Below are 144,179 nucleotides of genomic sequence, written 5' to 3'. Positions count from 1 at the left end.
AACCAATGACAATCTAACATTAGCTCACAATGGGATTTAAAGACATTACAGTTCATTAATTTATGGTTTATTGCTGCCTTCTTCCAATCTGTTGCCCTTTCTCATTACAAATGGCAAAATAGCAAGCTAAAAAGTCCACAGTATCCTGCATAAAATGCTGCATAAGGGCTTCATTTATTTGTTTACTGGTATGATTGAAACACACAAATCCCGTTCCTGTTTTGCAAGTCAATTGCAAAAGAATAACTGCTGGCTGTCTGGCAGATACTATTTTAGCTTCACTTTTCCTCTTCTGACCATTTTTCTTCCTGCACAGCCAATTTACATATTATATTTTTCTCTCCTATAAAATATCAGTAAAATATGAGAATCATAAGACATTCCAATCAAGCTGAATTCAATAAATAGAATAATATTGTTTAAAACTTTAGCTAGGATCTTCCTGAGGAAAAGGATAGATTAACAGTTACAACTGATTTAAGAAATGCAGACAGGATGATGTACAGTTCTGTCATAACCCTAGTTCCTTGCAAAATTAGATCAACATAATTGAGCTTTAATTGTTCAAAGAAAACATAAAGAACAAAAATATGTCAAAATAACTTTCCTGGGAATCAGAATAAAATATTCCATGTCTTCATTCCATGATCTGTACTTTGAAGTGTGCTTCCTGGCAAGCAGGGAAGCGGCTGTGCTGCCAAGGACCTGGGAGCCTTGGTGGACACTCTGTTCGACAGCATGTGCTGCCAGCAAGGAAAGCCAACAGTTTCCTGGGCTGTGTCAGCAGCAGCAGCAGCACAGACCAAGGGAAGTGATGAACTGCCTGTGCTATGCACATGCTGGACCACAGCTACAGTGCTGTGTCCAGGTTTGGTGTGCCAGGAAAGATGAGGAGTGAGTTCAGCAGAGGGTCATCAGGATGGTTGGTGGCTGCTTGTCCCGGGAGGAGAGGCTGAGGGAGCTGTGCTTGTGCAGCTGGACAAGCAGGGCACCTAGAGCAGCAGCAACACCCGTAGGAGGTTGTGGGAAAGAGCCAGGCTCCTCACAGTGCTGCGTGCTGGGATGGCTGTGGGCATGAGCTGGAATAAGAGAAGTTCAGACTGGATATAAGGAAAACCTTTCTCCATGAGGGCAGCCAAACAGCAGAAGAGGCTGCCCAGAGAGGCTGTGCTGCCTCCACCCTGTGGGGTTTGCAAGGCTCAGTTGTGTCCCAGTCCAATCCCGCAGATGACCCTGACTGGAGAAGGAAGTTGGACTGGAAGTTGGCTTCTTTCCAGGCCAAATTGTCCTATCATACTATGAACTTAACTGACTTTTGTTCCCAAATCCTTTTATATACATGCCACTGATAAGACTCCAGGGAAGCAAGGCTTGGCACTAAGACTAAATTTATCCAATAAAATAGTAAGATACTACAATGTTTCAAGATCAAAAAAAGGACGGATCTATCCTTGACTACAAAGTGTCCTTTTTCTCCTAATATCTTCATTAAGTCTTGTGTATACTTGTTCTACTGTAGGTTCAAATATCAAAACTCTCTCCTTTTTTCCAATTCTGCAGTACTTGAGTTCTGGAGTTAATAGCCTTACATTATGAAAGTTAACAGGGAAAGCCAGAGATTATTGTATGATCTGACTGTAAACTCATAATATATGAGTATGTTAATATAAGCGTTAGCAATGACAGTCATGGGATCAGAGACAGAACATGATCCCTGAATTAAGATGCTTACTTGAACATAACCAAAATTTTTTAGCCTGGTATTAAAGCATAAAAAACCCTAATAAATCAATGTTACTTATATATATTTTTAAAAACATATTTTGCATTTAAGTAAGCCCCTAATTGATATAAATCACTCCTGCCAAAACTAAATAAAGATAATGTTTTGGCTGGAGGAATGAGTTTATTCAACAAGATTTAGATGTGAAAAAAATATGAATGGTGACAAGGAACATTTGTGTAATTCTGTCCCATTCATAAAGTGTCAACTCTGCTCAATCCTCAAGTTGCTTCACAAGGGATCAATGGCATGCACTGCTTAATGGGAAGGGGTTTTTTTTTAATAAAAAGAAGCAGAATATGAGTGTGGGCAGCTTGGAGCAATCTCTTTTGAGTCTTCCACTACCTTAACAAGAATGGACCCTTTCATTGCCCTTATTACTGTTTTTCTTGGTGTTTATTGTCTCCTCTTCTGATTGAAACACCCAGGTGTAATGAATAATTTATAGAATTACACATTTACTCTTACAGAAAATGCAGACCATCAACATGTCTATATCAGTGATAAAAATGGGTAAGCAGATACACTAAAAGATAAATAGCAAATGCTTACAGAGCTTCACCGAAATCATCAGCCATCCATCCTTCATGTCTTGTGCTGCTCATCACAGACCACTAATGCTTTAGGAGCCACAGAGCAACTCAGATCCATCACTGTGGATGCTGTGACCAGGCCAATCTCCTCTGCAATCTGTGAATATGGCAAAGGTGAGACAGTAAAAGGGGAACTTCTTTTTTTTTTTTTTTTTTTTTTTTTTTTTTTTTTTTTTTTTTTTTAAGTGAAGGCTTGTCTGTCCAGAGAAGCCTGGGAAGACACAACAATTAGGGTCCCAAGTACATCAGGCTGTCTTTGCTTTGCCCCAACAGCTTTACAACATATGGATTTGTTTCTTTGTGAATAACTCTGAAGGATGTTTTCTATAAGAGATGACTGCAGAAGAACAGGAATTAGAGAATTAGGTTTCTATGCATATGCAACCTCAGTATTCATCTCCTATCAGACACTAGAAGACTTAAGTGGTTTTTTAGCCAGAAGTATTTTTTTTTACCTTGAAACCAATTACTGATTAAACAGTAGATAGGAAAATGGCCCAGTAAATTGATCATTCTTAATCAGATGCAGGCCAGAGAAGAATGGATTATTCAAGCTTAGTTGATGCTTACATTGAAAATAAAATGCAAAGTTAGTCACATATCAAGAGTAGAAAATGTTCATTGCTCAAAAAAGAAAAGGTTTTTCCTTGCAGTGTTGTTCAATAAATACTCTGATAATTTTTTCCCATAAAAGTGAATCTAGAGTACTGGAAATAGGAAATTAAATCTTAGTTTAAGTTGCTGACTCAGATCTGATGGATTTGGTAATGATTCAGCCATTGCTACCAATCTAATTTTGCACACATAATGCTACCACAAAAAAGAAATCTTACCTTTGTCATTAGTTTTTAAAAATGTCAAAGAAGTAATACTTCACATTGTTATAATATCTCCTTTTCAAAAGGAACTTAGTGTTGGCAAAGACAAATATTATAAAGCTCGTATTTTCTTTCTGGATTAGCTATCATGCAAGGAGGAATACTAAAGAATACTCATGGGCTTGTTGAAGGTTATTTAAGGTGTCTGTAGCAGAGTAAGGAACAGCACTCACACGTTCTGATTTCCCCACCCTGTGCTTCTCCTACCAGGTCATCCTGACTGAAATTTTGTTATCTCTGCTTCTGTGCAATCTGGAAAACATTCAATGCAGAAATTCTCTGCTTCACAGAGAAACAGACACTGGGATGTTCCAGTGAAAAAGTCAACACAGTGTAGCCATCTGCCTCCATCCTCCCACTCCTACTGAAGCAGCAAGGTCTACAACCTTTCTGCTGCTTTCCCACTTCAGTTCAGATTTACCTGCTCTTGTTGCAATGAATTTCTGACCATGTGTTCCCTAATATGCTATACATTACATGAATGAATATTTAAATGGGAAAAAAAAATGTGGTCACTCATTTATTTAAGTGACCTGATAATCAAAAGTAAAAAAAAAAAGATATTAAGAGGAAAAAGTCAACAGCGAATAAAGGGAGTATGAAGACGATTTAGGACTTCAAGTTCCTTTTCATCTAGGATTCCTGTACAAGCAACATTGACTTAAATGCTCTTAAATGCATTTTTGTTAACAAATCTACATGCAAGATGCAACAGAGCTAAAGGTGAGAATTATTTTCCAGCCTTGGCATCATGCTAATATCTTGCTATCAATATGGCATTGCATGATTTCTTCATCTCCCTGAGATGGAACATTAAGCTTGAAATACCCAGTACCACTTCCAGGGCTACTATTCTTCTGAAGCATTTTTACAAAAGGAAAAGTGAAAAATCTGCCACCAAGGAAAACCACATACCACAGCAAAACCAGAACTTCATGGTCAAGAGCAGATGAAAATATTGAAGCAGATGCCTTAAGGAATACACACAAGAAAATTCATTTTAAATACAATGCTTACTGATTTTTATGCTGCATTTATGCATCTGGAGAAATGCATAATGTGATAGCAGAGGATATTTCCTGTTATTAAAATTCTTCCTTAAAGTAAACTGCAAGATTTTAACAACCTTTTGAGTCCCAAATAGAACATCTCAAAACTTTCTGCTAGAATGAAGTACTAATCTGTAGAGCTCCCTAGACTTTTTGATTTAAAATTGAGGTACAGCAATTACCATTCCATTTTCCTCTCATGAGTTAGAATAACCATTATAAATCATCAGGTTGAATATGGTTTATTCAACTGCTATTATCAATGAGGATATCATTTTCACAACCACATAGGAAACATAACACTCCTTTCAAGAACAAATTACCAATTTATAAGTATAAAATTAATTAAAATATGAAAACATAAACTTTTTTTTTCAATTATTTAGTATTTCTATAACTTTGGCTGATTGTTTTCCTTTTTGTTGTGATGTGGAAAGATTCTGTCAGACTGTCTCTTCTGACCTGTTCTTCTCTCTATCTACATATACTATCATGCCACTGCAACACTGTTCCTTTGAATCTCATTTTATTCTGAAACAGCTTTTTTATTAAATGTTCTGTTTCACTAGAATGTTTCTAGAAATACTTTTTTTACAATGTATGAAGAAGAAACCTCACTGGAAAAGCTGAACTGTGAACACAGAACTTTATGACATAATGACTCGATGCAAAGGTAAATTAAAACAAAGGCTTGATGACAACATTTTGGCATAAGTGTAATTCTTATCTACAAAACTCATCAAAGGGAATAACACTTCAAAATTATGTCATTCATTAGTGTGCATTTGGCTTGAAATAATTCTTACTTTGCCTTCAGTGAATAAAACTGCAGTAACTTCAGTTGGCTACTGGTGGTTTTATGATTTGACTGAGGAACCCAAATTTAGCATTACCGCTAAGAGGAACTGAGTCTGCTCCACCCTCACTCATGTTCTCTCCCACTTGCCAGCACTGATCACTCAATCCTCTGTTTGTAAAATAGCGATATTCTGAAGAGGAAATCTGAACTCTTTGATTTTTTCCTAATGAGTTTAACTCCCCGAAGCAGCTCATTGTAGAATACTGAGAGACTCAGTAACGAGCTGAATGAGGCTTGTAGGAACTAATGAAGCTTGCAGGAACTAATCTAGTTCTACCTCCGATTCTCAATTCTCTCTATTTCTTAAAGTTTGGGAAACTTGCTCAGTCTATTCCTACCTCAAACATAGCAGCTGAACTAGTATTTTCATCATTTCTACAGATATGAGCAGACTACAGAAACTCGCTAAGTGATGATTTTGCTGAGGTTCAGATTAAACTTAATTTCAACTGTACCTATAAGAACTTTAATGAATTGTCACAATTTTGATTAAAATGTGTTAATATAATTTAAACAGTAAATTCCAAATTACAACAATTGGATTGAAATATGGGAACATTTGAGAGAAAACATATGAATTGTTTCAATTAATGCTGCTTTCAATGACAATTTCTAAATTTAAACCTTTGCCCCTGAGTTCTCATTTTGCTGCCCTTTCTTTCCATTTCAGATGACAATGTTAACCCACCAACGCATCTGATACACTGTCTTTCCTAGTTCTACACTGGGCCATTTTCCAAGTCTCTGTTCCTACCTGTGAGGTGCTCGGGGACCATGCCAAATATATGAGAGAAAATACAGGGCCAACAGTCTCCACATACACAAGAAGATCTCACTTCATTTCACCAGTGCAGAAGCCACAGCGAGTTTAACAATCAGCATAGGACTGTGCAACCACTGCCCAAAGAATAGGAAACTTACTTACAACAGAACTACCATTTTCTGCTCAGACTGCCAGGCACAGATCTGCAGCCTTCTTTCCCTCAGGAAATCATGATGGAGGATGAACATTTAAAGAAACAGGCCAGCTTTCCCTGTACATGCCCTATGAGAACAGAAACAACTCACAGGCATGATTTCTACCTCCCCCAGAAAGGATTAGAGAGAAGCACTTGTTTCCCAGATTACTGTGAAGGAATATCAGCTCTGACTGGAGTGCTAACACCATGCCTGGAGCAGAACAGGTTACCAACCCCGCGACTCTTAGCTCTGGTCAAGAAAACATGCAGGGAAGGATTCAGCATCATTTCAGGAAGTCACCATGCTGTAAAAATTTAAATCTCAGCAGAATTATCTCGGTGTGTAAGTCTCACACTACCTGGACATATGGGGCTCAGTTTCACCCTCATTAACAGTTTTCACTCATTCTATTAAAGGAGTATCTGGAGTTGCTGCACTTAAGCAGCAATTAAAAAGCATTTTAGGTTTAGTCAGTTATTTGATAACACAGAGAATTTTTCTCTGTTAAGGGACCTATTCATAAAAATCTGATACATAACAAAGCCTGAGTTAATTTGTCTTTATGGAAGGATACACCTTTAAATTCAACCTTTAATAAGAGGATATAAAAAGGTCTTACAAAAGCAGATGAGAATTTTTGTCCACTACCAGCATTTGGAGGAGCTCAGGTGTGGGGCCTCTAATGATTTTTTCAGTGTCGTGTTTCAAGTCAGTGGAAAAGCAGAAACTAAATGATGGTCTCCTGACACTCAGGATCTTTACGTCAGCTATTGTATTATACCACTTCTCTGTTCCCTGTGTGAACTGCAACTTGGAACAGAAAAAGGAATAAGGCACAGTCACCTTGCTGGGGTCTGATGAGTTACCACAGCTCATCTGAACCACACTGTGTGTGTTTACCCTTATTCTGCTCTCAATATGAGGAAATCCGATTCAGTTTGAGATTCCTTCACTGCTGACTAAACTAAATCAAATTTACTTTATGATTGCCATGGGCTAAGACCAAACTCATAAAGAGTACTGAAATCCACAGTAAACCACAGGTTTACCTTTAACTTGCTTACCTGATAAACCCTTTCTTTTGATGAGGTAAATGTCACGCTGCTCAAGACCTAAAAACCTTACCAAACTATTGCCATTATTTATATTTACTTATAACTGGATTATCTATCTGTGGTCACTATTTTAATCACTGATCTGATGTCTTTCCAATATATAATATGCATATATAATGTACATATTATGTGTATACAGTGTACATACAAATATAATCCTGTACTCATCCTCACATCACTGAAATGAGCAGCCCCAGATTTTTCATGCCCCTTCATCTTGCAGCCTTGCAGAGGGTTAAAAATCAAGGAGGATATACAAAAATATTTGAATCTTCAAAATATTTATGTAGTAGACAAGGCATGAAAGCAGATTTCCCCTCCTGCCTCCCTAATTCGTTCAATTTTGCCTTCTGGAACCTGTTTTACTTTCTGTACTAAAGAATATCAAGAGCTGTTTTCTATCTGGTCTGTTTCAATCTGTAATAAAAAATGCCTATTACCCACACTGTCAGACTGTAGAGGACTCTCCAGGGAAAATCCTGTTTCTTGAGCTACAGGATGGACAAGGAACTAAAGCACACATTACAGTGGCTAAAGCAGACAGACTGAAGAGTATAAAGGTTTCTCTGTCCTTGTATTTATGACAGGATGAGGTGGACTATTTCAGCTACATGATACTCTCTATGAGCAAACACAAACACAAGCAGATGCCAAAAGAAAACACATTTCTGTTTGTGCAATAACAGCAGATGGAGGATTGTCATGGAGCCTGCAAGGTAGGGCATTCATTTAATATAGATTCATACTTGCTGATCATGCTCATGCTTACTTCATATCACCTCATCTGGTGTTTCTCTTACCCTAGTTTTTTGCTTGGAATCATCAGAGTGAATATTTTAATGTGCTAATCTTCTAGAGACAAGCACAGAGAGAATAGTTTCCCATCACTTTAATTATTGGATAGCACACTGTCTGGAGTTCCCAACAGCCACAGTTTCTACTTATTGGAAAACCTTTAACTCTCTGTGAGGAGTATCATTATCTGATACTTTACAAGTGAAGTGTTTGATGAGAACATGATTAATCAGAAAGTATTCTGAACAGCTCAGCTCTTGCTGACAGGCCCATAATCAAAGAGGCAATAAGAATGTGCACTAAAGCAATTTTGTGATTAACATATACATGATTCTGGCCACTGCTGTATGCAAAGCAAAGCATTGAGGACAAGGGGACAGAAAATGAACAAAATTTCTAATTTACATAATTTTTCAAATGGAACCTGAATGAGCAGGAATAAAGCTGCAATAATCTTCTGCCTTCAGCCTATGAGAACAGTAAATGCAAAATCTAGTAAGTAATATATTTTCTTTACTTGATTCCAAAACTACTGGCACTCCTTATTCATTTTCTCATAGCCTAGGACATGTCATGTAGTCAGATTTCAAAAGAAGTTTTATATTTATCTGGAAGAAAAGCTGGGCCAGGCATGGCAAACAGGCATTGATTAGTATCAGCCTGACAAAAAGATTCTGCAAAGATCTTGCCAAATGACAACACCACCCCCATCTTCTCACTGTGCTATCTCGATAGTTTTTCTTTTACCTGTTTTCTTTTTTCATTTTCATTGTTTAATTAAGGTGGGAGTTTGTCTTGTAGTCTTCCAGGCAGCCTAACCAAAAACAGTGACAGAGCAGTGATTCTATCCACCTGTTGGGGACAACTAAAAGATCTCCAGAAGGAAAACTTTATTGGTTTGCTCACATCCAAAGCCTTCTTCATATATAAAGAAAGCAGGAGAAGGACCAAGCCCCAGAAGTTTTAAATTCTTTTGTTTCATTGAACTCCTGTGTTCCTCATCATGCTTAAAACACTTGCTACGATATTGCACCAAAAGAAAAAATATGTGATCACTAAGCCTCTCAAAATACCTGAAGGTATGAAAGAGTTATTGCAAGGTTCAGCTAAGGTATTAATTTTAACACTGTCACAGTAAATGACATACTTTAATCCTTCTTCACTGGCAGATAAGCTACCTTAGGATCTAAGAATATGCACATAAGTAGCAAGCTGTGAAGTAGTGTCCTGCAAGATTGTACCTCAACTAACATCACAGTAACTTTGCTCTGTGCCATATTCTAAGAAGGGGAACTGTGGACATATCTGCTAGGGATGCTTCCTCTCTTGAATTAGTAGGTCTATGCCTACAGGCAAAAGTATCTTGAAAATTACTTGAGACAAATCCTCCATTGCTGCAATCCTGGTAATTACCCTTCACTTGGGCAGGGAGCGGGTGTAAAATACAGCAGCACTTTTCAGATACTTTGTCTTCATTTTGCACAGATGTAAATCATTGCAAAGGTGCAGAGTTATGGAGAATCTGGCACTTTATAAATATTAATTAGCAAAGAATTACACTGCCCCGTTGTGGTGCTAAGCATTATCATTCCCATTTTATAAATGGTGCTGCAGTCACAGAACAAGGTTAATTTACTAGTTCACAACAGCACCAGACAATGACAGAGCCAGGAATAGAATCCAGGTGCCTCACAGCTACTTGTTAATCCTGTGAGCCCCACAGCTGTACTTTTTTTTGTGTTTGCCTTTCTCAGTGTGTCCGTTCCCCAAAACAGCTAAAATAACATCATATAGCTGTCTCTTTACCTGGGGAAAATATGTGAAGATTCCCTGCAGCAAAAAGCTGTCAATGTCACAGCACAACACAATCAGCCAGGGATGGTTTCCCCTGGGACAAGAGGCATGACAACCAACAAGTTAAGTGAGCAGCTCAAAGGGATTTTTTGTTGACAAAAGGTTAGTTTAAAAATGTCATGTTAATTGTGGTATTTCCATTGACTGTCCAACATTAAAAGGCTTAAGAACACACCCTGCTCAGTCTAATGATTGAGATACATTATAGATTGTAAACAAAATTCAAAGGATTCAAAGGGTTGATGGTGCAACAAGAAACTTTGATATTTTGATGAATCTTGGATTTTTATGATTTGCAATGCTAAGCAAAATCTTCTGTGCTCTGGCCAGAAATACTGAGGGTAAGGGAAACAAACAAAAAGAAAAGCAACTTCTCAGGAAAAAAGTGTCAAATACTCTCAGTATTTGACAATATCTGTCACATCAAGACATAGATAAAAGGGACACTGAAAATGAAAGGTTTAGGAGCAGAATAAAACTACACAACTACTCTTTAATCTACTCCAAAAACCAAATCACATTCCTGTTTTAGAAATGGCTTATGTCAATTAAAAAAATTCATTTTAGCAGACTGAAAATTACCTGACCAGAATTCCATCATCAGCATCATCAGAAGTCTCTGTTAATTTGAAAAGCAAAGGTACAGAGCACTGGTGGTTTCAGAATTTGTTTGACAAAGTTCATAGTCACACTTCTGTATTACAAGATGCAAAACTCAAAAGTTCAGATGAAGGACACCACAATCCACCAACAAGCACAGGAGTTAGTCCAATACTTCTGGAATAAATAAGAGAATAAGCACTGTTCTGAGTGTTATTTACCACTGAAGAGAACTCTTTCTGATAACTGCTAAATGGTCAAAGTTCAGTGATTTGGGGACATCTCAAAGTAACCAGCTGTCCTTACCAAGCATGAACTGCTGGGGAAGCCAAGAACAGAATGAGTAGCTGAAGCTTTCTCATCTCTGCAGGCGGTAATGCAAATATCAACATGGTGGTCTACAAGTACTTCCACTATTCCTGCAGCAAACACAAAAGGTAATTAAATTTAATAATACACAGTAGTGAAACAGTCAGGTGAAGCAAGAAAATCAGACATGAAGCAACAACATTTTGTATCCTACCAGAAGTTATCTAAAAGAAAACTCTGCCAGGAGTTTGGACAAAATGATAGTGACAGATTCATTTGCATTACCAAATCACTACAATCTAAAATTAAATATATTAAGACCAAACTATTTCTCTTCATATATGATTGCTTCAGCCCCACTTAGATTTGAGTGATAAACTATCTGCAGTATGAGAAAATATGAAGCAAATGGAGGTGAAGCAGAACTGGCATGGATTGAAAGCTGGCTGGATGGTAGGGCCCAGAGGGTGGTGATGAGTAGCACAAAGCTGAGTTTGAGGCCAGTAACCAGCGGGGTACCCCAGTGGTCAATGCTGGGGCAAAACTACTTGACATCTTCAATCATCTGGGCAGCATGGGAGGCAATGGGCACAAAATGAGACACAGGAGATTCTGCCTGAACACAGGGAAACGCTTTTTCCCTGTGAGGGTGACTGCACACTGGCACAGGTTACTCAGAGAAGCTGTGGAGTTGCCACCCTTGGACACATTCAAAAGTCTCCTGGAATTGTCCCTGAAAAACTGCTGCTAGGCAAATCTGCTTGAGATCAGATGATTTCAGAGGTCCTTTCTAACATCACCATTCTGTGATTCTATGAAACATAAAAACATAAGTACCAACATAAGTCCCAATATTGCTACTACGGCTATCAGAATTAGAATAAAAATTTGATTTTTAAATTAATTTCTCCATCATCTGCATGTTAGTTTCTATGTTTGAAAGGAATATAGTACAATGTAGAGATGTTTCAAATACTGGTGACTTGTAACAGTCTCTCTAATGGTGCTCCACTTCCTGGGGATAACTGGGACTTGGCAAACAAACAAGAACCCAACTTTTATACAAGGAGAAACCCCCACTGCTCTATCTTCAGTCTGGAACAGCCCTGCTTTCCGGTCAGCCACAAAACTGGGACATACTGAGCTTTAGTATTCTGTGCTGCATTCATCTTAAACTGAATTTCTGTTGTCACAAAAGGGATACTGCAGCTTTGTCTGATACCACTGAAAAACCCTTCTCTTAACCTCAGCCTGCAATGACCAGGTACTAAGTTTCTGAAAGTGACATCTGGAAGACAGTAAAAATAGTCAGATTTGGAAGACTCTTGGCATGTTGTTTAAACTGCACAGTTTTATCTGTCTAAACAAATAAGCAAACAGACTACATAGAAGCATGTATTTTATCCCTGGCTTTATTTATCTGGGATTCAGAGACAAGTCATTAGAAGAAATGTTTGGTTGTTTCGTGACAACATTCAAAAGCTAAATGTCAGCTGAAGCATCAAAATTTCTTTGTTGATCACTTAAGCAGTTTTAGAGCATGATGCAAAAAAGCAAATAATCCCCAACATTGCTTTTACTTGAAAAATTCCTGTAATGAGTCAATAAACATTCATCTGAAAAGGAGTAGGGGACACGTAAAAACTTCAAGTAGACAGTTCTTTAAACAAGCAGAAACTGCAGAAGGAAAGATTAGTTTAACGCTGGGGGTGCAACTCGCAGCACTCAAACAAAAACAGACTTCCGCAGTTTTTGTCCCAGGCATTCAGTGTTCCTTCCATTCAAGGGACTCAGTACTGGGTCTGATATCTACCTTATTCAGCTCTCACCTCAAACAACCTCTGTGATATATCTCCTGTGTCTCCATTTGCTTCTTGTACTTGACAGTGTAGAAATACAGCAATGTTATTCTGTGAAAGATCTTTCATGCAAAATGTATCTCAAAGCAGTGCTCAAACTTAAATTAAACATTGCATTACAATACAGAAAAAAGATGTTATGCTGCCATTTTAGTCTGAAAAGGGGTAAGAAAAACTGTGTGAGGAACCTGCATGTTTACTGTGTCTCATTACCTATACTAAAAGTGCTCAGTTTACCAATAGAAGTGCCCATTATTCCCTGATGACACTAGCTCTGCTAAATGCCCTGAAAATTAGCTTGATCAATGCACTGGTTTGGGTCCTTACTCATCTTTCCAGCATTTCACTTTTCAAACTTCCTGTTAATACCCATTCTGAGAGCATTTTGTCCTGGATTCAACCAAAGGTTAATGATACTTTAATGGAGACTTCATGTCTCTCGAAGCTGATGACCATCACTGACATTTTCACTCAGACAAGCTCATTCTCTGCTGCTCTGTATCTTTTGTAATTAGTGTTACTGTACAAACCAGATGCAACATTAGAAAATAGAAATGGTTGTGTTTTAAACTCTTCAAGATGAGTGCAAATGACCATATAGAGAAAAATATGTTTTTTCAGAAAGCAGCATTATATCTTGTGTTGCAGAAGATACTACATCAGTGCCAGTGACTAAAATTTTGGGGGCAATGCTTTCGTGTGTAAAAACACATCAGTACATTCACAGAGTCGTATTGCAGAAGTCAGTGGGCTGCCAATTTTCAAATGCTGTAAACTCCCACTACTGGTTTCAGGATTGCAGTCTGACAGCTTTTCCTGTCTAACTAATGCATACAAAGCCTCCAGGATAATTATTCATTTGATGAAGCTCTTTCTCTTAGTTTACTAAAGATATTAAAACCCAAACACTGTCTGCAGATCCACTGCATGTGGGGGGGAAAAAAAAAAGATAGTCCTTGTCTGCACCCAGGAGCAGAAAGAAGCAGATGGTGACCTCAGTATTAATGGCTCGTAGCAGGCAAAATTCCCATTGGCACAGAGGGGTCTGTGACATTGTAAAGAGCACATGGCTCTTCATGTAGCCAGTGCTGAGCAGCACAGCAGTGTCCTTCCAACTGTGCTTAGGGGAAATGCACCAGCATCAGCATTCCCCCAAAGCACATTTCCCCACGGGAAATGCACCCAGACACTGGTTTAGATGTAACAGCCTTTTACAGTGTTTCCCAGTTCATGATCCCATTTCTCATTTGTTGCTTCAGTGTGTGAATGCAGGAATGTCTCCTTCTCTTCCCACAAATAACTCAAACTTAGAGCCTCAAAAATGCTGAGCAGTGCTCTATGGCTCTGGCTGAACGATGCACTTTACACCAGTATTTGACCCAAAAGCAAACTGAGAACTGTGTATTCAACAGTACAGTCTAACACTGTGATCACCTAGAGAAACACAGCAAACAGTGAGAATAAATGCTACACAAACAATGTATGTAACAATGCACTTTGCAAATATTGAGGAATACATTCGGTGCCAGTAGCAGCATTGCTTCCCCTGAAAAATGGACTTGGCAATTCTGCTTGCTGTTAATAAAAGCAGACACTTCTTCACAGAATATACATTTTTAATACTGAATTAGTCGTGACAGGTCCTCCTTGCCTACCTACACACATGTCAAGGAAAGGAACAATAAGCTGTCCTCCTGCTTCTTCCTTCTTAAGTTTTGAATTACACTTACTCAGTATCAAAATATTATGAGCCTCTTCTCCTAACTCCTCCATCACTAGTATCACTAACACAATGTGAAATCGGTTATGTGTTTCTGAATTTAACTGATGGCGCCAGGGTTACACAAGTATTGTGACTGAACTTGGTGAGAGATCATAAAGGAAAGAAAGGGAACTTTATTTCAGTCAAAATTAATTTCACTCAGTCACTGTCCTTCTCTCATGGTTTTAAGTCATTCATTCTTTCACAATCATTCTTTCATATCCATATATTCACAGGCACTAAGGAACCTGGCCATGATGGACAAGGACAGCACTTCTCAATTCCTCATAATGTCTTCCAGGACCTTCTTACACTGGAGATTATGGTCTAATGTTTGGACATGCCTTTTATACCTTTGGTTTAAGGACTTTCAGCATTAAGACAGATAATGACTGTGAAGCACTCTGTCTTCATATTGCCCTACCTCTCTGATGATTTACTTGCTATCTTTTTGTCTCCTTATCTGGGAGTTTTATAAATCTAATTCTTTATCTTCCTGCCATATTATGATGAGAAATGTCCAGCAAAAATATACTTAAAGACTAGGCAGAGATTTTTTTTGAATGGTCCTATGAAAGGACCCTTGCAGAGAGCAACAAACACACACTGGCTAATTATCACATTGCTACAGGTCAGGACTAGCACATGACTCTGAAGAAGTCAGGACTAGAGGGATGCTCCCTTTCTGATCTGGCAGTAATTAGGAATGGCAGTCTTTATGCTGATGCAGTCCCCATGCTCTAGGGCCAGATGCACTGAACACTCGTAGCTCTGAGACCACCTGCCAGGGAAAAAGTAGAACTATCATCTGCTGAACATGGCAAGGGCACCTGCTTGATAAGATGCTCTTCCTGCATAATATGTTCACTGTACCACATTCCTTAAAGCCCTAAATAACATAATGATCTAAAAATCTACTGTTAATTTTTCATGCAGATTGTCAGATTTGTGTGTGATTGTGCAAGTCTGTGAATGCTATGAGTAGGTGTGAAAAAAACTAGAGCTGAGCTGCAAGAACTGGAGTGAACTGGGAATAAATCCATCCCAGCCCTAAGTGACGATATAAATACTTCTCCAGCTCCATATATGGTGAGAAGACACTAGACTCCATTTCCTCTCACTATCCACACATCCTAGCAGATTTTATGAAGCACAGGAAGAGCCCTGCTGCCTACAATCGGTCTAAGTCAACTATTTTACTTAGGTCTCTTCCTACATGCACCACAAAGAGCTGCACATTTCAAACAAGCTTAATCATCAAATGCTTTACAGACCTAAGCACATAAGCAGAAGAGCAGCTAAGAAAAACAGAGAGGCCAGAAAAGAAAAAAATATACATTTCTGTCAGAATCATTGAACTAGACACAGTGTTGGCACAGAAGCAGCACTCAAATAGCGGAAGCTGCAAGGCAAAGTTTTCACCTGCAGGAAGTTATTGTCAGTTCTATTATCACACTAAAACCAACAGAAAGCCACACCAAATATCAGATGAGAGTGTCACTAACGGACAGGAATTATAAAAATAATAAATGTCCAGAAATTACTGATTTGTAGGAAGGCAGTAATGGTTTGATCTGGATCTGCCTAGATCTCATTCTATAGAAAGACAATGTAAGAAGACAAAAGGCTTTCAAACCTAAGAAGGGACAGGTTATATGAAAAAAAAAATTTCATCTTTTAAGTTGCAAAATATTCCAAGTGACCACATCTGACATAATGAAAATGAATGGGTTTTCCAAACAAATCTCTCCTCTGCTCATTGTGACCTTGGAGACAGATCCTTGCTTGTAGGCATCACTTTGGAGAGCTCAGTGGCTTTCTGGATTGCATCAAACTTTGCCAATCTCCTCTGAGCCCAAGGAAGTTCCTTTGGCTATCTCTGGGTCCTGCTGAGTGCTCCTCTGGTTGATCTCTGTCACAATGAGCTGCAGACTCCCAGGTTGCACTGAATGACCTCCTGCCAGACTTGGAACCTTCTCCTCAAAACAACACCCATCCCCTGCTGTCCTTTCCAAAGGCTCTCCTTTCCCAGCTACTCCATGTAGGGACACAGCATGCAACTGCGAACATGCACACCAAACAAATACCATCTGTCACTTTTGGGAATTTAATTTGTGTAGGCATTGACCTGAGACAAGCTCTGTAGGCAAGAACTGAACTACATGCAGTCTCCCTGACTAAGCTGAGAGGAGCAGACGTAAATTTCCTTCCTCTAAGCCACTTCCCCTAGATCTCCCAGTAAACACATTTTCTGCAGGCCTTCTGCTCTACAGTGGGGTGAATTATTTTTGGCACAAGCGAGTCCCATAGGCTTTGATGGAAGCATCTGGGCCTAGGTCTCCCCATCCCCTCTTACATAGGTGAAGTTATGCCCCAATTACATTAAAAATATCAGTGTGCTCCACACTGATCCCGCAATGAAGACTATGGTGCGTGGATCCTGTAAGAGGCACCCACCTCCTGGTGCCCTGAGAGGGTCCCTGTGGCATGGCTTGACAGCCAGCCTTCTCACACAGCCAAAACTGCACCCTTCACCTGCACTGCAGGCCAGAGCATGGCTGTCACATCACCCACCCCTCGTGTCATGGGGATGGGAGGGGCAGAGACAGCAAGGTTCACTCTTGTCATCTGAGGAGCCCCTGAGGAGACTGGAGAGAGCAAGGCAGATTGATTGCTCTGGAATGAGAAGTCTGCTGTGCATCAGGGAAGCTTCTCACGCTGCCCTGCAGTGAGAATGAATGTGCTCTAGAACAGTTTGAATTCTCTATGTCTTATTCAGTCACAAATGCTCCCCAACAAGTGATTAAATCAGTAGAGGTAGCAAAATGAGGGGGGGGGGAAGCCCAGCTGCCCCAAATCACAGAAAATCCTGAAAGAAAGTTAAAAAAATCCTCCAGATTCAGGAGTCCAACTCATAGCCCTGGGCAAAAAACCTGTCATGAATTTCCTTTGCCTGAGGAGTGAATTATGCTAACTTTCCTGGAGAGTTTGGATAAGGAAGCCAGTTCGTTTTTGGAAAATGGTAGCTGGGATACACCTAAATAGTTCTTAAATCAGAAGACCAAACCTTTGGTACCTCTATTCCAGCCTGTGGGCCTACTTGATTTTAATTGCTTTCAAACTCTAGTTGGCCAAATATTCTCATTCTATTCTATTCTATTCTCTGTATCTAAAGTCGCATGAGTTTAAATCTGTTTGTAGACAGAATTTCCTCCTTTTGAAGGGGCGGCATACCAAGATTTCATAGCGTAGAACTGAATTACAAAGGGATGGCAAATTTTATTATCTGCCTGATTTCTGCATGGGAGGTGTCTTTTGCAAATAATCTGGGTATTTTCACCTGAATCAAAGCTTTTTCAACAGCTATGGGCATCAGGATCTTCTTCCACTATTTAAAAAAAAAAAGTTAGCAGTAGCAAAATGAAAGGGTGGATGGATGACATGAATCATGTAGGAAAACTCCACAGAGAAGATCACACCAAAATGCAACCCAGTAGAGAGGCAAGGCCATTCAAAAATATTGGTGAAGTAATGGTTCCAGCAAATGATCTGCAAGTCCAGAGAATTAAGGAAATTGCTGACAGTGTTGATTTCATGATTAAAGATATAGATATGGAAATATGCCAATCATGTAGATGCAAAGGGGAACTGCAACTTGAATTGAGAAGGAATCTTTGTTTTCACTTCCTCCTAGAGACTCTGCAGAGACAGCTATGACACTGCTTTGTTCCAATTACAAATGTTGTTAATGACATATGTAGAACACAGATTGTAACTCTCCTCAGATCATTCTATATAGAATAGACTATAATTGACTCAAGTCATCACATCTGTAAGTCAAAGAAAATGAGGTCCAGACCTCTAACCAGTGGATTTCAATTTCTCATTTTTGTCATTCTCAGTATTTTAAACTGCCATAAAATACTCTGAGCAGTTTTGTTAACCCCGCAGAAGAGAGGTTTCATCAGTTTTGTCTACTCAAATGTTTCTATTCAAAACTCTGTTTATCACCTGAAAATCACCACACAAATTAGACTGAGACCTGGATAGCTACAGCCATTCCTGTTGCAGTGACAACCCTACCAACACTCAGAAAGAGACAGACACCACCTGCTAGTTTGCAAAACCTTTTCAAAACCAGCTGCCAGAGATAAAGCTTCTTCCTCAAGAAAACCTTCTACCATGACAGCCAGATGATGATCCAGAGACAGCCTGCACCTTGCAGCAGGACTGAAGATGGCTGATTTTGACAGTCAAAATTAGGAGAGATACCTTGCTACGGATTGCAACCAGTTAAGATTAGTCAATAACCCGGAGAGACATAAAAAGGCTCTTACATCAACAACAGAGCTCAGAAGAGCTGAGTAAATTCAAGAAAGGAACACAGTGCTTCTCTGGGAGGGAAACCAACATTTTTGTAGCATTTTACTAGAGACACCACTGAAAAGCTCAGAAACAAGCATCACTGAAACATTCAAGATTTTAAGTTTTCTCTTCTTCCTTTTAAATGGAATATACTGTGATAAAACAAATCACAGCATAGGAGGCGTTTTACTAGTGCATCTCTTCAAACCAACCTAGCTTTATGAACTATTTAATAGCTCAGAAAATTAGTGAGAGATATATTAGTTTTGATCGTGATATGCTATATGTCAGTTTTGTAAGTAATTGCAATTTTCTATAATAATCATTCTGACTGACTAAGCAGCTGTGAATACAGAGTCACACTCCACAGCAAAGCAAGTGCCTCCTCTTTGAGATACACATAATTGCCATGTCAGGTGACAAATGTGGCAGCTATATTGACATTACAGCCAGAAGTGGTACAAATGCTCCTGTAGCCAAGACTGCTTTTCTCTTGTTACCCTTCATATTGATCAGGAGCCCAAGGAAAGTCTAAGACACTGTACCTCTGGCACTGAAAAAATTACAGACTCATTTAGCAATTTCTTAAAACTCCAGTGAATTGTCAGTACAGAAATCAGGTGGTGGCATGACTATCCATTTCTCATTAATCTGCCCTCTGGCATGTGTCAGTGTTCTGAGAGAATTTTGTTTTAATATGCTTTATATGCTTTATTAAAGCCATTCAAGAAATATCAAATGTGTAAGTAATTTTTCACTGAAGGACAATCATATGGCAGTCCCTAGACATGGGCTAATTATTTTTTTCCTTGAATATTTTTTAAATAATATCTGGCTTCATCAATGAAAGAGTAATACTTTGTCATCACTCAGATTCATGTTATTGGATCTGCTGGATCTTTAGAGGACACATACCACGTAAACAACACGTACAATCTCACTTACTAACTTAAATGAACTGACTCTTCTAAGTTAATATGCCTATGTTTACTCATCTATAATTCCAAAGTGTTAATGAACCCGAAACAGGGTTGAATTATGTACAAAAAGATAGGTCCCTCAATTGAAACGCCAAAGAATATATTCAAGGTAATGTTATTTTTCTCTATTTCCACAGCTGTATTTATTAAACAGTTATATCACTATCTCAAACCACTAAAACCTCAGAGATGGAGGAGGTAGGGAGGGAACTATGTCCCCAGTACCTCCACATGGGTGTGTTTGCTATTTTTAGCCCAGCTTTGGACTTTCACAAGTCTAACATAACAATCTATTTTTGTCCTTTTTACATATTATTAAGTGGGACCTGTTAGAAGAATTCTAATGGTATTGTTTAGAAATGTTCCACTCCCATGATTTTCCTTATTAGAACCATTGCCCTCCACAGAATTATTGGTGTGATTCTAATTGGCCTCCAATGCTTTTAATCAAGAGAATTTATAGTTGTTCCAGTTAAAAAAAAAAAAAAAGAAAAAAGAATGAAAAACTGGATCTTATAACTTTAAAGATTAATAAAGCCTCAGTATAAAATGTCACTGCTCATTCTCAAAATGAATTCTATTTGATGTGGAGAAAGGGGAAATGTGAAGTTACAAAAAGTGTGCCAATGCAAGTGACTACAGCACACACAAGTGAAATGCCAGTTAAAAAGCCCTGACAAATTTCAATGTTTCATAAAGGTCATCTATTTTTTTGCTGCTAGTGCATGGGCAGTTTGCCTGACTTATGTAGCAGAGAAAAAGCAGGTTATATTTTACAGTCTGAGAACCATATGATAAAAGGAATAACCATTTAGCACATCAGCCAAGAAGAAACACCAGAAGGAAACATTTCCATGATCTATTTCATATACTTCTCTGCAATTATATTTTTTTTAACAGGTGTGCTGTAGGACAGAAGTGTTCTGTCAATTCACTGTAGATTAAAATCAATAAATCAAGCACACCAGAAATTCTCTTCTGCTTTCTTTGTAGATTGTAAAGAACTATATAGATATATCTGAGTCTCTACTGCCTCTCTCTCAAATATGTTTTGTTATTCTTCATAAACAAAACTGTGAACATATTTTGTGCTTACTCGAGAGAAGCATGTCAGGCTACACCAAGACTGTCAGAAAGTTTATTGTTCAGAACTGTGTAATTTTAACTTCACAACAGCTAAATGAAATACTACATACCCTACCCATCATGATGGCTCTTCAGGCCCTTGGGCAGAGATATTGTAGAAACTACCACAATGGAACACCTTTCTGCCTTTCTTCTCCATATACTTTATAATGAAAACATTGAAGAATTAGTTTCTACACAAATTTCTAGATCTTTCTACTTTTTCTCAGTGAAGTGTGGGGGGCAGGAAATCAATGATGTATTATTTAATACATAATCTGAAAACTGAGTCTGGTAAACATTTGTCTGCCTTCCATTCCTCTACACAGCAAAAAGGAGTTCCATTAGATATTCACTTCTCAATTTCTATTTTCTCATTACAGATACTAATCTCTCAATCCTATCCAGTCTTGTAAAATGGACACTACTGGTTGATAGATCTGAGCAAGCAGCACTTAAAAAAAAAAACCAATACTGGAAGGCTTCCAAAACCTAGATGGATTTGTTTGTCGATGAGACAATCAACCACACAGGAGAAATTTGTTTTAGAAATAAGAAGAATTTTAAAAATCCTGCAGAAACAACAGTTATTCAGACAGTGCTCACTCTTGTAGCTTCACAGAGCACTCAGGATCTGACACACATGGACCTCCTCAAAGTTCATCATGCATTGTCTTGCTTTCCAGTGTTCAAATTGCATTATCAGGTACAGGTTTCTTCCCATCCACATCCCCAGTTTATGTCCAGCAGGTCTGTCTCAGCTACATCATGTCAGCTTTTCTCCTTGATACAGGGAATACTTTCCTTATCTGAACTTCCTTGAGAACCATGGCAAAATGTTATTTTATGTACAACCTGACAAGGTGGCCTGAAAACGACATAGAAAAAGAGCTCTGAAAAATTTACACATTCCCCTGCTTTTAGATGCCTCGAAAAATTTTCATCTACAAATCCTGTAATTTGTGATTTGAGATAAAACGTAACTTAAGGTGTATATGTAACTTATTAATGCTCTCCTGCTCTCACATAGGGAGCTCTAAAAGCCCCAGAGAATAAGTCCTTTCAGTACACCTTGGGAAGGAGTAGCCAGAAGATGTACTTGATCTCTGTCTGGTCAACTGATGTCCTATTGGATATTATTTATTAGGCACCCCTGGGAACTTCACAGAGGTCTCAAAACGACAGATTGATGGGGTTGATACAGGAATTGTTTGCAAACAAGGTGCTCTGCTGGACCTTGCTTACAAATAAGGTGAAGATTGAGGCAACAAGGGCATGTGAAGGGTGCACCTGCCTCACAGACACCATGAGATAGTGGAGCTCAAGATCCTGAGAGGAGAGACTGGAAAGAAGCAAGATCACAGCCCTGGACTAAAAGGAAGTGTACAGAAGGTGAAAACAGGGTTAGGTAGGCCAAAGGAATACAGAGATGCTGGCCAAGCATGCAGAGACAGAAAAGCCAAAGTCCAGTGAAGTCTTTTACAAATGTGTAAGTGGCAATAAATGTAGCAAATAAGTTTTAGGTCCAAAACTGTTTGATGTCTTCTTTAATGATCTGGATGATGGGGCAGAGTGCACTCTCAGCAAATTTGCTGAAGACACAAACTGGGAGAAGTGGCTGATAAGGCAGAGGATTGTGCTGCTATTCCAAGGGACCTCAAAGCACAAGGAAATGACTGACAGGAATCTGATGGAGTCCAGCAGGGGAAAGTGTCCAGTCCTGCACTTGAGGAGGAACAATTCCATGCACCAGCACAGATCACACAGCTGGAAAACAGCTTTGCAGAAAAGGATCTGAGTTTCCTGGTGGACAGACAGTTAACCAAGAGACAGCAATGCCCCTTTTAAACAAAGAATGATGGTATCTAGATCTGCCTTAAATCTGTTTTCCCCCAAATTTTAAGATATATGTGTTATTTGCTTAACAAAACCTTCCCCAGGTAGAACAGTCTACTACTCACATTTTTAAGAAGAGAGGTAACAGAAAAAAGTCAGAAAACAGGTCAGTCAGAAGAAAATAAATGTAACCTGACATTACCTAATCCTTCCTTTTTTTCATATCAAGGTTCTTTTTATTTTATTATATTGTGCAATTTCTAACTTTTTGAACTACATGACTCAGAAAACATTTAAATTATGAACATTACAAGGGAAAAGCTTTAGTAATAAAAACAGAACACCTGTGACTTTCAAAACAATTAACTTGAAAAGGTCAGAAACATTTTGGCTCTACTCCACTGTTGTAGGTACTTAACAGAGCCTTTGTCTACAATCTAGGCTGTTAGATTCAACATTGCTACTTTCTGACTTTTCTTCAACTCAGCCACTAAAAATTTCTAGTCTATTTCAGAAAAAAAGTAGTTTTGTAACAAGAATGGAGAAGATGCATCAGGTATACGCAGGTAATGACATTTATAGTACTGCTGGTCTTTCTACACTTCATTACATTTTCACCTTTATGTTGTTTCAGATGGAAGAGGATCAATTCAGGCATGGACAAAACAAACTGGCCTCGGTTTGCAGCTACTACAGATGCTTTACATCCTCCAAAGTCTGAAAACAAAGCTGTTGCAGTCTAAATAGCATAGATGAAAGTGACATTTGCTCAGAGGACAGCTATTTATTATGTTATGAATGCAAAAATCAGGGGGATTAAAAGACAAAAGGTTAATATGATAATGCCCAGTCTCAAAGATGGCACATTAAAAGGTATCCAAGAAAAACTAAAATCAGAAAACTACCAAACCTTTCTTACTGTATCAGTCTGATACATGGAGAATTCCCATTCTCAAGCCTAGGGTTCAAAAAGGGTCTGTCCACACAGCTGAAAAAAAATGCTGGGACTCTCCTATACACAGACAGTGAAAGAAAAACTGTAGTTAATCGGCATTTTAGCTCCCATCCAGGCATAAGGTACCTAATCGTATGTATTGTCTTTGATTACAAGATTCCTAGCAAAGAAAAAGAAAAATACCTTTTTTTTTTTAGTTAGAGGTATTTATCTGGAAAGGTTTATCTTCATTTTGCATCAGAAGCAATCTTGCAAGCATCTTTGACACTTTAAGTGGAATATGCAGAAAAAGAATCCCTATTAGTATCCCAAACAAAGCAATAGAAAAGACATCAAGAAAACAAGAACCTAAATGAAAACCTGGCTTCACCCAGGATATTCCTGTTGAATTAATGAAGCCAGGTTTTCGCCCATTCATACATCAGAAAATATAGTATCTGCATACGACAATGCCCAGGAAAATCTTGCTTGTTATATGAGATAACATGAAATCCTGTGAGCAGAATATGGGATTTTCAGGTATAAATTAAAAGTTCTGCAGAATGTAACTAGGCTGCTTTCCTTTAACATTTATAGGTGTCTCTGATATCCTCAAGTGGAAGATACAGAGAAACACAGAGCAGAATACTGCTAACACAGTGTACATATATTTGTTATGTATGTATTTTGCACAATATTGTAACAATATATGCTAATAAAAAAATTGATTATATTTTAACCAGTGAGGATGACAAACATGTAGAATATTAAATGGATTCTATTAAAAACCTCCTTTCTTCAATTTCTATTTCTAATTTATTTCCTCCAGAGAAAGTAACCATATCACCAGTACATTGCTGTTACACTGACTCAATGCATTTGGACTGTGAGAAAAGAAACCATCTTAAACTGGGTTTAATTTGAAATATACAAATCACTGCTGGATCAGCAGCAGTTTATAAAACTGACATCAGGGATGCCACCTAACAGTTGTTCATTTTTAAACAATCTCACATATTCAGTTATTATACTTTCTAAGGCCAGAGCTCATGCCAAGCATTTTTACATAGAAATATAATCCGTACCCTTGATTTAATTTAGAAAGTAAATATAATCTGTTTAAAATTAGCAGGATTGGTTTTCAGGGCTCTTTTTGGTTGGTTGGTTGGTTTTGTTTGGGTCTGGTTTTTGACATGAACAATGCAAATAGATTACTTTTCTGAAAAGAAAAGACTTAGAAAATTTAATTATGTGACAGTGCTAGGTCGAATCAAGCACAGGCAGAACCTATGGAACCTTTATAGCACATAAATTACATTTTGAGTTACAGAGCTACTATAGTCCATGTGTTTATTCCTCTTGAGCTTCAAATCACAGATCTGTGCAGCTCTAGGAACGCATATACTTGTGTTCTGACTTAAATTTACAGATAATTTTCCCAGAGGCTCTGAAAATGGACCGAGAGTATGACATGTATATCCTACTTTCTTCATCTGAGAGCTATACACACAGTTTAACTCCATGGCACACTAATATCGAGGCACTAGGATTATTACAGAACTTGTATGTCAGTTGTAACAAATGACTTGATGATTCTCAGAGACAGACAAGTTAATCATCAACAGCTCTGTATCAACACCAGTGCATTAATAAATGAGAACAAATAAAACTCCAAACCAGTTAGCCCTTGCTATTGCAAAGGATAAAAAAAATTCCAATACAAATTGTATGACTAAAATCCCACTTAAGGATCTGTGAAAATTTTTAGGTCATTGGTGTTTCCTGCATTCTTTGCACCTGCAGCCCCCCTGTTGTCCAGTTTCTGTCCTGTATGGCTCAGAGCTGTTCAGCCACACCTGACCAAGCTGTAGAGAGCAGAGCAAACCCAGCTAAAGTAAGTGCAGCTATGTTCAGCATGTGCAAAGCCTAACTGCACATCTCCTTGGCTAACCAGACAACTCTCTTGCTTTAAATTACTAACTGCAGCAGGAAGAGGGTTTATTCCATTTACCTACTTGCAAATGTAATCATGTCAGACCTTCTGTACGTTTCAGAATAAATGCAGAAAATATACAGACCCCAGAAAAGGAGAAAAATGTGCATCACTGGCATTTCTGCAGCTCGTGATTTTGCTTCTCACCAAAGTGCATTCCAAATGATTGCCCAATCAGTGTCAGCACAGTATGCATTTTTTCATAACTTGCTGTTATTTACATTCTGCATTATGCATAATTAACAAAACTTAAAATACCCCCATATTTGTCCCCTCAAACATTGTCTATTTTTAGGGCCCTATTTCCTCCAAAGTACACAACAGAGACTAAAGACTGAATAAGACAATGTGGTAATATAGTTTCAGGTCATTGTCATAAATTCTTTATCATTCACATTCTGAGCTGTATAACAGAAAGAATTTATGCATCAATTATTCAGCCTTCACAGCATCTGTGTCAAAATTAGAGGTAAATGTAAATTTTCCTTAATTGGTGCAGACAGTGTATTACACCAAGCCTCTCCATATGTATGTTTTTTCTGCTTAGACTCCATCAGGAATTTCACCAGTGTCTTTCATTCCTAAGATGCCAAATATCATTAAGGAAGCAAATATGGGAATCTTGACTGGCTTTGTCCAGTGCTTTGTTTGCATTCTCTGTTTCATAAATGCTAATATCAGCAGTGAACTGAAGGTTAAAGTGTCAGACACCATCACACACTGGTACCTCCCAGTGACAACACCTACCTTCTGAGAATTCTCCACACCTAGCAGTCAGGATCTCAGTTTTCTCTATTTTGTAGCTGTGGGATAACAGAAGAAAAATTGTCTATTTTCATGCAAATAACTCATTGAACATACGTTAAAATAAAGAGAATAAAACTATTCCCATGTATGTAGCTGTGTTTACTTTAAAAAAAATCCAAATACTGCATGTATTATTTACACTTACTAAATTTAAGATACTGGCATTTATTTTATCTAATTACTTACAAAAGTTTGTAATAATGGTTTATTATCACATCACAGCAGCAGCATGGACTTGTAGCCTTTATATTCAGTCATTTTGGCAACCTGAAAAAAGCTCTTTCTGAAATGCAAATGAAGTAAGGGAAGTAATTTGTTACATTTTACAATTCAATGAGAATTTTGAAATATTTACAAAAGACCTGTCTCCTGCTGCAGGTCTTTGAGCCTTGCAAACTTTAAAGGCTGGTGAAAACAATAAGGTATTAAAGTTTTGAGGAAAAAAATTTAATATACTACAAAAACCTAACATAATGGAAAATGCTGGGCAATTTATAGAGAGGGTTCATTATCAGTGCTCCCAATAGTTATTCCACATTTCTTATTTTGTTTCTTTCATAACTAAATTAGTAGTTCACTGTTCATTTTTACTTTCTCCCTAATGAGGTCTATTTTTCCCTTGCAGCCAAAAAAATGGAAAGTCCTTTAGAGGTCTTATCAAGATAAGTATCTTTTCAACATCTAGCATACATACAAGCTTATAGTACAGGTAAAAAGAAATTTTTAGTAGTTTTTTTTAATTTAGGATAATAAATAAGTTTTTTGCCATTATAACTGTCCAACAAAATAATCTCTATTCTGAAACTGTTATTTTATATTTACTGATGAAGTTTGAATCAATAAATTTTATATTTATTGATTTCTTTGACTGAGATAAAATCTTTTAAAGCATTGACATATTTTTGTTGCATGTGCATACAGTTCCCAAAACCCTAAGCCAAGCTTCTAGGTGTTCTCACAACAGCAAAATAAATTTTAAGAACATAAACTCTGTGAACTCTTTGAACAAACACGGATATCACACAAAGCCTTTTCCTTTTCCCTTCAGCAATCTCACAAAATGCCATTAACACCATTGATTAATAAGCTGATTCTTTAGTTAACCATCAAAAATAGCAATTGCTCTGACTCCTATTACAGGGAAACACACCAACATTGGAAATTTTTCAAATTAAATTCCAAGAGGTAGTTTAAAGAAAATTCCTTAAACTCTGAAATGCATGCTAAAGAGCTCTCTGTTTCTTATTACATGATCAGTTTAAGTTTTAGCTGAAAGCAGACAGGAAAAAGGTAGTTAGTGCTGGAACATTGACTCAAATAGCAAGATGAGTGCGTATGCTAATACCACTGAAGATGAAAAATTTGTGAAGTGGAAGGAAAGATGCAGCTCCATGGGTCTATGTAGACAGGAGATTCAGATAATGATCCAAGAATTTAGCATCTCTGGCTCAGGGAAGCAAAAAATATGCAACAAGGAATGTCAAAACTGTTTAAATCTGTTCTCTCAGATGCATTATGTTCAGTACACAAGGAAATTTAGGGCAATACCCCTGTGGTCAGGAGTATCAGTAAGCATAAAAAACACTGCACACCCCCAGCCTGCTCCTCAGCTGCATCATTCAGCTGAACTCAGAAGCAACTTAATGTGGAAGTATCCACAGTTAATGTGTGATCAAGATACACAAATTGTAAAACCAATCCCCCTATATACAATTTTTTTGGTTGGCTGATGTCTCTCCATGACCATGGATAAAGACTGTAATTTTTACTACCTGACTACTTTCCAGGACTATATTGGGGACTATGTTATGTAAGTCTTCATCAGTGACAATTTCTTCTAGGCTGGCTGCCATCAAAAAGAGCTTTAAAAGCAAGGTAGACCTCCTAAATGACCTTTTTCTTCTGAAAGACAAGGGCTTACAAGGAGCTGCTGTGCTTACAGAGCAGGAAGAAGCCACCTCTAACATTGCTCTCAACAAATGTGCTATGATGATTCAGCAACTTTTCCAGCCTATTTTTGAAAGATCTTTCAGATTGCTAAGGTCTTGCTTTATACCTGCACAGGCAGGATTCAGTGTGTGTCCTTGGCTAAGGAGGATACTCTTTTTGCTTTAAAATATTTGATAAGTGGTGACTTTGCTAATCCTGCTTTATGCCATATCAATCTGAATGATGAGTACAATGTTCACAAGCTGCAACCCAGCCTCACTGAACCTTCTGGAATATGCTCACTGCAACCCCATTTGAGTGGATGAGATTAAGGGAGGAAAATTGATTAGCACTTCCATTTCTTCTGGACTGAGGTTATGATCAGCAATTAAACCCTCAGAGTTTAATAGTCCAGAGAGCATTATCGTGCTCAAATTATGTTGCCTCAGTGGGGTCCCCACTTATGGTATGGAGAGGAATATCACTAAAAGAAGAATCTTGTCCTTGTCAGGAATGTAACATAGTAGTGCTTTGCAGAAATGCTGTATGACTTAAATAAAAATTAAATAAGTAATTAAAAACTTGAGAAAAATAGGGAGCATGTCAGAACTCAGGACCCTTTCGTGGAAAAGTGGAAAACAGATTTTGTCTAAGGGGAAAAAACCGACCACAAAATTATTCCTTCTATAGGGTTTTCTGTTTTGCAGCAGAAATTATTTTCATGTTCTCAGAATAATCATAACATTATTCAAATAGTGAGCATCAAAAAAATTAGAAAGAGGGATAATGGAACACGCTGCAAAGTGTGTTTATGACCTGTTATGCCACCATCATGGCGTAACAGGTCATAAAAATTACAAGGAGCAAACAAAAAGAAAATATTTTATCTATCCCACCTTATCCTTGGAAGAGTCTCAGAAGAATGAAGTACAAACATAGAGAAAGCTTCTATTTAATTCAAAATACAACACTAATTAAATATCCTTGAGTCCTCCCTTAGAATTTATTTTCTAGAGAAACAGTTGTCACAAGTAAACAGACTTGAGAAATGTTCCATTTTTCAAAGAGCACATTGACTTCAGATTCCTTCACAGGACACAATGCTGCTTGTTAAGTTCATCTGCTAAGATGTCATTTCTCTTTCAAGGACAAACAAAGCAAATAGTACCTCCCCCATGGCTAGGATATGTTAATTAACCTATCAATTCTAGAATATAATAGCTTGTCAGCAGAAATTGTGAATTGATTTCAATAAAATTCCCCATTCCAGATGATAAGTATCTTTAATTAGTATTTAAGCACTACTAGGTAGCCATATTTGGATGGTTCAAACTGCTTTTACAAGGCTTGATAGTTATTAGGAGTTGAAAGAGTGCCTTACATTAAACTTTGTCTTCAAGACACATTCTATAAGAGCAACTAGCAAGTTCTTGCTGTCCAGCTTAACAGTAATTTTTTTCAAGTACATCTACAACTAGGACTTCAGTGTAATGTAGGTGTGTTTAATCTGGAGTTACACCGACTGGAGGTGTAATCAGGTTGTGATGACTTTCATTTTACTATGGTCAGCTGCTGTTCCCCTCCCTGCATTAAAACTATCTGAAGTTTGTCTGACTACAATCCACTGGAGAACTGGCAACATTCCACTGAGAAATGGATATACATGATGAACAGGATGTTTCCTACAGTTTTACCTCCTTCCAGCAGTTATGGACTAAGGCACTACTAAAGCAAAATTCAATTAATTTCTAATTACCCAGCAATAATGATTATGTTTTCTTTTTCTCTGAACATCTGTCATGAAATGTTTTCATCCTCACTGAACATTAGTCAAACACCTGCTTCTCTGAGCTGTGATGCTGTGGGGAATCATTCTCCAACAGGGGTTTAATGTGTGCTGAAATGGGAATGAGTATCTGTGCCTTTAATTAACAAGGAAGAATGTCATAATACAAAAATCTGCTAACACCTCTTGGAAGCTGAAACATAGCATAAGTTCTCTTTCAAACTAAGTGAGTTGAACCACTTGAAGCCATTTCAAAATAAGGATCAAGACCAATTATAAGGGGTTCTTTTATCTGAAAGAGAGTTCACTATCATTAATCTTCAGGGTTCAGAATTCCTCCCCCTGTCTTTGACACATTTCAATTCCTCTAAAATCAGGATCCACACATCTTGTGCTTTTGCTTTTACTTGGCACAATGTAATTCCATCTACATTTCCCATTCTCATTCCTAGCATATAAATTCTACCTTGTTTTTACAAGGAATTGTCAATTATTTGGATTGAAAATAGATGAAATGTACATGACAACACTTAAAAATAGTAATAATTTGTTTAACAAAAAACTTATTTAAAAATTACTGTCAATAACTAGTGACACAGTATGAACCCAAACAGGAGGTTCTTGTTTCACATATTTTAAGGCTTGTATTCCACACAGGCAGGCTGGAAGCTGAGTTAGTCCTGCCACTGGCTGGATTACTAAATAATGTCAGGGCAGTTGCAAACAGAGATCACCACCTGGTGACATTTTTATGAGTAATGCTTAGGACCATTAGCACTGTTCAGAATATATATGCTCAAATTAGGCACATTTCCCAGCCATTACAGCCTTATCAGTGTCAACTTCTGGAAACCAACGTGGCTCCCGAAAATAGAGAAATAAAGAGAAAACCATAGTATGCATAAATGACAATGCATTTGAACAAATGATAATGGAAAAGTGGTGAATCAACCTGAATATGACACAGATTGTTATAACTTCAGTTAAGAAATTAGCAAGCTGCAAAAGGTGATTACAACCACACCTACAAGGACACCTCAGCTCCTATTCCTTTATTCCCTTTCTGGAGTGAGACTGATGAACACTAGATTTTTATTGTAAACCTCTTAATACATGGAAAAATCCAAAGCCCTCATTAAACAATACTCCTAGATTTCAACTACCACTTCAGATACCATATTAAGTGCAGTTTCCATCAAGAGACTATAATTCTAGCATTTTGTATGCACAGACTATTGATATAACCATTTGAAAAACACATTCCTGGGATTTCTTCTCTAACCACAAGAATACATGGAACAGTGCTGGATGTGAGGGTTTTATTATACAACACAGCAAACCGCTCACTGAGTTGTGTTTAGTACCTGTCCCCTAAACTTGGGTAAAGATTAAACTAATTTTGACTTCCAAGCAATTAAATTCCCAAAGGGGGTAACTGTCTGGGTTTCAGTAATTTGCATCCTTTAATTCTGCTGAGCCAGAAAAGGACTTTTGTAACTTCTCTCAGGGATATTACCACACTGCAAAAATAGCTACAGATAGTGTGTGGCTGCTGCTAATGGAGACAAGACTTTGCAGTAGTGCTAGAATCACTGCCATTACCCCGAGATAAACTTTGTACCTAGCTCAAATCTTGAGACCTGCAGTTCAGTCTCCCTAGGACCTTATGATAGCATTATATCTAATTTAAAGAAGAGGGAAAACTAGCATTGGTTTCAAGAAAATAATTGAGCAGGCTCCAGTTCCGGTAAGATCAAAATAAAAAAAAAAAATGTAAGCATCTTGGAAGCAAAAGGACCAGGGCCAAATGGTAAAAAACATTCATTATTTACACTGCTATCAGCATATCTAGAGTGGTGACCATTGTTTGTAAATACCTGGACAGTAAGGGGAAAAAATCCTAAAATAAGTAACCTAAATTTTCTCATTAAAGGACTAAGTCTGCCCTAACAGCATTCTCTCAAAATACAAAGTCTAAAAATAACATAGAGGGAATGACATAAATGATATATACACACATTCTAGAACATGGATACATAATCTTAAATCAACTTTCTCAGTTGATTATTAATTAAATTATTAAATGCCTAATAATTAGAAGATGCATACCTGTAAATTATCTTATTTTTTCCTGATATGTTGTTAAAATGCATATTCCACTGGGGCTGGACAGGCATTCCTGCACCGAGAGCCAGAAAACTGATACCCTTCAATTCCTAAGTACACTTCAACATAGTGTAAAGGAAACACTCTGTTCTTATTTCTCTTTCATTACAGAGTTCATGAGGTATAAGTAAACATGAAGCAAAGTGGGAAGTTGAGAAAATTGGAATACATTAGGGAACAGCATGCTAAAAAGGTAAATCTGTTAGGTAGAGGCAATTAACTTTTCCCTTTCTTGACCTGTTTATTCCTATTCAGTTGTCATTTTATAAAAAACAATAAATGAATGAGGTAAGAAATCAGTCCTTTTTCAGAACTGATGGAAGGAATGGTTAAACAAAAAACATACCCAGAAGAATAATTGTTCAAAATATTTTGGAAAATGTCTTTAGAGAAGTCTATGTTATTTTCTTGTAATTGCCAATGAGTAAAGCTGGTAAAAAATGTGGGACATGTGGGGATTACAGTGAGAAGTCCTGTCCTTGACCATTCACAGCACTGCACTCCACTCATACCTGCTTTGAAATTTTTGCAATGCAAACTATAAGACTTGTCAGACTCTCAAAAGAGACAAATTCTGAACACCTTAATTCAAAACCAAGTCAAGATTACAGTCATTATGACACCTGAACTGTATATATTTATCAGTATTTTTAGGAGCTTTGGTTAGGATTCAATGAAAACTTTGTAATGATGAAACATAGAGTAATTGCATATGTCTCAGGGCCTTCTGATACCAAAACTTTGAAAGTCTGTTCTAGCTAGTGCAGTTTTAAAAAATATATACATATCACAAAGAGACTAAGAAAGGCAACATATGCATGAAGAACACTCACTGCAAAGAAAAAAATTCAGAAATTTTACCAGAGTATAAGACAAAGGGTACTGCCTCTAAAGGGACAGAAGACTCTAATTGTTGGCCCAAAGTAAATCCTTGGAGTGGTCCAAAACTTGCAAAGAAAATAATGAAGAGGACTACAGTCATTATCATCAGAAGCTGCAGTTAAACAAACAACTTTCCATATCTAATACTTTTTTGGTAGATATTTTTCCTGGTATTCAGATTAACCTTTTCTTGAATGTAGCCTGTATAGATGAGAAATGAATACAAAAGTAATGTTCCTAGATGCTGTCGAAAAAGTTGCAGCATGAAACAAATACTTTGTAATCAGTCAGAAAATTACCATTTTTCCCCACAAAGCTCTCAGATAATTTGAACTACCCTGAGAACTTAATTTTTCTTATCTATGAGGAAATTGCCAGTATAAAGTGCTTCAGCTAACTTTTCGAGAAGTCTCAGTAGCAAGAGAATTGTAAGGAATGCTTCCATCAGCACACCTGACTGGAAGCAAAAACGCATCCTCAGGAAAACATGGATTCCAACAGTCTTTGATAAAAGACTTGTTGCCTTTCATTGCAAACAGATACATTGCTAAATGGTACTATTGTTGAAAACATGGATCACTCATCTACACAGTTTCCAATTGTGATTCCTGGAAAAACATTTTCTGCAATTGCAAGCATGCTAGAGATACTTAGCTTCAGTATTGACATGATAATTTGATGATGCTCACGTGCATCCATTCTAGAGCACTAGTAATAACATATACAGAAGGAAAAAGGATTTATGGACTTTGCAATATCCTTGTCTGCTTGTGTAGCAGACTGTTACTATATCATCATACATAAACAGAATCTTGACATACATGAGGAATTCTGAGAAAGCATTACATCAGCAACATAAAATTCCTCAGAGAAATAGTAATGGTGAGAAAACATGGGTACAGTGTACTGTTCTGGTGCACACTTCAAAAACTAAATCCTCCCCAGACATAATTTGAAGAATCCAGATCAGAGAGTTGTCACTGAACTCAATATGAGCATTTTTGTCTAATAACTTGTTCTTTTTTTAAGTGATTTGTGTGAGACTCAACCTTTCTTTGAATCTGTCTCCAACAGTAAAATGTAGTTCACATTCTTGATTACTCATTGAGTGTGTGCCATGATAAAAAAGTGACAGACTTCAAATTAAAATATGGAAACATGTTGTTGGTCATAGATATTGGTCTTTAATAAAAACATTCCAGTTAGAATGGACAGTAATTTCACAAATTATTTGTTAGCCATAGTGCTGTGCAGCAAACAGTGATACACTCTGTACTTCCTGTGGCTTGAAAATGATTAATTAACATGACACATCAACATACTGCCTTATGCATAAATAGCTGTACCTACACTTTCCAGATGGATATAAAGTTCTATCATTCATGTTATATACCACTCACTAGTGGATATCTGAAAACCTCAAGGTGCAAAAATAATAAATACTTTAAGAGAACATCAAGGTAATTTTGTGTTAAGATTTAAAAAGCCTTGAGATTAAATTTCATATAGCTGTTCTTACAGGCAGCCTGCACACTAGAGTCTGTCCAGTCCCATAGGTGCAAATTAGTGCTGATTCCTCATAGATAAGCAGCAACTTAGATGAGCTGTGAAACCAACAGGGGAAAAAAAAATTACAGTCCTGTGTATTTCTACTCTGGCACTCTTAGTACTATTTCATGCAGTTCTACTCTCAGGAATTCAATGAATTCAATGAGCTTTCTATTTTTCACTGTTTGTGCTAGGCGTAAATGATCTACTGTTTTTTGGAAAAGCTTTATTCCTCCTAGAAACCCTTTAACTATTGTTTCAGGATTAACAAGTCTGAACAAAAATGAGGTGGTGTTTTTTTTTTTTTTCTTCTGAGAACCTATCATTTAAAAATGTGATATATAGAAGATAAAATTTGATAAGAAAAATGAGATGTGTTGATAATATCTTTGCATTTAGTTTTCTGTTTTCATTTTTTGTACTTATGCAGAGGTCTTTTGAGATCTAAAGGAACAGAGTAGAAGGCCACTCTATGTATAAGCAGAGGAAGGGAGGAAATCAGCTGGAAACAAAGGAAGCTGGCAAAAGCAGTAGAGAACTTACTGAAGAAGTTATTGCATAAATGAAGAGAGTAACGGACACTGTTGTGCGCTGTACTAGCAGCATACTTAGAAAACTTATTTACAACTCCATTTCAATCAGACAACACTATAGCCTTGTTTCTAAATTCTAAAATGAATACAAGCTGGATATAAGAGACTTAGGCAAAAGAGTGGTAATGTTGGGAGGAAAAATTCTATCATGTGGAATAAGCCCTAACTACTTCTTGTGGACTCCACACATCTGCTGTCAGGAGGGGTCACCACTCCTTCTCAGACAGTAATAAGAGAAATATTTGCAGAGGCTTAAAGCTTACTTTCAGCACCAAATTGCTTGCTACAGCTGACAGTAGTGAGCTAATTGCTACAGAAGAGAAGTTAAAATCTGCCTCCTGGATTTGTATGCCAGCAAGGCCAATTGCAGATATTTCAGAAATAAAATAACAGACTCTTATCAATAAAGAATGGTATTATTTTCTTTTTTCCACCACTGTGTATGGCTTTACCAAAAGGAAACCCCTCAAGAAAAACTATGAAGAGGGAGTAACATCAACACTGCACTGGAAAATCCAGACTGTTTTACCAGAGAGGCAGTACAACAGAGCACCTGTATTAACATGATGCATCTTACCAAAAAGGAACAGAAAGCTCTGAAACCAATGTCCATCCAACATGAAGTCAGGACAAAATAATGTCTGTCTGTTAAATGGATCCTGAAGGAGCAGCCCAGGAAGAGAAGAACAGCAGGACCTCCAGTTAATCACAAGACTGGCACACCTTTGTATCAAAACAAACATTACCTTGGTCGCATCCAGACCTTCTCCAGGCTTTTCAGACATTTCAACAGATTTTATCCCTTCATAAGATACACAACTGTCTATGATGTGCATCTGTATCTTCTGGGTGCAATCCTAAAATGTGCTTTCTTGAGAATGAAAAAGGGCATGATTAAGCTCTAGACAGTTCACCAAAAGGTGAGAAAAGCCTGTTATTCCAATGGCTCTTACACTTATTCTCCTACTCAATTTTAAAAGTACAGAAATGAAGGATATACATTCATGTTTACTGCCTAAATTCTCATTGACTAATATATACCAGACCAATCAGCATGGAAATCAACCTGTTTCAATTCACAGTGAATAGATTTAGCATACACACGGTCAGTTATTAACTTCCAAGAGAAGAAATGAGAGCACAAGAAGTACACAAGATATTTTCTTAAATCACTGTGCTGTTTCAGAACCAAAGACATAAATATACTATCAATTACAAAGGTCATCAGCATGCAGGAAAGAACTAAGACAACTTCCTGAATCTGTCTTCTGATACTTGGATTCTTTGAGGGTTTTTAAACTATTTCTTTTCATACAGACATGATGGCAAATAAGCAATATATATAACTAAATAAAATATTAATATTATATAAATAAAAGCAAACACTAAAAAAATCATACTGACTTTAGCATTACAGATTAAATGTTTAAGCCATTTTTTGGCTACAATTATTATTCATGTTACTATACTGTCTATGGATCCTACTGAATGAACAATCCCACTGGGACAAGAGTGGTGGAAACACAACACACAAAAAAAGGCAATTCCTGGATCATAAATATATAGTCTGAACACTGGACAAAAGGAATGAGCAATCCACTCAGAAACATACAAATGAGCTAGTACTAATCAGTGTAATAAAAAGTAGTCATAACACATTACCAGCCCTAGAGAAATACATTTCAAGCAGGGAGATACATTGCTACTGTAACTTTTTAATACTAATAAAACATTTTTTCTGTTGTTTATGATAAAAAGGAACAGTTAAGTGAATGAATCTATCAATCTTAAATCTATTACATAAAGATTCTCTAGCCCCTGTATAATCTCTACTGACATACCAGTTAAAAAATGGCCAAACCAGTATAAACAAGATTATTCTATCTTCACTCAATAACTGAGTCTTGCTCATAAGCAGCCATCATTTTAAGAAAAGCTAACACACCATCTGAGGCAAGAATGAAACACTGCCAGTTTAATTCCAGAAGACTGAACTTATTGTGTATAACAATTTTATTCTCAAGTGAAAACAAAATTTTATGGATGTTACAAACTGACCAGAGATTTAGGATTATAAACTCATCATCACAGGTCATTCTCCAGCAATAAGCTGAAGTAGTGAAGCGAACTATTCCCACCAATGTAAAACAGACCCAATTCCTTCTCATTCATGAAGAAACAAGTAGGATGTCCTGGGTTTTGGTCTCATTCCATTCTTTCAGCTTCCTCCTGTTTGGAGAGGTATCAACAAATACACTTGGCTTCTTCAAGAGATGGATCTTCTGCAGACAGCCAAATTCGACAGCCAAAGCTACATTCAGTGGCTTCTCACAGCTGAGCTGCAATATCCTCATGGCTCTACTTGCAGTGGGCTAATTAACTGAGAATTCTGCAGTTGTATTTTACAAAAAAACCCCAAACTTGCCAGAGAGGAACACTAAGTTAAAATAAAGGATTCCAAGGCTGAAGAGTAGCAAATTATCTGTATGGTCCTGTAAAAAGACTGAACCTACATTGTTTCTTGCAAATTAAGCTGCAGGCATTAGTGCATAATCAGCACTAGCCAAAAATGAATAGGGAATGCTATGAAAATACATCTTTCATCTGGTCAAGATACTTGTCATGGTATGAGCTATAAACATTATTAAAGGAATTTCTATGCCTTGTAAGCCTCCTAAACACTTACCAGGCACATCAGATTATAGTGTCTCCTCTTTGAATCCTTGACTGTACTAATGAGGGACAACACAAAAATGCATTAAAAAACCCCACAAATACAAACAAAAAAACCCCAAACAAACAAACAAAAAACCCTACCAAACAAACAAACAACAACAACAACAAAAAAAACCAACAAAACAACCACAAACCTGCCAGAAATATAATTTCATATGTTATTATAAAAAAACAAATACAGACTAATCCCTTGGAATCCTGGTCAAGTAATGACCACTAGGTAAGGAAAACAAAATATGTGAAGCAGAAAGGTGTGGAAGTTCGTACAACCCCAGCAGATCAGGATCAGATTCAAGCAGTTGGTAGGGCTAATGGAAGAGGAAAAAAAAGGCCACAATCTTCAGGAAACATCAATCTATCTGCTTCTATCAAAACTGTGCAACTGAAGGACATCTTTAAGACAATTAAGAGGAAATGGATTAGGTCTGTTACACTTCTTGAAGACAAGGTAGGATATTTGGGACTTTATCTCACCATCCTCCAGAAAACATTTTGTAAATATACTACAGTGAAAACAAAACCTTGAGTCTTGATAAAGTGGAAAAATCATGCAAAACTGAAAATAAAACCAGTACATGTCTATGCCAGCAGTTATAAAACATGTACAGTACAGTGCAGTGGAGATGGCTCCTTCCCTCAACACCACCTCCCAAGGACTCAGCCTGAGCATGATGTTAATTCTCAGCAAAGGCAAAAACATTTCCATGCAAACAACTGAAATCCCTTTGCATTAATATAAATTTGTTTGAATTGCAGTGGCAGTAGGAATCTGCTGACAAGCTGAGTCAAAGGGAACAAGCATAAAAAATAAAGGGATTCCCCTGAATAGCAAACATCACCAGCATTGTCTGTGCACAGCACTGAAAGGGCTAAAGACCAGCAAACATCAGTGGAAGGCATTCTGCAGTAATGCTGACAGACCTCTGCCTTGTGCACTTAGATTCTTAAATAATCTTGTACACAGTGAATGCAACCAGCGATGCAAGCAAACAGACAAGCAATTCTTTTTTGCAGACTTGGGAATTTTATACTATCCTCTTATTTGTGTCATGCAGTGCCATGTTTCATGCTTTTTAGAAATGAACAGGACACCATGAAGTCTAACACAACCTGTATGCAGTTCCTACATATAAATAATTTTCTTTCCTTCAGTCTTGCTCCAGGTAAGCTTGCAGGTACATGGAAAGGACCTTGACAAAATCTGAAGACTACAATTACAATTCCTGTGGCACCTTAGGGAACTAGCATTTGAGAGAGATTTAAATGCAATTTTAATTCTATACAGAAGAAAACCAAACAACCTTTTGAGCCCCTTGACAACCTGCTCCCAGGTGACCAAAACAGGAGTGAGACTGTAATATAATAACAATCCGAATATGACCATGATGTTTATACATGACTGGGACTCATCGTAGGCAAAACCAAAAGGAGGGTTGAAAATTCAACATACTTCTGGCAAATAGAAGAATGATTTCACTGGCAGAGGTCCTTAACCCAGTACTGAAATGTTTATTTGTGGCTTTTGACTTGATATAGCAACTCAAATTAAAAGCACACTATCATGTCTTATTAGACTCTCTCTCCCTTCCATCTCCCAAATTAAGCAAATTATTTTTATCTGGATTCCTCAGTCTCATCAGAGATTACATTGTGAAGAAACTAATGACCTGGAAATACCGAGTTCAATTCACTGTTTTGAAAAGGTTCCAAGTGGTAGGTACTATTCCACTAGCATGAAGAAAAATCTCCCTCCCCCCATCAAGAATTTGTCATGAAAATTTTCCACTTATTTTCTATTATGTTCCTAGCTCAGAGCACCCTTATTTTACAACTGCATACCAAAGAAATATAAAACCCATTATGAAGGGAATATTTACACTGTGAATATTTCTCTGTAAAAAAGGTATCAGTTTTCCTTTCTGAAAACTGGTAAAGGAGAAAAATCTTTCTGTTTTCCTAAAGTTTTCCTAAAATTCAGCGACGGAGTAAACAAAAGACTTATCTGAAGGTAAACATTTAAAAATATGCAAAAGCTTTGAACTAAAACATCATCCTTCATGAAGAAATCTGTAATACTCAGCAGTTCACATGGGCAGAATGTTGGTAGAGACAGCTTGTAAATCCCACGCATTTGACCGTGGGCTGGGCTGAAAATCAAGGACAGAACTGACGTTGGTTGTACATCAATGTCACAGAAGACCAGTTAGCTGAACTACTCAGAATAAATTTCTTAGCTTCCAAGCAGCAGGTAAAGCATGAAGTTCCCAGAGACTATATTTACCTGGCAAGTAAGATTTTAGAGAGAATGTGACAGTGATAATGTAAAATAGCAAAGAACAAAGGAGTGCTGTTCATATTGTGTTTTACATACGCAGCATTCATACGCACAATCGCACCAATCGTTCTTAGAGAGGAACAATTTAAATAAACAGCAGCTGTTTAAGAAGGTAGGAAGGCTCACTGTTTTACGAATACCAGAGAAGGTGGTTTGGTATGAGGCAAAACAATTCCAAGACTAGATTGTTGCAGAGCTTCAAGGTAAACAGAACAAATGTGATGTATGCTTGCTTCCTTGCAAGCGTTCTGGCTACTACCTTAATGAGTTCACAGCCTTCAAAAGATTCAGCTTTCTCACAAGTAATTAAGACAAAATTTTTATTTCCTATTATTTCACTTTTCTGTGAGCTTCAATAAAAATCTGGGAGTTTCTTTTCCATGTACCCATGGATCCTTCCATATTACCTGGACTCCACTGCACAGAGAATAAAGTTTTGAATATTCATTTTGTTTAATATAAAACAAATTTGGTTTAAATGTACCAATGTCCCAGAACTGCACGACATAATTAACTGGTAGTCTTAAAGGAAACAAATCTCTAGAAACAGATGCATCTAGCAAACAGGGTATTGCTAGATTTCTTCCTCTGAAAAGTACTGAATTTTAAGCACTAGAGGACCATATGATGCTGGGGAATAAGATCATAGCATCTACATTAGTATATTTCTGAATTATTAGCAGCAATGCTATAATTTTGTATCATATCATGATCATTTTGTCAAAGATGATGACATATTTACTCCTTAGGTACTTATAACATGTAAGGAGGCATGTGCAGCTTGCCAATATTTTGTCAGCTAGTCTGCTGAGAAATTGACACATTATATAGGTACAGCTTCTACACCATCAGTGTTTTCAGTTCTCTCATTACCACACCAGAAGATCTGCTCTTGCCTTTAGGCTCCTCTTAGATGTTCTGTTCTTGATCTTCTTCAGCTGTATTTTCAACTGAGTTACCTGACTATGGAAAAATTCTCATGTTAATTTATTTATGAATACTATTTCTGAATCACACTCTAAGAAATGAGCTAGAAATGATGGGCTCTGAAGCTGTAAGTAAATAGCTTAAAAATGAAAACATTTTCAAAATCTATAAATATCAAATAGCTAATGCAGTATTTGTGGAGAAATAATTAACTAGTTTTTCCAAAAAATAAAATGCATTGACTTAGTTGTTGAGGAAGAAATGTTCATGGGTTTCAATTTTTTTTTTAAGTTCAAAAGGAAAGTAGTAGTAGTTTTTTATGTACAATTCAAAATAAAATAAAAGTTATAATTTAGCCTACATTTTTATCTCTGAAATACCACATTTGCCTGAATTAGTGGAAAATTCATCAGCATCACTTAGACAGGAAACTAACATAAAGCTGCTTCCTCAGCAGTTTCAAAATACAGAAACACCAGTTGACTCCAGGCACCTTTTGTCACAGAAATTCATCATCTTTAACACTTCCTGGCCACTCTTACTAATTTCCCATTACCCTTCAATCAGTCTTTAAATGTCATTTGGTATCTATGCTCATTTTTACTGATATGTCTATTTAACACTATGGTCAATGTATCTTTTTTTCCTCCAGAGTTTTTCAACTTTGATTTTGTTATTCTTTTTCAAGACACAAAATGGTTTTTCAGTTGAAGAACACCTTACTGGAGGGGATCTACAGGATCAGTCCTGCAAGTAATGTCAGAGAAGACTACTTTGTAATTCCTTCACATACCAATCCAGTTCCATCTCACCACTATTTCTGTTGGAATCCTGCTGCTGAACTGCACACTGGCAGAGCTTTCTTTTGGTTTTCAGCCTAAAACTTATTCATGGTCAAGTGCATCCATTCATTATGTTAACACTGCCCTTGGTCTATTCATAAACATAATTAACTATACTTTTGCTTTGCTAAGGTCAACGAGCCATGCTTTTTAAATCTTTATTCATGTAGCATCTTCCCAGTCTCTAAACAGTAAACATTTTCTGCACTTCCAGTAATCCAGACTGGATTGCACTAGAATCTATAAAATGCTATTAATATTCTTTTTATTTGGAAACAATCTCTTGTTATCTTCAATATTATATACACATATACACACAACCATCAAATCTATGAATTATTTTGTAAAATTGTTTTGTAAATTATCTCTTTTCTTAATAGAGAGCTGACTAGCAACAGATTTCAAAACACTAAGAATTACTAACAATCTTATGACATGCATAAAAATTCATCCTTGTATATTTTCTTGGAACCTACTATTTTTGGGTAAGCTGTTAGATTTTCTTTAAAGTAGTCCAGACTGACAGGCTCTATAAATGGGATAACCTGAAGTATTTTACTTAAAAGTAATGACATTCAATGCCAAAATGCTAAGTGGCCATTTATAATACCCTAAACCCTGAATTATTTTCAGAAGAGAAACAGAATAGGCAAGAAATAGTGTTAGAGGGTAACTGTAAGTAATTTAGCCACTGAGGTAATCCTGCTGTTACCTACTGTCCACAAAGCTGAGCAGCACTGTGCCCCTACACAACCATTGTACTACAGAACTGTTTTAAAATTCAATGAAACTCCAGCTACTTTTTCCTTCTTTTGTAGATTTTGTGTTGTTTTTTTTCAATCAAAGGCAATGTCCAGAAATTATCAGTACTCAAGCATCTGTTCATGGCATTGTGTACAAAAGTTCCTAAAAGACAGTGACTACTGTATTGTTGAATGTAACCTTTATTTTATTAATGATGAGAAGTAATCAATGGAATGCTAAAAAAAAAACCCCAAAGTTGTAAAGAAATCTAGTCTGAAATCTGAATCTGTTGTTTGAAGCAAGTTCAGTGGTCACGATAACACCAGATGGAAGTTGACTCTTGCCCATTGTGAAATAGGCATGGCTCTTCTAAAAAGGTCACAAACTTTTCAAATAGAGGCACCATGTTTTAAATTTTGCACATACAAAAGATGTTCATGTCACTCAAATTACACAATGTGGCAGTGTTATAAGTCTGAACATTATTGTCAATTAATGGCGGAGAAAAGAGCCCAAAGCTCACGTAAGACTAATGACTGGGACAACTCCTGAAAAGAGACAAAAAGTATAAAACAACAGCTTTCCTGTTGTACGTGGGTTTGTGTGTGCATGTGTGAGAGTGCATGTAACAAAAATGTTTAAGTTCAAATCATAGCCCATCCACTTGTTCTCAGCTTCTTATCCAGTTTCATTGCAAAGGCTTTGATTTTAACCGCATGATAAAATGCAAATTCAAATCCCATAGAAACCAACAGTTAGAGTGTTGTTGACTGGTTTGAACCAGTCAAAATTGAGAATTACTGTTGAATGTCTTCCTTTTAATCTACTTGTCAGCCTCTGGGTATGTAGGATACTTGACTGTCTCAATTTTCTCCTTAACTTTATAGGATGGGTACAGGCCTGTTCTTCCTAATTTCCTATTGATGCCTTTTGAATAACCATCCCAGTGGTTTCCAGCTACTCCAATTATATCTCCAGGTTCCATAGGAATTTCATCAGCAGTTCGTGGATGATGAGGATAAATAGCAATCTGATTGTGAGCATTCTGTCCCCCAAAGTAGTAGATATCATCCAAAGAATGGAAATATGCTGAAGCATCTGGATGCAACGTCTGCATAATTTCATAGGCAACTCGACAGACCTTAGAAATAAAAACAGAAGTAATTAATATTGTGTGTGACTGAAATATACCACAGAAATCAACAACCAATGTATAGAAATATTTCCCAAGAAGATCAGGTGCTGGAATGTCCAGGTAAAAAAAAACAAAACAAAAAACCAACTCCTGGACCAACCAAAAATAGCCTCCAAAATAATCAAAACCCAAATCAACCAACCAACCAAAAAAAAAAAACCAAAAAAAACCCCACAAAAAAAGAAAAAAAACCAAACCACCCCCCCAAAAAAAAATCCCACAAAAAACCACACCACCATAAAAACTACAGAATCTCTGCACATTAACTAATAAAAAGCATTAAGTTTTGTAGAATCTGAGGCCTCTGGTGATCAGATTTGATAAACAACTAAATAAACAGATAAATAATTAGTACAGTCTACTCCTCGGTATAAAATGAAAACATCTACATAAACACTAGCAATTCTGCTTTTTAAAACAAATGATCTGTAGCCTATAAAATGTAAAAGCAAGTTAGTTTTTTTTTTCTACTACTACTACTACTAAAACTGTATTTTACTTCCCTCTGAACCTTCAGAATTTACATTTTCAAAATTTATCCTGTAATAATGAGGCCTTTTCTTTTTTTACTTTTCTAAAGTTTAAATTTTCACAACCAAACAAGGTTGTGAAAGAGTTTAAAATGCTGTTCATTTTAGAACAGTGACAGACTTTTGACTGTCGGAAACTTAGAAGTAAATCAAAGTGAATTCTATGAAGACATTAATTACACTGGTGAGAAGAAAGATGCATTTTTACTTGTCATTGTAACCCATTTTATGAATAGAATTTTCTTCAGACTGAACACAGGTTCCCACATCAGAATTATGTTATATTTCTCACAGTTGACAGGAATACAAAAAGCTACCACTATTTAAAAAAAAAAACTCTTTTCAACAACTGGCTAGAAAGCTCTTCTCTGCCAAGTGTCCAACTTGGCTACTGTGGCTTTTCTGATTTCTGATCTCCATTGCTGTATCTTTCTCTGATTTTTCCTAAGTTTGATAAAGGTTGATTAACAATACAGGAGAATTCTTCAATATGAAGAAGCATTTGAGCTTTTCATAATTTTCAGTCTATGTTAATATATAAAGCTTGATTTTACTTTTATTTTCTCCCTTTGAAGGTACAGTGAATAGAACTTTGATCAGTGAAACTAGATGTATTTGTACTTTCTCAGCTCCTTTGAGAGAGGCATTTGCTTTAAAAATGTAATAGGTTTCCTTTTATCCCTCTGCATCTGAACTTTAAAATAACTTTTCAGAAGTACCTTTCAGAAGATGAGGCTGAAGTTAATTATTCCTAAGTACCTGTTACACACCATAATATAAAACCAAGTTTGATTACCCATATATTTGTAAAAATCTGTTTATTTTATAGCTTCTGTAACTGTTTTTGTTTTGTTCTCTGCATGTGTGTGTACCCCAGGAAGAGGATACACACAATACACACTACTAAAGATTTTAGATCTTTTCAGTAGAAATGCTTTTAGCAAGTGTGTCCTGCATATCTGACACAAAACATTCAACATCTCCTCTCAGCAACTCTTTTATTTGGAGCACCAAACCTGAGTAACTAAACTGTAATCTGTTGAGGACAGCAGGCAAAATATCCACATGCAGAAATATAGCTAAAGCCAGCCTCCCATTTTTCATTCCCAGACCCATTTGTTCTGCAGTGTGTATACTTACATGAACAAAGAAAAATACAAAGACTAATAAATTCTGTAAATAAGTGAAGTTTTGAAGAAAAATACATCGGAGGCAGCTATGATTTCATCTAAATGAAGACTTAAGAGACAAAAAGAATCTTTGTTTTAATGTGCAATCTTAATTCCACTACTGTTTTATGATTTGTGTAACTACCACGTGGCTTTTCTAGAAAATTATCTATTCTTCAGCTTATACCAGTGATCTTTTCATTTCAGCACCATAAAACCCAATTAATACAGGGGAATTTCTGATTCTATTCAGGTATACTGTCATTTTCTCTTAATACCTCTGCAATGAAGTTTAGACTCTTTTTGACAAAATGCCAAAAAAGTCACCATCAAATGGATTAATGAGAAAGTTCAAAATCACACTGGAGATAAATCAGAATGCATTTTTAACCGTACTTTCTCTTCATATGTGTTGGACAAGAAGGTCATTAACAGCCTTATTTTGCTTACCCTCAATGCCAAAGTATCAAATGGTTTATTTAATCGATGAAAGGACAGGCATAGCAATTCAAATGTTAGAGACCAGAGAATCAAATTTTAAACCCATAAAAAAAAACTATATGAATAGTGGGAAAACTTGCCACAGACCTTAGAGAAACCCAATATATGAAGATTCTGTAGAGATGCACATTGCGGCATGCCCAGAAAAACTGGTATTAAATTATTTTTAAGGAGTTTGAATTATTAAAGCACAAGAAATTGCCCAGAATAAATTAAGTAAATTCCTGGACCAAATTCATAGTCCAGCTATTGACAGTAACAGTCTAATATCGTATTTCCTATACTTCAGTTTTCTGCACCTCTGGAAAACCAAATGTCTTATCCAATAAACAAGTCTATTGTCAAATGCATGGTGAAACAGAATGAGAGCTGAGCTCAAAGACACTATGTACCACGAAGATGCCCTCAAAGGGGGTTGCACCAAATGCCCTCCAGAGGTCCTGATCAACCTGTACCACCTTTAACTGCATTGATGTATTTTAAACATATATTCTTCTTTCAAAATTACTCCAACACTTGAAATTCAATTACAATATATTCTGTTCAAGCCATTTTCAGCTATATTCAAACAATGTTTATACCCAGGGTTTTATTTAAAGCAAACATTTGTCACCTTTAACACAGCCATCTGAACATAATAACAGCAGAAAATGTTATAGATTTTCATTAAGTTTTTATCCAAGACCATATAATTCTTCCTCCAGACTATGAACTGTCTCTACACCAATGCACGTGTGACATTTAAGACATACAGCCACAGGTTTCAGCTCTTTCACTATGATATACATTCAGTGGATGTATTCAGCTAAATCAAACATTATTATTAAATGGGATGGCTCCTTACAGCTCTTCTTAGTGAGGATTTTTGCTTTGCATTTCACTCATGTCTTAGGTCTGAAATAGCCTATATTAATAACTTAAATGTGCTATAAATTCTCATTCTCTGCACAGGATGTAATGAATGGTAAATAAAGTGTATGAACAAGCATGATTGAGGGATAAGAGGCTTTTCTATACTTTTTGTAGTTTTGCTGTCTTCTTGCTATGGCAATTTTATTAAGACTTCTGCCTGTCAAGGTAAATATATCACTGTATTGACCATATATTAATATTCATAATAATATTATGCTTGTTACCTATTTGTCATTACAGTGTAGCAGAAAATTTACATTTGAGGCTGTGGAAAACATTTAGTTTTTAAGTGAATTTTAACTTTTGAGTTTTGTGTCCACTTCCATTTAGCAGTACAATCACATGTGATTGTGTCACCTAAGGGAGTAATGACAACAGCAAGTAAAAAACATTCAATCTGACAAATCACATCTTGCCACAGGTGAATTACATGGGTCAGCATATTAGTCACAAAATACTGCTTGGTGACTTTTTGCTCTGCTTGTAATCTAAAAAGAGATTTTTATAGCAGAAGCTTGAAGAAAACTAAGATTTAGATCTGGAACATACAATCCACATTGTGTCTGCATTGCACTTTACCTGGGATGAAAAGGTACAGACCAGGAAGTCTGCCTGAGACAAAAAGTGAATATCCAGAATGACACCTCTTAGGGAGTTCTCAGTGTATCGGTTGTGGAGTCCTGCTGACCAGGATATGGAGTTATCACTGATAAATTCATAATTGGGATACCTGTGAAAATACAATACACAGTTAATAGCAAAATCTTGGTCTATTTATTTTTATTTTTTTAAAAAGCACTATCTCTGCTGCAAGATAGGGTTGCTAATTTGTTTTGAGTCTCTGCTTTACAGGAAATTAATTACAATTTTGCTGTACCCTCTAGAATGTTACTGCTGCCTCCAAGCATGCCCACTTTAGCTAAAAGAAAGCTAAATAAAAAGATGCTGCAAGTCTGTCTGATAGGTAACAAAGTAGAAGAAGAGAAAGAAATATCAGGAAGTATATACCACATTCTGCTAGTGATGCTGATTTTAGATTAAATAGACCACTTAGTTTTCTCTACTGCTAAATAAGATATGGGAATCTGACTTTACTAGACTAAATTTATTACCATACTATTAGCAACTGATTTGAAGACTGTGCAAAAAAATCCGTCACCTGTAAAAGGGATGTATTAAATAAACGAATGTAAACTAACAAAAAGAAAAAAAAAGTCTTTCACAGTTTGTAAGGCCATATGGAGAACAAATTTTTCAATTCACTCGTCAAAAGGAAATAAATGTCAAATTCCCTGCCAAAACACTTCTCTTGACTTATTACACAAAAAAAATAGTACTACTTTAGGTCAAAATATTTTATTTGAAATATAAAACCTTGTTTTATATTATTTTAAAAATAAAATATTTTATCATGTAACAATAACTTAAAAATTTTTTAAAATCCTTTTAAAACATATTGAAAAATAATGGTCTATCTCAAAAAATTTACATTTCTGTACTTCATTACTGAACTGAAATTTGAAAGAAACTGTGAAAAGCAGCACAAATTAATTACATTTTCAGTCAGTCTCCTACCAGACACAATTATTATAGATGTAACAAAGGTGGTAACTACACTGCTGTTACACAATAATTATATCTCAATCGTGAAATGCAACTCACATAACTAACTAGCCAACTACAAAATTTCAACTACATGGCTAATTATAAAACTAAACTATATAAAAACTTTTTTTTTCCAATTTACAACTTGATTGCAACTATAAATCAATACATTACATAAGAGAGCAAAGCAGCTAATATAACATTTGTAAGAACATGCCTAATTTATTGCATTTTAAAGTTAAAAATATGTACAAACTGTCTTCGAAAGTGAAGTGGACAAATGTAGCTGGTTTTGTGACCACCAAATCAACTAATTTATCCCAAGAGCAAATAAAAAAACTGTATGGAAAATGCAATATTTGATGTCAAATGTTTGGGACAACTTTAAAGGGTGTACCTGATCATGAATGTCTGGGAAAGTTCCTATTACATGAAAAACAAGGAAAAACAAAATAAGGAAGAGAAGGTGGGAAGCATTATTGGAACAACTGATAATACCCTTCTAAGGAATTACAAAAGCATATGAAGCTATAAATAGTTTTTTCAGCAAGAACTCTTTCACAATTTTAATTTTATTTCTAATCTTTTTGTGTCTAACATTTTTTGTCAATATTTAACCAGCTCTCAAAACACAACAGATGACATCACAATATTTGTGACACGTTCTATTCCAATGTCCACTGTGTTAATCATATTGGTTTGGTTTTTTTTAAAGGAAAAATGCAGACCAAAAGGAAGTATATCATACTCTACTCTGAGAACTAGCTCAGAAACAGAGATAAGCATCAGTCTTAATCTCAGTGAAACAGTTCTGAGTGGAGCAACACAAAGAATATTTAACAGAAGACAGAATTTCTAGGGATAACTGACATGGTAAAGATATTTTCACACCTCTTTGCAAGTTCTTGGTATCAGGAATACCACTAAAATTAATCACTTCCTTCAGACTTAAAAAATCAGAATCCACATGCTGAGCAGACACAAAAGAACTTTTCTTGAAGAATCTGATTTCTTACTAGCAAAATATCACTTTAATAACTTTAAGGAATGAAGCACAAGGGAAAAATTGTCATAGTGAATCTGGTAAAAAACAAAAGGTCAAAATTATCTACACATCTTTTTAAGCATACATTTAAAATGTTCTCCTTCTTTCCTTTATTCTGAAAACAGTAGTTGAGATGCTTTTAGATCTGGTCTTCAATTCCATTTTTTAAAGTTTATCCATATTCATCTAACCAATGGTTTCAGAGCCCACCCTTCAAAACAGTGATCAAAGTTTGTAGTTTACCTACTCACACGTTTAAGTTTTCAAACAAGCACTTGTATGCTGTCTCCCACACACAATGCTACATTCATGCTTGGGAAAAGTGGTTTATTTTAATAGCAAAATAGCAGCCATACTCAGTGTGACCAAAGAATCTTCTTGCTTGCTATCCTGTCTCCAACACAGGCTGAAAGCAGAGCAGAAAGAAATATATAGAAAAAGGCCAGGTGCACACTGCTCTCAAGCTGTACGTGGCCCACTGACTTCCTGCATCAGGTGAAGTTCAATTCTCCTTCCCACTCACTACAGTGCTTTAGATTCTATTTCAAGCTATTCTTGCCACAATGACTGCAAAGAATAAAGAAAATGAAACTACCAAAGTTCTACAGTTAGCTCTTGCTTCCTTCCATTCCTTTTTCCATCTGTATTTATATTATGATTAATGTAATGCTTACATTGTAAGCTTTTGGGGAATTTTTTTTCTTTTTAAGTAGAACTTAGGCACAATCCTATTATTAGGATTCCTGAATGTGTAGGAAATGAATCATACCTAATAACATGTCATATTCTTACTGACAGAATCACCTAAACATGACATTGTGCAGGATGCCTTCCAGCTTTACTCTCATTCTCTTCTCTGAAACAGGAAAGGCTGTGAATCATGGCACTGTTTAAGTTGGAAAAGACCTTTAAGGCCATTGAGTCCAACCCCAAACCTAGCACTGCCAAGTCCACCATAAACCATGTCCCTAAAGAGCCACATCTACATGACTTTTAAATATCTCCAATGACAGTGGCATTACACTTCCTTGGGCAGACTGCTCCAAGATAAAACCAAACACTGCTCTGTTTTCTTTGTATTAGACTACATACATGTAAGTGTATCCCTTCCACATGTCTATAAATAATACCCAGCTGTCGAATAGGTTCTTGAAACCTATGTACAGGCCAGGAAGGATTTTAACTTTTTTTCCCCTCTTATGAGAAAGGGAAAACAAGAAATAAAAAAAAGGTGGGAACAAGAGAGTTAAAAATCTTTCCTTCCTGCACCTAACAGCCTCAGATAAGGATACAAATCAAGTACAGTTATGGGACTATTTCAAGTTTCTGTTGGTTTCAGAAGCTGATCAACTAGCTGTGTAACTATAGCTCATCACCACAGGTGCAAAGCAGGGCAAGTCCCAGGCTCCTGTACTCAACTGCTGGGCCTCTGAAAGTGTCCAGAACAGGCAGTGAAAATTTTCTTCCCTCTGAAAGAAGATTGTGAGTGTATGTGTAAACAGACTGAGTAAGAAATATTGTGTTTTCTCAGGTCTTGCTCTAAAAAAAAATTGGAAAATATATGAGCTGTTCATCAGATTCTAGCACTTTGAAGCACTGCTGAATTCTATATATAAGGCACACTATGAGTTGGGGGGTGAGGAGGGTTAGCCAGACTACAGATTGTGAACAGGGAGAAAAGGCATTAACCTGATACTGTGGAAGTAAACAAACAGTTAAAAGAAAAGGAGAAAAAAGAAAATACAGTTGACTTTACAGGAAAATATTCTGGAAGAAAGAATGTGATTTGCTGAACTTTTGTGCTCATGCACAAGAGAAAGACACCTAAATAGATTCATATACAAAACAGAAATATATTAAATATGGTTTCTTAAGAATTTATGTACATATTCATCTGTATATTTTTGAAAACCTTAAAGAGTGAAGATACTGTAAGTAGTATTATAGACTAGAAATACATATACTAGATATTCTAAAATTTGCCTTTGAAAACTATTAAATCTGCCAAAGAAAAAGCAATTCACACTGTCCCTAAAACATCACTAATATAAAGAAAATACCATGACCGCAGCTTAACAGAAGCTGTGAAATGCTTTAATTCCCTGATCATTACAGTTGTTGAACTCTCAACCATGCTACTCTCCACTAAAGTTGTTCTACATCATCCTGATTCTGAAAATGTATCACTTCTTTCCTTCTTCTGGAAATAGAACCCAAACACTCTACAAACTGCAGTGGTAGTGACTGCACTATCTTTACTACTGTACTTGCAGTTGGTAGACATCTGACTGCAAGGGAAGTCTCTGAAACCTAAGTCAAAACATTTCTGTTTTCATGACTATGAATAGTTTAAAATATTCCCCTTGATAGAAACAACATGCCTATTCATGTGAATGTTGGGTAAATTTTCTTTGCTTAAATGCCAACGCTGTTTGACAGCCAGTCAGTCTCATGTAGAGAGATACAGTATCTAGTACTTACTAATATTATTGCACCAAATAATGAATGCAACATAAGCTACTGCAATGTGACAGCTGTTTCTATCAAAGCTTGGTAGCTCAATGTGACTAGAACATTTTTGTCAGAAGTGTAAACTAATTTATAGCTGATTTCACAAGAAGACGAAGAAAAGCGTCTTTACTGCCAAAACATGACCTTAACCTGCCTTCAGATGCTATTAAATGCCCAAACATCAAATTGCATCCTGCCTTCTGTGAAATCACAGGAAGTTTCAAATGCCTTCCACTGAAGGCATCTGAAGCTGCAAGCAAGAGTAGAGTGAAAGTAACTTCGGAAATTATGTTTCAGTGTAAGCTGTGACCTGAAAACTCAGCAGTAACACATAAAAAAAACCTCTTCCCTACTTACAGATTCCATGCCTTTTATGAAGAAAACATATAAAAATAATGCTGTAATACTGAGCTGTATCTTACCATATAAAAGTAAAATTGTGATTTGAAAAGGAGTTACAATTCTTAATTAAATTTAGTACTGTTTTACTGAAAAGGTTACAATTCCACAATTAGCTTTTGTTTCTATTGAAAACTTGATATGTTTACATAGGAGAGCATCTCATTATTATTCACAAAGAATGCTAAGGTTGGAAAGTTAAACAAAAATAAAAATGCATAACTAAGATTGTTATATCAATATTGAATTCTGTTGTGTTGCAAACAGTTATTAAAGTTATTTAGGACAATATAATGAATTAAATATTATAACCTCAATTTTGTATTACCTGTCTTTTCATTGTTCAGATTTACACTTTAAATGCTATGTTATAATTGTTTCTGCTATTGTTCTTGCCTCTACACATAAAAAAAAGGAAGGATTGGGTTGCCATCATCTGGAGTTGTGCTTTTTCATTTAGGTTTTATAAAACACCATAATTTTAAACCACAACTTTTTATAGCTATGAAAGAAAAACAGAAACAGCACAGTTGAAATAGGCTGGTTTTCAATGCTGTAGAAAATTCTTCTACTACAAAATAACATTTTCTGCTTACCTTGCATATGCCTAAGAAAATCAGTTATCTAGTATGTTATCTTATATATCTTTCCAAGAATGTCACCAAGAATAAAACAGTTGGAAAATTTGCCCCTATTGAGTTGCCTGGATTTTAAAAAGTATTAATAAATTAATCAGAAGAATTAATTTACAAGGAAATACAGGCCAGATAGGAGTAAATGAATGTTTACTGTGTATTGATGTTCTAGAGAGCTACAAGAGAACACAGAGCAAAAAAAAGGGACAAAGACACTATAACAAGTTGAGAATACCACACATTTTAATTGTCCTTATAATTTTAAAGACTAAATTATTCAACATGTAGGGTAAAAGTCTTTGATGTTATCAATACAGAACTCCTTCTGAAAGAGGGAAGAGCTTCATCAGAAGCTTTTCAACTCACTTATAAAAATTCCTCTGGCAACTGTTCACAGAGAGGTAGTTTTTGGACAGGTGATACTTCTTAATATATTAACCCGTTCTTACAATATTCCTAAGTATTTTATTTTTAATATGTATGTATGTTCAATAAGAATTTCTGTGTGTTAATTATTTATATGTATATTGTTTGTATTTACCTTCCTCCTACAGCATTGGTTTGTTTCTACATAGTCACAGATATCGCGCTCAACTCTTCTAGATTTTTAACATCAAGCTTTGAAAAGCATACTTGGGACAAAAAAAAAAATCCCAAAAAAGCATACCTCAGAGAAAAGTCAAAATCACTGGAAAATGAAATGCAACCTTAACTGAATAAAGGATGAAAAGAAAATTTACTAAAACTTGTGTGCACAATAGTCAGAAATCCTAAAGCTAACCGGAAGGAAGGAACTGTAATAGAAACATAATTCATCTTACTTGGATTTTGCCTCTTGCAACAATGAAGGGTCATCTGTAGCCAAGTACACTCTTTTTTTATCAACATGCATCCTGCGAGCCAGAAGCTCAAAGCGCTCTTCAACGTGCACCATGTACTCCTCAATGGGGTGAAACGCTGCCTCTGTCCCTACTTTGTCTGTCCTTCGGACGTGAACACTGGAAAAAGGTAGAAACTAGGAATTACATTTATAAATGCTGTACATGCTTTAGCAAACGGAATTTAAAACTGAATCCCTACATAAAATAGGGAAGGATTAAAACTCATCCATGTCCATCAATGCTGACAACATGATGTTAGCTGTCAGTCTGTTCTCAAAAGCAATATAATAATCTCACAAGGAAGGCAAAGGGTAACCGAAAGAAAGGAATGAAGGATATGGAATTATAGCATATAAGGTGGCATTCCTTTTGTGTGCAAGATTAAATTATCCATTGTAGATAGACAATGCTTGATCAATACAAGTCAAGAAGAAAATAGGAATATTTGCATCATATAATGCATAGTTGATTGAATTACGGTAGTTACTAAAGGATTTTTTTTACCTCCTTGAAACATAACAAATCTTCAGATACAGCAGTGGTGACATGCCCTACCGACTCAACGGTCAAAAGCCAACTAACATTTGGACAAACCTATTGTGTACTCCTAGAAAAAGAAAGTTTAAGGACTGAAGGAAAATTCTGGCAAAGGAAGCAGACTCCAGCACAGCAGCAGCAACATTTTTCAGGCTACATGATAGCAAAACCTTTCTCCCACAAGCTGCTCTTTACTGGTCATAGGTGTCTTTCTTCCTTCTCCCCATATCTGCCCACATAGACCTCTCCAGTTCATGAAAGCAAATTCAACTGTGAAAACACCAGCAGGGAAGGCAAAGGCAAATACCATGTTCATATATAGCTAGTGATAAAATCAGTTGTGAATTGTGGCACATAAAATGTAGGCTTAGCCTTTTTCCCTCAAATGTAAAAGCTATAGGCACTTGGAAAGAAGACTCAGACAGTAAAATGTCTGGAATACAAGCTGTAAGGCAATTACATTAATGAAATTCTTTATTACTAGATGTGGAAGGATATGTTAAAAAACTTTCTATTGAGCTGCCTTTTATATATCTGTCCAAGTACAGGTAGGCAAGTGTGCTTCAAGAAGTACTTGTAATCAACCTGTATTATGCAGTTAAAAAAAAAAAGAGCTCCATCTAGAAATCACTCTCTCTCACCCCGAAGTACTTGAGACTCTTGGATTATCATCATAAAACATTTCTTCCTGAACAGGAATCACTAAAAACACATATTAAAGCACAGACAGTTAGAAAGAAAACTAAATACCCACCCAATCACTGGATGTTTGAAACCAAGTTTCCTTGTGGCTTCCTCTATTTCTTTTTCTAGCCAAGGCTGTGGTCGAATCAAGTATTTCACAAACTGTGAGACCCACCACACTGCAGGATCCCCATGTACACGAATTAGTCTATCAGCCAAGTCTTCAGGGACAGCCAAGGGCAAATAAGGTGGCCGTGGATGTAAGCTGTCAACAATGGGAAGTTCCACCACCTGAACATCCTTATCATTAGCCTCACCTGTTTTAAAATACATACTAAGATGAGTCAAGTAGTTTACATTATTAATAAGCTTTACCATCGGCAAATAATATCCAAACATATAAAATAATCTGAATCTTCAATTTCAAAAGGACTACCTAGCACTTGCTCTACTTTTTCAAAACAGCATTACCAAATCGAAAAAAGGTCATAGTTTTAGACTAGATTTATACATTAATTGTATCTAACAATTCACTCAAGTAGAACAAAATTGAAGGTCCTTGAATTCTTAGCAGCTGGTAGTTAATAAAATATAAAATGTACTCCTGTTTATAAATTTTATATATACAACTTTTTATATACAACTATACCAATTTTTATATACAATTATACAATTACTGTCTGTTAAGGCTTATCTGGACAGATTGGTTATCTAAAACGTCTAAAATTCAGTGACTTGTTTAAAAATTAAACAAGAAATATTTTAAGGCACAAGAAATTGTTAAATAACTACAGCTCTGCTGCTCTTTTGAACACATTTTATTGCAGTAAATTTCAGCATTTCAGACATCATTATAACCACTGAATTAGCTACTCTGCTGTTTGAAGAGGAGAAAGAGAATTCCTGTCTTCAAGAACTTAAACTATGAAAGAGCAAATTAAATAGAGCAGGGAAAACACAAGCAGTGTATAAGCATGTGATATACATACAGGTAAGAATCTGTTATGTGTTAAATACTAACTACAGTAGAATATACAGATGGCTTAGATGGGACTTTAATTCAAGGCTTAATACCCACTAAACATCTTTTAAGAGTTTTTCCAAATTACACAACACAACTGTCTGCATAATTGATAATTCAAAGTTATGTTCATATACTGAAATAAATTATAATGCATGACAACATAAAACAAAGCATTACAGTTTTAAAGCATTGAACATTTCAGCTAATATTTCTATTGTGCTCATTTCATCTAAAACAATGTTTTCATTGTCTGCAGTATTTACAGGCAAAGATGGTTAGTTCTCCCTTTAGTGCTCACCAGGAAAGCTCAGCCAGGAAAGAAAAATGCTTTAAACATAAGCAAATCCAACTCATATAACTGTTGATGAGCAAGTAAATATTAATACTGAAAAAATCCATTCAGGGAAGGAATAACGAGTTTAAGAGTTTAAGAACAGTTAAAGATCCAAAGGTTAGAACAATTTCGCAAAACTGGTCAAAATTCTGCAGTAACTCTCTGAGATGTGATTAATTAAATAAGGAATGTTTGTTATGCTCAGGTATATTTTCAATTCATTTTTACCCAATTTGGAAATCTGTCTTCTGAGATGTATCTATATGTCAATATTTCATCACTTCACTGTACACCATCACTGTAAAGGGATTCTTTAGAAGAATTTCTCGTACTACAGGTATGGATGATACTTTATAATTCAAGAAGCCAATTCATATTTTTACCATCTATTATATCATACTCACTGGAAAAGATTTAATAAAAGTTCATAAATTTAGTAAAAATGAGCATTTGAGAATTTAAATCTTCTGGATAATACTTTATTAGTATGACTTCAGAAAGCTGCAATAAAGAAAAGCAGCATGAAGCCAGGAAAGTGCTAAATCTGGTGCAGATGTGAAGTATCAGGAAAAAGTTTAGACAAGAAATGTTTAGCTTGGGAATAGCATGAAAGAATGCTTGAGGTTCCACCCTTTTTATCTTTTCGCCCTCAACTGAGAATGGGAGAAGAAACAGGGTGGCAAAAGAAACAGCAGCAACCTTAGTCAAGAGGAAAAAGAAAAGACTTCAATCTTAAGTTAGAAAAGGAAATTCAATGCACAGTTTTTGAAGGGAAAAAGTGGAGATGCAAAGGTGCATACAAAAAGGTGGATTTTTATTAGGTACAGTATCTCTGACAAGCTTTGAAACTTTATCACTGAATAAATATGTTGGTCTGTAAAGACAGTAATTTGAAAAATCTTGCTATTGATAAAGTTGATTGAGCAATCTGACCTACTATTTGACATTCCTACCCTGAAAAGAACTCAATACATTGTTCCATCCTATTTAAAGGATAAGAGTGTGCTTCTAAAAATTTCCACAGGCTGTCTTAAGGCTTTGAAGGAAATGAGATTGGCCAGAAATAACCAGGAAAACTCTCAGCATATAAAGCAAATTATATTAAAATATACCAAAATCACAGAATATCAAAGAAGATTGTGAAAAAAGAATCAGATTTCAGCTTTCAACTCTATGTGATACGTTGTTTGAATGTTAATGAAGTCACAAGACTTGCTGCAAATCAAACTCAGAAACAAACAAAATGTATTTCATTAATGAAAAACAATTAGATTGTTCAAAATTAACTACTAGATTGAGCGTAACAAGTGCTCTTTCAGATACAAAAAAACTGCTTTTTGAGAAGGAGCTAAAAATACAGTTATTTCACAGAGATTAAGAGTTCCTTACTTTGTAAAACTACACAAATATGATACCCAACAAGGGAAGTATTACTAAAGATATGGGAACAATCACAACCACAGATCAAGGAATACGTTGATATTATAATTAGACATTTTGAAACAGTTACAGAAGCCCCTCATGCTTCAGGACTGTTAAGAGCTACTGTTAGCAAAATAATTCTGACACACCCAGTGTTGTGTTGAAACAAAGCATATAGCTGTCTTTAAAAAAAATTATACATCAAATCATAAATATGGCCATGGCTATCCTATATAGGATTGTATTACCTATATTATCATTCTGAACAATGATGGAAAAATTCGCTATTAGCCTTCACTCACTTTTAACAGTATGAGATACCAGATTCAGTAAAACAAAAACCTACAGCAACTGTCTGCTTTTGTCCTGGACAAAAACAGAGTAGAGTAACTCTTTTGTAACCCCAAAGGAGTAAATGACTCTCTGCAGCAGCCATACAGGCAAGAGACAGTATTCCTACCCTACTGATCACTCATCTTTTTTCCCAGTGTTTGTGGAAAGATTCCTAATAGGCAATGAGCTTGTCCTACTTTCAACAGGCATAGTTTAAAAACCTGTTATCTTTTATTAGGCAGCAGGATATTTGTTTAGTTTACTCAGAAATAAGCTGCAATCAAAATCAATGATACAGGAGCTAACCAAAACTCAGTCAAATCAATAGACAAGCAGCTACATTAGGAAACAGTAAATCACATTGCTGATTCATGTGAATTTTCAACTGAAGATAACGAAACCAAGTTGAAAACACAGAATGAATTTTACATCCACACTTCAGTTGTTAGCTACGTTTTCTCTAATTTGTAAAATATTTGAGTTTTCTTACTTCACAGATGTATTTTGTTAAGTAATAGATAAGCCATAAAAGGGAATAACCCATACTAATGTTTATATATTTTTCTCATGCTGATAGTGTAAATCAGAGCATCATCATGTCAATCAGGTCCAACTCCCTGCTCAATGGTGGTACAATTTTGACATTTGATCACAGAATTATTTAGGTTGGAAGATACCTCTAGAGTTGTTACACATAATTTACATGTCAGCAATACTTCTAGTTACTTCTGATGTGATTTGTTTTACTTTTACAGTTGCCAAAATTTATCACTATAATTCTATTTATAGCTTAACTTCCATAGCTATATTTCATAAGGACTTTGTGCCATAGTTGGATTATAAAATGGAATTGACACAGGATAAAAATAATATTTTTTGTTTAAAGCAGTCAATGTAAAATACAAGTAATATATCTAAATGTTTCTTTTTCACTAAAATTTTGCCTTGTACAATTTTAATACAGAACTTTTAAACTTGCCTTCTGATTAATTTCTCACTAGTGTTCCACTTATTAATTTTTTTAATCATCCTTTATGTAACCAAACCTTTTAAGGCAGAGAGGTGTTGAATAAATTTGGCGCAATTCTATTTTAAAGAAACTGAAAACACAGCCCTTTTTCCCCAGGTTTCACATGCCATATGGATGGTGTTGTCCCGTTTGTCATCCCAAGGGGCTGAGTTTTGATACCTTCAGGAGTGAATAAACCAAAATGTTTTCAAACATGCCAAAATGCCTTCTATTACTTTTCTCAATCCAGCACTTCCAGACTATTTTCCTGCATTCTTTCCTCTCCTCTCCTGCACAACCCTTGCAACTATCCTCAGTTGCTCTCATGTCTCTTCCCATTCTCTGTACTGTTTGCATGTTGAAAAGTGACATCTGTGATCAGTCACAGCCTCTTGCTTCCTCACAGCCCTGAATGTTGACTTCAGTGGCTCTGTACACACACCCAGCCTATTCTGAGGACTTCTGAGAGGCCTTAACGAGATCTATTTATTTTAGTAAAATTTGGCCAAAATTCATCCAATATTCAGGACTTAAACTATGTTAGGATTAAAAAGAAAACAAGCAGATAGAAAGGTAAAGCATGATGACAAAACTTCTGCTCTCACAAGAAACTTGTCTAAAATAATTCTATAAAGATTATTTTATCATCTCCCTCCTAAAAAGTAAAACTTTAATGGTAGTCTTCTTTCTGCTCCTGCAAAAATTGTAACTTCCAGAGCTACTGAGCTACCAACATGTCTTTGTAACACAAGTGACAATCTTGCAATAGTTCTTTGATAATCCTACCCGTTATCAAAATCACAACATAAAGATGAACAGGGGTCTTACTGTCCTAACAAGTGATGAGATTCCAGTCAATGTTTTCCCTTTTGACCTGATGGAGGCCTGAATTGAGTGTAACAATTTCTGCATTTGCAATAGCTCTAACAGAACTAAAGCAGCATCACCCACCAGTGCCTTTAGAATCTCCATTCCCTTTCTTGCAGCTGAGATGAGCTACATTATAAAGACCTCTATTTCTGTTTCACTCTTTTGAAAACTTCCAATCACTTACAAGAAGCTTTTTGTGGCAATTGTCACATCACTTTGAGAGAACATTAAAAAGTAAAGATTTTTCCCTTCCTCAATTGTTTAGATACCCAGTATGTCCCCTGGAAAGTTTACAGATGAAGTGATTGCACAAATTGACTTCATGTAACAGTCAGGATACCATCAAACTAAGTAGAAATCAGGAAGCTTAGACAACACATTTACTGTCTTTTCGAGATAGTGGTTTACAACTCCCAATCTGAACACTTGGAAGACTCATCTTTCAATGAATTAGTAAAAGTACCTCCATATGCAAGCCCAGATGGAACACAGCTCTCAAGGTATGTGTAGACAAAAAGGCATTTTAGTTAGCCATAAATAAAACAGGAGAGAATAAAACTTCTATGTTTGAAATTCATAGCAGCGAGGCACATGTCACCTTAACAATGCATCTGAAAGAAAGAGGGATGCATTCTACTTCATAGGGTCTACCAACATGAAAGGAGGAAAATCAACAGGGTAAGCCTGTAATAATGGAAAAGGAAATTTTTCTGATCTTCAGCCATAGGGAAAAATGTGATGGAAGTATTAAGAAAAAACAAGCCAAATCACACAGAAATATAGATGCTTTCTCCATAACTATTACAGTAATAAACTATTATTAATTTGCACATTACTGGAAACTTAAAACTACCACTTTAATTATGAGTACTTGCAAAAAAAAACTAAACCTATTTTGTTGAGGTTTGTCACAGGATTTATGTAAACACCAGACAAAGCAAAAAGGCATTAATGGACATGCGATGCCAAAAATATATTATAGTAAATATTTTTTCTTTAAATATTAAATATTTATTGTTTCATATTAAATGCTAAATTAAATTAAATTGATACATTCCCAAGTATCAGCGCGATAACCCAATAGTGCTGGTGGTGCTCTCCACTGTCTCCCACCTGGAAATGGCAGTAGTCATTTTAAACCATAGAAAGGGTTTGGATGACATGAATTCAACTCCACAGATGCCAGTTCAGATTACCCTTGTTTAAAGATTACGTAAAAATAGGTAATATTACTCAACCAGAATGTTGCAATGACCAGTGTAACACATTAGAAAATAACTGAAAACTTGAATGTAGGTTATAATTCCCCAAAAACCTATGAATGCTTCAGTTTGGACTGAAATTTATACAGACAAAGAACCCAGATTAATATCTGAAACTTTGTAAAGTTTGTCTGAGTCCTAATATCCTTCTCAACTTACCTCATGCCATCTCTTCATATTCAAAGAAACCCTGATTTTTTCATTTGAGTATAAAAAACAAGTATTTTTCCCTACTGTGCATGATGCACTACAACTTTTCAAGTAAAGAATGGTTACCTTAAATAAAATCAGCTCTAATATTATGCCAATTTGTAGCTTTTTTCTTATTAAACAAATCTTAGGAGAGTGACAGTTAAGCAAAAACCTTTCTTACAGTTTGTAATGGACACTTTGTTTACCAATCTGTAATATATCATCCATGATTTAATGCTCATAAGGGAAGTTTGCAATCAACCACTAACCTACTAGAACTATTTTTGCTACTACATTGTGGGGAGGGCAACATCAATCTTTTAAGAAAAAGGCAAATCATGCTTCAAAATGTAGTATTTCAAATGAACAGCATAAGATCTGTGATCAAATATGCAATTAAATGTTCCTACCACTGCACAGAACAAAGGCAAGAATCCTTTTCCCTGCCTCCATTTACCCTTTGGATTTCTAAGGCTTCAGCTTCCCCTTATCAGGAAATGTAGGGAAATAAGCCCCTGCTATTTGGAAAGCAATTATTTCAGTGGGCTCATTTAGGTTACCTTCCTTCACTTGAAGACAGTTAAACAACTCTCATGGAACAATGTGTTTGCTAATCTGCTTATGGTCCTGCCCATGCAAGCAACTATTATCAGACAGTCAACTGCATTTTATAAAGACATCAATTCTTAATCTAAATTAGCAATGATGTAAGGAGAACTCACAATCCCCACATTGTTGCTTCTTGAATATTTTTTGATAGACAGTACAATTGCATACATCAAAATTTAAAGAAATACAGACATTCTCACTTCTGCTACCAGAAAATTTACTAGGCAATGGTTGTATTTAAATGAGCATATTTCCCATTTATCTCCCATCCTGTTAAAAAATGCCACTGGCATGGAAAACACTCCCAAGCACACCATTATTTTATCAAGAACAGACTTGAAGTAATTCCTCATATAATCAAATGAGAACCAGTAGTACATTTAGCCTATGTAAATGGCTTAATTAGGATCAACTTGGCTTGATTGATTATGGTGTGAAAGAACACACAGATGTATTTTATTATGGCCTCCTTAAAATACAAATAATTTAGTTTACCATGGCAGATTTGGGACTGCACAGGTGAACTTTGTAACACAAGTTGTATAACAATATTAAAAGTATCACTACAAAACAAATGAACAAAAAAAAACCCCAAACCCATGCAAAGACCAAAGGCAAACATTCTTCTATGTAAAAAAACAAAAAAAACAAAAAAACAAAAAGAAATACAGCCAGTTATAAGAAAATACTGCATCTCCGGTAATTCCAATTTCAGATCATGCAATTTTTTTCTTTTCTGCTTGAGGAGCATTTGCCAAAATAGAGGTCAACAGTAGCAGTGAGTTGTTAAAAAGCAGACCTCATTTCCAATCAAAATTGTCCAGTCACATCTTTGTCTAAAAGTAGAAATACTTCCCATACAGCAATACCTATAAAATGTGGCAGGACCAGCTTTTAAAACTTGCTTTATTTTAGAATTGAATTATGGTTTTTAATCTCCTACTGCACAGCAGATTTTTACGTCCTTGAATCAGTGTAGGTCTCTCTCAGAATCCTTTCATATTTATCAAAATCCATTTTGAAGGCCAGATAACAGAAGCAGACAGTGTCCTGCAGCCTGTCTTTGCTCTGCAAGGTGAAAATAACTTCTTGCTGTTATTCAATAACCCTCCACTTAGACATGAATAAGGATCACACTTTGCTCTCTTAGGCTACTGCTTTGCTCTGAAAACTCAGACCGACCTCATTAGAATTCCAAGGTCCTTTTAAGGACCACTTCCTAAATGGATTTACGTGTTTACAGAGTATCTTACAAGGCACCCTGAGGACAAAAAATCTACACAATATCAGTAGCTTGATTTCAAGATTAACATAATTGAAAAAAAGGGAAAATACAGAGAGGTTGCTGTTATGTTCCGTTCTCTCAAATCACCGTTATCCAGCGTGCTTCACAGAAATGGAACTTGTTTGAATGAAAGTGTAAATAACAAAAGTCATTGTATAAAAACAATATTAAGAATTAGAAATAGAAATGAATCAGTTTTTTCTGCAGTACTTTATAAATACGAGTGAGACATGGGAGCAAAATATAACTCATACAACTGTATGCAAGTTAAAGGGTTTTTTAGGCCAATACTAAATATTCAGCTTATTTACATTAAAAAAAAAACCTACCATCAAGGAGTATCTAGTTCATGGAGTGAAACTTTTTAATTTATTGCAATTAATTCTGTACAACTTTTCGTGATTTGATTTTGCAATTTTTATTTAGTCCTTTTGATTACTGTTGCCAGATAGGCTTTAATAAATTAAACATTCATTTTGTGTACCCACAGTATCCTCGTTCTTGAATTATACATATAAACATATTAGTTAATTCATATTTTAAGATTGTAGTTCAATTAATACTTAAAAGCTGGCACTACCGACAAATGAAGAGCTCTGCCATTTTCTCCCCTCTGGGTATCCCTTCCTCAAAAGCATTAATTCATCAAACCATAGTCAGAGGCAGCGAAATCAATATTCAAGGATAACTGCAGGAAACTTTGTTTCAGGTTTCCCTTTTCAAGTTATCTTTCATCTTTCTGGGTTTTAGGCCTTATGGGAAGGAGCACATACTGTTATTTAAAGCATGTAGATGGCTTCTTTACTTACACATCCCTTTATTCTCCAGCATGAAATGCAGATATGACTTCTAACAGTACATTAATCTGTCCTTCCTATTAATATGTATTCTTTTCCATTTACTGTATGATTTGTTTTTTGTCTAGTTATTTTATAGACCTCTTTCAATTTATTATTGCGAAATGCCACCGTAACATCATAAATCAGCAAGTAAAAATTTTTAAGAAGAGGCTTTCTCCATTTTAGCATGCAGCAGTGATAGGAGAACATTATGACCTCCCTAATTCATTAATTTAAAGAAAATTAATCAAAAATTTCATGATAAATATGTTTTCACAAGTTTGCTATATTTTGGCTCTTATTACTTGGAAATCATTCATGCTTCTTATAAAATTCCTATCTAAATTATTCATAAACCGTTTGACCACAGATATCAAAGGAAAAATGAACTACAAGAAGGATGCAATTACAGGGATTTTAGAACTAAAAAGAGCATGTATGCAACCATCTCTTAAGATTGTTTTCGTCTAGAATGTCAGTATGACTGAAACAAAGGAAAAGGAAAAATTATGTCACAGTGCAGAAATAACTGCTATGTTTACACAAACCTGCAAAAGAATTCTCAGTCATTTAATATGTTTAACTCAGAAGAGCTGAACTTGATTACAGAATTACCATGTCAAACACAAAGAACAATTCCTGCAAGACATGACAAGCGCTGAGATGACCCCTAATTCTTCACTGATGAGAACACACCTTACTAATCTTTTACTATCAGACAAATATCATCTTGCTCATTAAAATTCACTCCACTTCCCACATTCCAAAAACAAGCCTAGCTTTTATACCTAGTTAGGAGAGGATTGGACAAAGGAAATTTCAGAACTATATGTATTCTCATCTTACATGAGCCTCTTAATTCTTTGTAGAAGGTATTAATATCTAAATTGTTCCACTGAAGATAAATTTCAGAAACTTCAAAATTTTCTGCTGCTAATAAAACTAAAATAAAAGTGTCAAGAAGAGACAATTTAATTAAAAAGAAGAAATACATATGTACAAGTTTAAACAATATTGTCATGAAGCACATTTTACTAAATTATCATCTATGCAGGTCTGCAAATTACATCAAAGCATCTCTCTTAGATGATACATTTTTCTGACTTGTTGGCCCATTTCTGTAATTTACATTGAACTCATTATAATTATTCACTTGTATGAATATTTTTGAAATACAATTTTTAAAAATCATGAAAAATCTCTACGTTACATAGGATAAACATTTTGTTTACGAAAAAAGAAAATTGATACATTTCGATGCATTTTTATACATTTATTTTGAAAATCTAGAAAATCCCATGCTGATTTCAGAATCTGTAGAGAAAAAAATAATTAAAGGTCTGGTTTTGCAAACAAACTGTTCCTAACTAGAGTTAAGAATTCCACACTTATTTGTCCCTGTAAAAACAGGGAATAAATAAATAGATACATAATAATAACAAGTAAATAAATCTATATAAATTTTGGGAGGCATAAAAAGCAAGATGGAATGTCTTTGAAATTTACCAGCATTTAAGTATCCAGTGAAGATTCCTACTGAAGCCACACTGAGGCTAATAAAGAGATCAATTTTCAGTATCATTGATCCTCACTGACCAAGCCATTGCAGAAGATTAGAATTTGACACAGTTTATAGCATGTGTCACTGGCCAACAGGCTAACTGTAAAAAGATTGTCTTTTCTAGCTCAAAGTCTTCTAGCTCTAGAGCACCAAAACCCAAATCAGTGGCATTCATTATTTAAAAACTAATTGACTGCATCACAATATTTCATGTGGTCAGCCCTCAAACTATTCATCCTGATCTAGAAATTAGCTGGAGAAAAAAAAAAAAGGAAAAAAAAAAAAAGAATCCAAACTGTAGATAGCTAAAATGATGCATTATTTGTACTTTCATCAGCAAGAGCCTATATTGCAGGAAATTATCACCTGTTTAAACAGATTTTCATGAAAATATTTAATCCTTTGAAGTCATGTGTGCATGAATGCTCCAGAACACTGTTCTCCAGCTTACTGTGTTAAAAAGTTGCTCACAAAACTGCCTGTGTCTAAATTCTGGAGTCACATGGAGGAGTCTGCTGAGAACCATGTCCAGATGGTAGTTTCACCTCCAAAATTTTCCAAACACGAATAAAACTTCATCTGGAGTTCTCAATATCCATTTTCCATTTATAGTTATTTTTATAAAACATCCAACCATTTCTAAAAAACATTTTTTGAAAAAAATCTCACTCACAAAACCCACTAGAATTCTCAAGGTTAAATTTTGTAGCATCTTAAAGCCTTGAAGAACAGATACTATTTCAATGTGCAAATGCTGTTTCAATGTGCAGACACAAAAGTTTACACTCAAACTGTAAACTGGATTTTTAAATCTGATTAAGTTAATTTCAGATCTGTAAAACTGTTACTTTAAGATTCTATATGCACTGGGTATGCAATGTCCTAGTGAAAAGCCTGAAGATGTTGATATGTCGTGACTATCAATCATATAGAGAAAGATGTCATTTAAAACAAATGCTGTTTAAAAACAAAGCTACCCGATCCTCCAAACGTTAATGCCCCTCTGCTTATTCTAGACAAATTTTTCAACATGGCAGAAGAAGAATGGACCAACTTCCTGACATACAACTAAAATACATATTTAACTTTGCCACTGTTTTTACAATGTGAATTTGGATCTGTTCAGCTTGCATTAGGAATTATTTTGACTACTTCATTATTTTGTTGAGGTGTGAATGACTATTGGATACTATTTTCTTTCTATTTCTATCGCTTGATATTGGAAACATCCCTTATCTTTTAAAAAGTTTATCAACAGCCTGTATTTAATACTTTCCCCTCATAAAAACTGGATTAATATCTGGCAGAGAACACAGCAGCAGCCTGCTGAAGAATTATAATTTAAATCTGAAATAAAAACTTTTTTACTAAAGAAACTCTGCTAAAGAAGAGCTATCTTAACAAGAAATTTTTTTCAATACAACACGCAAGTAACACATAAAAGATGCTTACACACACAACTGCAGTCACAGTTATTATGCACCACACAACATTAAAGAGACAATGAAATAACACCACGTGAATGATGGTGCAAAAAACACGGAGAAATTCTGTGAGCGTGCCCTACCTGACCAGTGGCCAGTGGTGGAGCCCGACCTGTCGGTGCAGGTCTCGCTGACGGGGCGGAACACGGTCTCCCAGCCGCCGGTGGCATAGCGCCAGTTCTGCGACTCCAGGATGAGCGTGCGCTGCGTGCCGTACGCGATCATGAAGCAATACACCACGTGGTGAAGCTGGCAGCCATAGCCACAGCCTTTGTTGATGTTGCACACGAGTTTCTTAGCTTTGCTGCAATCCTTCGGGTTCTGTAAGGGTGGATGAAAGAGTGGAGCTGAAGAGAAGAGGCTCACAAAGGCGTACGTTTTTCTGAAAAACTGACGAATGTCATCAATCACGCAAGCCATCCTGCTAAAACACATCTCGTATTAAAATGGATGAGCAAGCTTCAGCACCATGAAAATTTTATGTGAATTCTTCACTGTGAACATGAACGGTTATTGAACATCCTTCACTACCCTAATGTAAAATAGAATACATTCAAGATTTTAAATTACTTTCTCATTTGTAAATCTGTCAGAATAAGCCAACATTTGGACTCCAAGTTCACATTTCATCAACATGGTTCTCAGTGTTGGAATGCTTTTTCCTCTGGCATTTTTTCAAGTTTGTTAGTTCTCTTTCAATAAGCACGGATGTCATCCAATAAAAGACAATTTCCACCTGTCTGCATGGTACAGAATAAAACAAATGGTACAGAATGAAACAAATGCTTATTAAGGGACTGCTTCTCTGGCTAACTGACCACATACCAAATACAGAGCATAAAACGCATAACTGAGCAGACTGATAAAGGACAGAATTTTAATTTGCATACACTCTCCATAAAATAACGTGCTTCATTTCCACAAACCAAGAAACCACAAGACAGGAGGCAAATCCCTACATTATACAAATACTATGTTTAAAAGTACAAACTAATAAATATTTTTAGGTATGTGGACAACAGAACAACATAATCAACGGAAGCTTTTCTTTCTGTAAAATATAGTACTTTGCTATACACATTCATATCTGCATGTCTTTAGACATACTTCTAAATTCCAGAAAGGTTTTCCATAAAATCTCTGGGATGAAAGTTAGTTTCAGGTAAACTGTGGGAACACTGATATTTGAGCATCAATATAAATTCTGTTTCTTTCACATCTAAACAACATTAAATAAAATTTTCTGTAAATTTGCAACAATCAAATCAAGTCTTTTCAAAAAACAATGATCCCTGTCTGGTGAACTGAGATCCTTCCTTCAAATGATCTTAAAGATGAACCTGAATATTCTGAGTCCTAAAATACTGTAGAAGAAAATTAGTTCATGCATTCAGTTGTGTAAAGGAGAGGAGGACAATTCAGACTGGGGTGAAAATATAATAAAACATCCAAAAGAAAAACAAACCAAGAACTCTACAACATGTGTTCTAACTTCAGCATTTTATTTTTTCATCTTAGGGAAAATAAACCTGATTCAAAGCCTAACTAGGTATCAAAACAATTAAATTAAATAAAATTTCCATTGCTAATTTTTGTTCTTCAGACCAGTACTTTTGACATCACAAATCTAATGGATAACTTGAGACTAAATCTAACAGGTATCTTTAAAACTATAAGAAATGCATTTCAGTTTTTCCGAAGACAAAGAGGGCCCTTCTAGTATTCTATACAAATCCACATAGAAAGAATCCCATGAAAAAATACCTCCTTATATCATTAGTAGTAGTAGTAGTATATTTTTATTATTACAATTATAATTAGTATTTTCATATTTTACTTGGTTTCAGTTATTAAACTATTCTTATCTCAACCCATAATGGGGTTTCTTTGTGGGATTTTTTTGTTTGTTTGCAGTTTTTTTTCCATTGATTCTCTTCCCTGTCCCACCAGGGAGGAGGAGGAGCACGTGTCTTGGGGTAATTTGTTGCTGGTTTGGGTAAAGCCAAAACACTATTTTGAAAGGGACAATCTCTGGGAATTTTTAGAAAATGCCCATAGATTATGCTTTTCACACTTGCCATTACCTTCAAATGCCTGTGTCCTCTAAAATGAAAGCACTTAATCGATGGCATATTTGAAGTATTGTCAAGGTGTGCCCTTCTAACTTTCTTTCATGCAAATGCAAGCTTCATATAACAGCTTATGAACAATATTATGGAAATCAAGTAGTAATCACATAATGAAACATATTTTGATAGTGTGACTGCTTCCTAATGTCAATATAATGCACTTACTCAAGTTTTAACATTATTTGGAGACTTAACTAAAAACTATATATATATTACTATTAGTTTGTGACTTAAGAAGGAAGCTACTTAACTAATTTCTTCATGATTGGGTTTTTTTCAAATTGCTATACTCAAGTAGCAAAAAGACATAGCAGTGTTTGAGCTTCAATTATCTATTGAGAATTTTAAAACAAAAAGGGAAGCAGAGATACTTAGATATATTGCAGTTTCAACTGGTGTTTCTGGGAAAAGGTGGAAATATTAACCATTGATAAGGAAGAAAAATTACATTTCAAGCACCAGAATACCTTGGGTTTTCATAACCAGCACTGCCAACCAAAGCAACCTGTAAAAGTATTGAGTTGATAATGGATAACAGTCAATTTCAAAACCAATTAAGACTGACATGAGAGTTTTCCTCCTGGCACAAAGTCACAGAAAAGGATTATAAATCTCTGATTTGAATGAGCAGTACACTCTGTTCTCAACCCTAACGACACTGCTCATCACACACTCCCATCTCCAATTCAATGATCTACATAATCAAGAGAGGGATGGAAGGGACCTCCACGAATGTCAAACCCTGTAATGGAACAGCAATATAGCTGCATTAAAAACAAATGCAAAAAAAATCCAAACAAAAATTAAACAAACCCACACAAAATCCCAAACAAACAAAAAAGCCACAGCTGACTAATCACACAAAACTTACTTCAATATGTAGAAGATTAGATTATCAAGCCATGCCAGAGTTGACACCTTTTATCTTTCTCAGAATTACTTCTACGAACAATGCAACTGAAAACAGTACCAAATTTCCAGAACTGTAAATACATTGTTTCTCTCAGAAAATTCAGGGTTTCCACTGTCTTCTTCTTCTAAGGTTCTTGGTTGGCCTATTCCCAGAAGTCAAAGTCCGAAGGGAATGATGTCCAAAGTGCTGCTTCAAAGCCTCACCATCTTCCAGTGCTTTCAAGTTTGCAGTCAACCATCGAAATGCATGGCAAACTGGCAAAAGTAAACTCTGCTCCTTAACACACATTTTACTATATGAGAAACTACTGTGTTGTTTATGAATTTAAAACAGTTCAGAGAAATGTACTTAACCCAATGAATCACGACAGATTAGAATGGAGTGGGAAAGCAGTCTGCTAGTAACCTCATAAACACAGTATGATGCTCATTAACAAAGTTGGGTTTTTTTAGTATTTTCAAGAAATATTTTATTCTATGATGCTACACAGTCTGCTGGAAAAGAGAATCCCACCTAAAATCTTTAGAAAATCCCATATTTTGAGAGAATTATGTCAAAGAAGGGTGTGTCTCATCCTAGTTATCACAAATATAATTTATACCATCTTCTATTCCCCTTCTTTTGTGATGTCATTTGTAATCATTCCTTTTCATACCAGCTCCCCTCAAGACTTTGGGAGCAGAAAAAATCCAAACAAAGAAAAAACCAAACAAAGCACCGGAAGTTTCCTATGGCTCCTGGAAGAAAATGTTATTCTTTACCTAGTCAGGAATAGTAGGTATTTGATTTGAGAGATAGATCTCAAACCTTCCTCTGATGTTAATTCCTCTAGTTTGCTCCTACCCTTCCACAACAAATAAAGCTTCAGCTTGAGCAAAACATCCCAGCATGCAGATGGGCTAAACATAATGTGCTCCTTGATCCACAGTGTGGAAATTCCAGAGAAAACCACACACATACCAGCAGTGATCTCACTTCCTTATGCGGTTATTATACTAAAAATATTATAATTCTTATTTGATTTATTAAAATATCCAAGTTCACACTTTTCAAGACTCACAGTTGTGAGGGGTGCATCCCTTTGCATGCATGCAAAGTGCCCAGAGCCCTTTTTATTGTTGTCATTTGAACATGGGCACCTTTACTAAAAATATGTATCAGTAATTTCAATGTGAGGAATAGGATTTAATACCCCTTAAGATAGAAAAATCCAAGTGATATACTAAATCACAAAAAATATTGCAAAATCCAATGTATTTTGCAAAATAATGCAAAAATTAAGTCTTGTGACCAACTTTCTTTTTTTGCATCCATACAAAACCCCAGCTAAATAGTGTGACAAACATGGCAAACTATGACTAGCTTAACTGATGTGTTGTTGAGTACTTAGTAACCTTTCTCACCTGATTATATTTTTAACCTTCAAAGCTGAACAAAAAGTTTTGGGTTTTTTTTAAATCCGAGGCAAAAATATTCTGCCATTGAGAGACTGCATTGTGAATCACAAACTTCCTAAAATAAACAGAACAAAAATAAGCACAAAAGAGAAAGAGCAGAAAACTGCTGCCTTCATAATCATTTACTCACTTGATTGCAGTACTACAGGTGCCCTTATCTGACTTTTCTTAAACATTCTCTTCAACTGTTTGGTCAAAAAAAAAAATCTTTGAAAATAAGGTCTTTTCCTTAAATGTAAGCTCCTGGCTTTTTAAACGTTGCTCCAACTACAGGGAACTAGTTACACGTAGCCTCATTAAATCAAATTTATGGTAATGCCATCCAAATGAAGTAGCAGTCATCACTATTCACAATCATTCATCTAAATGACTTCCCAGGGAGATGTCCCAAAATAATGCAGCTGTCACTGTTCGACATGTACCAGAGAAATGCTATACAGTACTTTCATACTTAACTAAAAAAAAAAAAAATTACAAATATGTCCCATATAATTCTTTTTGGCATCAAGTTGAGGGGCAAGGGTTGTTGAATTTTTTATTTTATTTCATTTTTAATACAGTTTTATTATTCATAGAGATATATATGTGTGTGATTTCAAACCATTTGAATGCTTTACATTGCTGCATATTTGTTAAAGCACATAACTGTGCACTTTTTGATGGCTTGCACAGTTATAATACTAAAGAAGACAACAAATGGATAGTGAAAGACAAGGAAAAGGTAGAAAAAGGCTTTCGTATTTATCAGCACGAAAATCAGTTACAGTATACTACTGCCAAACAATGACATCAAAATGAGAAAATAAGGAAGAGTTCTTGGGAAGGAGTTGAAGAAACACAATAAAGTGATGACTTCTGCACAATTTAGAGAGATGTTTTTTTCCTCAAAAGGGTGTATTTTTTTATCAAGCAACAAATACATAGCGTGGTCACAGAAGAGAAGGTTCCAACAGCTGAACTGTGAAATAATGAAAATCTGAGAAACAAATTTAGCTATTTACACAAGAGAAGAGATCAGGCACTAGGGAGTGACCATACAAAACAGCTGCACATATGCCATAAAAAATAAACCAAGAACAAATAAAACAGACTACATTAAATATCTTTTTGATCACTACATAAATAGCTGCATGCATTCAGTCATGAAAAAGTCTCAACACCTTCAGATCAAGTTCTATTTAAATTTTATACACATACACAAGCACACATATTAAAAAGGACTTACACACTCAAAAATATGAGCATGTAGAGAAGTCTCAAATATCTGTTGAAAAATCTAGGACTAGACAATGTACTATATAAGCACTTCAATTTTGCATACTAACGTTTTTTAAGATGGGCTGCTAGTTCAGAAGTTTGATACAAGAACTTTTATATTTTTATTTTTTAACACCATGTAAACATATTTCTGCATTTTGATACTCTAAAGAATAAAAAAAAATTCAGCCAGAGTATTATCTTTTATAACAAAGCAAAGAATTCAAACAGGTAACTACAGCCCAGTAAAAACCAGAGATCCAAAACAAAACCAAACCACAAACAGAGAAACAAATAAACCAAAATAACCAACTACAAGAATGCAAACCCCTAAGATTACATTGGAATACCTTCCATATACATACAAAATAATGTTTGAAACAAATGTAATAATTTCTACATAATGTATTCATATACCAACATTCACTTTAAACTACCATGTAATTATTCAATTACAAGGGTTTAGCTAAATGCACTGTATATAAGAAGGAAAAAAGTTTACCTTGATTCAAAAGCTCTATCATCTTACCTGTAAATAAGTTATTCTCCTCTGTACCAAATCTGTTAGATCTTTGGCCTCTTTTTCTCGCCACTCTCCTGCTCCATCTGTTTGACTGAGGTAGTACAAGTCGGTCATTATTGACCTATAAAAAATGGAAAACAATCTTAAAAAATGGCAAACAATCTTGATATTACTAAATTGGAGGATTAACTGAAATCAAAGACAAAATAAAGAGATATTTCAACTGTAGCCTCAAAAACAGTTTCTTCATGCCACCTCCTAGTGCACAATTCAAACGGCAGCCAAGACAGACTGACTGTGTCCTTCACCTAACAAATGTTCCATACCCATCAGCAATTAAAAATACAGACTCACAGCAATACAAGTCCATACTACAAAACATGAATTTTGAGGAATTATCAAATACTAAACAGAGGTTATCTAATACACTAGAAATTCTCTTCTTAGCATTGTAACATTTTGTTGGCCAAACAAGAAGATAAAGAACTCACCATCATGAAAAGAAAAATGTTATGACATTCATTTTTTAAAATTTGCCAGATTAGCCAAAATCACTGATTTTGTCCAAACAGTACCACCTTGGAAAAGATTTTCTTTTTTGTCTTTGTGGCTTTTGGGAGGAAATACAAAACTAGAGGCAAACTATTCAAAGTGTTTGTAGAAATGTTAATGGTAGTTCTAGAAGTAAAAGGTGGCCCAATTAAGAACCAATAATTTCAGAGCTGGTTTCATAGATTGAGAATATTTAATATTGCTAAATATTTCTCCGTAACAATGCTAAAGCTTGAACCACTTTTCTTAATGCTTTCATACGAACTTCAGATGATGCAATTTATTACCTGAAATTCTTCAGAAACCACAAGTTTGATCACTAGAAAGAGATGCAACAGAACAAAGGCACAGAAATTTGGAAGGTGACCAGAAAACAGAGTGAGGGTAAGACAAATATATTTCCTAACAACATTTGAAGTGGTCTAGTCACACTGTTGGCAGCACTTGTAAGCATTGGAAGCACAAATGAAGTTATCCAAGACTATGTACATCAGGGAGAGAGGAGAAGGCTGCATATCCTTACTAGGTAACTATTTCCAACTTTCAAGTTTTTCCAACATTTAAGCAGCAAACATTGAGGTAAATCAAATTAGAGCAGACGTATCTTTATCAGCAGTTATCAGAAAAACTTCTCTTGTTAATTTACTAACTGGGTCTATGGATGTGTAGTTTTCAATCTCATGCACTCATTCTGATCTTTATTCCCATGCTTCTACACAGGGTAGCAGAGACACTGATTGTAGCATCTACTATTGTTGCATTAAACATTTTACCCAAATTATTCAGTAGCAATAATCCTCACCTTCTGTCAATCAACTGGAAGAACCTTATCTATATTCTAATCTCAAACTATATAAACTGGATTTTCTTTTACAAGGTAATTGAGCTTGAAACACCCCATTCTGGCTTTGCATTAAAATAATTTAAAGCATCATCAGGTAACTAATTTTAAATCAGTAATTATTAAAGACACATAATGCTCAAAGTAACATGCAGACACAGTTTAAAGAGAGTTAGAACAGAACTAATGATGGAGTGGTTCTAATACAAAAGGATAAATACAGATAACTGAACAAATAGAGTCTGCTCCTCTTAAGACAGTTTTCCAATTCACAGAAACCATTTAGGCTAGTAGGCATACTGAAAAAGGAACTCATGCATTTTCTCATGAGTTTAAATATATTTTTCCACCCAATCAGGATGTAACCATGTTGGGTATTTAAAGAAAAAATAGAAAGTAAGATTTAAACATTAAAAAAGAAGAAAAATCCTCTATTATTAAAAGCAGCTGTGCAACCACACAGCCACATTTTAAACCATTTTCAAATGCTCTTTCACTAGCCTTAAAACAGTCTATTCTGAACTTGTTTATGTAAATAAACAGTAGTCTCCTAATACTCCATAGAAATATATTTAACTATCGACAAAAATAATTGAAAATACAAAGTTTACCAATTAAAACAAACCAACCAAACAAACAAAGAAACAAACAAAATAATTCCATACAGAACAAAAAAAAAGAAAAACAGCATTTTCTCTCTCAGCTCTTAAGTAATTTTTCCTATTTCTACAGAAAAACAAGTGTGGCCCAAATTTTATTTTTTATATTATTGGCCATGGCGACCATGACAAAGAAAAGGCAATAAGTCAGTTTTAATAATCAGCCTGTGGATGAAATATAATTATTTTGCACAATTTCTGAGGTAAGAGAAATGGTGAGAGTGTCCTTACAGAGCCTCGATGACTCAACACGTTGGTAAAGGCAGCTTTGCTCAGTAGAAGCCACAGAACCAAATGATTTGCAGGAAATGTTATGAATTCATGAAAGACTATTCAGATAGTATCCAAAATCTTCTTTTTTAAAAAATTATAAAACTCTGAAGTAAACCAGGAACTGAAAAATTCACAGGTGTTATCACATAGAAATTATTATAAGGCAGTGCTATTTTAAGACAGAGCCATAGAGACCTTCTTTCTTTGATTGTCACTGCTCAGAAATGTGCATTTTTTAGCTTTACATCTGCTAGGGTTTTTGGAGTGTGACAGATCACTGTGATGGCTTATTAATACAGATTTAGAAGAGACACAAATACCAAAGACCAGGGTCAGGCTCCATGTAGAGAGTTAAAAGCAGATGGAGCACTGATCCATGAGCCCAAGATAGCTAAGTGCAGACAAAGGATGAGCCTGCACAGGATTATTAGAGGCTATTGCAGGTGGTAAAATGCCAGGAAACTTCAGACAGTGGCTCTGCAGATATTTACTAAGTCAAACCTGGTCTTTCACTGGGTCACTAACCAACAATATCACCTTGTTGCTGTTGTTGCTTCATATCATAAAATAAACCTTGGAGCTGCACTTAAAAGCACTTTGCTCCTGGAAAGCAGAATGGAAGAAAAAAAAAATCTAGCTATGTATTTCACGTGTATTTGACTGTCAAAATAAGGAGGGAAGGGTGGGTGCTTTTAACAATCAGTCCAGACATTTATTCCAGTCATATGACAAAATTATATTTAAACTTCCTAAAAATTTTACATCAACAAATAAAAGCTCAAAGAAAAAAGCTGTTATTCTAAGGGAATAAAGTGAACATTTGCCTAAACACTATGCATCAAATGTTTGCCAGTTACCACAAAATCCCTGATGACAGCTGTTCCCCAGGAGAATGAATGAAACTAACTCAATAACAGCCACCTTGCAAACAACTTTTGTCAACACAGGAAACAACCATGACAACTAGGGTATTAATTTGCTCTTTTTTAATAACTCAATAGCAAATAGTCTTTCCAGTGTTTAGCTGAATTTACTCTCAACAGCCCTCTTTCCTATAGCAACTACAAGAATATAATTACATAATTCTCAATGAAACTCTGTGTTGGGCAACACTGTTCCTCAAACAGAATCAGTAGTGAAATACTTGACAAAAACATATGTAAGACCAGCACTCTCCTGGAGAAAATCTACACAACTCCTAGGACACAGCCAACAAACAGTGATTAAGGCATTCAGCAAGAAGCACTATTACATGAGTAGTAAACCCTTTGCTTAACAGCACCAAGGTTAACAAAGAACTCTAATACTACTTGCCCAGAACCACAGAAACTAAGTTTATCATCTCTTAAAAAGCAAGTCTTAATCTATGACACAGCAGGGTTTCCTCACAAAGAAAAGAAATAAATATTAGCCTCTTTCCTTACATAGCTATCTCACCATTTGATCACTACGCACCTCTTTATTTGCGTTCCCACATAAGGACAGCATGAAAAACTCCTTTAAGTACTTATAATTAACACTAATCTTTCTAATCCAAATATTAGACTATAATACGTATTAACATTTCTGAGATATCTTTATGTATGTTTATGTGTGTGCATATATATAAAAAGTAATACCAGCTGCACTTGCAGCGTTCCATTTATCTAAAATATAACTTTTTAAGGCAGCACTGTCAACAAAAGGACATTTGGCAACAAGTTTAATCCCTTTAAAAAAATTCACCAAGTGCCCATGTGCCTAAAAAAAACAAACCAAAACAACAAACAAAACAGGAAATAAGAAAAAAACCAAATCAACAACCAAACAAAAAAACACCACCAACAACTTATGCTTCTCAGAATGGATGACAACATCTGACTTGCTCATTCCAAACTTATGTGAAGTTCCTTTCAGGAGAAGCAACCAGATGGATTGTGTGGAGGGAAGATGAGACCACTCCTTCCCTGGGGAGCTCCTGTGCATTGTAAGGGAAAAGAACACCCCAGAGACAGCTGTGCATCCCAGGCCAAAGGATGTGCACACAAGGAACTGGGAGTTTTCCTGCAATTCACACAGCAAGACTGAAAGATTAAAGGGAAAGAAGCTGACAGCTTCACAGACCTCACAGGGGCAGGAAAGAACCTCCTCAGGACTAGAGGCAACGAAGAAGCGCATTCTGCAACACAAGGTAATTTTACTGCTTGTGGGCAACATTGCAAATGCACCAGCCCACTGTTCAACTGAAGAGCTCAAGTCCTTTGGAAAATTCTGCTTCAGTCAAGCAGTACTTTTATTTCAGTCAAACATAAAAAAGTGTACTTGGCAGAGAACTAATTGGATGAAATTTAATCATGTCTTTTATGTAAATAATAACTCTCAATAATTGAATAGTCCTTTCTCACTTTCAACTCAGTCAATCTGTGACAAAATGGATTTTGGAATTGTGGAATATTAAATTGCAAAATTTAATGGACTGTACTATTTGCGCACATTAATAATAAAATTCATATTGTCTTTAAGCTAGGTTTTAAATAGTGTTTACGTTATTTCTAAAGAACTGAAAATTCTTACAATTTTTTTCCCTTTACTATGGTATTGTTTTCAAAGGCTCTTGCTTTATTACTGATGTTCACACATGGAGATCACAGCTCTTTTTTGGGGACATTGATAATTTTTTAAGGTGTTATATTTAGTTAACTATTTTCGTGTAACTGTTTACTGATGAGACACAAACTGTTACTGCAATCCTGTTGGGAACAGAGTTATAAATATAATATGCTTAAAGACCAATTTCACTGAATTTTTAACCGTTCCTGGATTAATTTTGTTCAGCATGAACAAAACTCATACAGAATATTTTAATATAATACAAAAGGCACCCGAACAATAAGGACGCCTGATGATTGACAAAAACTAAAAATATAATTGCCACACATCTTTGAACAACATAATGACAGTTAAATTAAAGGTTAGAATCAACTAATGCAAGTACCTTTCCTGATGACCCAAATCAGACAGAAATTCATCAATGCGTGTTTGCAGTTCATTTCCTTCTAGATTTTTCAACTTCTTCAGTTCACTCTGGAGGAAAAACCAAAGTTCTTTAGCCCCATTTTCAATTCTCCTCCTCAGTATTTCATGGTCTTTTCCAAGGCCGTCTATTAAAAAAAAAAAAAAGCATCAGTACTTGTAGCTGAATTACTTGTTAAGAAGCCAATACATTTGTGATATGAAATATAAAAAACACCAAAACTTGTTTTAGACGTAAAAGAAAACTTATCTACCAACCATCTCCTGTCCGCTTCTTATAGGTTTCTATCTGTTCTTTGGCCTTTAGAAGTTGCTCCTCTAAAGCATGTACCTTTCCTGCAGCTGGTCCCTGATCAATGGGACCATCTGGTATCCTAGGATACAGAAAATAAAGAAATTGTATGATTTATAAATATAATTACTTGATAAATTCTTTGCATTAACAATTCAGCTCTCCTCTCATTTTAATTCCATAACGTTTCACTGATAAACCTTCATCAGATTTTCTTTAATCCAGAAGAAATTAAATATATTAACATAAGCAAGATTTTAAAAGCACAATGCCATAAGAGAAAAAGTGCATAACACAGCTGCAATAAACGATTCAACCTGATCCTAAACCATGTTGTTTACAAGACTTCCACTCACTGAGAAGAACAATCCAAGGCTCTGCTTGTGAAAACAGTATCTGTGCAGTTTATTTGTTGTCCTGACTGGCACACAAACAAACATTCCATTCAACAGATGTACCTTCACAAGACTCAGTTTCTGACAACTTCCTATAAGCACATGCAAGGTGCTTGAACCTTGGGTTCTGCTCCTGAACCTTGACCACATTTCTCACAGAACCAGGGCTTCAGCCTTTGAACTCCAGTTTTAAGTCTTCCTACATATTCACAGAGGATGATTTGAATGTATTGTCTGGACTCAGAACAAGAACCGACCTTAAATGCACCATCATTACGATTTTTTTTATGACAACTCTAGTATTCTAAACTGTAGATCACCTAAAACAACACCAGCAACTGTAACATCCATTTGTGAAATTTCTGATATGTGAGCACAGGAGAAGTATGGAAACACATCTGAAATCTGTGAGCCATAAATCAGCCCTGAGGGCATTACTGAGATTTGTTCATCATCTCAACTTGAATCCACATTTTAATAAACCAAAATAATTAAAGTTTAGAAATTAGATGCTAACTTCTATTTGCCTCACAAATTTAATGCAGGGAAAATAAAAACCCTTTTCATTTCAAGAGAAGTGACACTTCTGGTCAAAAATTGTTCCACTTTTTAATTGCTTTCACAAGAGCTGACCCTAAAAAGAGGAAGCAAATGTGCAATGAGAAGTGTTGAGAACAGCAAAGAATAACAGAATTCTTGCAGAACATGAAGACGATTCTTCATTCATAAAGGAATATGAGCATAAAAAGAAACAGATATTCTCTCCACGCACAAACACACTGAGTTTCACAGCACCACACACAGGAAGAGCCCTTGACAGACAAAAGATACCTCTAGCACAGAGAAAACAGTGGTTTGAGGGAGCACCTTCCCTGTAAAAAAGAAATTACAGCATTCTAAATATCCTACTGAGATGTTATCAGCTTTAATGTCTCTCAGGTCTGGATACCTAAAAGCCAATAAAAATTCAGGGACTGATGGAAAGTTCATTTCCACTGGAACAGCTGAAGAGAACGAATACCTAATGTGAGCATCAGAAGGGTGTATCACATGAAGCATAGCATTTAAGCACCTTTTTTCAGAGGGGGTAGGAGATGTGGAAGAGGAAGCTACAGAAATTTGGAAAAAAAAATTTGCAGTCTTAAAACCTCCTATTGAAAGCTATCCTATCCCTATCCTATCGGGGATAATTAAACTATTGAAAAGATATTTGCATTCTAAAACTGCCATGGTAAATAAAAAGGAATTATCATTAAATGCTTGTACATCTGCTTTTTTATGCACTGATGGAACAAGCATGTCAAAACTGTGTCAAATATCCTAATCTTATACATGTGCACTCCCTAAATATACTCAGTTTCAACAATCCATTTGTAAATTGGTTTCTCCAACAAATGCACAGTGTTATATCACACAGAGATATAGTATTGTATTGCCACATACAAGACAATACAAAGAAACCTTTAAAAAGTATATTGAAAGGCATTTAAGTTCTTACACTAATTTAAAACCACCAGATGAAAATGTGTTTGTGATATGCCGACTTGGTACCACAACTTGAATTGTGAAGGAATAACTAACCATGAAAGTACCAGAAAAAAATGGAATGGTTTATTTTGTACAAGTCACATACCCTAAAGCTAAAATCTGTGAAGAAGAATAGGGGAAAAGCATTCAAAATCATTACCATAAGAAGTCTTGAGATAGTGCACACATCCTCTCAGCATAAGGAAAGTCTGTTAAAGTAGCAATTAGAGAATCCTACAGAAGGATGGTTGTGGATGATATGAAAGAAGCACAGTAATGTTGATCATGTGATATAATTAAGACCTTAAAAAGAAAACTACATGCCATTAAACATTCATGTTACTTTGGCACACTGCAATAGAAATTTTTATTGTACTTAGACTGTTAGATGAAAGTGCTGGGATGGGAGGACATTGTCTAAGCTAGTTGTTTGGACTTTCAAAATTGCATCAGTTTAGGATGAAACTAAGATAGCTTATTCTTTTTTCAGTTTTGTCTCTACATCTGTTACCTCATCACGCTTGGGATTGCTGTCTTCCTCATTTTCATCCAGCCTCAAAATTAAGGAAAAGATTCTTCTCTGCAACCAGTACAGCTTGGCTGTTATTGCCCTCTACAAGTACTTCAACTGAATTGGGGATAAGACAATACTTGAGGGAAAAGCATTTGAATTAAAATCCTGATCTAGTCTCATGGCATCCTGCATGCAAGTAACTTCTAGTGCAGAATGTCCTAGTAATTATGCATACCTATGGATAAGAATTCCTGCTGAAAAATTGGAATTCTTACCAAAATAATTCTTATCAAAGCAAGTTCTGACCACTGTTTTACTCAAAATATAAGTGGAAGTAAGTTCATCTCAACTATGATGATTCTAAGCAGTAATAAAAATCCAAGTCAGTAAGCATCGAGAACAGAGTATCCTTCACTTATTGCTATGGTAAACTGTAAGTTAAGTTATAAACACAATTATAATCCACTTAAATGGTCTGTCAAGATAATAAAGCAAGCAGGGGGTTTATTTCAATTCTCAATTGTTACACTGTTTGATGTTTGCATGCTGCTGCCTACCATTTGATAGCAAATATAGATTATCTCTTCCATAATCAACTCATCAAATAAATATATTATTGTATAACTTAAAACATCAAAAAGATTATGTTGTAGAGATAGGCTGTTTCTGCTTTGTCTCTTGTTAGTAATTCAGCTAAAAAAAAAAAGTCTGTGTACATAATACATGTGGACTGAGGCCATTTTCTCATCACCTCCAGGTGACAGAGGGGCAATGACAAAGCAATGATCTCTAGTCTGGATCTCCAAAGGCAAAAAGAACCCCTTAAAAATTAATCATAGTGACATTCAATTTAGCTAGAAGAACTGCCATACTGTGTAAAATAATTGTAAAAATAATTTTTAAAAACCCATAAATTATAAAAAACATTCTAACCTTCTCCTATTTCCAAGACATTTAAAAGGTTACACTAATTTATCAGCAAAAGGAAAAATGTAAGATTTCACAAGTTCACACTCAAATATTTCCTCATTCTTTCATTTATATCCAAGTTCTCCGTATGGAGCTAGAAGGTTTATAACTAACTAAAGCCACATTATAACTGCCTTTTCTTCTTTCACTCTTTTCTCCAAGGAGAAAATCATGTTCAATTTTTAATGACCACTAGCACACACAAAGAATATAGGCTGTCACTTCATCCTTCTTAGATAAAACCTCCTCAGTAAATAAAACTTAAAGAAAACAGTCAATGTTATCTGCAGATAAAGAGCAATCATCCCTTATCAATTTAGATCAGCACAGCCCTGATCAGTGCTGATTTTATATCCACTGCAGATGTGTCCCTTCCCTTAACTCAGAATTGCACAAAAAACAGTAAAAAGAGCAGAGGTGCCCACCATTTAGTTCAATTATCTTCATCCTTCACACGCTGGCCTGTGTGATACCCTCAGCTTCAAATTTCAGATATTTTAAATAGATGTGATAGAAAACTGTATTTTAACATACTTCAATTTTTATCAACTCCAAACTATTCTTCTATCCAAGCCCCTTTCAATGCTCTCTACAGGTTTAATGGGTCCAACAACTGTCCAGACTAAATGATAGAAGTACTTTAATAGAGTTGCTTATGATTAATTGATTTTGAGTTTGGATTCTCTACAAGCCTCAGCACCAGCTACATTAAAACAACTCTAGTGCTCTTCCAAAATGAAAATCTGATCTCTTCTTTCTGAAGTTACACTTAGAGCTATGAGAATAAAGTCTAGAGATACTGGTGTTTGGTTTTATTTGGTTGATGACATTTTGCCCTTTTTCACTCCTGTTCTGCTTTATAACACACAATCCTATTCAGAGTAAGTAACAGGTTATCATATTTATTAAAAGAATTGCATGTTCTACAAAATGCAGTATTTAATAGACTCTAGGAAGCAAATATAGTCCAAACATGATGTATTGATAACATGTGCACAGTATGAATCCATTTAACAACATTTTCTATTTCCCTGAAGAGAACTCTGAAATTACTTGTTCCTAAACTGCCAGGTTTATCTTCCATCAAAATACCCTAAAATACAAAAATTTGACTACCACCCAGAAATACACAAAGAAGCACATGAACACTATGAGCCATTCATGTATTGCAAAATTACATTCAAAAGCCTAGGACAAGGATGAGGGCATACAGAGTTTCACAGTTTCCATCCAAGAAAATGGGACATTACAGAAGTTGTAATTTTAAACTCTCCTCCTCCTAAAAGCATCATATCATCTATATGCAACAAGGACAGTCTTCAGCAGTCATATCATAATCCTAACAGTAAGTAAAAATTTTAGGTAAAACTTCTGCTTTTAGGTAAAGCTGCTTCGTGATACTGCTGTTTAGGAAACAACATTATGCAATAGTTTGATTTGATTATTACTCCCTATCAGGTTTCCCTTAAATAACTATACAAATTGTAGTAAAGATTTCCATTTTTGCTGTCACACCTACTACATCTGTAGTAAGTGTCCTTGGAAGGGCTCTTCCAGCTCTACTGGATATAGAACAGTTAAACAACAACCTATAAAAAAAACTCAGTTTTATTACTATTTTGCTCTAATGAAATCTAGACTGCTTCTAAAATCAACACAGATTTGCTCACACAATCTTGTTAATAATCATATACAGACTACGGTAACACTCCAAATCTCACCATACCACAATATTCACGCACATAATTTCTAAAACTAAGACCACATGAAACAACTTTAATTCCATTCATCTTCCACACCACTAATATACATCTGTGCCTCTTGACAGCCACAAGCAAGATTTTTACAAAGTATCATATCGGCAAAAGAAAAACTACAGTAACTTCTCACCAAAGGCTTTTAAAATACACCATAAAAACTGATGTAATTCCAAGTAATAAGAAGTGCACCACAAAAGTGCATTCATTCAGCTCCTAAAGGAGTATTTTTTTTATTTCAGGTCATTTTCAAAAAGATGGGACTGTTCCAATTTGCACTCTTGAAAAGGTACCTTTTAGAAAATAAGTATCTGAAGATACGCTCACCAAAAATCCTCAAAAAAACATGAACTATTCTCAAACAATATGGGTAATAATTTAAAATACTAAAAAATCATAAATTCATAAGTACATAACATATTTTGTGAAATCAAGCATACAAATGGTTGGAGTGAGTGGGAAATAAACCAGAATAATAAAAAAAAATACGTCTCCCTGTCCTAAAACCTTAATTCTACTCCTTACACATCTTTTGTGAAAAAAAGCAAGCGGGGAAAACTACAAAATCAGACTTTATTTAAGTATCACAAAGCAAAAAAGGGTTAAGCAAGATTTTATAAAGCTTTTTCACAGATATGATCTTTTTCATGTTTTGAATGGTTGGTTTTGCATGCACATAAGGTATGTTTCATAAGGCACATTTTTGCTCTTCTTTTTTGTTGTTGTCTTCGGGGATGAGGAGCTGCTACATAAATTGGCAGCAAAGGAAGATTCAAATCTGAGGGCGGAAAGATCACTTCTTGTCATTGTATGCTGGCATTCATAGAGAGATGGATGGAAACAAGCACACTCCAGCTCCTGTTTTCAACCATCCCACAAGACTTTATCAGGCGAGGACACCAGAGAAGTCAGAGGAACCCATTATAATGGGAAATTCCTGGCAACTGAAATGTTATTGAAATGCATTTTACCATTTTAACTAACCATGTAATTAAAGACGAAATACCAATTTTCTCTAACTTCAAAATGGAAATGAGAAAACAACTTATACTTTTACTAAACTACTGATTCTTATAACCATATCTGCTTTCTGCCCCTTCCTGCCTGCCCTAACTAGCTATTAATAATGGCAAAGCTACTCATTATGACAATTTTCTACCATTCACAAAACTTCTTTGCTCACTAAGATAAATTCTGTTAATTTGGAGCTTTTTAACATCCAAGAGTTTCATCTAATAATGTCAAAATACTTTAACTAGCAGTTAATCAGATGTTTGTCTATTGTTACAATTCTACAGGTAGGCACTCTCATTTTGTTTAAACTCCTCCAAAAGCAGCCTGAAGTTCTTAATTGCAACATACCTAATTTCAGGCATTACTTTAACCCAGCTGCATACCTTAATGTATTCTATGTTTTAACCACAAAACATGTGCTGGGTTTTTCTCTAGATATAAAATCCCAGTGGGAAAGGGCAGCAAAACCATGTTCTTACTTCATGCCCTTTATGAGTTATAGTGATGTAGTCTCGTCTACTCAGATTTAACTGCCACTATCAGTAATCAGAGTTTTCAATGCAAAATAAAAAATTCTAGCAATTAAATCATATTCAAATAATACTTCCAGTCTTTCTGTCTTTGATTAGTAAAGCCTAAAATAAATTAGGTCTTTACATTAAGATGCAAACTGGAGCAAAAGTAATCTTTTCTGCTTAACTGGGTTTCTGAAGTGGTGTTTTGTTTCTATAATGTATACTCACAGCAGCAGTGATCTCTTCCAGGACACAGATACTGAATCCATGGACTGCTGGTCAATGCCTCATTTTAAACAGACATCCAGCTACAAAACTATAAATGGGACAATTTTAAAGCTAACAGCTATTTTCAACACAACTTGTTCTATCCGGCAAACAAAGAAATGAGATACTGAAATTCTGTACCACACTGTGCTTTAATACTTTAATAACGCAGGTTGATCAGGATATTTCTAAAACCTATTTGTGATGTTTCTATGTAAAGAGTATCATGGAATTGGCAAAGTAAAAATAATGAAAAAGCTCTATATTGTCATGCACCACTTCCCTCAAATTCTAGTACTTCATCAATCTCAGATTACTTCCAGCAAAAACTATGCCTGATTTATCTTCTAGTCTCAAGCTGGCTCATTCCTGGAGAGCACTGACTACTGAACCTGGACATGGGTGGCCATTCAACTGGTATTTAAAGTCATTTAGGCTTTCTCATGCAAGAATTTCAGATTCTTCTGTGGTTACATACAATCACTGAGGAAAGGTCTCAGCAATATTGTTAAACCACATATTTACAAAAAAGAAGCTGAACAGAGTCCAGTCAACACAGTTTTGCATCACCTAATCTAATTCCAGAATCCTGAAGGAATTAACTGAAGCACAGAGAAGGAATGCTGAAATTTTCTAACATGGTTAGAGTAGATATAAACTAATGTTTTTATTTATTTTTAGAAATCATGGGATATTATTAACAGTATAAGCTATTATTTAAAACTTGCCCACCAAAAATGTAACATTTGTCTGAATATAGATAAGGTTAGTGAAATATAAAAAGGTATTTAGAAATATCATCACTACCTAAAATATAGTTTAGCCTCTACTTAGTATCTCCTGTCTCTACTGCCTCCTTCTTGAGAGGAAGAGTACCCTGCCATCACTAAAATCATATACTCTCTTCAAGTCGCTGTGTAATTTGAATGAGCTATATTTCAATGGCTGTGTAATACAGCACATTACCATTCATTCAAGTCAGACAAACATGAGGGGCTGAAAGCATGGAGGGTGGTAATCTTTACATTGAAGGCCAAATATTACCACCTCTGAGGCCAGAAACCTCAAGGTTGACTATTATTGTCTAATATTCAAGCAAGTTAAAGATTTACTTTTAAAGACTGCATTTAGTCAAATACAGGGCCTTGCTTAAGCTTTCTTCATATCAGCCTACTCTGTATTACACCATTTTGTCAACAACATACATTAAATCTTTCCAAATGCTGTTGTCATCATGTATTAATAAATTGAGCTTGGAAGACTATAGCCCACTCGGCCATTCATGGCTATAATACCCAATGTGAAGATTATCTATGCTCACTGTAGAGAGCACTTGGGTCAGCAGCATTTCTCCACCTCTGGGGAGTACATGAATGCTGAGGTACTTCTTCAGGGCTGACATGCTCAAAACTAAGGTGTTTTTCTAAGCTAAGAAGCTTCATCAGCATGCAGCCGTATCTAGAGAGTCAATGTGTAATTTTGTGAAATGAAGCTGGGAAACAAACTGACCTGAGGTAACAGGAACAGGACTAGAACCCTAAAACACACTAGTAAAATAAAATATATTTGTGCAATTCTATAATTTTCCCTATGAAATATGAACCAAAACAGCAAGGTAGAAGATCCAAAATCTGCTCCTAAAGGGTATCAAGAGGCAAGTGCAAAATCAGTTTCTCCTTGACAAGCAAGAACCAACCAAGAGAGGTGAGGAGCTTTCAGTGCCCCTTGCTCTCCATGTACTACGCAGGTGATCCTGGCCACACCACTGCTCCACACAGAGCTCGGGAGCACAGAGCTGGGAAAGAGACAGGAACTGAATTCAGCTCTTTTAGAGACTTGAAATATAAACATCATCCTCCCATTCTGTAAAATTTTATACTGAGCTTTGCTCTTCTCTACCTTCCTGCAACACATGAAGCCTCTGCACTTGTCCCCATGATCCATCCCAGCTGTTTAGGTGAGATGTGGTGCTGTCCACATACTTAGGTCCAGCCTTCACTGACACACATCCTGCCTAAGCAGCTTTGCCTTTCAGGCTCTTATGACAGGAGATACCGTAAGGCTATGTTAAGAGCTGTCTGTCTGGAAAGGTAATTGTAATTTAAATTGTAATTGTACCCATCTACTATCTAGTAATTGTAAAAAAGATGATCCTACTGTTTTACAAGTATTTCTACAAGTCTTGCAGCAAGGCAAGGAAGAAAACTCAGATAAAAGAATTGTATAATGCAGCAATCTATTGCAGATCATCTTCAGCAAGTCAGCATTTATCTTCAACAAGCTGTACAAATGTTTTCAGCAATTTTAAAACGAGCTCTTCCAATTACTGCATGCAGAAGTATAAAGAACTAGATGTTCTAATTTGTATGAATGTCATAATACTTGCACTTGTTTGAAGTTTGCATTGAGGGGTGAATCACCTACAGAACTCTGCTATTGAGACAGTAACACTTGCACACCATTAAATGACTCTTAAATAATGATTACAGTAGACCAGAACCAAATGAACATTGTTTATTTAAAGGTTTTGCAATATATTTTCAGCTTCTTATAGCACAGATTAAAACACTTATATACACTTTTAAATGTTAAATATAATTCTACAAAAACTCCCACAAACAACCCTTACAATTTAATCTCTGAGAGTTAATATTTCAAACAATTTCTGAACAGTTTAAATTACTTTTAGATCCTACCTGAGAGATTCTGCCATGCGCCTCAAGTCTTCATTTTGCTGCTTTAACCGTTCAAGCTTAGCGAGGATCTTGGATAATTCACGGCTGGAGTGATCTGGGTGCTCGCTGTCTCGTACCAGGTGCCCACCAATATAAAAGAGTAAAGTTCCCCAAGCAAAGAGGATGAGCATAATCCAACGCCAGGAACCAGTCCATGGCCGCATTTTCAGAAGTTCAATTCACTCCAGAACTGCTGCCACTCACAAAATAGCAAACATTTTAAGTTCCCGGCTTGTAGAAAAATGGACAATTCCAGTTCCGCTGCTTCAACACATTGTACCAGAGAAAAATAATTCTCAGTGTTTATCTTACTGCAGCTCCTTAAAGAAGATTCTTATAAGGCTGTACATAGAGAGCATTAATATTGCATCATTCTTCATTTATATCCTGTGGGGAAAAAAAAAAAATCTAAAATTATAACTCTGATATGTAAAAATATAGTGGATTGCAATTAAGCTAAAGGTATTGTCATTAACATTCAAGAATGACAATAGACAATGTTACTACTTTCTGTCACAGAGACAAAGAAAAAAAATCTTTTAACTTTCCACAGAACAGTATGCTGAATTCAGGAATGAATGACAAAAGATATGTAATTAATCCTGGGTTTGAAATGGCCAGAAGAAATACTGCTTTTCATAAGACAAACATTTACCAATTCATGTGTCATTTCAGACATTAAAATAGTTCAAAAGTCATTCTGTGGTAAACTTAACATTGTCCTTCTCTATAAACAAATAGCTTTTATTTAATTAAAAATACATCTTCATCTTTTTCCCTTTTATCTACATTCTTCTAAATTTTTATCGTGACTGCCAGTCTTTAACAAAGGAGTTATCGCCATTGTAACAGTATATTCTACTATTTGCAAGTATTTCAAAATCAGGCATGACTTTAGAAATCTAGTTTTTAGAAACACTTCTGTGATGTTTCAAAAACTCATTTTGACAAGTTATTATTAAAACTATTTAAAAAACGCAAAAAATGCTCCAAAGGTAATAACTTCTCTCATAAAAAAAATACCTTGCCATTTTAAAAAATGCAAAATCACCTCAACTCATTTTCTACTTGGCAAAACATTGTTCAATGTGGGTAAAATCTCCTTATTCCATTTAGATCAGATTTTAGCTGACAGCATATCCAGAATCTTCCTTAAGTACTTCTCCCCTCTCCTCCCCTTTCTCAGCAATGTAACATTTCTATCCTTTTTAAAGGGCATATATATGCTGTTCTTACTCAATTTCCAAAATAACCCATATTTCAAATTCTCGATCTCTAAATCCACTGTATTTCCTCTGAGATACTATCCACATCTACCTTCTCCCAAATTATTCTGTTCTGTTTCATCCTCCTTTCACCTGAACTTTTTTTTACTTTCATTTAGTTATTTTATTCTGTTCCAACTCATTTCAAGTTTAGAGCAAAATCTTCCCAAAGTGCAATAACTTCCAAAATCACCCAGCTATGGTGATATGCCTGAAGCACACACTTCCAGAGACAATAACTCTAACACTGAAAAGGCTTAGTGTTTTCAATAGCTCTGAAAATGCCAAAAAAATTCTGTAGTTATCTTGAGAAGGGGAGTAGTTTGTGTATGTTTAAAAGAGGCAAAAAAATCCTCTTGTGACAATTGTTTATAGAACACTTTGCAAGCAAAATACAGATTTTTTTTTCCAATCTGTTTTTAATAAAACATGAGCCTAAGCAGACTCACAAATCAGGTATCTTCTTTATCAGAGGCAGCATTAGTCTGTCTCAAACAGTGCTAGTAGATCAGACAATCAAAAATCCACAAAATTGATATAACAAGTCATCAGGAACAGATGGTATTCTTCCAACAGTTCTAAAGAAGCTGAAGAATGCAATATTTTAATTATTAACAGAGGTTATAACCACTCATAACCCCTTTGTAGCAAAGGAATGGAAAATTAAAACAGTAAATTGAATTATTTGTAAAGACTAAAAACCCTGCAATTACAGGCCAGGAAAAAATATATTCATGTCACGCAAAATGGCAGAAATAATAAGATGAAATAAATCTGCAGACATTAAGGATGAAAGTAATCAAAATAAAAAAGTCCTAACATTGCTTTTAGAAAGACAAATTGTGCCTCATAAATTTATTAAAGTTCTTTTGAAGATGTAAACAAATACACAGGCAAGACAGAATCAGTTCTAATTGTTATGCAATTGATTTAGTCAATTAGGGTTTTCAAATGGCATTCAACAAGGTCCCCAAAATGTTCCAAAAAACTAAGCTGCATGGAAGAAGGAAGTTCATCACATGAGTCACCACCCATTAGAAGAGAAGTACAGTAAGAGCAGGCAATCAGTTTAAGTGGAAAGTGTGATCAGGGACCTCTCTGGATGCAGACAAAACTTCATACAGCTGGACATATTCGTAAGAGTTTGAAAAACAAGGTGAAATATGAGGTGAAAAAGTCGGACAGCAATGAGCTGAAGGTCATCAAAATGTTTAATGAGAAAAAAAGTCAAAACCAGGAAAAAAAAAAAAATCAGTGTGTAGAGCTGTGTACAGATGAGCTTTGAGGCCCATCAGGAATAGGCTTTAGCTGTGATTGGTAATTCTGTGAAATATCAGTTCAGCACTCAGCTACATGCAACCAAGTCCTCACAGGTTTTATCTGATTTCCCTCAGTCTCTGAAGATGCCATTGTACTTTTTCATCAGTTAAGTCACAGTAGATTTAAATATAAAATAAAGATGCCAAACTAGCTGAATAAATAGGAAGAACATTCTGAAATAACACAAACCAGCCCGTATCTCAAATGTGGTGTATCTAATTACACATGAGTTCTAGCAACACTCAACGATCAGCTTTGTACTGTAATGTGCCTTTCACATTAATTCTTTTATTTCATACTGTTCTGGGAATGCAAAATGTCAATGTATTTGACACTTTGTCAAAGCATTTCACATTCCAGGGATGGGGCATACAGTATCCCTGGATGTCCCATCCCTGGAAGTGTTCAAAGCCAGGCTGGATGGAACTTTGAGCAACCTGATTCCCCTGCTCATGGCAGGGGAGTTGGAACTAGACAAACTTTAAGGCTCCTTCCAACCAATTCTATCATTCTCTGATCTTTAGATAAATCAAATTACAGGAAAAATTACTAATTTTAAAACATTCAATTTTTATAGCTTGTGTCAGGTTTGTGAAAGATCTCCACATGCAGATGTATGCCACAGCTATCTGCCTGACAGAAAGTCAAGATGCAATGTCAATATTTATAATTCTTTAATTTTCTACAGCTGTTTATGAGTTTTCATACTGTAAACTAAGCTCAGGACTGCCAAGACTGAAAGTATGAGCCTTAAGTTAGAAAACAAAAACCACAGCAGCAGCCCACAAATGCGGTAATTTAAACCTGACATGGATCGTAACAAACATAGTCATTAACACAGTCTGACACTATGTAATAATGACACCTGTTATATCTAAATAAGAGCCCACCAAACCTAAAAAGTGGGGCAGAGCAATACCAATAAATGTATTTTATTAAGCAGGAGACAGAAAAATATCTAAATAGCAGTGATTAGTGTTATTAGAAATGTATGTTATAATTATATAAGATCCTTTATCTAAGAATATTATGTTACTTTGATTTTACCAGAGAAAGCCATGTATTTCAACTTACTAGTTATCCCCTGAGATCTACCATGATTTCTTGTCTTACATTTGATTACATTTGCCCATACCCTTTCATTTTTCAGTCATATGGACATCAAAACATAGTATATTGACAATTAGCTAATTTACCTTTTTTTTCTTCAATTTTAGATTAGTTCTTGTTTCCTTTCTAGGGGATCCCGAGAATGGATGACTAAATTCTTATGATGTTACTCCCTAAAATAATGTAAAAAAGTATCTCTTATCTATTTCAAAAGGCTTACCCTGGATATACGGGGTGAAAAATAACGTATGCCGCTGGTTTCCCCAACAGCTCTAGAGAAATATTTCAAGTCAACTTTCTTTTTTAATTTCACCACTACACACAGTTAAGAGTGTTTTGCAACCTGATCCCTCAGATAAATCATCTCCCGTTTACAAGAGCCCAGCTACCAACCACAGAAATCCCAGTCATAGGTGCTAGGCACGGATGGAAAGACAAAGCTCAGTACAATAAGCAGCTTACACCAGTATAGTAAATCAAAACCAGCTTTAATGCCAGTGTCAGTATGGGGCTGCAGATGCCACAGTGAAATTGGTAACCTTCAGTCATTCCTGAATGTTGTAAAGACACAACTTTTAGCTGCCATGAAATAAAGCAGTTTGGTATGACATAAACAGTGCAAAATTTTCCATATATAAATTAAAAAGTTTTCCTGGTTCCATGAAAGACAAGATGAAGAGACTACAGACATCTATAAAATTTTCTCAACATAATGAGAAATAAAAAGCACATTGATGGTGATTAAAATGAAGGCTTTTTGTTTTTAAATGCTGGAGCTCTCTGTCAATCCTAACAAATTGATTTGTTATTTCAGCTACTAAAGATATCAAACCAATACCAGGAAGAAGTTCTGTAGAATGAGATCAAAGTTACATTAAAAGCAAATACTAAGTTGAAACTATCACATACAGTAATCTCTTTTTAATATTTAATTTAATCTTGTAGCTCTATTATAAAAAGACACTACAAAATGTGCAGCAATATCTAATGAAAGAAAATAGGTCTGGTAAGCACTGACTACCATAATTCATTAGGAATACTTAATCTTCAGTGTATCAGTTGAATGAAAAATAACATTGTGAGTAAGGAACTCAAGTTAAATTTTATTTATTTATTGTAAGTGCGTAACACAGAAAATGTGGTTAGTGTCACCAACTTACTTAGACTCCACAATGAGAAGACAGAGTATTTACCTAAAAATAAGGGTCTGCTTCAAGCCTTAATTGGGAAATCAAATTGTGCATACTATACATGTGAGCCACAAGTGACTGTAAGAACATGAAAATGTTTTATTGCCAAATTAATAGGAAAAATTTGGTTAAAAAAACCATTACCTCAATGCAGTGGAATGCACTGAATGAGTAAATGAAAATGACTAAATGAAACAGTAAAGAGACTTGATTAAAATGGTAACTAAAAAAAGAGACAGAAGTGTAGTACCACTATCTTAATGAGAAATAATGTGCATCCATGTCAAAATTAATATGCTATAGCAAAAATTATTAATCAAAAAAAAAGATACATACTACCTTTCCTCATCTTGCTCCCATAAGGCCTTCAAGTTATTTTAGAGCTTTAAAAGGTACTTAAGAATTAAAAAATTGAACAGCCCAGTACTATATAATTTCAAATGGAAGGACATCTTCCATTACTTAAATAAGGTGCTTTTTAATGTACTGTTTCAAACATGCTTTTAATAGCAAATTCAGTGATGTAGTGTGTACTTTTGCTTCCTACAGAATTATGGCCCCAGAATAGCATTATGATTTTTCTTGGCATTGTACAGTTTCAAGTTATTTTAGATTAAATTCAAAGCAAACTAAGCAAGTCTACTTTTGGCTCAACCACCTACTGGCCTAGATTCACTCAACAAAAGCATCCTTATGTAAGTTGAAAAGAAGGAAATTACTCATGAAGTAAAGCTCACACATCACTACAGCTAACATATACAGCATTATATTTAAGGCATGTATGTCACCTACAATTGCACAATGTATGAAACATGAAATTCATTCCACTCTAAGAGCTATCACAATGACTTATCCCTGAATGTGAAACACCCAAAAAGCAAGTTACACTGTACACATAACTTAGATTGAACCCTCATAGCATTGTTCATTTCCCTTAAAAGTAAAACTTAAAGTTAGTAATTTTAAGATTTCACTAACAAAAATCATCTTCTTAGGAAAGCATTCAAGTCTACGTAATGCTAGCCTGTTTTGCTCTCATAAAAATGAAAATTAAAACCAACTTTCTGATTCCAGTTCCTATTTGACGATGATGCGATGGCACAGTCTCTGACAAAGGATTAGAGCCTAAGGAAATAATCCTTTTAGGAAATTAAAATAAAACTAAGAATCAAAGGACACAAGTAACAAGCAAATGCCTCTATAGTGTTTGACTAAAATAAGCAAACCTTACAAATATTATTCACGGTGTATGCAATGCATTCTCTATGAAGACTTATAATAATTGAATCAGAATTCTATATGTAACACAAGGTGTTGCTGGTGTCTCATATAAAACAAATACTTGCTTTTCTCTCTTGGAGCTGCCTACTGTGATGTATCCCAAAACAGGATTTCTCTTTTCATGGCCACATTACTCCAGCAGTCAGCAACCCTTTTACAAGGACATAATACATTCAAATTTTTGGCAGTTATTTCTCTTCAAATTTATAAGCTCCTATCTTATATACAGAAATTCTAACTTTTCATCCTTTTAACTTTGTGTTATTACACTTTATTACTAGCAACTACTCCAGTATCCCAAGTAAAGAAACTCTTGTACATTTTTCTGAGCCCATCAGAACACTCCTCTATTTTGTGACCTAAATTTCATTATCAACTATTATATTTTTGTGACATTGTCACTACTGAAAACATCCAAGATGAATAACACATGTAATCCACTGCACTAATAGGGTCTCTCCTCCAGGCTAATACTCTTCCTTGCAGCACAAGTCCCTGTCACTTCAACCCTTCAGCTACTTCCTTTTCCAACAAATGATTCCACTTTTCATCCACATTTTCTCTCACTCAATATAGAACTTTCTATGTGCCAAGAAATGCTGAAAGGAATACATACACAGTCTCTCCCAAACTATGTTTTGTTGGGAAATTTACCTCATTTAAACATTTATTAAGTAAACCCCGAATAATACAGATCAAACAATCTTTGAAAACAAATCTACACTGCATTTATCCAATTTTCCATTTTTAATCTACCTCTACTTTGTTAACTGTCATTTCTTTGAAATTTGTCCTCATGCTTTGCACACTACTGTGATCAAGCCAGGACTGGTAATTATTTCTGATTCTAGCATTCATATATATCAATCCCAAGAGACTTTATCCCATTTAGTTGCAAACATTTTTAGAATACTGACTGGAAACAACTTGGAAAGCATTTCATTAATCTGTAACTTTTTAATTACCTTTATTAACATACAAATTATATCTATTATTTTCTTCAACCAGAGAACAGAAATCCATTCACAGAGCATGTATTAATGTTTGTGTTCTAAAAGTATACAAAATGAAGTTCACTTAGTTTCCTAGTCAAGCTCACTGTTGTAGTTATATTTTTTCTACCCATAAAAACCATCCACTTCCTCTTTTTTCTGAAACAAGGACATAAACTTCAAAGTATGACATATATATACTTAATTATTGTAGAAATTTACTTCTTTTTTCTTCTTAGCTTCTATTCACATGTATCACAGGCCATAAGTAAACACAATCATTAGACTTACTTACTATTTACTCCTACATCCACAATTCTCTCTTTACTACTGTTTCCTTCTGTAAAAGTCAAATTTGATATCTGTACAGATTGCTCTGAGCAATTTGCAGGACACTCTCTTCATATACTCCATTATAATTTTACATTAATATATGCAGTCTACTCATCTGATAAAATCTGCAGATTATTCTCAAATTAAACATTTTCTTAATAGAATTCACCACCATTTTCAATTTCATTGCAAGTGGAAATTAATTTAATGCTGAAGCCTTTAAATACTGTAATTTTGTATCTTTATCACAGAAAACTCCCTGGCAGGAAGAGATGGTATTGAGAGACTTCCTTAACTGTGTGAAAGCTACAAGCTTGCTCATTCCATTTGGTTAGAAAACAAAATCATAACCAACCAGAACAAGCTTCAGAGAAAGACACAGTGTGATTTTTCCTTCCTGAAATCTTGCTAAAGAGGTTCTGTCACTGAGTGTGGAAGCTTGATGACTTTTCAGACTTAGAGAGATTATGAGGTAAATTACTAGGACTTGAAGAATTAAAACCTAGAGTCTAAAAGCAAGATTATCAACTTGAAAAGAGTTGTCTTAAGATTCATTTAGAAGCTTTAGCAGGATACATATTGTAATACAGACAAAACATTCAAAGTAAGGGAATGTAGGGGAAGATTCTGGAATTGCTTATTTTTGAGCTTACAGTGTGCATTTGAGGTAAAATGCTCAGCTGAGCAGCACAGAGACCATTTTCAATTCAACTGCATAGCATTTTGTACCTGAAAACAACTTTGCAGAAATTTGAAATGAAAGCTCCTTCAGAATGAAAGGCACAGGAATGAATAGACAAATATTCAAAATGATCAATTAGTAATCTTGTGCCAAATTTATTCTTCTTTTAGGAAGTCAGTATTTACTAATGCAACCAAAATAAAGTCAACAGGATGAGCACATGTCGAATACAGAGAGCTGATCAACAGCTCAGGAGTTGATGCATTTGCAACCCAAGTAGCAGCAATAAATTCCCCAAAATGACAGATGATCAGTGAAGACATCACAGAAATCGCCAAACCAAGGTGGCTACTGCTTTTTTCAAGTTCTTAAGCAGTGTGTAGCAGAAAAATTGAAACTGAAAGAACATCAAGTGCAATTTCCCTCACAAGCCTAGGTTCAATCAGAACCATGTAGGAAAGCAATTAAGGAATGCATGCAATTATTTCCTATAAGCCTCCTCTTCCATGAGTGATCCCTAACTACCACAAATACCTAAGCTATTATCAAGAATAATAATCTTTGTACCACTGAATAAGGTCTTAATTCTTTCACCCCAAAAGGATTTCTAATATTACTTTCTATTTTATTATATTCCATTACATTATCTCCTTGCTGTTTAAAATGGTAGAAATTACCCAGGTAATTTCTGAATTTTTATCCTCCACAAATCTAAATATCCATCCTTAAGGGAAAAAAAAGCCAAAACAAAAATAAAGCCAAAACAAGCAAACAAAAACAACTCCACAAAACCAAAATCCACACACTTAGGAAGTTTCACATCAATCATATGCTAATAGAAATGATTCGTCAAAGAAAAAAAAAAGTGGTTATAACAATTACAAATGTTTTGTTCAAGTTTTTGAGAAAGCAGGAGTAGAACAGAAGAGACTGATTCAAAATATCTAGAAACTGCAACACAATTGCTAGTTATTTGTTTTTCAATATAAATAAATTGTCAATTATTAAAAGTTCCCATGATAGCTTATTTTATACAACATGCAACATTGACTTAAATTCTTTGTATTTAGTACATCCCATGGTCATGCTGGTGAAAGTGCAGCAAAAAGTGTCAGTGAAATGTCTATCCCTGCAGATTGCTGGGCAAAGACCTGCAATGCACTCCAATCAACCCTGCTTTGATCAGTGGTGTTGGACAAGAAGATCCCCAAAGAAACTTTCCAAAGCCAGCTATGATGTGATTCCATGAAATCAAACAACTTTTACAGTGTTTGGTGTGTACAAAAAAATTATTCTAAAATGTATAACACACAAATGCACAATCTATTTTGTCTTTCACATAAATAGCAGCACATTTTAAAAAATCCTAACTTTGTAACACATATGAACAACTTACCCTCTCCATGACAGCAGGAAGTAAACACAGCTGCATCATGGAGGTTGGAGGTTAACATGTAATTCCACTATTCCAGCAGTCAGTGAAATTAGTAACTGTTTGAAAGAAAACAAATAAAGTCCCTTTAATTTCACATTCTGTAAGAACAACTTTTGATTTACTCTTTATCATAACAGTGAGAAAGAATCTAATGTTTTATTTTAAAATACCACATTTTCTACTTGTTAGTTAGCTAACCATGGATTATCCAGAGAGATCAATCACTCAATCAGAATATTTTTAACTACCATTTTTCATTATATCTAGATTAGATACAATGTGATCTAGCAAGCAAATAATTAAATCAAAGAATATTTTAGGCTCTGTATTGATTTAATGAGTAAATTTTACAAGTCTGTCTCACCAGGCCCAAATTTCCCTTGTTAATATTTGCCAACTTCAAAATTATGTTTGAAGTCGATTCATTAATATTTACAGATACCATCAAATTTGCAGCTGAAAGATGTTCTACATTTTGAATGCAAGATATAAATCTGCATAATCAATTAAAGCAGTTCAGCCATTTAGCAGTTTTGTCAATTAATTGTTTCCCCATCTCTAAGCATTACTCCCTGTTCAAAATAGCAGGCAAAACTTTGAAATGGAAAAAAATAAAAAATAAAATCAAAGATAGAATATTTAACCGTAATTTTAATAAAATTAATAGATGAGTATTCATGTATGTTCTTTCATATCTTTTACCATTTGTAAAAATTATGAATATGTTAAGAAAACCTTGGAAATAATTTTCCTTCAATCAAAATATTAAAAGTCCCTAGAATAATCATTGGAGAAATCACAAATCTGGTGATCTGGAGAAAAAAAACACAAGTAAGTTGAACAGCTCTTTAAAAGTATTCCATAGGAAAAGAATACAACTTCCAAAATTTCAAGGAACTTCCTGGTATCTTCCAAAGAAACATAAGCTCTCTTGTTAACTTCTGAATCTAAAAACATAGTCTATCTCTCATAACAAAGTTCTTATGATGTTGGTGACACCAGAACTGGAAGCAGCACTCCAGGTGGGATCTCACAAGAGCAGAGCAGAGGGGCAGAATCACCTCCTTTGCCCTGCTGCTGTTGATGCAGCCCAGGACTGGGGTGGCTTTCTGGGCTGTGAGCACACACTGCCAGCTCATGGGGAGCTTTTCATCCAATCTGCCCTCTGGTTTTTTTGATAGACAGTATTAGGGGCCCAGAAGGCATTCCCCTTGCTTCTTCACTATCATTTTAACACTTCTGTAAGATCATCAGGTCAGGTAAGGCCTCCTAGAGAAAGAGGGATAATTTGCACTCCTTGGAGATACTCTTGACTATGCTCAGATCCAGGAGACTCAAGAAATTGTGTGGTGTGACAGTGAAGAAATTCCTTTACAGGATCTTGCTACCCAGTAAAGAAATTGCAGCAAGGAGCAGGGAGCTGGCAGTTTGATCTTAGACACGAAAGGAAAAACTTCCTTTCAGCAGATCAGAGGGTACTGTGCAGTTCAAGGTTAAAGTCCCTGAATTAACTGCAACCAAGTAGAAGCAACAGCACACTCATAATGGCAACAAAGGCAGAGAAAACCTCGTATAAATTTTTCCTTTTTCTTCTTTCTTCCCTATTCACTGAGTTTGAAATGCTTAAAATGTTAATCATCCTGCTATTTTAATAAAACTTGGCACTTTTTCAATTAAAAAACATTTGGTTTCCCTTGAGGAGCTAATTATGCAGAGAACACCTAAGCCAACTCACAGTCCTATGCCACTGTAGTTACTAAATTTATTTCTGCTGGAAGAAAAAAAACCCAAAACAAGACACACACACCCCCCAAGAACAAAACACAATGCAGTGAAGTATTACTACTAATCCTACTTCAACTATACAGCTTCTGGTCAGAGATAAAAAACAAACAACTAAACACCAATTTAGGTACTTTTAGTATCAGAGACCAAACATTCTCAAAATTATGCTATATGAACATCTAAAAAGGTTCAGTTGTCACAACAGCAGTGGTTCGGAGAAGTCCATGCCCACAGCACTTGGGCATTTTTAAGCTACAGGTATACACAGAATATTGACCCTGAAAGAGTTTAACAGGAGTTAAGGATCTAATCAGAAGTAGTAACTTTTCTAAACTAGATAAAAGAATCAACAGTAAATCAACAGGAACAAATACAGTTTGAAAATAATAAGCATTCCTTTGGTTTAGATACAGTAATAAATACAAGTGCTCACAATTCTTGTAACATATTACATTTGAAAGCTTAAAAAAAGGTACAGTAATTTCTCACTTTTCTTTTACAATTGATGTAATTTTGAACAAAAGAGGGAATTGTACCTTGAAAGAAAAAGAGCAGCTTACTTGTCAAATATATACAAGATTCTCTGTCAAAGAGACAAAAACTCATTGGTGACTCTTCTTTCAGAAAGATAAAAGAGTAAATTGCAGAAACAATGCACTCCTCCAATAAATTTATATATATGGACTCATTTTAATGGCATAAGCAATGGATAAAGCAGTCTTCACTGTTACAGTCTTTTTTAACTACTAAGATAATACATTAACCAGTAACTCAGTGAAGTGAGAAGTTACCTTTGTTTAATCTGAACTGAAATGTCTCTGTAAAATAAAAATTACCTTAGAAAATGAACAGGACAATCATATTATAGTAAGCATTGGGTTTTTTTCCTTGCTTACTTACTGTCTCAGCTCCATACAATCCTATTCGAATACCACCACAGTCGATTAATAATAAAAATTCAAACCTCAACTCTAACATCAAGCATGGTCTTCCTCCACAGTAGTAAGTTAATAATCTACTGACAGTCCCTGGAGAAACCTCATTCCAAAAGAAAATAGGAAGAGCAATAATCTGTGGAAGCAATGAAGTAAAAGAACTATGGAAGTTAGAAAGACATAACTTGTGTTAAAAAAAGAAAGAATTTGTGACATTGAATTGCTTCTTACACTTGCAAGTAAACACATAAGAAAATCTGGGGATTAGGAGTTCAACCTGGATAAATTTGGCTCATGACGTAGGAGAAAGTAGCTCCTAAATGTGTAAGTGCAAAACAGATAAAGAAATCAGCCACTGAAACAGATGATTTCATTAACGGATTGCTCACTCCCTTTTAACTGAAGCACCAAAAATACTTTCACAAATATACAGTAGTTGAATCAAGAAGCTGAATAGAACTGGGCTTTCTGCCCTGCATTAGTCATATGAGAGTTGACAAACAGAAATGGCATATCTCTTTCTCAATAGAACTTAATAGAATGTTTGCCTTCTGTTTCGGTGCTCATCTGGGACCAAAGTACAGCTGCCTCTTTCTTCTTGGGGAAAGTGCAGCTCCTTAGTGGTAGAATAATCTGGATACCCTGGGAGAGGAACAAAGAGGGAGGAAAAAACCAATGGACAACCTTAAGGTAATATTTGACTTTTCCATTCTTGCTGCTGCTGTAGCACTCCACTAAATTTTCCTTTCCACTTGCTTCCCCATGTCATTCCTTAATGGCTGCAAACATCAGAAGCAAGATCAGAGGTAAGATTTTTCCTCTTTTGGCTGGCATCAAAGCGACATGAAAAAATCAAACAACCAGGAAACTTAACATCAGTCTGTTCCCAACTCAGCTGGATGTTTATAAATCAAGATGAAAAACAGGCAGATGAGAGAGCTGCTGAGTTTGTAATAGTTATGCAAAAATGCATGACACTCAGCAGCCATAAGAAAACTGAAATGCCATTTGCAACCAGGAGGTTTTGCAAAATCAAAGCATAGTGAAGACTATATCATACTCAGATACTGGGGGGGAAGAGTCACAGAACTGAGCGAAAAGCCTTTCTTCTCACACAAGCTTGGAGACTGGGTGATTTGACAGAAATGCCAGAATACAGTTTTGAGTGGGCCACATCAGGGAAAGAATGTCAAATGGGATCATTATCTAAATAATCAGACATTCTATCTATCACCATTTTCTAATTTAAATTGAACCACATTTAATGCAGTAGTTCTATTAGAACAAGACAAATTTTACTGGGGATAGCAAATAGCAATATTGCCACATGACAAAGAAGTATCTGCCTAAACTTTAATTCCACTGTGCCATAATATGTGGATCACAGCCTGTAAAAATTCCCCTTGGCACTCTAGCTTTCTTTTTCATAGATAAAGAACTTTTACTTGGGATACAGAACTTTACACACTAAAATGCACAAAAAAGGGCACCCAATGAGCTAATTCAAGTATGGGAAGCAAATTATTTGCATTAGCATATAGGTTCATGCTGTCTAATTTACACTGGGTTTACAGCTTTTGTAGAGCTCCATGACACCAAAACTTGATTGCTTCCTGCATGTGATCCTCACCATCCCCATCGCTCAAGTGTTCAAAAGTGAAGGAACTGAAAAACTCAAAGCCCTTTGTACAATAGTAAGGCTATGAATAAAACAGAACTGTGAAAGTTGCAAGTCAAAACCTCTCATAATGCTGCCAATGCCTTTTCCTCTCAAAATTTGTGTGACGCATTATTAAGGAAAAATGATAGGTGAGCTTAAAACTTCCTGAGTTTAAAACACCTTTGAAAATTTTAGCTTCTTGCTTAGCTCCTTTTATGTCAACTATTAAGTTTACACTGTTAATCAGAATTCTCATTTTTATTTATAACAACTATCACTAATGCATAAATTTGCTGTCAAACCATGGCGAGTGTTACCAACTATCAGCTTTAATGAGTGAGCTATTTTCTTTTAGAAAAAAGATGGGATTTTTGTGTCCGTGTGCCCAGATATATATAACCTTTTCTACAGAAATAAAAGTGAGCTTGATGATTTTTACCAAAAAAAAATTATAAGTTGAACATTCTAAAATTAAGACAGATTTCATTTTCCATATAAAGTCTGTAATTACTAAAGCAATATTAAAACCGTACAGTAACAAAATACTTAAAAGCTACATTTGCACATGTTCTCAAAGGTAATTCTAGTGAAATTCTATTCAAGTATTTCAGACTGATAATAAATAACAAAATGCAGGATTTTAAATCATCATTTGAATCAATGTGGAAGTCAAGCACTTGTGGGAAAAACTTACAATCATGCTATTCTTACTGTTTGCAAGGCAAACCTACACTGCCACATAGAAAGCCATACACTTCATAGAATAATTGTGTATAAACTCATTATTTGTGAGAAAAGCAGTTATTTTCCTTTGTGGTGAACACATTATAATAAGGATGTGACTATCGCAGCCAGTGGCTCCTATATTTAGCAGTTCTCCAGCAGTATCTCACAATTCCTTAACTTGCAAGTTAGGCTTTTTCCATCTACTCTTTTATAACAGGTAGCATGCTCTTGTTCATAAATCAGGGTAGGCTTTTTCCAGCCTTTCAGCTTCCTTTATTTCTGAATAGCTCAGGCTAATTTTAGCAGCCATAACAAGAAAAATATCAAAGATGCCCATTAGTCCCCATACTGGAATTTAAAAGAGCTCTCCATGGTTCTGAGCTACCTCCTGTAAGAGTCACACACTCCACAAACATTTACTCATGAGTCTGGCCAAGGCCCAAACACAGATAAGAAGTTTTTGGTTTATAAATCTTCATATTCTTTTTAAAGCAAGCAACCTGCTTCAGCAAATGGAGTCTCAGGACAGAACCTAGTAACCTAAAGGAGAATCTGGATGGCATTTAGAGTTTAGTTCCACAAGGAAGAGGAGCATAAAGCATCTACATCTCCAACCCTTAAGTTACTCACAAAATCAAAAAGCAATACAAAATATCAGAAATAGCAGGCACATTCATAAACACCAGATACTGGGAAATAAACAACATTGGTTTTGTGAGGGAAATCATGCCTCAGAAGGTGACTATTTTATAAGCTAAATTAGCATGAAATTATGGAGACCTGGTTGACACAGAGTAGTAGGATTTTCAGAAGGCACAACTGGATTGTGAAATTCACTGTAATTAAAATGTTTGAGTTTAAAAAATTTGATGTTAAAGAAAGCAGACTCAGATATTCTTTCTTTAAACATATATCCATGGATACTTTACTGCATCTGTCTTAGAAGCTCAGAGAGTAAGGCAGAAGGGTCATGGCTGCTTGCTTCCACTTCCACAGATAACTGCTACTGACATTTGATTAGGCCAGGGAGCCTTTTCAGACAGAAGCTCAGATCACATTAACTTTAAAACTGACTCTCTCTCACTGGATCTTATGTAGGCATGATCATTGCCAAAAATCTATTTAGTAAGTAAAGAAAAAAAGTGAAGAAAATTGCAACAAAATACACAGTAAATAAGCACTGCCACAGAACTCGGCCCATGCTGATAGAGCTTTGACACAATTCTTAAGAGTCTTCAAGCTAATATAATGTGCTTGAACTGAAGTACCAGAGTTAGGCAGAATACTTCTACTGAAACAATTTCAAAAGTAATTATTTGGGAGCTGGAATTACATAGTGCACATATATGCCTTTGGAAATAGGCAGTCAAGAGTGGAATTCTGCAGATACACAACCAACCCTTACTGCTGGAGAATTTAGGGACAACTTTTTTCGAAACTAAGCCTTATCATGTCAATACTAATACAGATTAAATATATAATAGAGAAAATAAATTTTACTTTTAAGACCACTTTCTCTTATAGTCTTCTTTTTATGAAAAGTATCAGTAAACCACAGAAAGAAGAAATCACACTGTGTGACCAGTCATATGAAAGTGAAGAAAAATGAGATATCACACAACATAAGCATTTCTACAAAAGAAATGTTATGAAAGACGTTTGAATGATAAACATGAAACGTAACTTTTTACCTGTACTTTATAAAATTACCAGCATGGAGCTTACAGGAAACAAAGCCATTACATTCTGTCTGTAACTTCGTTCTAATCAGAGAACTTGCCATCCCTCATAACAAATTAGTTAAAAAATCCCAATACTAAGTTTTGTAAAAGTAATTACTATGCTCTTCTACGAAATAACAGAGCATTACTAGGACAAACACATTTAAAGGCTCCAAAGAGCAGTCTATTAGAAAAGCAAGATCAAAGAAATTTCGTAATTGTATGTGATTTTTATATCCTAATGAAATCTTTGCATGTGAACACTGTGTTCATGTTTTAATTTAGAAATCACACCATTTCATCGTATATGTACTACTTAAAACACAGGCAGACTGCACTTTTCAAAACACTTCAATAAATAAAAGTGCTCACACGGTGTCATGTGCTGCTGCTGGTATAATTACTGTTCCTGCTTTACACCCCTGACGTAGATCCTGATCCTGCAACCAGCATTCACAGAAGCATCCATACATATCCAAAGTGTCAGCTGCAATCAATATAGGAGAATTCTCAGAAACAAAACAGAGCCCCATACAACCTATGTGATTTCACACATTTTCGTTTTCCAAAAACTAACTGGTCTGAATTATTTCTAATCTTTTCAGAACGATATCCAATCATCAGTTGGAGGAAAACTACTCATTTTTCCATTTTTTAATTACATGCATTTCTGTAAGCAATGTCAAATAAATAGACTATTTACTAAGTACACTTACAGGAGGGGGGGGAAAAACCTTACAGAATACCAACACTGCATTCTCAGTGCAATAGTACCTGACCTATTTTCTAATCACATTATATAGAACAAAAGAATGAGATTGCCAAAACATCAAAACACAGAAGCTTCATTTAAAATATACATAATCATAAAGCATTACATTTCAAGTCAGTCAAAGGTGGGGAAAAAAGTACATTTAGATACTAAAACTTGTTTTCAAAGTTCAGGGTACACTGTATCTTTTAAATTTTAAAAATTCTTTATGTCTGCTATTCAAATATCCCAGAAGTATAATATATGGAAAAACAAAAACTGAAAATCAGACAAATAATGCTGATGAAGTGGTAACCGATTTTCTCCCTGCACTTCATCCGTCACTACACAATACTACCAACATAACAAGCACTGGAATTCTTTCTTTAGAAAGGATTCTTTATGCTCAATTGAACTTTTCAGATATACCAGTTCTCCAGCAGCTTTTGCCTGCTGCATGTACGTATGTTTTCAGAGAGACTGAATCAAACAGCCACGAAAACTCTGACCGCATTTTACAATCTGTTAACAATTGTAATTTTAAATCTGTAAAATACAATCTGTATTTTACAATCTTCTTTTTCTCAACCTGTATAACTTGCAAACATCAACTTGTAAAGACATGAGAATAAAAATGCCTAGTCATATCACTGCAGTATCTCAGATGCAATTCTAATTCTGCCTTCTCTGCTCATAGTTAATTCAAATTTGATATAAACTTAAATAATCTTGGACCACATACATTTGCTGTTTTCAGATTCTTCATAAAGGCACTGACTTGAAATGCAATACTACTACGAACAGATTTGTAGACTGGATCCAGTTTTTGAGATGCTGAGCAAGAATAATTATCACCTGAGGTCGAAAATGTTATGATATTGGTTCCTCTGAAAAAACAGTTTAATGATCTGTTCAGCCACCTTTTCAGGTGTTGATTAATTCCCCATAAATGACTTCAAGACTGTTAGTAGCTGCCACTACCTTTATTAGGAGTAAAATCTTAGCCTTTTCCTTTATGGACTTAAACAGCTTGTATGGCAGAAGGAGCATTCACGTTGAATTTCTTTCAGAAGATGTGCAAAAATTTCATGATAACATCTCCTTTTTAAATTCAGAACAAAACAAAGTGATAAATTCCTTCAGTAAACTATAACATTGAGGTTAAACACGAATGCTGAGTTTATTTTCACGTAGAGCAGCACTACTAATTACTTCTGTCATTGCTATCTTACTTGTCACTACCAGTGTGTTTGTTCAACACAAGCAAATGTTAAGTCTTTTGCTATGGTCAGCAGAATTATTTAGCAGTTTAAAATATTTACAGGTCTGGTGACAAGATATTCTACTTCACAATATAATCATCACTCTTCCGAAGCATAGTGATGATGGACAGCAGTTTCCTTATATGAGGAGGTTAAAGCTGATGTAAGCTTTCTTTAATAAATGGAACTAAAAAAAAAAACCAAAAAAACCCTATCCAAATATGACAGCAAAATGAATTTTGCTACCTACTCACTAAATAAATTTCAAATCAATATTAAAGATAGCAATATTAAGGGGAAGACAGTAAAGAGTAACTAGACACTTTTTAAAAAATTCATGCAATGTAATGACATTCTACTACTGTAGTAGCCCAGGATATGTTTATTAGCTAATGATTTTCAGAAACTTATTTTCAAATGCCACATATGCAGCAAAATATTTTGTTTTCTTTTGAAAAAAAAAAAAAAGAGAGAGAGATGGGCATATAATTTATAATTGTAAACATTTACTCATTATTTCACAGAAATATATAACATTACAGAAAGTTTCCATAGTGACATATAACATAACCACCACTTCCTACTTTTATACCGAATCACTTATAGTCTAAATATTTATTAATTGATTTTGTAGGACTTCCCTAGGAAAAACTTTATGCAACAATTGATGTAAGAGAAATTTCATACACTGTGTTTATTTCACTGTGATTTACACAGCTGGTTCCAAAGACTTATAAATTATTTCAGATCCAAAGTTGAGCTTGGAGATCTTTATTCATTTCAATCACACACAAGAAGCCAAGCTTTTTAAAAACATGCATGCAATGGAATATGTATTTTAAATATACTAGCATACCTTGCCTACACTATCCTGATTTGCTTTAAATAGATCCATTACTATACATATGGTACTGAGCAAAACATCTCCTACAGTCATATCTTCATAGGATGCTACAAGCACAGGTTCATTTAGTACCATCCAAAATTTTGTTATTCATTACCTCACCACAACAAGACATCTTCCCAAATCGCAATGTGTACTTGTGGGTAGCACAGGCTTTTCCCATGAGAATCCTTTTGTGTTTTATAAATAAAGATAAAGTTTGGATGTTATTAAAGACAGTGTCCCAAGATCTGGACGGTGCAGGCCTGGCCAATCAGGCCTAGGGGAAAGTTTCTGACCGACCAATCTGGGTGACTTTTGAAAACTCTATATATATGATGAAATCAAAACAATAAAGGTTATTCCTTCTTGCCACTGAGAACTGGTGCTTTCTTTACTCTGCTAGCTGCTCAACAGCAACATGTACTCATTTCTAACTTACTTCACTCCCTATCTATATTAGAGAAGCACACCCAAAAGAAAGGACAATTAAAATGTAAACATTATGCCAGGATTATTTGGTTCTAAATATAATGCTAAAGTTTCCTATCCGAGTCCTACCCAGAAGAGCTCAATAGACTCTGTTTTCCAGACAATTTACTCTTATGATGAAGTATACATGACCCAGCACAGGCCCTTGAGCAAGATAAGATGAAACCTGGCATTACACTGTTCCTATTATGAAAAATAACCACATATTCTGGGTTTTTTTCTATTCCCTTATGGGGATACAAATTCACAAAAAAACTGTTTCTCTTTTCTCCCCAGAATTCATTTTTCTAAAAGTGATTGTTGAAAAGCCTTGCCAAAAACAGGCGACTAAATTATAGTTTATTGATCAGGTCACTTCTGCTCTGGCTCTTCTTCAACATACCACACTTGAACACATATCAAATAACTCTTTTCATGGTTGTGTTTAACAGGAGTTAAACTTACAGATCTTTTACCTCAAAGGCCATTTTTGGAATGGCATTCTAATAGGCCTAATAAGGCCACTCTAACCTTCTAATTTTCTAGTATTGAGACCAATATAAGCAACAGTTACACAAGAAAGTCAGTTCTATATTTACAATTAATAGGATGGAGATCAGCTTATTCTGACAATAAATAAAGAAAACCATTAGGTTCCCACAAACACTTTTTAACCAGTTATCCAAATCATCCCAAAATAATTCTCATATTTGATATTAAAAAAAACCCACAACATTTTATCAATTATCTGGCTGTTAGCTTGTTATAAAATAATTTGTCTTCCCTGTTTGCTCAGAAAAATGTGTTTCTATATTTCATTCCTTAATCTTGACTAATTAAATTACAGGTGGGGAAAGACAAAAACATGCTCACACAGAAAAAATACCTAGAATCCTATCCACAGTTTGACTGTATGAACAGGTCCAGAGAAACAGAGGGGGAAAAATGGTAAAATTCTTCTTGCCTTGAAGAACACTGAACACTCTGAGAAACAGAACTGATAAATTTAGCAGCTGAAGAAAGATAATCAATTCATAAACACAACAATCTTACTAGATGAAAGAAACACTTGATTACTCATTGTAACAGGCCAGCAATTAGACTGAAACCAAAAAAAGTTACATCCTTAAGGAGAGTACCAGAATAAATTACATTTCAGAAAAAATACTGTAGGTGTGAACAAAACAGAAAAAAACCCAAAAAACAAAAGAACACTTCCTCATACTATTCTCTAAAAAGAGCATAGATCAAAAATTAAAAAAACAATTCTTTTCTGTATGCATATGGATACAAAACATGCTCCTAAAATCTCTAGAGAAATAGCACAGAGTAAAATACTGTTGAAATACAAGATACTGAGAGAAGTAGTTGGCAATGATTTAGTGAACATCTACGTGAAAAGAGCACATACATGTGCTGAAGTTCTGAATCGCATCAAAGTTCTGATGATTTTCTGCACAAAGCTATCAATTAATTTTTCTGCTTCTTTACAGAAGAGTTTTGAGTCTCAGTATACACAAACCTGGAGAAAATCCACAGATTTTTAGGAAATCACAGAAAACCTATTCATTATATTTGGCATGCGCTAGGAAAAGACCCCATTCTCTCTGCCATCAACTCCATCCCTAGATGACCTGTTTACAAGTTAGAGGTAGTAAATTATGAAAAATTTGATGCAAAGGAATAAATTAAAAGCAGGCAATAAGCAATTCTTTGATACAAGGCAAATGGAAAAACCCTCAAGTACTGCCAAATTTAAGGGATTTGAAGAGTTTGTGACTGAAAGGTCAGTACTCCAAAAAGGCATGTGATGTGGAAGAAAAAAAGCAGAATGAGAGGTGGGAAGCTTATGCCATTAAGATACTCTCTGAAGCCTTTAGAATGCATGAACAACATTCTAGTAATTTTCTCAACAGAGCTCAAGTTTTCTCTTTTCTTGACCTTGCTTCAAGCTACATTCCGTGCTCCAGTGAGGCATCAATTAACCCACTCTAATATATGTGGCTGTAAATTTCTCACAAACAGAGATTATTTTTCACTGGTCACATCCTAACAACACTCTGGAATACTGCTATTGGACTAAAGAGCCAAAACTAAATATAAGCTGCTAGCCGAAAAATCTAGGGATTGGTAGAATGGTTCTGATTGAGTGATTTTGTAGCAAGTTCAGAGAACATGTACATGACATTACTTTTGACTTCAAGTGTCTGCTTCAGAACAGATACAGTTTTCAGAAATATACCATTTCAAATATAATGTGGAGCACTGATGTAGAGTCAATGTTCAATTTCAGTTTTTGCAAAGTAACTTCCAAAGTACCAGAGTAAACTTTTTCCATCCCATAGAGCTTAGTAATTCAGATTCATTTTACAGATCATTTTATATCAGAACACATTTTAAGAAATACATATTATTTAACAGCAACAACTATTTATGGAAAAAGAGAGCTTCCAGGTATATGTAAATTAGTTTTCTGGAATATCTAGAACAACAGGATACAACATTATAAAATAAGGAAACATGTAGATCAGCAAACTGAAAACAACTAGATGTCTGAATGGAACTAGTGGGACAAAATTAGTGCAAGCATTTTTAATATGAATGTTCATTTAAAACAGAAATGGTTTTGTAACAGAAAACTACAAAGATAATAAAATATTTATAGCAAAACAACTTAAGAACCTATTCTAACAGTATTGCTACACGAGAAAAAGCTTTATCCATTTCTTCTCTATTCCAGAAAGCATTAATTGTCATACTGGTGCTAACAGTGGCCCATTAAAGGACACATACACTTGTTTTTGTAAACATTCTGGCTCCTGTTCGCAAGATCTTGTAACCACAGAAAGGTGCACAATACAGTTGACATTCCAGAGCCTTCTTTATCACTGACTATGATTAATGAACTGTTTTACAATGCTCTGGAAGATGCTAATCACAGTATTCAGGAAATTATGAAGACTCACAAGTCCACTTCCCCCAACTTCATTCATGGCTTTTTAGTGTCCCCCTTATAAAATACGTGTGGCTCATCACACCAGTTTTAATTCAGCCACTCACCAGAAGATACATGAATTCTTCTCAGATGAGTGTTATGAACACATAACAATAGCATACATAATTTTTCCATATTTGTGTGACTTCAGCAACTACCAAAACACACTGAAATGAAGAAAAGATAATCAAGAAGAAAGGATGCATGACACAGATGGTGCACAAAAACCATCAACTGCTGCAAGCATTCACTGACCACCTGCACAGTGCTGAGTGGTGCTTTTGGGTCTGTGAGAAAAGCAGAGTTCTAGGTTCATTCACTCTTGCAGTTATAGGATAATCAGCAATTTCCTTGCAACCTTCAGACTATGCTCATGCCAAACACAACTGCACATAATGCTGACAACAAAGTCAAAGTCATCTGACAATGGCACAACATGGAAACATTGCCCTCCGGAAGCTTGCAATTCCAGACGACTACCAGTCACCAGACCATCTGCTTGAAGGGAAGTATAAAGCAAATTGCTATTACCACATATTAAGAGCCACTAAAAACATGACCTTTGCCCAGCACTGCAACTATAACATGCAGGAAAAAGAACATTTTAAAACAATGGCATTTCTACTCTGTGATGAATCAAGAGAAGAGAGACATACAGCAGTTCTGCCTCCCTATGCCAATCTTAAGCATAGAGGGGAAAGGAGGGGAAAAGAATTGCATGAATGTTAATATGGCTGGGAAGGAAGGTGCAAAAAGCAGTCTTTTAAAAATAGAACTTTGTGAAAATATTAGCATATTTCCTGGAAAGGCACATGTTCGGTGGCAGAACTGCAATGCCAACATTCATTCAGAAGGATTCTACCTCAACAGGTAAAAATCTATGCACCATCTAGATAGGAGAAAGGAGTAATACAACTACTGCATAAGAAGATGCAATGTGATGCCTGAATATGCATTTGACTGGCTGAAAAGGAGCTGAAAATGCCTTGAGACAAGGATGGATTTCACAGATTTAATATTCCCATTACTGTTACACATTGAGTTTTACATAGTATTTGTGACAAAAATGTTACCAGTAATATGCTGACTTTGGTAAAGGTGTATTACTACCCTGCTGACAGAGGGGAGTATGGCACCGGGAACTGGACTGGGATTCCTCTGTAGTAGTCTGTAATATGTTTGTTCCCTGAGCCTTCAAATGAGGTCTCAGTTCCATCTGCAAGGCCAATAGCAATCCTTCCTTTCTTTCCATCTAATGTGGATGTTCTACTATATAGTCTTGTCGCACTCTAATACATCATGACTACCATCTTTGCTTGCCAAGTATCTTTTATACCATCAGAGAAGCTCAGAAAATGATTTTTTTAAGCTATGTCTTCCCTTCTCCTGATCAAAGTCAGTCTTTCAGGTGTTAACCAAAGGCTACTAATGGAAAGCACAATTTTGTTCACATTAAACAAATACGTTTTTCCTAAAATCCAAATTAGATGAGTTTCTTTTAGGAGTGGTTTGCCACCACCCTCGAGAGAACTGCATACCCTTCATTATAGCTTGCTTACAGATACCAAAAGGCTGAGGGCTGAACTGTTAAGTAGCTGAAAATACAAATGTTACCCAGTGCACTAAAAATGGCCAAAATTGTAGAGGCAATAGCAATTATGGCTGCTATATGATATGATACTTAAATCAATCTGTATGATACTTAAATCAATCATGGCAAGCATTATAACTCAGAAGACATCTGCTCAGAACTTTTCCAAAACAGTACAAAAAGGAAAAAAACAAAAAAACAAAAAAAATAAAATCAAGAAATGCCTTACTGTACCATTCATACTTCCAGTTTACCTCTGCAATTTGGCTTAAAAATCAGTTAGTTTGGACAGCTAATTAAAAATCAGTTAGTTTGGACACCTTACATTCAAAGAGTATTTCAGACATCCAATATATTTTATCTTTATGACCTTGGTTGTGACATGTTTTTGTTTACAAATAATCCATTTTATGATACATAACCAGAATTTCCACCTAGTTGCCAGAACACAATAGCTTCTCTAATTTCATGGAATTTTTATTGCCAATTAGGTATTTAAGATGCTTTGAGAGCCAGTTCTTTTCTTTTTCTTATCATATACTCATAACTACAATGAGAAAATGTTGCCAGGGAGGGGAAGGAGAATGTTCTTGTAGCAGCTTGGCATAAAAACACTAAATATAGGCTACGCCCCTAAACTCACTTAACCCATTTGTCAACCCTCATACAGGTACTCAAAGGATTCTTGCTTCCTCTAAGAGTCTGCATCCTCTGGCACATCACCTCTCCGTGAATTAATTTTTGGTACAATCTTCTGAGTCTTCAAAGAAATCCACTTTCTGGTAATAAAGATCCTAATGTATTCCACACAGAGATAGAATGAAACTGCATCAGTAAGGCAAAACCGTGGACAGCAGCAACAGCATTTTACTTAGTATCTTTTTCTCTTCTAGTAGAAGTCACTTATCACCCAACTTTGCATTCCTTTCTTGGTTCTCTTCTTGCACAACTGTGAAATACACAGAGGTATTTCTGTAGTACTCAACAGATCAGGGTGCACTTTTTTTCTGTTGAATAGGAGGACAAGAGGCAAAAGACAATGAGGACCACGGCAAATTCCAGCTCAGTTAAAAAAAAAAAAAAAAAAAAAAAAGACAAAAAATTAACTATTTGAATGTATTGAGGATTCTCAAACACTGAAGTAAGTCTCAGATGATGTGGAATCTCCATTCTTGGAAAATATACAAAACTGTGTTTGACTGGAAGTGCTACTGAGAGGCTGACAAAAATAGAAATCCTTTGCAACCACCATGATTCTACAATTCTCATACACTTAAAAAAAATCTGTACAGTTTACATTGCACATACTGCAGCATGGAAAAACTTTTCCAAAAGATACCGGTTAATTTTAAAGACAGCATTTTGATTCCAATCATAGTAACCATTAGGCAATTAAAACTGTGGGGAACATCAAAAACCAATGAAAGATTTTTTCACAGGACAGGGAACGGGGCACCAGCAGAGGGAACCAATGTTAGCAAGAAACTTTTATTCATTTACAAAACGATTTTGTTTAAATACTAGATTTAGCCTTATCAGCAAGTGTACATTTTGAAACTAAGACATGCAAAGCTACCATAAGTGTTATTCCTACAAGCAAAATGTTGAACTGTGAGCTTCACTGCAAGTCTACATTCCTCCTATTTCATTAAACTGGTTTTGAATTCTGGCCACATCACAAGGTTTTTAATAAAAACTCCACTGAAGTTCAGCCACTTACAAGCCCATTTTTATATACTGTGAATGAAAGCTAATTGCAGTAGCCACAATACTTTCTGAAATTTTTACTGAATTGACCACTGAACTCCAAAGATCACAAACTTTCTCCTATTTCTTTCATCAGAACCACACATGTTCTCCAAAACAATGCAGATTCTTTACTAAAACCGTCCATGAGATTCACACACATTAAATCTGAGAATGAGAGAGAACAAATGATTTCCAGATAAATTGCTCAACGAGTTAGTTACCAAACATCTGTTTTCTACCAAACATCTCCGTTTTCAGCTCTCACCCACACCTTTTCATATAGGATCAAAGTACAAATCTTCAAAACTTCTCAAGTAACACTTCAACAGAACAAGCTTCTTAAGTCTCTAAAATGAGATACACTTTCCCAGAACCTGAATTTTTACAGATCTCTTCTAAACCTCTTAAGACTATTTCTGACTAATCTTAGAAACCCCAAACTAGCCATAAGGTACTCCCCACAGCCCATTAGTATTGTATACAGCAGTTAATATCACCTCCCCTACATCATTTCTACTAGCTGTGTTATTCAAAACCACTGTCTCTAACCTATGAGTGCAAGCTACAGTATTTGTCTCTAGACCTGGGATCACAGGTCCAAATACTATCAAGGACTATCCAAATACTTTAAAGTTCAACTTGCCAAACAATTTAACAGTTAGACATCTCTTTCTATCAAATTTAGAGATTTATTAGGAGCAATATATCCTTGCCAAGAGCTAAAGCCAATGGCCAAGAACCTCCTGCCATGTAGCAAGGAGAGAACCTTCCTCAGGGTTTGAAAGTTCCCTGCTAAATGACAGGGTTTTGGATTCATTATCCAATTTTAATACAGTTAATATGAGTTACAGCATAGGCTTAGGCAAAATCAGTCTGATTAATAGATAGTATTATTAGGATCAATTTCAAGTGAATCACCCTATAATTAACCTCTGTCTTAACTGGGGGTTTTTCCACATACTGGCAAGTATGTAATTTTTCTCATTCCCTTCAGACTTGGCTTATTTCAACATTCATTTAAGAACAAAAGAAGTAACAAAAAAACCCCACCAAGACTGAAGTGCAAAAACAATTAAATGAAGATTTTCCTATGCTAACAGGATCTGCCAATTTACAAAGTGTTTATTAGCCACTATTTAACATAATCCAAACTATAAAGTAGTATTGAATTATCAGTGTAGTATAATTACATCATTAAAAAAGAGCAAAGCCAAAACAATGGCAGAATATTTCTATACTGTAGCTGTCACCTTGACATTTATCCACATCTTGTTCTTCTCTCCATGACAGCTACCATTTCTTTTAATCAACAGCAAAAAGTGTGTGAGAGGAACACCCCCAGTCTACCATTTTAACTAAAAATGGTAATATTAAATAAAAATTCATAACCCACAGATATCTTTATCATACCTATACTCTCCTTCTGTATTTCATCCAAAAAACAAAATGAAAAAAGACCTGTGACGTACACCTATTTAACTGAAGGAACTCGTGAAGCAAAAAACTTCTTGCCTGGCTATTTCCTCTGATCTTGTCCCCTTAAACAATTTGTCAATGCAAAAGTTTAGTTTAGTGTAACAGTCTAATCCTAGACATTTTAAAAGGTATCAACTATCAGGTATTTGAATTTTTACTTTTTAGGCACTGTAAAAATAATACTAATTTAGAGCCAAATAACATCCACCACGTTACGACATCTAGTTTTTTTCAAATTTTCAATGTTTTACTATTGGACTATAATAGTTTTTATTACCATTATAGTTTGTACTAGTGGACTATTAGAGTATTACCATTGGACTTAAACAATCCAGTGTTGGACTATTTAAGTTTAAAATCAGACACATTCAAGATAAAAAGCTACTTGGTCCATTGGAAGAAAATATTTAAGGTAAAAAAATTTTGAAGTAAAAAACACTGCAATATGCAGAAAGAGATCCTATGCTGTTTTCTCAGCATCTTTTGCAAAAAGCTGCTATCCCTATGCTGCATTCACAAAAGATACAGACAATTAAGAGGGAAAAAACAAATCAATACAAACAAACAAAATCACTAAAACAAAAAAAACAACCAAACCAAGCCACTAAACATCTAGAAACTAGACATTAAATCATAAAACATAATAAGGTTACCAAAGATTATTAAATCACTTCTCTCGTCTAACAGATCACACATGCTCTTATGTGTCTAAACTACATATTATGAACTTCCAAAGACAAACACATGCTCTTCCCAGTTTGTTGCAGTGCTTCACAAGCCTCAATTGATTAATCTCTGGTAAATTGATTAATCTCAATTGATTAATCTCGCTGGTAAAAATGTAAGCCCCTTAATCAGCCTCATATTATTTCAACCTCTCCTCATAGGTCTTGGATCAAATGTTATAATTTTCAATGCTATTTTCTTCTGGGCTCTCCAATTTGGCAAGATAATTTTGATTTGTTTGCATGTATTAAGTGCATGGTTCCAAACTGGACACAATGACCTTTTCCATCCTAGGTTGTGCAGAGAGATTTACATCAGTTTTAGAGTGTTGAATGACAGCACTTTCATTTACTCATCCTGGTGTGATGTTACATTTTAAGAACTACTTTTTGCGCATTATACCCTTGATTTAAGTTAAGGTCTCAACCCTCAATCTCCTTCTTCAGAACTCTCAGCCACTCCTTATCCTGTACTTGCCTGTTTTCTTTAATTTAAAAGCAGTATTTTAAGTTTGCCCTTAATGGCTTCAATCCCATTTTTCCCTGATCATTCTAATTTCTTGCTTCATGTTAAATTCTCCTCCAATCTTCCAACCTCTCTGCAGTATCTCAGCCTGGTATCATTTTTCACTGCAGCAAACATGTGTGTCAATAGAACCATTAGCATCCTTTCTTCTTGAAAAGAAAAACATGAAAGACTGTGGTTCGTGCTGCTGCATCAGAACTGACTTATCTAGAACACACTTTTAATAAGGAATATAGTTCAGAGAGATAGAGAAGCAATAAGCAGTCTTTCAAAGAAGAATCCAAGCTAAATGTCTACCAGGAGAGAAGAGCAGACTGAAGCCAAATGTTAGAACAAAAAACAGACCTTGCTGATTGTCAGGCAAAGGGAAGGTAGCAAGCAAGATCATAGATACTCCAGAACCACAGAGGGACAGTACTGATAAAATGGCAGCACTAAATCAGCAACATACCCTTCTGAAAAGGTATTTTCCATCAGGAATCATAAGCTGATCTATTTAGATATGCAGAAAGAGAGAGTATCTATCCGAGACTTTAGGTGCCCTTACAATAAATAAAACTCAAGATAAACTAATCTCTGGAAAAGGCCTGTATATCTTGAAAAGCCTATCACAGATTAATCTAATTTATGGAATATCCACAAAAGGATAAGAAAGTGTTTTAGAATGCAATAAAAAAATGTTGATTTGATCTTTCTTTTTTAACATACTACAGAACGGTAGTTCATAAATGGAATGGATTAGACTAAGTGTGAAAAATAATTTGGGAAAAAAAAGGGGAAGACTACCATGGAAACATTTTTATATGTGAAAAGAATCAGGAAAAAAATATTTAATGAGTATATGGATGAAATACAGTTTTCTTAAGTCAGACTGCGATAACAGATGATAATTCCAAATGCAGCTTGTTACAAAATCTGGAAGCAGGAATCCAACACAATCCATAGACTGCATGATCAAGTAATATGGCAAAGATATCACCATCCCTCTAGTGCTCATTTACTTGTCTCAACCCACCAGCCCTACCTGGATCTTACCTAGACATGAAGCTCAAATCAGCTTTCTTCCACTGCTCAATCTCCCTCAATAGTTGAGCAATGCATGTACCAAACCACAGGCTTAACTACTGCTCCAGGCACTGCAGTTTACAGACCTGCACAAATCCTTTTAATTACCCTCCCACACAATCTAAACAGAAAAGGCAAGGAGATATTTCATGCAGCTCTCAACCACTGTGTGTGGTTCTTGCTGAAGGAAGGAACGCATCTCTGCTGAAGACAGCCACACATCACCACAGCTTCCGGACAGACCGAGTTAGTGTCAACTCAGAGCAACAGGAAGTGTAAAACTGAGTGGTTACACATGCACGCATGCAGTCTCTCACAAAGAAACATATTTTAACTTATAAAACTGGAAATCAAGATACAAATTGTTGTACTACATAACATTGTGTACAAGAGACCAGCCACCTCAGACTGGAAGTGAGGTTTTGAGAAGTCATGAAAGTTCTTCTAGCTTTCATTTATGTTCGGAGTCTGGAGCACACAAATACTACACATGGAGCTGCAGAGTAGGAGGATGGAGTGAGGGAAAGACTATCACAGATTTCCTAGTTATCTGCTAAGACTTTTTCCCTCTGAATCATTGTTTCTACTCCATATCAATAAACCATTCCCACATACTGCAATGGCTGGGAGGGATTTGGCAAGATTAGCCAATTGTACTCTAAAGCATTCACAGAAGCCTGTTCCTCTCTAAAGTCAAATCATTTATTCCCAGCCTAGCAGCTTTAAGAGAGCGTTACCAAACAAACTGTTGGAAAAATCCACTCACTGGCAACTGCCTAAAGGGACAGGTTACACTCCCACAGTATCTGCTCCTGCCTGCAGAGCCTCACAGCTTCTTTTGTACCACTTGGACATTTCTTCGGACAGCTGTCTGAGCTGATCCAACCCAATAGCCAAGAAACAAAATTAGCAATCTTTTCTCTGGGTTTGTGAGGTAAATCAGTTAACCAGTTTCAGCAGGAGTCTGATAGGGAAGAAAGCTAGGTTCAGGAAATGGAAACTAGTCTTTACAGCAACAGGAAGCAATTACAACAACTAACACAGTTTCAAGGCACCGACCTGGACACTGGATGCTTGGAAAGCTATCACCATATTCTTTGTTCTGTCCTAGCCAGAAGGTCCCTAAAACATTATTTGAAATCCCACTTTCTTTTTTTTCTTTTTTAATTTAATAAACCATTCATTAAACTCTTACAGTAACACAGTACTTCTAGAGTTATAAGTGCACAAGTAAATCAAAATAATTGAGAGCACTTTAGATGTCGCCAGCTTGACAACCAGCAGTGAAATTGGGTGAACTGTAAAAGCATCTAATCTTCAAGAAACTTGCTTGAACTCTTAGTCTAATTTGTTCAATTGTAAAAGCTTAAGAAATTTTCACAACTTTCTTATCATAATTAAGAATACTGATCATAACAGTCTTTTCTACAGTTGCATCAAAAAAAGAATAATGTCATAATATGCTTGGCTTCCAAGTTCATAACTGAATTCATGTCTCAGTGAAGTTCATTCTTCAAGCAACTTCTCAAAATGAAGAGAGTTACCTTTCTGCTAAGGTTTATTTAAATAAAAAAATGTGTCCTTAAACATGAGTATTATGGTACTTGCACACACCTTCAAAAGCATAAAAATCTGAAGCATTAGCTAGCACTGGATCTGGGATATCCCAGAGCACACAATACTTTCCACCCACAACAGCTTAGTTGCTTATAACTCACAAAAGCCTTCATGGAGTAGGGCCTGCGAAATACAGAATTTTGTATGTGAGACTGAAGATACTTAACAAATCCACCAAAGAATTTCTCTTTTTAGAGATGAGAGGCAAAGAGAAGGGAGAGAAATAGGTGTAAGGAAAAATGGAAGGTGAAACGGGTGTCTGATTGACCCAATTTTGTCAGCGGTCTGACACGAAAGTGAAGGACCTGACCTCTCTTTTCAAAGTTTCATTTTTTCAGCTGACAAAGACTTATCAACAGAAGAGCAGTTTTCAGTTGTGGAGGCAACATCAAAAAAACAAGAAGTACTTACTTACAAGCAATAATTATTGTTCAAATTAATACTTTTCGGGATTCTTCTTCCTCACTTTCATTTTGAAGCATAGGTAATTCTCTGAAAGTAGAAGAGGAAAATGATCATTAGTTTTTATCACAGAATCATTTAGGTTAGAAAAGACCTTTAATATCATCAAGTCCAGCCGCAAACCTTCTGCTGCCAAGCTCACCACTAAACCATGTCCTTAAAAGCCACATCTACACATCTTTTGAATTCACCCAGGGATGGAGGCTCAACAACTTCCCTGGGCAGCCTGCTACAGTGCTTGACAACTCTTTGAGTGCAGAAACAATAGTTTTCAACAAATTCTTGCTTTGGGGTTCTCAAGGCATGGAGTTACTACATCATTTCCTAACAGTTGTCTCCCTAAGCTGGAATGGCAGCACACTACTGAACTAAACGTTGATTCCTGGCCATTTAACAGAAAAGCAATCAAAAGCTGCACTATCAGACTCCAAACATCAATAAATTGGTTGTTGAAAAAGCTTATTTGTGAACCTAACTTCAAGGAAAGGAATGAAAGGAGGAAAAAAAACCAAACAGGAAACCAATTAAAGCAACAATAGTAGCAGGAATAGGAATGAAGGAAAAAAATTATAAATGCTTCAGATAACTTATTTTTACTGCAATTAGAATTCTGCTAAATTAGTCTTATTTTTGAATGAAAATTAAGTGATTTTCTATTTCAAAGAGAAGCTTCAGCAGCCGTACTGTTAAATGAACAAGGTGAACTGGCAACTCTAAAGCTCTCAAAAGCAGTAACAGTGATAAAATCTGAATTCTGTGTTTTCCTATTCATGTAATAAATTATTTAAAGTAATCAGCACCTACAAAGTCAGAACCCATGAACTTCCATAAGTGGAACGCCTGGGGGAAACAAGGAGATAGCCCATTTTCACTTCTACTCAAGATTGATAGTTTGGGTATACTTTGGCTAAAGCAGCACTAAATGAAAAGGTTATAGCTTTTGCTGTGATAAAGTATCTCAGACATTCCAACAAAAAAATACAACCATGTTAGTCCATGTATAAAAAGTAAACTCAGGGTTTTACTTTTCTAGAAAATATAAACTAGTTATTTTATTGTAGCTCTTATCAAATCAGTTACACTACCTGCTTCACAAAAACAGAGAGGTGAAACTTTCAGCTGAAGGTGACTCAAGAAGCCAAGCAGAACAAAATACAGAGCCCTGTTCCAAGAGGTAGCCCTACAGGGAACCCATCAGAGCATGGCCTAGAATGATGGTTACTCTTACTTTTGTGAAAGGCATTATGGTGTATCTTCTTACTCATATTTCACTTCATATTTGTAACCTCATTAACAAGTAGAAGGTAGTATATTATGTGAGCCATATGTATGGAAAAATATATTTAGACAGATTGGCTCATGGTAAACAGGAAGTGGAAACATTTACATTTCATATAAGGAAAATAACTATGACTAAATTTACAAGTTGATTTATTTATAAGCAATAGAATTGCAAGCAGTACCAAAAGGCCTTCTAGTCCTACCAGGCTGGGCAAATCCCCATGCCCTACAGAAAGATACCCAAAGTTTTAAACTGGGGTAACATAAGATATAAAGAAACACAGAATAATAAAAAAGAAAGCATAACTATCTGGGTCTTCGTTTCCCCACTAATATACCATTGGAGTAAAGTATCTATTTAATACTTGTTAACGAAGCAGAGAAGAACAGAGAAGAAAAAACCCAAAAAGTTTCAATGTAGTTTATACTACTGCTCCAGGAAAATTGTCCATATACTGTCAACAATGAATTGAAAAAGTAAATAAATAAATAAATAAAACAGTGAAATACGTGGAGTTGATTTGACACAAAACAATCTGACCTAGCCTGGACAAGATACTTGTAGCTTAACAGATTCTGTCAGTATGACAATGAAATTTTAATCTCAGTTACAAGTATTGTTTTGCAACCAACTATGAACTGATTTTAGAATATTTTCTTGTAGCCCATAGTCTGCTCAGAGTAACTCACAAAGAAGTAACAAATACTGTACTGAAATCCAGATGCAGGAAAACAGCAAATTTTCTTGTCAATCCACATATCTATTACTAAGAGGAAAGAAATAAAGCTCTTTGGGGTTTCCCCCACAGTTCCATAGACAGTCACTTCACATACATTGTGATTATTTAAAACAGTCAGCCTACTCTGAGACATTCAAAACTACCACACATTTTACAATTTTCCAGCCTAATATTGCTAATAGATCTATGAAAATGGAGTTCTATTTATAACGTAAGAAGTAAAACTGTTTTTAAAAACCCTGGCATTTGTTGTTCAATCACCTCAACAGTATTTACAAATATCACTAATTAGACAGTGGTCCCTTCCAAATAAATCTGCCCCTCTTGTAGAGATGTTTTTGGAAATCAAGGTCATGAAATAATCTTGCAGATAGGAAATTTTACTTATATAACCAATTCTGAAATTCTGACTTTATATTGCTGGATGTACCTGGACTAGTCACTACAATTTTTTTTTCTTTTTTTTTTTTTTCAGAAAACATCATATATATCCTTATAAAGGGGCTCAATACCACCTGCAGTGCTTAATTCAGTCTCCTGCATTACAAGACCCCAACCAAAAGTGAATCCAAAAAATTTCATCAATATTTTTTATGTACTTTAAGTTGAACTTTAAAAAGACACAACACTTAAATGCACAAGAGCAAGATAATAGAGTTCAAGGATGCCACACTTTAAGCGCCTGCAACTACAGAAGTATTAGGTGAAAATACCTACATCACATAGGAATACTGAGGGTTGCAGGAAGGAGGAACAAAAAAGGAAGCAACTCTCCCCTCCCTTCTCCATTTGACTGGGGCAAACTGATTTAACTTTGAACACAGACTACTGTGTTCATATACTCATATGCCAGGCCAGAACTACTTTACCAATACCACAGGAAGAATCACACACATCCCTCAAAATCCCACCTTTAGTGCAGATTGTCTCTGCTTCAGAAGATAAACTATGCACCACGGAAGGAAAAAATAAAAACAAACATTCCCTTTGGATATGTACAGGATACCAGTGGTAGCTCTGAGTGAGGAATGGAATTTGTAAAACTGAAAACTTTATGACAAATAACAATCAAATATTTTGCCTGCTCTACCCTCTTTCTCAGAGATGTTTGTTATTCTTGTACGAAGAAATCTCAAATGTTCATTTTTAATTTCTGAGTGCAGGATCAACCTTACCATCTTACACAGTATTCTTACCTAAATATATAAAACAACATCTGAAACCACTGAGTTTCTTTCTCCCCATTACTGAGACTAGACCTCATCCTCTGATTTTCAAACAAGATTTTTTCTTAAATTTATGCCTCAGATATATTTATTTTCAGATGTCTCTCTCTCGTATATGCCCTCACGCCCAACAGAGACTACTGTTATTCCTTCCTAGGTCTTACTTGCCAAATTCTTTCTTTCTTTCTCCTTTAAGAAGGCAAGTTCAGCTTAATCACACTAACAGTTCTTTCTCATCCAAATGACTTGCTCATTTCTGAGTGTGACTGATCAGAGCTAATGCCAATCTAAATGTAAATCAAGGAATGCTTTATTGGCTGGTCCTAACGATCTGTTTTTAAAAGCTAGAAACCAGTTGGTGTGGTTCAGAATCACATTTCTCTCCAGAAGTCACACCATCTGAGAAGGAAGCAGACCAGGAGTTGGGTTGTACAACAGCAATTTACCTCTGATCAGCAGTCCAGTTATATCAGGAGTTCTCATCAGTGCTCAAGTATGTGAATATGCAATCTTTTTTCTTTTTGTTTTCATTAAACATCTTCTATTACTCCAAACATATAAATCTACTACTAGAGGGGATAATCCTACCTTCTCTAGTACAAACAATTTCTGAAGCCCACAGACCAGCTTTTTAGTAAAGTCACCTGCATATTCCACTGCCAGCTCTACAGTTTCAAGCAGCTGGCAGAGAAGTGACTGAACCTATGTTAGGGAGAACACTGCATGAAAAGAATACATTTCATGCAAGAAAACCACTAAAACAAACAACAAAACAGTAAATTGGTAAAGGGAAAGATATGAAAAATTATTCCTCCTGTAAGCCCAAGCGAGGCTCAGAACATTACTTTTCCAGTTTTAAGAGACAATGTATGTTTCTAAAAGAGAAGTAATTTCACTGAAAATCTGAACTTAGTTTCTCCTACATCCATCAATCCATCTGTCTGGTAGCACTGTTAGTTGCTGGCACTAAGCAAATATCCTTAAGCAAATATGGAAAGAAAGAATGCCCCACAGAAACAGAAGGAAAGCTAATAATTTTATATATATATATATATATATATATATATATATATAAATGCATATAGGATTTTCTATATATAATGGTCTGGGGTTTGGTTCTGTTGAGGTTTTTTTTCACATTCCTTACTGCAAAGAGCTAAGAAAGTTGGCATTTGCAAGGTACAAAGCCAAATCATCAAACTTCTACTGCACAGAGAAGCTCATTTCCAGGAATTATCTGTTTTGCAGAGAAGTGCACAGGGTTCTTTCTGCAGTTCAATTTTGTAGAGGAGGTTCTCCTTCAAACAAGGTTTGATTACCACTGCTTTGAGAAGGACATACAGTTGTTCAGTGAAATTCCACTTTCAATCACGCAAGATCTGGGAGCATTATTCCTCAATATTTCTCAATATAATCATAAACTATTTCCTCACACTGTTCTTTGTCACACAGTACTTTGCCACTTTGACCTTGTTTTAAGAGTACACCGTTTTTAACAACAGAAATAACAATTAGGAACAAAATAGAGTATCACTAAGTGCTTATCCTTTACAGAAGAAAATATAAAATCGTTGCTTTAAGGTATGAAGTCCCTTCATGATATTGAAACTTTCACACATAATGGTTTCTCAAGGCACAAACTCAGAACACTCTAGAAAACTGATGCAATACACAGAACAGCACACAGCATGCTGACTTCTTTCCTGGACATATTAAAGAGCCAAATAAACAATTAAGTTATAAAATAACATCCCAACTATAAACACATTTTTAACCTATCCACTTGCCAGGAGGTAGGTGACTCAGAAGGTAATAAACCTTTGTGGCACTGCACAGTTCTCAACTTCTTTCCTGCTCCTCTCCTTCAAGACACACTGACTGGCCCAACCACTTGACTCATTTTTCCCTTTCATTTATGTGGCCCTAGCTGACACATCCTGTTATTCCTAGAAGACACATCACTGTTGTTCAGTGTCTGCAGCCCTACATTTTTCACTTTACAAAGTTTTACGTATGCTAGAATGACACTGCTAATACATTACGTTATTGAATGTGCAGTGCAAATTTGGGGAAAATTTGGAAAAACACTTCAAGCACCGGACCTCTTTTAGTTCTCTCAAATCCCGGAAAACATATGCTTCTTTTCCCCAGAGTTCCACTTTTTCTCAGCCATGTGAAGTGCCATCTGTGCTTCCCAGCCTGGCAGGCTAAAACTTTGCTGTCATTCAAATCACCAGTGAGCAAATAAAAGGCAAAGACTGTCCTCTTTAATAAAATAACAAGACTTACAAATGGCAACCTCAATCACAGCTCCAAAGTAATGAGTGGCAAGCATGGGCAGTTAAAGGGTCACAGGGAGGAGAAGGTGGCAAACACTAGAATATCTTCAGAGGTTTCTTGTAAGCTTCTGCTTCTCAGTAAACTACCATAAGAACTATGGGGATAAAAACCAGGGTAGCTGGAAATCTCAGAAAGTAAACAAAAATATAACTCAACTGACACAACACATTTAGTGGGATACTCCATCCTCTTAGAGGGCATACATGGTCTCAGGGAGGATATATACTTAGGGTGGAGCAGGAAATCTTGTCTTGAATATCTTAAGATTATTATACGTGTTCTGAAATACAAAATGCAACAGAAGTCAAACACTCCACATAACATCAGAATGAGGAAGTTACAGTGAGCAGGAGAATGAAGACCTTCCATAAACTACCAAACCAGAACATTTAAGTGGATGACAGAGTTGGAGGGACTGCCGAGATTGTTTATTTCTTTTTTGGTTTTTGTTGTTGTTTTTTGGAATGGGGTATTTTTATTCTACACAGCTAGCAGAATAATTCAAAGTACAAGATTTAATATAAATGATTCACAGAGTAGGCCTTTTAGGAAGCAGATCACAAATAAAACTGAGTTAACTTCTAGTTGGTAACTGGCTTGACTATTTCCTTTACAAAAGTTAACCTTAAAGGTTACATCAATATATTAATGACTAAAACTTTCCCAGACACTGAAATGCAAATCATCATTTCAGAGCAAGTCCTGAAATACTTTTGATAGAGGCCAACTGCACTCTTCCAACCTCTGAGAACAATCTGAGGGTTATCACATGGCTGGGAACACTTCCAAACAGTACTGCGCACAGAGCTACCTGCTTTAAGGCTGAAGGATTAACAGAAAGGACAAATCTCAATCTGTGCCAGCTGTCCTCAGTAACAGACAATGGTCCACTTTATTAGTGATGATGCAATCAAAAGGGATTTGAAATCAAACCAGCTTAAGGAAACTAAAATTAAGTGCAGATAAAGTCTGGGGAAGTACACTAAAAAAAAAAAAAAAAAAGAGGAGAAAGTGGTAACCATCTTTAGAAATTTAACCAGAATAATGAGAAAATTTAAGGAAAAGAAAATCACACGGATAGAAAACTCTCTGTAGACACAGGCTAATGAATGAAAAGACGGAAAGAACTTGTCAGGAAAGCCCAATTAAGAATGCTGTTAAGTGAGAATGCAGTCAACATGAAGAAGTAACAATCTACAAGCTGAAATGCTGGCAAAACCCGTTCCTTTAAAATAAGGTCAAGAAACAAGATTAAAAAAAAAACAAACCTGGCTTTGAATTTGTGGAAGGAAATTGTTTGTGCGGTACAGCCTCATGATTATTTGTTACCACTAGCAGTAATTAGTTCAAAAGAGAAAGTCTATCCTACCAAAAGACAAGGCTACGAACAATGCTTGACAGTCCCAGGAAAGAAATATCAGCAAGCTTCATAGAAGAAGAAAGACAGTACCATACATGTCACTGAAAAACAACTGTGATGTTGAAAACACAACACAAAGGAACATGGCTGTAAGACAATAAAAAGAAATCTTATTTGTTTCTAGCTCATATTTACATTTAAAACAAAGCTAGAAAGCCTCGCTAATAATTTCCAAGCGTCATTTCCTAAACTGTGGGATTTAATTCATCTTATCAAAGTTCTGTCATAAAGCAGGCAAAGCTTTTTAAAAGTTAAAAATTATACACCTTACTAGCTACTGCAAATAGCAGCCACTCCTACAAATACCATTACTCAAGTCTTTTACAGTCAGAAAAATTTATATTGAAAGAGATGTGAACACACAAGAGAATTACCAACACCAACAGAATTATTAAAAATCCTCTAGTAAATCCTCTTTAGGAAATTAAAAGAAAGAAACCATATTTTCTATTGTGCCCTAGATGCCTCACCCTTTTCCTTCTTTTTTTCCTTCCTTCTTAAAAAGGTAATTTTTAAAAATGTACTCACAGTGAGCACATGGTTTGATTTTTCTTTGGAAATTATACTAGGAATTCATACATAATTTCACCTTTCCTTTTAAGCTTTTCAAACAAGAAGCAAATAAAAATCATAGCACTTTATTCCAAAGTCTATCATCAATCAGCTTGAGTGACTCTGCTTTTATTAACTGACTGGTCAAGTAGCAGCACATTAACAAGATTGTGGTCAACCTCACTGCTGTGACTCAGAACCACACCAGCAGCTGTGCAGATTTCAAAGATAGTATCAATTCTGTACTGCTGCCATTGCTCCTCTGTGGGAAGGCTAAGAACAGATGAAAGCAGTGTTCAGCAACAAGGAAGCTGAGGAAAAAAAAGGAAGACATAACACTGCTTCCCTTGAGAAGAGAGCAGTGCAGCTTCATGTCTATCACACATGGTAAATGTTCATGTTTATCAGACAGGTTAATCAAAGGAAGATCTTCAAACAAATGTCAAGAAGACTATCAAATCTGAGATCCTGACAATTAAGATCAAAGAAATGGTCAGGCATTTTCAATAACAAAATCTGAAAGACCTTCCTGCAATGTCTGTTAGGTGCCTGATCGTGAAGGAAACTGAAAATCTGTATTAAATACAATTCCATCTGTATGAATATGTTACAGAAAATCCATGCAATTTATATCATTCAGTGCAACAGAAATGCCTTTGAATATATTCCTTGATACTACACACCAAGTTTTATAGAGCCCAAATGTTAGGAAAAAAACATGCATTAATACTAGAGTATATTTCATTTCAGAGAGGTTACAAGTCTTTTAAGTTGCTTGTATTTGAAAAATTTTTGACATCTTTTCCTTGAGCAGGCTTCACCACAAACAGACTAAAACAGTGTGATATTAAGAGACTATTCCTTCAATGTACGCTTCAAGGTTCCTCTTGAAGTGTTGTTATTTTCCTGTCTCTCACTTTTACTATCCGTTAGCCAATCTTGTGTTACTTTCCTACTCCTCTCATGCTTAATTTATGCAGGAAAGTTTTAGAAAATTATACCTATGTCCTTCCTACTTAGGAATAAAGAGCAAATATACTTTTTAAAAGTTACGTGTTGATTTTAATCAAGTCGGATTTTATCTTTTTCTCTCCTTCAGTTTGTAACGTATGAAGGACATCAGACAGACACTGCAATGAATTTACCATGGGTTAAAGGCTCCACAAAAATGTGCTTCACTCATTACCAATGCAAGTATATATATTGGCAGTAAATCAGGTTTCCCTACACTGCCCAGTGACTTTGGTACAAGCTACCCTACATGACCAGTATCAACTATAATCTAGTATAATTATATAGTTTTGTATGTACATGTGTGCATAAAATATGGCTATGTTAAATCTATACTATACATATAACCTAGTTTTCAAACAGCACAGAATTTAGCAAAGAAATTTAAAAATTGTACCAAGCATCACTTCTGTTTTCCTTTATAATAGCAGCTTCATTTAACCACAGATCATCCTTTCTCATCAGTTAAGAGATGCTGACAGACAGCAAGCAAAGAAAACAAGGGAGTACTCAAACACTAAGAGGTACAGAATCATGAAAATGGGTTTTCTGCTAAATACTGATCCAAGGAATAGGACAGTAGGAAAGGAAAAGGTAGTATATGGAAGAACTCAGGGAAGCATGAGAGAAAAGACATTGAAACAATGTTTAAAAATTGTATGTAATCTTGAGCCTGATACAAAAGCAAAATTTGTAGCAGCTTTCACTGTACACTTAGCTTTACAGAGATACAGTTTGACATCAGTGCTGTCCATCATTGAACCCATTAGAGAGCCTACTGGATAAAGAAGGACAAACTTATCACTACACTTCATATATTTCCATCAGGAAACAGTAAGTCTAAAGCTGAACAAGTGCAAAATAAAAGAACAGATGAGAGAGAAAATGTTTTGTTTAAGCTCAAAATGCACCCTCAAGAATTAATGATTCTGCCTTCCAAATATCTTTTCTCTACACACTACATGTGCTGTCACCAATTACACATATGCAATTAGCGCAGTTAAGGAAAGACAGACACCTGTAATAGTACAAGTGTCATTAGAAATCAGTTCAAATGACAATATTCCATTTTGGTTTACCATTGATTATTTAAATACTGTCACACTCTATCTTTTTATGTTAGTACATACTAACTGCAAACCTGGGACTTTCCTTCAAAACAACAGTAAATCTTCACATAGCATATCCAAACACAGCTGAAGAATTCTCAGATGGGAATCCACAGTTCACAGCACTTTTTTATCTACAATCACATTTGACCTAAGAATTTTTTTTAAAAGCCATAATCAAAGGGCCCTGAGCTCTAGATACATTTCAACACCAGCTGATGAGAGTTAATAAAACACCATATTCATAAAATACTTTCAAGCAACAACCAAGAAAAGAACTGTCCAAAGGAGCACTCCAAATGCTTGCACTTCACAGCACTTACGATTTCAAAAAGAACAGTTCCAACTATGAACTTCTATGATAATATATGTCTAAACCAGACAAACAAATAATCAATTTCATTGTGTTTGCTTCTGCCAGGGAAGTAAGAAGTTTAAGTTAAATATTGCCCAACTGGAGAAGACTTCCAAGAGTAAAGCCACTAAGAAAAGGTTATCTGTCTAAAGATTCCCTATTTGCTCATGACTTCAAGGAGCTCTTGCAAAACAGAATAGGACAGAGAACATTAAGTACACAAGAAGTTCTTTACTGTCCTAGAAGTGAGATCACAGCATACCCCTTTAAGAAACAAAAAACTGGCTAAGTATGTTTGACTTGCAGTTGCCACTGACTTACACTAATATTTACAAACTTCTTAGCATGAAACAATTTTCATGAACACCCACGATGCACCTTTGCTGTCTAGCACAGTATGACCATATTGCAGCATTTCACATCAGTGTCATGAGGAAAAATATTTAAATGAAAATTTAATGACTGTGAAAAAGTGTTTATGTGCTTGTATTAGCTATATAAACAGGAAGGAAGTCAAAAGGTCTGATTCAGAGTAAAAGCTGCTCAGAATCTGCATGCACCTTCAAGACAGCACTCTGAAATAAACAAGATACTATTCTCCTTACTATTCTTCCCACTTATTTTCAGACAAAACCATGTAATTGGTACTCTAACATTTCTGATGAGACACTAAACCATTACCTCCATTTACTAGTTCAGATTTTTTAAAACATAAAAAACTAGTTATATAAATCTATAAAAGCAAAAGGCCAAGATTAACCATTCAATTTCCAAAACAATCTATAGCAAAACACCTCTCCTGTGAGGAAAGGCTGATAGAATTGGGTTTGTTCAGCCTGACAAAAAGAAGGCTTTAAGGTAACCTAATTGCTACCTTCTAGTACCCGAAGGGAGCATGCAAGAAAGATGGAGAGAGACTTTTGACCAAGAGCAGAACAAGGGGGGATAGCTTCAAACTGAGAGTAGATCTAGACCAGATATTAGGAAGTTTTTACTGTGACAATGATGATGTACTGGAACAGGTTGCCCAGAGAGGTTGTGGATGCCCCATCCCTGGAGGCATTCAAGGCCAGGCTGGAGGGAGCTCTGAGCAACCTGGTCTAGTGAAAGGTGTCCCTGTCCATGGCGGGGGGGGTGGAACTGAAAGATCTTTAAGGTCTCTTCCTACACAAACTATTCTATGACTCCATGACATTCAGGATATCATACCAATGCCTTAAGCAGCATGGCATGACTTGAAAAAACCTGAAATTCTGTACTATATTGTACCACAATCAATTTTATGCTCATCTTCCAAATCGCTCCTCTAAGAAAACAGCTCTCCACTGGAGAAAGCAGGATATTATTTAAGCAAGAGTAAATCTGGAATAGACAGGCCAAAGCACTACACAAGGGATCCCCAAAGCTAACACATTTTAAAAAAAAAACAAACAAACCAATTGAAGATCAGATGGGATGGGAGGGGAAGGAGGGAATACACGTCAATCATCAAAAACTGCAGATAAAAAGAACTTAATCTTTTGCTAATGACAACTGATGTCAACTTGACATAAAAAGTTGGATAAAAGGGTATTTTAACCACAGGTGAAACCTCTAACTGTGAACAAACCAACACAGGGGACATGCATGCAGCTAATCAATCCACTTAGCATGCATACAAATGTGACAGTTTCCCTTCTATTCTTGCGAAGAATGAGCAAGCTCACCCCAAAGAGCCACAGCATTCAAAAATATAAAAATACAGCTGGTCACAAAATTGTGACAGTCTCTGCAAAGCAGGGACAGCAGGATCTGCTGCAGGACTTCAGGAGACAGTGGATTTGGAAGTAAGCAAAAATCAATGCTCTGTAAAACAGTATTTCACACTCATTCTTTGGAAAGTCTAGGATCAAAACATCTCTGGTGAAGAGATACCAGCATATCCTGTTACATGTCAACACATGGTTTTATGACCTTACTGTCAGATTTCTGTACTTGGGATATTTCCTATTCTTGTCCCAATAGCTTGAAGTAACTAGGCATGTCTTCAGCATGTCTAAGGATAAACTGCAAGTGGTTTTGTGCACACATACAGAAGGGTCTTAGGAACAAGCAAGTGAATACAGACCACGTTCTCTCAGCTCTTCTGTAGACACAGAATCTGCAGAATTATTATCTATGCATGACACTGCAGTATGTTCTACAGGAAAATCAAACAAGCATTTTAAATTTTGCTGATCTCTCTGTATCTCATATGTATGCCTGACTCCTTCAGAGACCAACACTTCTTTGCTGTAGTTATACTGAATCCCTCATCCTGTAAGAGCACTATCCATTGTAATTAAGTGAAGAAGGATAAAAGGGCTTTCTCACATGTATTACAAGGATCCTGCTGCCACTGAAGAAAAAAAAAGCTACTTCAGAAAAAAACAACAACTTGCTAGGGAACATCCCCTGTCCCCTAGGAAGAACCCAAAGCATATATCTGCAGAATTTGAAAATGTTGTCATAGGGTATAATGTAAGCTGCCATATTACCAAAATCACCATCCATCTTTACAGCCTGGCAGAGCAAACTTCAGAGTATTGATAATCTGTCCAGCACCACCTCACTGAAGTTGAAAGACAGAAACAGTTGCAAAGAGAATGCCTAGCAGTTCAATCCAAAATCCAGACTGCTGAGTAGGCATCTGCAATGAAGAATAACTCAAGGAGAACATCTTTCAATGCCACTGAATGCCTTCAGTGGGCCACATGAGGAAAAAGGTGTAATTCACACTGTCCTAGCTGCTGTAAGTTAAAAACACCCCAAGCAACAGACAGATCAAAAAGTCGGATGCTGTACTGTTAAAAAACAAATCCCAAGATAACTGTGAAACAGATTTAGTTATTGAACAGAAATGTGAAGACATGCATCAAGAAGACTGTAAACTGTGAATAAGTCATTCTAAACCCCAGACTACAGAAAAAGGAAGGGCAGAGACTATCTAAGCATGCTAAGACGCAGCACAATACCACAAAAGTGTTTCAATGAAACCCTCAAAAGTAATGAAAACAATTTATGCGTCGTTTCTATTTTTTCTCCTGTGAATTCAAATTTTGCCCTAAATAAGGAACAAATGCTATGGGGGATGGGGGGAGAGAGTGCCCATCAACACATTATATTCACATTAGATGAGTGTATCCTTGAGAGGAAATAGGTTTTGCTGTTGCAGTGTGAGCACTGATTGTCAGAGGAAATTGTTTAGCAAATACCCAAAAAGAGACAAAATGTCAGCTAAGTACAGCATATCAGAAACCTGTGTACATATTTCAGATATACTATGTATTTTATCATCATAAATAGAGGCACAGAGCTAAAGACAAAGGTTCCAGCAATCTGAAAGGTCACATTCTGACACTTGATCAACAGAAATTTCCTTAGAGACAAAGCATTTAAAGAATAAATTTTTGTAAATGAATACATTAAAAATTTTAACAAATATTTTCTAAAATATGTTTTACGAACTCGTCAATAAACAGCATGTTGGATAAATACTTATTTTAATATGTACATACACAAACAGAAACACCTTCAAAAAATAAACTCCAAAAAGCTTAACAAATATATTGGTACCCACGCAAATCAAGCTTGAAAAGTTACCGTGCCACTGTGCAAACAAACTATGGTGAAGTACAATATAAATAATATAATAAACTAAAGACGAACATTGGGAGGTTATTGGAAGAGAATTCCTACTGCTCTTTTACCAAACCTTTTGTAAAAGTAATGCTTTGAAGAAAGAGTTTAACTCACAGCAAGTCAAAATTGATGTCCATAAGATATTCACAGCAATGTTCCACCAGCTTCTAAAGAGTCTGTAGCGTGCAGATTTAATGATGTCATGGTGATATTTATTGCTATTAACTGTCTCACAAAAGAAGTTCTCTTACATTACAGAAAATTATTCATCTTGCCATTGTAAAATTATGAAGCAAACATATAATGAAAGCACACTCCTAAAAAGCTTTTACATTCAGAATATTGTTACCACAAAGCAATTGCAACAGCACAAACTTCCTCAAGTTCTAGAATGACCAACAGGTGAAGTATTTATTTTTAATGTGTTATATATTCTGAAAATAAATTATGCACATTATGCTTTATTAATATCTAATATTTAAAGGAACTAAATACAATGGTTGATTCACTGGAAACTATGCTTTGCTACAGAAATCACCAGTTGTTTTAGGGAGGATACGTAAAGAGCTCAGGTTAGTAAATACAAATGAAGAGGCAAAAACCTCAGAAAAAGAGCATTCCTCATGTAACATCTCATCCTTGAATTACAAAAATGAAAAACAAATTTTAAATATATATATATATATATATACACCCAGCCTGTTATTTAACAGTAGTTCTCTACTACAGGCAACTCTTCTGATTTGAAAACTTTTAGCCAAAACCTTCCAAAACAGTTACAGGGCTCCTCGTATCTTAGGACTGCTTCTCTTCCTTTATTTATTCCCCACCCTGAAAATGTGGCAGAGGAGGGAGAAAAAGAACAGGAAGAAACGATAATCATGTGAGGGAACTAGTACATAATGTTTTGGGGTGGGGGAAAAAACAGAATTGATTGCAACTGATTTAACAGATTGTCAGAAAATCACCACCTTGAAATGATGCATTATGAACTACATAATATGAATTTGCATACTTATCATGACAAATGACCAAGAGAGATCACCCATTTTTAAGGCTGACAGATACTTCCTTGTAGAAGAATCATTTTTCAGTTTAAGTTGACAAAAGCTTTTCAAGATGACCCATTCTGTGCCAGGAGTCCATGTCAAAGCTACTTCAATGTTTACATGGTATGCAAAACATATTTTTCCTCTTTCCAAGGAAAGCTACATAAAAATACCCTTTTGCCTCATTACAAAAGGCTATTTTTCTTTAAAAAGTTTAATCACTTGTATGCTTTAAGCTCCACATGCATCTTTCTAAGAGACAGCAAAGTGCTTACCCTGACATACAAATGATGCTTTTGTCAAGCTCACTGTAATGTTACTGTTACTGATTTTGTTTTGATATGCTGCAGCTGAGCCACCTACATATTCTGTCTGTACTTATTCCATTCCTGTATCAGGCTTCTGGGAACTAAAGATCCACAGATGCAGACCCACAGGATAACACAGCTTGGAAGGGACCTCCACTTGTCCCTCAGTCCAACCTGCTGCTCAGGTAAGAATGGGGTGCTCAGCTTTACCTGCTTGGGTCCTGAAAACCTCTCAGAGAAGCTACACAACTTCTCATCCCAACCTCTTGCACAGCTTGACTAAAGTCATGGAAAGAAAGTTTTTCCTTATATCTGATCTTTTACGTCACTTTGTATTGGGTCTCACTGAGTTCTTTTTTTTTTCTTCTCCTTAGCAGCCCTCCCAGTGCTATGCCAAACATTGGTAGCTGGAAACCATTCTATGATTCCATGATTCTGCAGGGGCATGCTGCTGCTGACCCATGATCAGAGTGCTGTGTACCAAGACCCCACGTTTCTCCAGCAGAGCTGCTTCCCACCCTGTCAGTCTCCAGGGTGGGAGAGTACCACTGTACCACTGCAAAGTGATCCTCCTTCCCAGTGTAGGACTTTGCAGTTGTCCTTGAATAAAGCTCCAGATGGGCCCTATGGTCACAGTGACAAAGTCCCTCTGAATGGCAGCCCCATCACCAAGCATAGCAACTATTCCCTGCAATGTGCTGTCACCTGCAAGCACAAGAGCACATTTTGTCACCTACTCAGGACAAATCTTGTTACCAACCTCCCTATATGACACATTAAGCACTTCTTTCTGAGTCCATCCATCCAAACAGTCTTTTATGTCATCTAGTTCTCCATCAGTCTGTAATGTCCAAATCTGGATACCAGAATATTGCTGGAGACTGAGTTGAAAATCTTGCTTAAGTCCAGGAAAATTAAATCCACTGCTCTTCCCTCATCCAAGCATTCCGTCATTTTACCATAGAAGGCAATCAGCCTTGTCATGCATAATTTACCTTTGATAAGTCCCTGTGGATTGTTCCCATTCACTTCCTTCTTCTTGTGACCAGAAATGTGCTCCAAGAACACCCATGCCCTTATCCTCCCTGGGACAAAAAGGAAGCTACCCAGTTGGTAGCTCTTTGGGCTGTATTTGGCCGTTTTTGGAGGGTGCAGCATATTCATTCGTTCAGCCATTGGGAGGGTCTTCTGGTATCCAAGATGCTTCCAAGATGATGGGGAAGGACCTCACTGTGACTCTGGCCAGCTCTACCAGCATCCCCAGGCACAGTCGATTTGGCTACATGCACTGGTAGCATTTGAGTCCTCTCAATAATCCCCAACTGAATCCTCAGCCACTGCTGGTAGCTACTCTCCTCAAACCCCTCTTACTAAGCACAGAGGCCTGGGAGACCTCACTGGTGATGGCTCTCTAAGGAACAGAGGGCACAGGCTACCTCAGCCTTACCTGTGTCCACTGTCACCAAATGACACAGCACATTCCAAAAGAAGCTCACATTTTACCTGTCCTGCTCTTCAGTACTCAAGTCCTAGAAGAAACTCTTCTTGCAGCCCTTGATCTCTCTGGCAAGTGTCATCTCTGGCAAGTGTCATCTCTAGCTGAGCACTGGCTCTCTTGATGTCATCCCTACATACCAGGACAATTTTTCTAAACTTCTCCTTCTTAGCCTGTTCCAGCTGCCACTATATCCCATTTTTGCACTGCAGCTCAGACTTGAGTTCCCCATAAAGTCAAGCTCACCTCTTGATAGGCCTGCTTGTTTTACTGACTATCAGGATGGACCACCAGCATCTAAGTTTACTCTCATTATATCCCTGATGGATCCAACAATTATGAAAACATAAGCTACCCACATAAACAAAAGGGTGGGGATGAGAGGAAACAATAAAATTTGAATACAGAAAGAACTGCAGTGTGGGAAAAAGCTGATACAGTTGATGCAGCGAACACAATCTTGAGTCTGGGATACAGACCAAGTCTGAGACAGATAAGAAGACAGGTAGGAAAGGAAAAAACAAATTCAGATGAGGGAAGCCAGGAAGAAAGAACAGAATGAAGCACAAAACTGAAGGTGGAAAACTACAGAAGACAGAACAGGAGCCAGTGGAATGCACAACACAGAGAGGACAGATCCTTTTTATGATAGAGAACTGGATGTGAATCTGAGGATAGTGGACAGAAACCTGAGACCAGCAAACAGGAGTGTGAAAAGCTGGAAAGGATTCAAACAGTGAAAGACACTGCGATAAACAATTTATTAGTTAGAACCTCTGTGCACAGCAGTTCTGGATCTCAGATAAGTAGCCCTTTAGCAAGAAACAAACTGTTTACTTTGGGGAAATAGGATTGTGATGAAAATTTCAGAATAGGGCAAAGAAGGTTGGGACAGGAAGATATCACACAAGGAATATGCAGAAAAAACAGCATCCAGCAGAACATGCTCATTCCCAAAGCCTGGAATAGAACCCTAGATTCCAGTGTTTCACCTCTACTTTCAAACACTTAAAAATCTCAAAAAACCATACACAGACAACATCATTTGTACCCCAGCTGAATTAAAAATTACTAGGATCACATTCTCAGCCAGCTTAAGTGGCACAAATCTCAAGGCAAAATAGACAAATTTCAGCATTTTGAAATACTTATATGCTATATGCATATTAGTCATATATGCAATCCCACAGGATAGAGGGTTTCCTCCTCTCCAGCAGGCTTGCTGACGTTTTTTTTTTAATCTAGAGTGTTGAACATTTTGGTTATGTGCAAAGAATTTTGTGGAGTTTTAAACAGTTGACTATCAAAAACCTAACCCTCGGGTCAAAAAAAATATATAGTCACATCACAAAAATTAAAGGTTATTTGATCTCGTTCTCTGTGCCCTTTTGCCCAAGGTACTCTTGCTGTGTTACTGAACAAAATGTTAAAAAAAAAATTAAATAACATTATATTGTATAAGGACCTTGCCATATGCACTGCAAATATTGGCAAGAGTGTTGTTAATAAGACAGGTACTGCAGGAAAAGAGACGGAATTAATATTGCCCAGGAAAATTTTATTTTCTTCTGTTTCTTGAACATAAATCGTCTTTAAAAGAAAAAAATATATATAAAAAATCCCCACAAACTTTTAATGAGCAATCCACTCTTTATCAAAATGATGGACTTAGTATCTTGGGGTTAACACTGCAACAGATCTAAGTATTTATACTTGCAATCTAAATCAACACACACCATACTACAAATCAAGCAGTGAGGTCTTTTCTAGATATGCATTCATGGATCCCTATTGAGAGGTTTATTAAAAACAACAAAAAAAAGCCAGATTATCATTAGTAAATTGGACCTTTATGGGAAAACATCTTAGAACACATAAATCATTAAAACACTGATAGATTATTTTGAAAAATCATATCATAAAGGTCCTAAATTGGATATTCAACACAAAGGAATACATAATATATCTCAGGAGACTTATGTGCAAATATTACTAGTGAAACATGCAGGCACTAGAGACTGAAGGTAATGAAACAGCAAAAGAGGAAATTAAGAAGGTACAGTATGAACAGCACATAAACAAATAGCAAGGCCACACATTATTTGATACCAAGAAAAAGGATTCAATATCGCACACTGAACACTATCTACGCCATTCTCTGCTATATACTGAAAGCAACATTGTAGGGGAAAATGTAACACTTAATCCTACATTTACAGGCCACCTTATAGTTCTTACAAGAATCTCCAGTTCTGGCATTTCATTATTTATAAAAGCTTTACCTTGCAACTTCAAAGTTCTTTGGATACAGTTTTTGTTGCACAATAGCAAAACACATATTCTATTTCCCTAAAAAACTCACACATCACTTCACTAGCAGATTATTTTCATCATACAAGAGATGCATATTAATGCAATCATACATAGCATGCATCATCTACATTTGTTTTCCTTATTGTATTAGAAGCATATTCTAGGACCAAACAACAAGCTTTTGAACGAGTCCAGAAAATTAAGTCACTTTTGCTTTGACACTAGCTCCCCCTCCAGACCAGCCTAAGATTATAGTAATGACTTTTTATTTTAATTCTGACTCTGCAACAAGATAAAAATACTCAAATCCAAACCTTCATCTTTATCCACTTAAATGTCAATGAACAGACTGATCTGATAAACTATAAATATAATTATCATTTATTATTTTTAACTGTGCACACATTCAAAGCCTAGGAGAATCATTTGGTTTAGAAAAGATCTGACAAAGAGGCCACCTATTCCATACAGCCACACAAAGACAGAAATGGACCAAAAATAAAATCTTTACACTACGAATGGTGTGAAATATTTGTAATATATAAGCATTCAATTATATTATCAAGTCTCTATTTGCAGTCTTAATAAAGTGATCATAAATGACAGATGTCAAACCAAAAGGAAGCTCCTATGTGGTTTAGTACAACCTTTACTGATTCACTTAAGGTGAATTAGCACCGTTTCTACTCCAGCAAGTATAGCTAACATTTTTTTTGTTCTCATTTAAGCTAGAACTAGTACCTTTTCAGTTGTTCAGCTAATGAAACTGTCAAAATTTTTCACAAATAAAGACAAAGGACTAAAAGGGAAAGAAAGCTACAACTTCCAACTGACCTTCTGTATTTCCCAGTTGTCAAATGTCCTGGCAGCTACATCATTAAAAGAGTGAATTTGCCTGATTCAACACTCCAAGTTGATTCCTGCCTTTCCCTCATTGTTGAGCTACTCACTCAGCAAATATGAATAATTAATTATACTTTCAATTTTGAAAAGGTTGTTTTATTACATGTTGTTGCGAAAATATGCAAACTTTGCAATATGCTAGTCAGCCAGCTTAAGGTATATATACATATCAAACCCCAACAAGCATCAATAAAAATGTGGCAGTAGGCATACCTGCAATAACCGGAGAAACAGACGCTACTGGAAATACACCAAAACATATTCACCAAGTCCTCATAACTAGTTTTCTTTAACGATGAAAGAAATTGCAACAGAGTCATCTGTAAAAGCACTCCAAGCACCAGCAAGCAGCACAGGCAATGCTGGCCACTTATTTGCTTTTGCAGTTCAGAATTTTCTGAAGTTTTTGACGACTTCTAGTGGAAAATTGCTTAGAAAAACAAGTAAGATTAATACTATAAAAATCAAGAAACTTTTTCGTGCTCACTCTTTCTGAAGTATCTACTCCATTAACTTTCAGGCCTAGACATTAAGATCCTGCGTTCTGTCACACAAAGAGTATGTGTGTATATATGTACACGTGTACACTGAAACATACCATTTTCAGCTGTTGTGTATGTTTCAGTATACAAACACAAACACGCACAGAATAAGAGGCGCCAAGTGCTAAAACAAGATCACAGATAAAGTAGGAGAATGTCCTGACCAGAGGGTTCTTTCCCACATCCACGTACACACAGCATGTGCATCACAGGGTACCATGTGTGCGTTGAGGACGCAAGGACAGCGGGTACCGCCCCGAGGAAGTTACACTCTTTCAACAAGCAGTATTTCAGCTGATGTCTTTGCCCATAGGCTTCTTGGTACAACCTGCACCACGGCACTATAGCTTCTGCCTTCTGTACCGTCACCCTGGAGCTTCTGAAAGCAGAGGGTCCCAGCCTGGTCTTTGCAGAGCATCAAGAGCACAGTGCGCGCACTACCTGAACACACGTGTGAAGGACCTGAGCGCACATCGAGCACTAATTCGCCTAGGGGTAAATCGCCAGCGCCTTGCCAGCAACAGGATCCAAGACCAAAGCAGTTAATTGTGCCGAAATACAAGAAAGGTCGCCGTGGGAAAAGCCCCAGGCAACACCCGATGGCTCTATACCCGTGTCAGAGAAGCACTTCCTCAAGCTACCAGGCGGCCCTAGAGCGTGAGGTCCCTCCTCAAAGCCCACGTTTCCCGTGTGTTTCTCCCTGCCAAAACCAGGCGTCCCCTCGGGCGGCGGCAGTTCCCGGGACACCGAAACTTGGAGGCCGACCCCGCGCCTTGCGGCCGCGGCGCACGGGACGGGAGCAGCCGCGCTCTGCGCTGCGGGAACCCCGCAGCCCGCGCCGCGCCTGGGGCAACGCCGCGCCCGGGGCTCGCACGCATCTCCCTCCCGGGCCCGGCCCGGCCCCGCCGCCGACGGTGATGCCCCGGCCGCCCGCCGAGACCCGGCCTCCCCTTCCTCCGCCGCGCTCTCCGGCGGCCTCAGGCCCCGCCGGCGACCCTCAGGTGAGGGAGCCCACTGGGACCGCGGCACACGGCGGGGACCGGCCCCCTCCTCGCCATCACCGCCCCGGCGGCGGCGGCGGTTGCCGAGCAGCGCCCGAGTCGCAAAAGCGGCGGCGCCAGGCCCGGGGAAGGGATGGGGAGCGCTGGCCGGAGCAGCCCCGTCTCGCCTCGGTACCCGCTTCCCCGCCGCCGCGGCTGCCGCTCAGCCCCCGCATCCCCTTACCCGAGTGCCGGCGCCGCCGGCGGAGCCCGCGCTGCCGCTGCCGCGGGTGCCGGGCGGGGGGGCGGCGGGGCGGGCGGGGAGCGGCGGGAGGAGACGGAAGCAGGAACCCGCCGGCGGAGCGGCGCGGCACAGAGCGGAGCGGCGCGGAGCCGGCGGGGACGGAGCGCGGGCAGGGCGCGCGCCGAGGGCGGGGAGCGGCGCGCGGGCAGCGGTGACAGCGGCGCACGGCCCGGGCAGCGCGCGCCCCCGCCAGAGCGGTAGGAAGAGCCGCGCCGCGGGCGCGCGCCTGCCGGGGGAAGCAGCCTATGGGAGCGCGAGCCGGGCCCGCTGCCGCGGGAGCGCCCCCGTCACGGAGCGCGCATGCGCGCCCCGGACGTTCCACGGCCGCCGTTCCCCCCGCCCGCCGCCTCCTCCGCGCACCGCCGCCCCGGGAGCGGCCGGCCGGGACGGGCTCCGCATCGTCCCCCCGTCGCCGCGCGAAGCTTTCCCCGCCGGCCGCGGGACCGCGGGGCGGCGCAGAGAGCCCGCGGGCGGCACCGGAGCGTCCGCGTTTACCCCGGCGATGGGTGTGAGCGGAGCGGGAGCGCCCGGCTGAGCAGCGCCGCGCCCGTCCTGCCTCCCGCGGGGGAGCGCGGCGGAGATGGGGCGCGGGGCCGGCCGTGCGGGGCACCCCTGGACAGGCGTTTGGGCCCTGCGGGGACACGTCCCTCCCCCGGGTGGCTTTGTCCCCGGCGGCGGTGCCGTGCCGCGGGCAGGGCCGCCCACAGCCCCCGGCAGCGCTGCTGTCCGGAGCAGGCTGGTCCCGCCCGCAGCGCCAGCGCATCCTCGCCGGGAACAGGGTTAGTGGTTTTAATGGGAAGATCCCTAGGAAGGACAGAAATCTCACGAAAATTTGTATTATGAGAGGAAAAAGGAGTGCTCTGTGTCTGCTGCATGACAGCAGGACTTGGGAGAGGCCCGCGCTTGTCCAAGCACACTTGACTGTTCCGCTTTGTGGCTTATCAAAGCCCTTTCCAATAGTGCACGGAAACAGGTGAACTCGGCTGGATGCAGAATTTGAGAGCGTTTAACGCAACTATGGTTTCCTAAACATCCATGTGGGAAAACTTCTTACATTTTAAAAGTCTGTAATGTGCACTGGGAATGTTTCAGTGTGCTTGGGAGATGAAATGCCTGAGATGGGAAGGTAGCATGTGAAGTAGGAATTGAACTAGGCGTATATTGGGGGATCCTATGATTTCTGTAGAAGCCGGAGCTGGTAAGGATGGAT

At 36.2% G+C, this 144,179-nt stretch overlaps 1 protein-coding gene across 4 annotated transcripts; it reads right to left on the bottom strand.

Moving 5' to 3' along the window:
- Positions 1 to 43,128: 43,128 nt before the first annotated feature.
- Positions 43,129 to 143,121, bottom strand: FUT8 (fucosyltransferase 8). 4 transcript variants are annotated; one of them, XM_085062595.1, is made up of 12 exons: positions 142,910 to 143,121; positions 121,331 to 121,411; positions 98,943 to 99,037; positions 89,335 to 89,760; positions 79,647 to 79,762; positions 79,351 to 79,516; positions 74,058 to 74,172; positions 67,856 to 68,093; positions 55,619 to 55,865; positions 54,268 to 54,444; positions 47,831 to 47,981; positions 43,129 to 44,085 (listed from the first exon to the last, which is right to left on the bottom strand). In XM_085062595.1, the coding sequence occupies exons 4-12, from the start codon at positions 89,535 to 89,537 to the stop codon at positions 43,768 to 43,770; spliced, it is 1,731 nt and encodes a 576-aa protein (XP_084918721.1). In that variant the 5' UTR covers positions 89,538 to 89,760; positions 98,943 to 99,037; positions 121,331 to 121,411; positions 142,910 to 143,121; the 3' UTR covers positions 43,129 to 43,767. The 4 variants fall into 4 exon arrangements, with proteins under 4 accessions (XP_084918721.1, XP_084918720.1, XP_084918722.1 ...); XM_085062594.1 differs by having other exon boundaries at positions 121,335 to 121,411; XM_085062596.1 differs by lacking the exon at positions 121,331 to 121,411.
- Positions 143,122 to 144,179: the final 1,058 nt, after the last annotated feature.

This window comes from Lichenostomus cassidix, chromosome 5 (assembly GCF_008360975.1).
Source record: "Lichenostomus cassidix isolate B80296 chromosome 5, HeHo_3.0, whole genome shotgun sequence".
NCBI classification, from domain to species: Eukaryota; Metazoa; Chordata; class Aves; order Passeriformes; family Meliphagidae; genus Lichenostomus; species Lichenostomus cassidix.
Note: the sequence above shows the minus strand (reverse complement) of the source record. Positions and strands in the feature narration are given on the sequence as shown.

Bases quoted from the DNA above. Each gene is read 5' to 3' on its own strand.
- FUT8 (XM_085062595.1), bottom strand. From the start codon at position 89,537: ATGCGGCCATGGACTGGTTCCTGGCGTTGGATTATGCTCATCCTCTTT. The intron at 55,866-67,855 runs GTAGGGCACGCT...ATTTTAAAACAG, and splicing joins CACCACTGGCCACTGGTCAG to GTGAGGCTAATGATAAGGAT. The intron at 54,445-55,618 runs GTGGGTATTTAG...ACCTTTTTCCAG, and splicing joins TTCAAACATCCAGTGATTGG to TGTTCACGTCCGAAGGACAG.